The sequence below is a fragment of the Neltuma alba genome, unplaced genomic scaffold (assembly GCF_004799145.2).
Source record: "Neltuma alba isolate B1F8T4 unplaced genomic scaffold, ASM479914v2 tig00010912_pilon, whole genome shotgun sequence".
NCBI classification, from domain to species: Eukaryota; Viridiplantae; Streptophyta; class Magnoliopsida; order Fabales; family Fabaceae; genus Neltuma; species Neltuma alba.
This window is the reverse complement of record NW_021635690.1, coordinates 38271-179985: the sequence shown is the minus strand read 5'-3', so window position 1 is coordinate 179985 and position 141715 is coordinate 38271. Positions and strand designations below refer to the sequence as shown.

The 141715-nt window shown below is 32.8% G+C and overlaps 2 protein-coding genes and 2 pseudogenes across 5 annotated transcripts; all 4 read right to left on the bottom strand.

Moving 5' to 3' along the window:
- Nucleotides 1-54187: 54187 nt before the first annotated feature.
- On the bottom strand, nucleotides 54188-78305 carry LOC114759869 (uncharacterized). Of its 4 annotated transcripts, none has more exons than XR_003741977.1 (15): nucleotides 78140-78305; nucleotides 77993-78071; nucleotides 77778-77893; nucleotides 76812-76895; nucleotides 74576-74641; nucleotides 70822-70922; nucleotides 63545-63663; nucleotides 63099-63139; nucleotides 62744-62832; nucleotides 62075-62252; nucleotides 61884-62000; nucleotides 61684-61728; nucleotides 55520-55648; nucleotides 54771-55045; nucleotides 54188-54644 (listed from the first exon to the last, which is right to left on the bottom strand). XR_003741977.1 is itself a non-coding variant. In XM_028949101.1 (14 exons), the coding sequence occupies exons 5-14, from the start codon at nucleotides 74606-74608 to the stop codon at nucleotides 54938-54940; spliced, it is 960 nt and encodes a 319-aa protein (XP_028804934.1). In that variant the 5' UTR covers nucleotides 74609-74641; nucleotides 76812-76895; nucleotides 77778-77893; nucleotides 77993-78071; nucleotides 78140-78305; the 3' UTR covers nucleotides 54188-54937. The 4 variants fall into 4 exon arrangements, 1 of the variants encoding a protein (XP_028804934.1); XR_003741979.1 differs by having other exon boundaries at nucleotides 62744-62787; XM_028949101.1 differs by having other exon boundaries at nucleotides 54188-55045.
- A 6362-nt stretch (nucleotides 78306-84667) lies between these two features.
- On the bottom strand, nucleotides 84668-87137 carry LOC114759872 (beta-galactosidase 7-like; annotated as a pseudogene).
- Nucleotides 87138-90727: 3590 nt separating this feature from the next.
- On the bottom strand, nucleotides 90728-97504 carry LOC114759870 (uncharacterized; annotated as a pseudogene).
- A 6570-nt stretch (nucleotides 97505-104074) lies between these two features.
- LOC114759871 (uncharacterized) lies at nucleotides 104075-104422 on the bottom strand. Its single transcript, XM_028949102.1, has one exon. It carries the CDS (start codon nucleotides 104420-104422, stop codon nucleotides 104075-104077), a length of 348 nt encoding a protein of 115 aa, XP_028804935.1.
- Between the last annotated feature and the right edge of the window lie 37293 nt (nucleotides 104423-141715).

The following is a 141715-nucleotide window of genomic DNA, read 5'->3' as shown; positions in this document are numbered from 1 at the left end:
AGTGAAGAAGACTTTTGAGCTTTTAAAATTTATGATAATTAATATGATATGAAAATATGAAAGTAAGTTTCTTAATAAGATTCTAGTTCGTACTTTTGCACTTAGTGTCGAGAATTTGTTAATGAGCTCATGCAAGGATTAAGAACTACTTGTTATGAATTCTTGCGAATAGAACGGGCACGTTTTATTAGTTTATGCCATGAGTTAAGGAACAAAAGTTATTTAGAAGATTCAAAAGGTGTGATGTTGGAAGAGAAGGTTGTAATGTTTTTATATATTATAGGCTATAATCTTAGACAAAGGGTAGTTTCATATCAGTTTCAACATTCTACTAAAATAATTTCACGCTACTTTAAGGAAGTGCTAAGATCAGTATGTCAATTGGGAAAAAAGCTTATAAAACAAGAGACAACAGAGTTACTTGCACATGTTAGAAATAACCCAATGTACTATCCTTAGTTCTAGGTAAGTCTTAATTATTGATATTTAGGTGTTAGTTATTCTTAGTTTTTTCCTCATGACTCTATAAATGTGTATATTTCCAATGTAGAATTGTGTAAGTGTGATTGATGGTACACATATAAGTGCTTGGGTACCTTCTGAAAAGCAAGCATCATGTAGAGGAAGAAAGACAGTCCTCACACAAAATGTTATGTGCATATGTGACTTCAATATGATGTTCACTTATGTTTATTCAGGATGGGAAGGTAGTGCCCATGACGCAAAAGTTTTGATGGATGTAACTACTAATCCTGAAGCAAATTTCCCATGGCCTCCTAGAGGTATAATTTTGAATGAAATCCTTCTCATATGCCATTTGTCCTTTTCTAAATCAATGTTTTGCAATTATTATAGGATCATTTTATCTTGTAGACTCAGGATATTCTTACACTGGCGGTTTTCTTCCACCATATAGATATCATTCTCAAGAATACTAAGGTAGAGGTCACTAAGATAGAAATGCTAAAGAGCTTTTTAATTATAGGTATTCTTCATTAAGAATGACGATTGAATGTTGTTTTAGAGTTTTAAAAGCTCGATTTTCAATTCTAAAATTAATGCCACCATACAGGCCTTCAAGACAACATCTGATACTAGTGGCATGTTGTGCTATTCATAACTATATACGCAAGTGGAGTCGACATGATTTGTTGTTTACAGAATGGGAAAATATGAATTTGGCACAAATGGAGGAGTTAACCATAAACACAAATTTAGAAATTCAAAGTTTGATGGCAAACACAAATGTAGAGAGTACAAGTTATAATTTGGACAACTTGTCAAGATTCAAAGTGCAGCAAAGATGTCATCATATCGTGATCAAATTTCTACTAAGATGTGGTTGACTCATCACAATTCTATGAATTAGATGTTAATTGATATGATTAGATGTTATTTTTGAGACTTTATTTAAAACAATGTTCATTTAAATTTTAACTATGTTAGTTTTATTTGTAGTAAATTATTTTTGTGTTATTTATTAGTCATTCTATTTGATTTTTTATTAAATTATTTTTACATTTTAAAGTTGATGTTAAAAAAAATTTAAAATTAGTCATCCAAACAAGTTTTTATATTTTATTGTTTTTAAAAACAATAATCCAAACATTTTTTTTTGTTTTTTGTTCTTAAAATTTTTTTTAAAAAACAGTTTTATAAAATTGTTTTGAAAACAAAAAAAAAACAGAAAACATAACCGAATAGACCCTAAAACGCAAGAATGGAAGTAGGAAACAACAGAACGGAAAAACAAGTCAATAGGAGGGTATTAAGAAAACAATCTTAAATTCTTTTTTTTTTTGTTAACATAATCTTTGGTCCCTTAAATTTGTCTTTATTTTGATTTTGGTTCTCAAGTTTGAAACCATAGGTTTTAGTTCCTCTAGAGGCAAAATAATCCATGTTTCTATTGGATTATAGGACCAATGTTTTAAATGAAAAGAAACTTGAGGGAACTAAACCTATTATTTAAAACTTAAGGGAATAAAACCAAAATAAAGACAAACTTAAATGACTAAAGTTTATATTAACCCTTTTTTTTTTAAATTCAAAGATCAAAATGTCATTAAAGATAATAAAAGTCATTACAATGTAGATTATAAGAAAGGACAGGAACTTAAAGAGGAAATAAGAGAAGGAGATAAAGACTTCATGAATCCTATCCAAATATGACAAAAAGCATTTTGCTTATGGTTGACATAATGTAGAGTGATGATCCGTCCAGAAGAATTAAGATAAAAGCTAGAATTCTTTGTCGAGAAGCAAGGAAGAACATGATTAGCCTTCTGATGAGATGTAAAGGCCATATTAAAAAAGGAAGACGAAGATTTAATCTTTTGGGCAGCTGAGTAAGAATTGATAAATTTCCCCTCATGTAGGACCAAATTACATTTCAGCCATGTAACATTATGCTTTGTAACAAATATGTATGATCATGATTCAACTGAAGCAATGTAGTTTGTAACCATTGTTGAAAACTAGGTAGACTAAGATGTTTCATTCTGATGGAGAAACATTAAAACCACACTACCTTGGTTAAAGAACAATTACAAAATATGTGAAAAAGCGTTTCCTCTTCTTAACATTCAAACAAACATTGCACAATCACATTTAAATGATGCAATTGAAGGATATCGCATGATGGCAAGGCATTGTGAAGTAATCTCTAAATGAGCCAAAGATGTTTAATAGGAACTGAAACTAACCATAAAAACTTTGAGAAATCATCTTTGCTACCTCAATAAAGTTGCCTTAAACAAAGTAAATAACCATCTTTAATAGAATAAGAACCAGCCATGTTACTTGACTATTGGATTCGATCAAGCAAGTTCATTAAGGAAAATAGAATCTTTAAAATAGATTCGGTAGTATGATGAGCATATAAGGATCTTATCAATGAATTATTCCACTAAATAGGATTCCATCCAACAGGATTATGCATTAGTGAATCAGCAACTATATGAAATTCTCCATTGATTGCAAATTCAAACTGCATGGGCCACCACAAGGGGTGATTGAGATAAATAGATGAGCCAATTCCAGCATTCTATTTGAGATGGTTAATGATTAAGTCCACATGCTTAACTATGCCTTGCTAAATCCATGATGCATTATAAGGCTGCCTGAAGAAGGGGCCTTCAAATAGATTAATATTTTGCCTTTAAAGTGTAAGTAAGAAGAGAAGAAGGTTGTGAGTCTATGATTCTCCATAATTGTTTAGCAGCCAGCGATTTGTTAATAAAAAAAGTTGGTTTAACTTCAAGAACAACTTCTTTTATGTTAGGTAGGGTTTATGATTCTTGGAGGTTTTTTTTGGAGTAGATGACAATATGAAGTTTAGAAATGAGTTTTGATGATTAGGTTATGTTAATATGAGTTAGAATGAATGTTTAATCAATTTAGAATGTTCATTTGAGCTGATTCTTGATTTGGGTATTTTTGATGATGAACCTTAAATTGTGAAATTGAGGCTTTTGATCAATTGGTGTAATTAGAAGTCAATTAAGGATTCTATTGAGTTGTTTAACCTATTGGGATAGTGTTTTAAGTTTTGGGATGGTTAACTTGGAGTTGAATTGAGGATTGGGATAAGCCAAGGGATTTAAGTCTCCAATTGTTATTATTAACTACTTGATTAGTTTGTCAACTAATGTGGTGAATGTGTGTGATTGTGTAGATTGTTTGTGATTGGTATATTGTGCACAAGGTGGCTTGTTGTGGTAATTGATCTTATTTTAGACAAAAATTAATCACTTTTGACTCATTATATATGCCAGTATATTGTTTGTGAGTAGTTTATTATTTTAGAACTATAAAAGTTATTTTGCTATATACTTGGAATTACATTGATGTATTGGAAATGATTATGTTTTATGGAACTGAGTTTTGAAAATGCAATCCTTGGGTTTGTGATAATGTGTTACTATTTTAGACTTTGATTTGGAAATTGACCACTTGTTGGATTTCTGGAGCATGATGCATATGATGGGAATTGGTGAGTGAACTATGTCTATTACCGTTATGTAATGAGTGCTTCTATTAATGCATGATGGTTAGCTTATGGTGCTTCCCCTATAGAGAGAGAAGGTCCTTTTTGCTCGTGTCCCCGATAGTGAGGGATCGACTTAGGTTTTATCTCCTAAAGTGAGAGATTAGGCATGTTAGCTCGTACTTTCCCCATAGTGAGAAAACATGGTTATGAGGATTGCATGTACATGATAATATTGATGGATTATTATGAGACTTGAGATTATTGATGTTGAGATATATGTATACATGTAAACATGTTTTTATATTTGTCCCACTAAACACTTCACAAGTACAAATTAATATGTATGATAAACTAGATTGTTGGTTACTGAGGCTTATGTCTTACCCTGTGGTTATCAATGTTTTCAGGTGACAGTTCTAGGGTGACATCACTAGGGAAGAATCTATAAGCTTAAGGTTTTATAGCTTCTTATAAATGCCTTTATCTCTTTTGTATGTGCAGAAGAGTTGTATGTTACCACTTAAGGCCTTTTTCTTTTGCATACTCTCTATTGATTAGATATTTGTTTACATAACTTCTATTTTTATTATCAAATTGTGGTTGAGTACTGGTAATAAGCTGGATCAGAGTGATGCATGTGACTTTTGTGGATCCACATCGATTATTTATGATACTTGATGCCTATTATTCAATAATCAGTTTCATGTTGTGGGTTTGGTATTGTTTTTATTCCTGGGCTTAATGCTTGGAGGCCCAGCTTGTTATGTTTGATATTTGATAATCGTGTCTATCAGGGGCTTATTTTCCTATAACCATGCTAGTGATTGATTCCTTTCTCATATGGTTTTGTTTATTCTAGTTACTCAAAAATTTTTATTCAAGAATGCTTTCAAAGGATAAGTTGAAATCTTTCTATTATGGTAGCTTTATATTACCGTCTTCCTTGTTTACCATTGTAGAGTCTTAAATGACTTTGGAGTAAGCAAATCATCAATTTTAGATGGAAATTTTACAAGTGGTGTAATTCGATGGCCTCTGATCTACACAATAGTATGTGCAAAGGATGTTTATAGTTACAAGGGCTCCTTGAAGTGTCACAGATAACAGTGTCTTAGGTAGTATGAGCAGTAACTCATACTTTGGTTTCTCCTTTATTGACATTGCACCATGAGGTCGATGTTGCAATATGTGTTGCTGCACAGGGTTTTTATGTTTTTCTACTATTAGCTTTATGTAACCATCTTCTTTGTCTACCATAGTAGAGTCTTAGATGACTTTGGAGTAAGCAAATCATCAGTTTTAGATGGGAATTTTACACCTGTGATAACAGATGAGTCTTCTAGGCTACAGCTCTTCTATCAACCATTTCCATAACATGATTATAAATGATAGATTTGTCTCTTCCTGGATCAATCCACGTTCCTAAATATTTTTCTTACTTGCCAGAAAAGTCAATATTTAATATTAGGACAATTTTAATTTCTAAGCATGAAGGACATTATATTTAGGCTGAAAATTAATGTAGACCTGGCAAGGTTAATTTCTTGACCAGACCAGTCACACTATCATTTCAAGGTAGCTTTGACAGTAACAAAACAATCATGAGTGGCCTTAAAGGGGGAAAAAAAGAGAAATCATCAGTATGTGGAAAATGAGTTAAAGGTTAAGCCCAAGTGCAAATGCGTATCCTCTTCCATCTATTTAAGGACTCCAAATGATTAGCAAGACATGACAAGACATTTATAACAATAATGTATAAATATAGTGATAAAGGATTACCTTATCATATGCCTTTAGAGGGTATGATAGGTTAGGATAACCTACCATTAAGCAAAAGATGATATTATATTGAAGAGACACATTGTTGGATAAGATTGATGCATTTGAGGGGAAAATTCATTCTCTTTAAGACATCAACAATAAGTTCCCAAGATAATTTGTCAAAAGCCTTGGAAAAATCTACCTTTAATGCAACTAATTTTTCCTACCTTGTTTTACAATGTGGATTTTATTTATAAGATCAACTGTGAGCGTGATATTGTCTGATATTAATCATCCCTTCAGAAATGCACTTTGAGCTGGGGAAATGTATTGCTATAAAAGTACTTCCATGCGGTTTACCAAGACTTTGGAAATAATTTTGCGAATCACATTGCAAAGACTGATGGGCCTAAGGTCTTAAAATTCTAAGGCCTATCAATTTTTGAAATGAGAGTTATCATTGTTTTGTTAAAAGATCTTAGCATGAATATAGAGTTCCAAAAAGAACTAACCATTTCAAATATATCTTGTTGGCCCAAGGCCCAATTATTTTGAAAGAAGTCTATATAGAATCTATCAAAGCTTGGAGCACAATCTTTGGGAAGGGAAAGAGCAGCATCACGAATTTCTAATTAAGACAAAGGAGAGAGGAGAGAAGTGGCTTCCAAATTAGATTAGAAAGGAATAGAAATTTGTTCAAGTTCTTGAAGGATCATGTTAGAGTTACGACTAGAAGAAGAGTGATAGACAACATTAAAGTGATTAAATGCCATCATACTTAGCTCTTCTTGATTGTCTATTCATGTGCCATCTTCTTGCTACAAATGCCTAATTTCATTCTAAGCAAGCCTTCAATGAAAAAAGGAGTGAAAATATTTTGTATTCCGCTTACTTTGCACATTCCATTTAATCTTCGCTTGTTGTCCTTAAGAACTATGTTCACAATCATAAAGGAACTCTTGCTCATGATGAGCTTCATTAATAGCATTGGTTAATCTTGATAAGGGAAATGAAACCAGAGTTTTAGACAAGTAAGTCACACTTAATATAACCTTTACTATTTACACTTTATTTGAGGATAAGGTACAAAGATATTCATGACATCATAAAATTTACTTCATAAAATTTTCTTAGGTAATATCACATCCAGTCCTTAATATAAGAACTAATTTGACATTTAATTTAATTCTAAATATAAAACTCCAGTCTACTTTGTCTCATTTATTTATTTTTCTCAAAATAGTATTTGTAATAGTTGCACATATCAAATGTTTTATCAAATGATAGTTTTAGTTAAGACACATAATTAGCAAATGTATTCTAGAAAAGATAGCACTTATTTATTACAAATAAATAATTTAACAAACTTTCTTAAACTACTCAAATGAGTCAACGGCTATTAACTCAACCAATGTTAACCATTTCATAAACATATCACTTAAAAAATATAGTGTAAAAGAACTAATAAAGTTTCAAAAATAGTATAAAAATGCCACTATCATTAAGTTAGTCAATTTTCTTAGTAAAAAGTCAACCAACTTTAATTATTTAGCAAATAGTTTTTATATCCGTCACACATCATTTTCACTCCTAACAAATATGTTAGCGACTGTGGGTCTTCAGCATGACACAGTTACTGCTCCTCCTTGATGCCACAACCACTCCTCTCCCAAACCATTTCATCTGTTGTCATTTTCTCAGCTTCTTCATTGTCCTTCCGGCAATTACAATAGCTAACTTAATCCATAATTCGTTAATTCCTAGACAAAACTGCCAAAAGCAGAGAAACCAAATAATAGGGCAAAGAATGAGGGAACTCAGAGAGTGGCAGCTTTAGCACTAAGGACATGTGTAATATCTTAAATTTTATTTCAGGATTTAGTAAAAATAATAAAAATAATAATGAAATAATAATATTTTAATATTTAAAAAAATAGCTTTTCACCGAATTCAGTGGAAAGTTGAGGCGTGGAAGACTTTGGGGGAGAGGCATTTAATGCAAGAAGGAAAAAAATAGGGGAGACTGGTTGGAAAATGAAGAATAAAAGGGAGAGAGGACACAAAAGATGAGACATATGCGGAGAGAAAGAGAGAGAATGAGGAAGAGAGAAATAATGTGTGAGAGAGAGGAGCAGATTAGTGAAGGAGAGGGTAAGTTTTGAAGATAATTTAGGTACACAAATATACTTCTTTTTATTAAACTTTCTTTATGAATGTTTTCTATATATTTTATGCTTCTTAATAGTAGTATTACTATAGCGATCAGAGAAAATTTTGAGACTTGTATATGGGATAAGTTTTGAGTTTAATAATAGATTATCATAGAAATTTAGACATAAATGAATTGTTAATTTTAATCGGTTTAGACATGCCCATTTAATGGTTTTTAGTATTTAAATTATTTTGTTTAGTTGAAAAATATCTTATATATGACATATCTCATATTTTCACCGATTAAAATTTAGTTAAATAATTTATTTGGGTTGTTTGACATATTATTTAGATTTTAATTTGTTTAGTTTTCTTTACTAGATTACTAGAGGTTTTAAAATAATTATTTTATCTAAACAATTTATTATTTATGGAAAAATATATATTTACATGATAGTTATACCATTAAAATTTTGATTAGATTACTTATTTATAAATATTTAAGATATTATTGAATTTTTTATAGTTTGGTTTTGAGGTTTAAACTTTAAATGAGATTTTTAGAATTTAGAACATAATAATTCCATATTTGAAAATTTTGAAAAATTCTTTTTATTAAAGTAAATAATCCCGGGAGATGTAAATAAATAATTTGGCTCGTTAGAAACTATAAGTCGATTCTAAAATACTAAAATTTTGAGTTATGAGAGTTGCAGGAATTTAGAATGCAAATTAACTTAAATTAAAAATTTAACTAACATATATAAGCTTGATTAATTAATTAATTAGCTTACATTAATATGTGGTTATATTAATTGTGTAGATTAATTATTAGTTGAGTAAATGATTGACCTTGTAGTAATCCTTACTATTGCTTTGGAGAGAAGTAACGACTTTCCACTTGTTATATGTGCGAATAAGTTGTTTGTGAGTATTTTTGCTATTTTAAAATAATGATGTGTTATTTGGAACTCGAATAGAAATATTATACCTTTTAAACTGTAAAAATCATCTTGGGGGATTTTTGGAATTGTGATTAAGAAGTTTGAAAAAATATATGATTTATATCTTATAGATTATACTAAGAAAAGATTGAAACATTTTTTGTTATATTGTGAATGATTGGTTGTTATTTGGATTTTGGATTGAGCCCTATCCTACCACATGGTAAGGCCGCCATTAGTACATATTAGTTGGCTTCCTTCGTCCCTCATAGTGAGGGACAGGTCTTTGTGGCTTCTTATTCATCTCCCAGAGTGAGGGATAGACCTATATGTCTGATTAATCTCCCATAGTGAGGGATAGACTTATGTGGCTTATGTGTTAGCCCCCATAGTGAGAGTTTGAATGATTGAAATTTTATTTTTATGGATATATTTATATTTCTCAAGAATTAATAACTAACTTGACACCTCACGAGCACGTGTTAGTATGTATGATGTTTTGGAAAGTTGGTTACTGAGGCTTTTGTCTCACCCCATGGTTTTTACTATTTTCAGGTAATAGTTCTGGTGGTGGTCTATGGAGGAAGACTCCAGAGGCAAAGTGTGCTATTATAGCTTGTATAGTCTCCCTACTTTTGTTCTATATGCTGATTTATTATATATTGCCACATAGGGCTCATCTACTCTAAGGTTGTAAATTAATACTTTTAATTACTACTATCTGATATGAGAGGGTCATTAGAAGGCCAGATACTTCTAAGACTCTGCATGTGACATTTTTTTTTAAGTGTTGACTTGTGACTAATGGAATTTATTGCTTACATTAAAATGGTTTATTAGTTCGTATGTTTGAAAGTATGAGTTTGGTTTAGGCTAATGGTTGAATGATATTTTTGGATTTTGAAAGTCCAAGGCCCAAATTAATAATTGATATTGCTCGTGATATAAATTTATTTCTTTTAACCATGATAATGATTTTAAAATTTTAAGGTTTCTTCTTTACTATCATGGTTAACCTTTTGAATAAACTGTTTGATTTAATCTAAATGGGTTTTGAAAAGACGGTTGTCACAATTTTGGTATCAGAGCCAAAGATTTTGTGAATTGAGTTGCATTACATTGCATTTAGTGATAATATACAATAATCTTACATAACCTTTCCTGTTACTTTATATCTGTGCTTGATGTTACTTTTTATCCTTTTTTGTGGGTTCCATCCTTAGGTGGGGAGGATGGTACGGACGTGATTCTAACAAACTGATTAGGATGGGGATGAATCCATAAGCCTGCCTAATCAACCACCAAATCCTCTTAAATTTAACCAAGAGACCTTAATGCAACAGCTAAGGGAAGTGGAAGTTACGGTGGTAGATGAGAGGATAAGAAAGCTGGAGGAAGATTTGAGAATCAAGAAAGTTGTAGAAGAGTTCGAAGAGAATGGACTTCCTGAGCCGTGTGTGAGTAATTCTAAAACCCATAGGGGTTCTATTGAAGGAACCAAAGAAGAGAATAGCTCGTGAAAGCAACAAGAAAAAGAAGAGGTGGAACCTTAAGAGTGTATGGAAGGACATAGAGCGGCATTCCCCAAAAAATTTTGATGGGGGTATGGATCTTGATAAAGCTAAGGCTTCGATCAATGACATGGAGAAAATATTCAAAGCTTGTGGTTGTAATACCTATCAAAAGCTACAAGCAGCAGTGGTCTTATTGAGGGACTGAGCTAAGAGATAGTGGAGGAGCGTAAGCGGCATAGATGACTTTGTGGTTACTTGGATAGAATTCAAGCAGATGTTCTTTGATCACTATTTTTCCCTAGCCATGGGACAAGAAAAAGAAATAGCTTTTTATGCTCTTTGACAAGAGAACATGCATAAGGATGAATTTATTGCCAAGTATATTGACCTCTCGAACATGTTACCTACTTGCAGTAGAAAGATAACCCAGAGTGGATGACCTGACAATTGATAGAACAGGCACAGCCAGAGTTGAAGCAACAATAGCCTTATATGAGTTTAAGAGTTTCGAGAATGCCTACACAAAGCTCGAGATGACAGCCCACAAAACCCGCGAGGTAGAGGAGAGCTGGCGCTGGGATAACCAGAGCAAGTTCTCTAGTTTTATGAGGCCAATAGGAGGAATCAATAAAAAGAATAGCTACAATTATAGAAGCTCGAGTAGCTCAAGCAAAGGCAAGAGCTAGAATTAGAAGAATTCAGCCCGTGGAGGCTTTATGCAGAGGAGACAAGCTCAAGGGAACCATATGAGAAGAGATCAGAGTATCTACCGTGGGCCTGCCAGATCTACACCAAGTGTTAGTGATCCTTGCTTGAAATGTGGGAGAAATCATACAAGACAGTGTTGGGAATGCTACAGATGCCATAAGTTTGGACAACTAGCTTGTAATTGTTCAGAGGCGCAGCAGGAAACTCCTAGTTTCATATCTACAGTGTTAGGGAGAGTTTTTTCTTTGACTAGAGAGGAGGCTAGTACATCTCATAATCTGATTAGAGGTATTGTTTCTCTTTAAGGACATGACATACCTGTGTTATTTGATTCTAGTACCACTCATTCTTTTATTGCTGCGGATTATGCTCGAAAGTTTAAATTCCCAATGCATGATTTATCGTACTTGTTGAAAGTGTCAACGCCAGCAGGAGCCATTGTGTTGACCATACATGCTTGTTTAAGTCTCCTGTTTAAATTTGAAAATTATGAGTCTGTGATTGATTTGATTTGTCTATCCTTCAAGGGTATTAATGTGATTATTGGTATGGATTAGCTATCAGTAAATAATGCCATTTTAGATTGCAAAAAGAAGATGGTAACCCTTCCTTTGTGCACTCTGATAGCTAAGACTATTAATGGTCTTTTGTGGTTGTCTACTACTCAAGCAACTAAGTGTATTCAGGAAGGTTGTCAAACTTACGCTATTTTATTCTCTGTTAGTATGGATAAAGAAGTTAGTATTGAACAGATCGAGGTAATAAAGGAGTTTCCTGAGGTATTTCCTGAGGAAGTATCTGGTTTACCCCTTGAAAAGGAAGTTGAGTTTTCCATTGAGTTAGTGCCAAGGAAAGCTCTAATTTCTAAAGCATCGTATAGAATGTTGCTTTCTAAATTGACAGAGTTGAAAAAGCAAATCAAAGACTTACTTGAAAAAGGATTTATTAGGCCAAATGTTTCACCGTGGGGATCACCAGTACTGTTTGTGAGAAAGAAGGATGGGAGCATGAGATTGCGTATAGATTACAAGCAGTTGAACAAAGTGACTATCAATAACAAATATCTTTTGCCTAGGATTGATGACTTACTAGATCAGCTAATAATGTCAGCAATGTTTCCCAAGATTGACTTAAAGTCTGGATATCATCAATTAAGAGTCAGAGCAGAGGACATCCCAAAGACAACCTTTTGTACCAGATACAGACATTATGAGTTTCTAGTAATGCCTTTGGGTTTGACGAATGCTTGGGTTTGACGAATGCTCCAGCGGTGTTTCTGGACTATATGAGCAGGATCTTTAGGCCGTACTTGGATAAGTTTATTGTGGTGTTTATAGATGATATCTTGATATACTCTAAGAACGAGGAAGAACACTAAGAGCATCTATATTGCATTGCGAATATTGAGGGATCATTGGTTGTATGCTAAGTTAAGCAAGTGCTAGTTTTGGCTCAGAGAAGTGAAGTTCTTAGGTCATGTAGTATCTGCAGATGGAGTAGCTGTTGATCCTAGCAAGGTTGATGCTGTGTGTTGAAATGGGAATCACCAAAATCTGTGACGGAAGTAAGAAGTTTCGTGGGCTTAGCTGGGTATTACTGAAGATTTATTAAAGGATTTTCTCATGCCTCTAACTAAGTTAACCAAGAAAGACTAACCGTTTATCTGGGCTGAAAAGTGTGAATAAGCTTTGTAAGAACTGAAGGCTAAGTTGACCACAGCTCTAGTGTTGACTATTCCAGATTCTAGTAAGCCGTACACCCTTTACACTGATGCTTCACTTAAGGGTTTAGGGTGTGTCCTAATACAGGAAGATAAGGTGGTTGCCTATACATCTAGGCAATTAAGGCCGCATGAGGAAAATTATCCTACACATGACTAGAATTAGCTGCGGTGGTTTTTGCATTGAAGATCTAGAGGCACTACTTATACAGATCATAGTTTGAAGTCTTCAGCGATCACAGGAGTCTAAAGTATTTAGTAGATCAGAAGGAAATGAATAACAGACAACGCCAGTGGATGGAATTCATCAAGGACTACAACTTTAAGCTTAAGTATCATCTGAGTAAAGCCAACGTGGTTGTAGATGCTTTGAGTAGGAAAATGGTGCATGTGTTTCACTTAAGTTTGGAGGAACACTATTGCTTAGAGAGATTGAGTGACTTCCAAGTGGTTCATGAGGTTCCAGCCACTCTGCAATAAATTTTGGGTGATTATGAGTTTCGAGACTTGAAGGCAGCACAGATGGAGGATGACAAGTCGCCGAGCATCCGAGAGGAAGTGGAATATAGTGATGTACCTGATTACGAAATTAGTGAAGAAGGAATCCTAAGGTACAAGAAAAGGATTTGTGTCCCTAATAATGAGGAAATCAAAAAGACTATTCTAGAAGAAGCGCATCGAAGTAATTACACGATACACGCAGGGATAATCAAGATGTACCAAGACTTGAAAAAGAACTACTGGTGGACAAAAATGAAGAGGGATGTCACAAATTTTGTATTAAAGTATCTGACATGTTAAAAGGTCAAGATAGAGCATCAGAGACCTCCAAGACTATTAAAGAATCTCGATATTCCCTAGTGAAAATGGGATAGTATTTCTATGAACTTTATTACTAGCATGCCAAGAACCCTAACTGGCTATGATGCGATATGGGTAATTGTGGATAGATTGACTAAGTCAGCACACTTCTTGCCTATTAAGAGTACTTACTCCTTGGAATGATTGACCAGGCTGTATATAGATGAGGTCGTTCAACTTCATGGAGTGCCAGAGTCTATTATTTCGAATAGGGGCTTGAGGTTTACATCAAACTTTTGGCAATCATTACATGAGGCCATGGGTACTAAGCTCAAGTTTAGTATTGTTTATCATCCTCAAACTGATGGATAGACTGAGAGGTCTATTCAGACTCTTGAGGACATGTTGAGAGCTTGCACTATAAAGCTAAAGGGTAGTTGGGACACTCACTTATCATTAGCAGAGTTTGCATGTAACAACAACCATCGTGCTAGTATTCAGATGGCACCATATGAGCGTTTATATGGGAGGAAATGTAGATCTCTACTTTGTTGGACAGAATTAAGTGAAAGAACAATTATTCATCTAGATTTAGTAGACATTACAACCAGAAAGATTGAATTGATCAAGCAAAAGTTGTTGATGGCCCAAAGTCGATAGAAGAGTTATGCAGATCATCAGAGGAGACCTTTAGAATTCGAAGTGGGTGATCATGTATTTCTAAAGGTTTCACCTGTCACAAGTGTAGGCAGATCCATCAAAGCCAATAAGCTTACACCTTGATTCATGGGCCTTTATGAGATTTTGGAGCGAATTAGACCTATCACATATTGGATTGCACTGCCGCCACATCTTTCTAGTTTACATGACATGTTCCACATGTTGCAGTTGAAGAAGTATCATCCGGATCCGTCTCATGTTATTGAGCTCGAAGAGGTCAAGTTGCAAGATAATTTGACCTATCCAACAGAACCAAAGCAAATTTTAGATGTTAAGGATAAACAATTGAGGAACAAGACCATTCATCTTGTTAAGGTCTTTTAGAAGGGCATGAGTCCTGGTGATGCTACTTAGTAGACTGAAGAACGGATGCGTTACGAGTACCTTTACTTGTTTCTTAGTAAGCACCTTGAGTTGCTTCTGTTTTTTATTTTTGTGTGTAATTGTTTGAATTTTGAGGACAAAATTCTAAGTAGGTGAGGAGAATTATAATATCCTAAATTTTATTTTAAGATTTAGTAAAAATAATAATAACAATAATAAAATAACAATATTTTATTGTTATAATAAAATAATAATATTTCAATATTAAAAAAAAGGCAACTTTCTACCGAATTCAGTGGAAAGTTGATGTGTGGAAAGTTGAAGCATAGAAGACTTTGGGGGAAAGGCATTTAATGCAAGAAGAAAAAATGGGAGAGAGTGGTTGGAAAATGAAGAATAAAAGAGAGAGGGGATGCAGAAGATGAGGCATATGCGGAGAGAAAGAGAGAGAATGAGGAAGAGAGAAATAGTGCATGACAGAGAGGGGGCAGCAGATCAGTAAAGGAGAGGGCAAGCTTTGAAGATAATTTAGGTACAGAAATATACTTCTTTTTATTAACCTTTCTTTATAAATATTTTCTATATATTTTATACTTCCTAATAGTAGTATTACTATAGTGATTAGAAAAAATTTTGAGACTTATATATGGAATAAGTTTTGAGTTTTAATAATAGATTATCACAGAAATTTAGAGATAAATAAGTTGTCAATTTTAATCATTTTAGATTTTCCCATTTAATGGTTTTTAGTATTTAAATTATTTTGTTTAGTTGAAAAATATGTTATATATGACATATATCATATTTTTACCGATTAAAATTTAGTTAAATAATTTATTTGGGTTGTTTGACATATTATTAAGATTTTAATCTATTTAGTTTTCTTTAGTGGATCACCTAAGGTTTTAAAATAATTATTTTAGCTAAAAAATTTATTATTTATGGAAAAATATATATTTATAGGATAGTTATACCATTAAAATTTTGATTAGATTATTTATTTATAAATATTTGAGATATTATTGAATTTTTTATAGTTTGGTTTTGAGGTTTAAACTTTAAATGAGATTTTTAGAATTTAGAACATAATAATTTTATATTTGAAAATTTTGGAAAATTCTTTTTATTAAAGTAAATAATCCCGGGAGATATAAATAAATAATTTGGCTTGTTAGAAAATTATAAGTTGGTTCTAAAATACTAAAATTTTGGGTTATGAGAGTTGCAGGAATTTAGAATAAAAATTAAATTAAATTAAAATTTTAACTAATATATATAACCTTAATTAATTAATTAATTAGCTAGCTTATATTAATATGTGGTTGTATTAATTGTGTATATTAATTATTTGATAAGAAAATGATTGATCTTGTAGTAATCCTTACTATTACTTTGACGAGAGGTAACCACTTTCCACTTGTTATATGTGCTAATATGTTGTTTGTGAGTGTTTTTGCTATTTTAAAATAATGATATGTTATTTAGAGCTCGAATAAATGTGTTATACCTTTTTAGCTGTAAAAATTGTCTTGTGGGATTTTTAGAATTGTGATTGAGAAGTTTAGAAAAATATATGATTTATATCTTATGAATTATACTGAGAAAAGATTAAGACATTTTTTTTTGTTATATTGTAAATGATTGGTTGTTATTTGGATTTTGGATTGAGTCCTATCCTACCATGTGGTAAGGTCGCCATTAGTGCACATTAGTTGGCTTCCTTCGTCCCTCATAGTGAGGGATAGGCTTTTGTGACTTCTTATTCGTCTCCAAAAGTAAGGGATAGGCCTATATATCTAATTGATCCCCCATAGTGAGAGATAGACTTATGTGACTTGTGTATTAGCCCCTATAGTGAGGGTTTGAATGATTGAAATTTTTTTTCTATGGACAAATTTATATTTCTCGAGAATTAATAACCATCTCACTTGACACCTCATGAGCACGTGTTAGTATGTATAATAAGTTGGAAAGTTGGTTACTGAGGCTTTTGTCTCACCCCGTGGTTTTTACTATCTTCAGGTGATAGTTCTATCGGTAGTCCATTAGGAAGGCTCCGAAGGCATAGTGTGCTGTTATAGCTTGTATAACCTCCCTGTTTTTGTTTTATGTGCTGATTTATTATATATTGCTACATAGGGCTCATCTACTCTAAGGTTGTAAATTAATACTTTCAATTACTGCTATCTAATATGAGAGGGCCGTTAGAAGGCCAAATACTTCTAAGACTCTGCATGTGACACTCTTTTAAAGTGTTGACATTTGACTAATGGAACTCATTGCTTACATTAAAATGATTTATCAGTTCATCTGTTTGAAAATATGAGTTTGGTTTAGGCTAATGGTTGAATGATATTTCTGGATTTTGAAAGTCTAAGGCCCAAATTAATGATTGATATTACACGTGATATAAGTTTATTTCTTTTAACCATGATAATGATTTTAAAATTTTAAGGTTTCTTTTTTACTATCATGGTTAATCTTTCGAATAAATTGTTTGATTTAATCTAAATGGGTTTTGAAAGGACGGTTGTCACAAGTGCAATCATTGTGTCATGCAAAATCGTCCGTAGTGGTAGATAAAGCATTAAAAAAATGTCAAAATGTTTAAAATCGATATATTGAGGCTAAATTAGTATTGGGGAAAGTAACTCCAAGATTTAATGAAGAAAATAAAAACAGGGTTTCACTACTTAGTGACCATATATGTGCATTGTCTCAACCTTAAATTATACTTCTATTTAGAATTTTTCTGAACAAGTAGTCATTACTTATTTGAACTAGCTCTTAGATAAATAATTAAAGGTACATTTAAGATTAAGAAAAAAGGGTAATACAGTCATAAACAAATAGTTTTTAGACAAGTCTAACAAACATAGAATATATCGGTTAACAAATACACACAATAGTATAAACAAATAAAGATCTATAGTAAATTTGAGTTTCATCTTGGAAGAGATGAATAACCAAGAGTACACTCATAGTTTTTCAAATATTTCAAAAAAGCATGTACAACTAGAAAAAAATACATATAACGAGACAAAACAATGGCGGTTAGAAAAAAAATGTTGTGGGAAAAAAGACGGTGGCATTCTTATAAATAAACTAATACGGTACCCGTGCAATGCACGGGTTTGAATTAGTATTTATTCATATATTATAAAAAGTTCAATAACTATGTAGTGACCAGTTAAATTAGTTAAATTCATATATATACTTCTATCACCCAAAAAAAAAAAATCATATATATGCTCAAGATAAAAGATTATAAAAAGTTGCTTTGTAAGTAATACTGAAAGTTCTTTTTTGTGATGTTTCTATCATTTAAGATCATTATTTTCAAGATATTTAGTGCGTCTTGCTCTTATATTTTATATACTTTTCCAACATGTTTTGTTAATATAATCACAATTAACCATATGTCATTACAAAGACAAATTGACTTCACTTATAACATTGTTATGTATAAATGTGATTGAAGTACTTAATTTTGGTGGAAGACCAAGTATCCACTTATATATATATATATATATATATATATATAGTTATTTAAATTTTTTATTTTTTCCAATTTGAGATTTAAAATACACCCGTATAATTTAATTTGATAACAACCATCAACAATGTAAACTATAAATCATTATTGGATGGGACGTGTGTTCATTCTTTCTTAGTTATTGCTTCATGTTCTAGATATAAGATCTCACACATATGTTTAAAATAAAAATGATATCATAAAATATAGTTATTTGATTTTTAGGTTTTTATTAATTTAAAATTTAAAATATTTATTCAAGATTTTTATTCTGAATCTAAAATGTAAAATAAATATTAAATATTTTAGTTGTCAATATAATAATGAACCTTAAGTGTTAAAAATTTGAAGAAACAACACTGTATACAAGTCTTTTTAAATTCTATTAAAATGAAAATAATGCTATAATGTCTTAAGGGCACAATCTTGCTTGAATTCAGTATTATATACTTCAATTTGTTTTAAATAAAAATATGATTACATATCAATAAGATGCAATAAAATAAAGTCTTCTACCTTTTAATGTCAATGACATAGACGTCCTACTCAAAACCGCTGTGAAAAGCTCATGTTAATTGTCGTAAAAGGCCTCTTTTATCGTATTGTAGGTGCCCGTGTAATATTCTTATATGCTCTATTAACATTTTAAGTCAGCAAAAGCTTGAATAACACGAAAAATTTTGCACCTACGTGCATCCATTCCCATATCACAGTTAATGTTGTTCCTTAGACCTTGTGTTCGCTTCCAATTCAATATCACTTTGAACAGATGGCTGACCTCTACTGTTACCAACAAATGAATCCTACAAGAAGATGAAGGTAGAAAAAGAAAAAGAAATCATGGAAATTAAACTCTCTCCTTTCTATGCTATTCAAATTCAAGAAATCATGGAGATGATGATCCACTCATGAGCACTACAGAGAAGAAACATATCCAAATGAGAACAACAAAAACAATGAGATGACGAGACAGAGAGCAGAGTAGACAGAACCATAATGAAACCTGTAGGCTTAGGTTCACAAGACTCTCAAGTTTGAGCATCTCATAAAAATTATTGAGAAGAAACCGCTTAATATAAGGCTATTTGAATCATCCAACAAATTCTCCCCTTCTTAACTTCTCATATATGATATATGATGTGATATGATATGATACGATTTCAAAACTCATTTAAAAAGTTTTGGAAAAATCGTAACATTTTTTATAGAAATCATGGCTTTAACAAAAAAAATAAAAAATAAAAATTGAGAAAAACATAAGGAAGTGGAGAAAGTGGGCAAAAAGTGATAGAAATTACCTTAACTTCCCGCTTAATTTTAATTTTATTCAAAATGGGAGACCTCATCACAATGATGAGTACCATGTGATCATTACTGTAATGCAATCTAAACCATCCAAAATCTATTGTGAATGGTTTAGATTTAAAATTTTTAATATACAACTTTTTAATGATACATTTATTTTTTAAAGATATGTTAGTTATGACGTTATATTTATTTTAAATTATGTATCTATTAAAACAAAAAATTGATTAAAATAAAAAATTTAAATTCAATCTGAATTATCTAAAAATCAATCTGGATGGTTCAAATTGTGATGAGCACTCCATGCTCATCATTGTGATAAGCATGGAATGTGCTCCCTCCTTCATGTGGCCATCAGTTTTGAGGCAATTAAGATCATGATAATGAGAAGTGGAAGTTTTTAGAAAGCAAAATAAATAAAATATCTCCTAGAAAGCCACGGGTAGGGAGATATTAGTTAAATCACGACCGTAATCACAAAGCATAAATATAGGATATGAGTTATATAAATATGATAATAAATTAGATATAAATAAAAAAAATATAGTTGTTTATTTATTGCTAAAACCAGCCATGTTAACCAATTTTGTTTATGACCGGAAAAAAAATTGCATACACAAAAAGCGTTAAAGATAGACCATGTGTAATCTGAATGAAAAAATATAGAAGTAAAGAGTTTTTTAATTAATCAAATAGTCAGATTGCAAAAGACTTCTTTGTACATAATGTTACAAGTTTTGTTTCGTTGTATTTCCATTTTGGTCTAAAATTAATATTTTTATTTACATAAATGGTAGCAGAAGGGGTTAGAGCAAATAATCTAACTATACATTACGTAAAATATATTATAATCACAAAGTTGTATTACATCATATTTTATATAATATTATATTTATTATAGCTATAATAGTATACTACATATAAGGCATGTGATGATATATTACGTTATTATATTATGTTCTATTATACCTAAAATATTATACTATGTACTTTGATTATAATAATAAAAATAATTATTTTCATAATAATATGAAACAACAATATTTAAAAGATTTGACTGTTTCAAATTAAGTTGGGGACGTGGAGATTTTAACTGAATCTGGCTCTATTAAAAAGGCTATTAAAAATTAAGTCTAATAAACTACTCCTCCGGTCCTAATTATTAGACCCAATTGACTTATTTGAGGAGATTAAGGAAGTAAGTTAAGTTGGTTATTTATAATAAATAAGTGTTGTCATTCCTAAAATATCCTTGCTAATTAAGTATATTGGCTAAAACTATCATTATTAGAAGGATTATCTTGGAAAAAAAATACATAAATATAAAAGAGAAAATGGATTGGGTCTTATAATTAGGACCAAATAAAAAGTCAAATTGGGTCTTATAATAAGGACCGGAGGAGTATTATATTGATTGACGGGGATTTATCTATTAATCTTTAATCTTTAATAAGATAAGATACACTTTTTTTTTAATAATTTACATAGCAATTACTGTTTTGTATTAACTGACATAACAAATCGGTATTGTCATATATTATATATATAAGGGAACAAATTAATATCTTAATAGCCTGTTTTATTTTTTGCTAAAAAAATTAACCTGTTTTATTTTCCATTTAAAAATATTATGAACTCCTAACCCATTAATCAGCAATTGACTTGGGAAGTGGCTGTTGCCCATTATGAAAAAACTGTCCATGGCCACAACAACCCACTACCCATGTAAATAGGAAGAAGTTATTATCAAATAACTAAAAAAATAAAACATAAAAAAAACACAAAAGCAGCTATTAACTAAGGAAAACATAAATGAAAAATAAAATTTTTAAATAAAAAAGGCTATCACCTATAATGAGTTTTTATTGCCATATATTATAATTATAAAGGAATAAATTAATATCTTAATAACCTAAACATACCCTAATAAGCAATTACAGAAAAACATAACACGGAAAATATATCCAAAAGTGGTTAATCAGAACATTTCATCAATACATGGGTAGTGTATTAGTTTTTTTTTTAATTCAGAAAAAGTAAATATGATGTAGAAAAATGGTTACCTTTTTTCTTGGGAAAAGTATACATGTAACAGAAAAGAGGACGTTTCAAACACAAGAAAAAATTTAATGTTAACTTCAACAATTAAAATTCTTTGAGAGCACCGACCCAAAAAAATTGAAATATACAAAATAATGCAGTCAAAAATTGAAATTACACAATCCCACATAAAATATAAATTTGAATCACCTGTAATCAATAGTGCAAATCCCAGGCAAACGACTTAAACAGACTCATTAGTTAATTCCTCGAAAATAAAATGAATACCAGATAGGGAATAATTAATTATTGTATAAAAGGTAAGAAAAATTAGTGGTGGCTCGGAATATTGTAAACAAAGTTGGCAATAGAGCAAATCATCAATTTGCTTAGTTTTTTAATTGCTAATAATAGGCTAATTGAAATCTATAGTACTTATCATATTAGAAGCAATTTCTTTTTTTTTTTTTTTTTGCTTTTTTTGACGCTGTTGTCGCAAACACCCAACCTTAAATCGAAACTTATTAAATTGTTAGTGGGCCTAGAAAAAACATGTTGTGTAAGATATGGATAGATTTAGCTATTTTTAAATCCACTGCAATACAAGTGGATCATTGCTCCGAACAAAAACCAAAAAAAGGAAGTCCTACAAGTGGATAATACAAATAAATACATATGCCATGCATCCTAGCTATAAGCATTAAATTTTTATTAGCAGTTTAAATTTATTTTTTTTAAGTCTGTCTAAGCATCTCAATAGACTAAAGGGGAAAAAGCAGAAGTCACATCATTATTTCATATGTTATTTATAATGACAAGTAGGTAAAAAAATATGTAAAATATTGCATGAATAATAAAATAGACGAAATATCGATCATATTTTTCTTAATGGTTCTAGGAAGAAATATAAATTACATAAAATAAACAGATAAGTGTGAAATGAAACCAACAAAATTGTTTGACCATTATAAAAAGCATAATTGTTTCTAAGAACATGACCAACGCACATAATAACTGGGAATAAATACATAACCTAAAAACAAATTAAAAACACCAAATTAGGAATAAGAGCTAGAAATGATATTAACAACATGACAGAAAGTTTGAAATCATCAACTCAAGCCTATTCTTCCTGGATTTGTTTGCTTTTTGCTCTGCGGTGTCTTGCAAATGATGTATTATTTTCATCAGTTTCAAGATTTCCACCAAGTAGATGATTTAACATATTTTCAGTACCGTTCTTCGCACCATTATGCCCAGATGTAGTAGAAGAGATTTCCACAAAACCAGCATTGTGCTTGTTACTCTCTAACTCAACTTGACAATTAGCTGATGGGAAATTACCAAATGGGTTTGCCTTCTCAATATTGGCAGTGTTTACAATTGCAACTTTAGATTCTACTATGGACTTCATTGCTTCGAAACCTGGGCCTATAGCATTTGCCACATGATGTGTAGAGGTTGAGTCAAACTTTGATAATTCAAAGAAATTTGCATGCACAGTTTGATTAGCAGAAGGACTTGCACCATCAGATGATTCTATTAGGCACTGCTTAGTGTTCTGCATAAATGTAAAGCTTTAGATATATAGAAACATATGTATATATTTGTGTAATGCATCCAAAACATAAGTACAATCCTCTGATGCAGTGTCTTCATAAGATGTGTTCAAGCAAGACTGCATTATGGCTTTATCATTTGTCAACCGAGTAGCTACACACACATTGGAATTCCCATTGACATAATCTCCTAGAATACTTATCTTGAACAAATACCTCTTCCAAGATATCTGCTCAAGAATATATGACAATATACCTTCATCGAAGTCGTCCTTGATAAATAATTGATGAGTGGTTAGAAAATATAAATGGCACAAGATTAAAAACATGCATGACACAAAACAATTTGTATGCTTGCTGTTTAACAACCTGATTAGTTTGACGTGCCTTCAACTCTGCTGCTAAACATCCAAGCAGTTTGGATAATTCTCAGTCAAAAATTACAACATGACATGATCCAGTGTCATCCAGTATCTCACAGTCCACCATGAACCTGCTAATAAAATATCAGTATTGTATAAAATAATACATATTTTTGTATGAAAATTGTGACCACCGAAAGAGATATATCACATTAACATTACCAGGGAATAGTAACTTTTACTATAGCTTGGCACTTTTACAAAAGAAACCTTCTCCATCTGGAACCACTTTCTTGCTACACTGTTTGCATGATGTGTACATCCATCCACAATTAGATCTCACATCTACAATATCTACCATAGTAACCACTATAGATTCCTGTAATAAATAACGCAAGGTATATATACAGTATTAAGATAAGAATAGTAAGAATGACCAAAATACAAACAAATGAAGTAGAAAACAATGCATTGCACTATATACGTACTGCTGGTCCAGATCGTAAATCCACTATTTTTCTTCAGTCATCTACAGCCAATAGATCGTCGGCCACAAATACTACAATTTGTGGAGCAATTCGAGCAGGTATTTGGCCCAATTGAATCCCAGCACTTTTCGATCTGTGAAAAATATTTTAAAAAAAAAAGATAAATGCTATCATATACAATAAAACTTGGAATAAATGTAGACTCTATTATACTCAAACCAATATAATTGCATACTTCTGCACAAACTCCTGAACTTCTTGTATTGTAGGATGAATCAGGAGATGGGAAGAGTACATGGAATTAGAGACTTTTTTCCTTCCTGCCATGCCATTACATGGAAAAAAATAGATTTATTATTGTTCAAAGGAACCCAATATAACTATGGTGTCAGATAAACAATATCATACCTTTAAACTCCCTAACTTTGCACAGTTGAATGATGATGATAGTAGAACCAGCGTGGACACGAGACATATGCTACAAAACTTCATTAGTAAAATCTTCCCACAATGTACACTCTAGTTTTTCCTTCCTGTCAAAATGAAAGAAACAAAAAGAAAAAATTCCACTCTAAACCTAAGTTTTTAATCATTGACTTGGTTAAATTGGGAGAAACAAACTCAGAATAAGAGTGTACCCTTCATCCAGTAACTCTACATCAAGCCTAAACTATGTGCATCTGTTGGCATTGCATTCTTCTTTTTCTCCCACTCCAGTTAGTAACCCGATGACATCTACAAGAGAAAATATGGAGTTAGCTCACCACAAATAATTTTAACATAATAATCACATATCCAACACTTATATAATAGCCTACCAATTAGATATCGATCATCAAACTAATCGGATAATATTTCAGAGAATGAACGGAGTGTAAAACCAAATTTGTTTGTTTTGCCATTATCCGCATATAGTCGAACAGAAGTGGAAAAAATAAAGTTTGCTTGGTAGGGATGATCAGTGGTTCGGTATGAGCTTATATTAAGAGAAACATAAAAATACGACACCACATACGTTTTTCCCTCTTCAAAATTCTTATGATGTCATAGAAGGAAGGCAGTCTTAACTGTAGCATGGATGTTGTTACCCTGTAAGAAAATAAATCTTAGAACACAAGAAGTAAGATGCTTAAATTAATCAGTAAAACACTTACATCCTCATCCCTGAGAATCATTTCCATGGATGATATCTCTTCATGAGAGTAGCATCCGGGCATAGTCCATAATCGAACCACATGAACTTTGATTTTCTAATTTTGTCTGCATGGGTTAATAGCATGAACTGAATGAAATGCAGGAGCCATGTGAACACTTGGAGAACACTGATGGTGCGATAACAACAGGAGGAATTTGCTAACTGGAATAAATCCATAGGCTCCTACTCTTTATATAGCGAAAAATTCATCTACAGTTACAATAAAAAAAATGAACGTTATTAGCAATGCACGTGCAGTGTGTGATGTAGCAACAGTTCCACCCATAATACATAGCAGTTATACAGCACAAAATACCATATAGTTGTGGGCATAGTGGGCAGCGGATTTTGTGCGCATAGTGGTCTATATATTAGGATGATACAAGTGATTTTGTGCACATAGTGACCTTACCCATAATGTTAACACCTTAACTTTTGCCGGTTTTGATGAAATATTAATTTTAATTTTAATTTAGTAAATAAATTAAAATATGAAATATTAATTTGATTTCTAAAAGACTAACCATCCTTAAAAAATTCTACCCAAAAAACATAACAACGCAAGCACATAAGATTATTCAATTATTTGGTTCTTTAATTTTATACATATATTTGTAAGTTCATAACTTTTTAATCTATAAATTTTAATTTAAGTTTTATGAAATAAGAAATATTAATTTAACATTTGAAAGATTATTAAATGTAATTTAAAATAATATTAATTTGAACCCAAATAGTAACCAATTGTGGCTTTTTAATGAAATATTAGTTTTAATTCACAATTTAAAATATTAATTAAATTAATTTAAAACATAAAATATTAATTTGAAATCAGAAAACTGCCCATAACATAGCCTTGAAATACGGGACAATGTGGATAATTTTTTAATTTAACAACTATCATCATATATTTACAAAACAAAACATATTACTTATAATGAAATAACCTACCCATGTTCCATAATTGTATGATCTTAAACGTGGGCCAACCAATATATACAAAAATTACTTATAATGAAATAATCTACCCACGTTCCATATTGCATGCTCTTAAACGTGGGGCAACCAAAATATGCAATAATAAAACAATTATTAAACGATTTATTATTAGTAAAAGAGAACGTGGGCCAACCAATATATAGAAAAATTACTTATAATGAAATAATCTACCCACGTTCCATATTGCATGATCTTAAACGTGGGGCAACCAATATATGCAATGATAAAACAATTATTAAATGATTTATTAATTAGTAAAAGAGATGAGTCTTTATTTCAAAATGATTAAAAAAGTGATGTATTTATCTCCTTTCTCGTTGTGCCACTTGTCACGCTTCTAGATGGCCCTGTAGAGACCCCTTCCTTATAATAGTAATAGGAGAGGAGAGAGCCGGGAGAGACGGGAGGTAAATACAAAGCATGACTTACTAACAGACTGCCACTTGGCTTCACTAGAATGTAGATAAATGGGTTTTTTTCCCCTTTTTTTCTAAAGCCAAAATTTTATGTCCAACTTTCTATTTATGCCTTATTCACCACCATAATGCATGTTTCTCCTTATTCCCACTGCCTATCTCTTTTTGTGGTAGAATCAATTAGTTATCTCTCATAATGCAGTATTTTTTTATTCAAATGGTTTTGGTTGAATTCTTGGGATGTATTGTTTATTTATATTTTAGTTGAATTGTTTGCAGATAAATTTTTTATTTTTTATTTTGTTAAAGCCACATTTCTACCCATGATTTCTCTATTTATGCATTTTTCTTGGGAATTAGTTCAATCATATTTATTTCAGTGCATGTTTCATGTCTTTCTATTTATTTTTGCAAAATAATGTTTTTTTGTTAACGGTAGATAAATCTACTTTTTTTTATAATTTTTTGATTAATTCAATTAATTTTGATTTATTACAGAATTTATTGCAATTATCCCCAATAATGAGTGTTATTTTTTCTTTTTTCTTTTTTCTTTTTTTGCAAAAACCAAAATACCCTTTATCTGTAAATATTTTAAATTAAGAAAAATAAATAAAAGTATATAACTTTTCTTATCCCGAAAATCATGGCATATATGCAAGGCATGATGTATGTTCAAAATTTGAAATTTGATGGTATTATTTAAAATTAATTATGCTTGAAATTTAATTTTAGCTGGTCCATTAGTATATTGAAAATAATATCCTACATCCTAAATCTAAACTATTATTTATACCTGAAATATTTATTATTTTTTATTTATAAAATATTTTGAAATCTAATTCGAATGAAAAATTATTCAACTTATGCTATTTAGAATTAAAATTTATTTTAAAATAAAATAAAATATTAATTTTTAAGGAAAACAATCGATGTCTTTTATGGATTAGTTTAATAAAAAATGAAATACAAACTTAAATATATTAGTCGAGATATTTTCTTTAATGCTAGTATGTAATTTTAACAATATGAACTACTCAATTTCCTAATATATTGAATAATATACTATTTTATATTTTATTTGACATTTGCCTATTATTAATGATCTCAAATAGTGAATTTCCTAATTATCATTATCATAATCAACACATTTCATGTTTTATATTAAATACCTAATTCAATTTTAACTCCACAAGGTATGTGGATTTCAGGAGGAAACAACTAGTGTGCGTCTGATGTTTGTGTATAGTAGGGGAGGGTTATGGGGGCTATGATAGTTACTCAATTATCAGAGTTATCTAAATAGCCATGAATGTTGCCGTGCACACTCCTCCTTTTCTTTTTTCACATGGATAACTAAGATAACAGGGCTATCACTCCTGTAAGATTACATTGGAAATCTTATTTTATTATTCTTTATGGCGGTGGCCACGAGGCTTCATTTTTACATTGAATATGGATATTTTGATATTGTTTTGGTAGTTTTATATTATTTTAAGTTTATGTTGTCAATTCCTGAAGTTATTGATCATGGCAACTACTTTCAACTTATGTGAGTACATTTTTGTGTGGTTTTCAAAATATTTTAACTTACTAATCATTTTGTCTCCATTAATTTTTCTTGTATTAAATAGCCTACTTTTACAATACAGAATCAGATATCATGTTTGTCCAATATAATATTATTGACCATGATATTATCTGTGTAATTATTGAATATAATCAAATATTTGAGTTTCAATCCATTAACCCTTTTGTCTCCATTAATTCAATCTTTTTAAAGGAACATCCATTTATATACCTACATATATAGCATATTTCTAAAAATATTGATAGTGGATCTACCTGTACTGTAGATTTCAAAAGCTTAATGATATTTTATTTTAAATTAAGTTGAAATCATGACTTGAAATAGTAATGTAATATTCAACTAATTATTTTATAGTAATTCAACTTTTTATCTCGTATCAAAGAAACCACCAATTCATACCTGTGCATTGCACGGACACTATACTAGTTTTAATGTAATAAAAGCATATATATGTATTTTTATGTCACTGCCAAGAAAAGCAACTAATTATGTATTGCATATTGTTCAGTTTTCATACACTAACTATATTCCTTAATATATAAGAGATGGTTGAAAATTCACTTTGCTCTAAATATAAGACTCCAATTTACTTTGTCTCCAATATTTATCTATTTTTTAAAACAATTCTTATAATGATTACACATGTTAAGAATTTCATCAAGGGCGTAGCTCTAATACTAACAAGGACATTTTAAAAAAAATAATACTAATTTATTACAACTAACAAACCAAGTAATTTTTTTTAATTTTTATAAATTAGGAATATAGTTCTTCTAGTAAGGATTGGAGGTAATATTAGGTATATACAGGCCAAGAAACCTAGCTACTTAGATTGTAATAATTATATGTATTAGTTTTTTAATCCGTTATTTGTGTCGTAGCTGGGATTACAATTAATTTGTATTGTAATTATACCCTCATAAAACTCTGTTTTCATTCATTCTTAATTATGGTGAAAAGTGTGATTGAAAAATATTAAGAAATCTTAAACTCATCTTAGAAATTTGAAGTTCATAGCATCACTTAATTGCAAAAATCTGAAATGCTTGGTTGGATTCATTTTAAAAGCTGTATAGGGCTTTTTATAGTTTTAATATTATGGCCAAGTACCAAAATAAGCAACCACCAACATGGATTCTCCCACAACGATATTGTTTTGAGCTAAATACATGCTTATAAATCTTTTCAATAATCAAAATTAATGTTTATAATTTTTTTAAGATAATTAAAGTCAAATATTCAGTTTTATATTTCATTTTGTTAGTACCGTTGTCAATCCGGGAGTGTAGAACGCGGATACTATGTCATTTGCTACATGAATGACACCATTGAGATAAGAGTGACTAAGAAATTAAACAAGGTATATATAGGTTACATTGCATCCAATTCTTCAATTCTTTTCACATTTTTGATTAAGTTGACTAATGATTATATTATTTTTAATTTACAGGCATTCTAAGGTAGTGTGCCATACGATACCAAGGAAATCAACTTGATGAGGAATACTTTGTCAATAACATTATTAGAGAATTTTGAAAATATGAAATAGTTAAGTCATTCATCACATTTTAGTTTAGTATTTGATTATTAGTAACATTTTAGCTCAGGAGAGAAACCGACGAAAAATAATAAGAAAGAAGATGAAAAAGGAGAGGAGAGAGCCGGGGGAGACGGGAGGTAAAGTAGAAGAAGAGAGAGAAAATTTCAGAAAAGTGTTATTGGAAAACGGTTGAGAAAAAACGGTTGTAGCAGAATTTTTTTATGAAATATTATTCAATAAAAAAGAGCCACATAAGCTGATAAGTGGGTCTGCAATTCATTGAGTTGGTGCGTTTTAATTGGAGAGTGTTCAAGTGATGCGTACTCCCAGAATACCTAACGGAATCGTGTGTCAGAGCACGTGGAAAGAAGGTGAGAATGAGAGCAAGAAAGGTACTGAAGTTCCTAATGATTGGTTATGCAGAAGTTTGTTAGAATCTTTCCCTTGGTCATTTTCTCTCTACTTTCCTGCGATTTCTTTCTTTTCCTGTGATTATCCATAACTGCTTCTTCTTCCTTTTGTTATATTTTCCCTCTATGGTTCTACTATAATGACGATAGCTTAATGCAGTACTGGAAACTTTTATCAAAATATATATCCATAGCTTCAGCATATTATCAAAATATATATCCTCACTCTTTTTTTTTTTTTAATCTCTGTAGCTCTGTCAAACGGCACTACCAACGCCGCTGCTCTTGGCCACCAAATCGGATACGCAAAAACCAACTAGATGCTACAAATCAGATTTTAGATCAAAACCGACTAAATTAATCGGTCATGGCTAGAGGGTATAGACTGATGAGGACTCACCGACTGAGGACTGAGAAGGGAGGAAGGAGAGATTGGAGACAGCAAGCACTGAGCAGAGAAGATAACGAGCACTGAACACTGAGATCAGAGGGTGAGGGGACGACGAGCACGAGGGTTGAGCATCAGCAACTACTCAAGTCCTCCAATGGCTACCAAGTGAGCGAAGAAGGAAAGTTGCGCAAGGGTCTCAATTTTCCAAGGAATACAAAAACAAAACTAGAAAACATCCTAAAATTGCTTTGTGTTTTTAGTTTTTAAAAAACAAGTCACTATTTTTTTGTTTTAAAAAAAATTTAACTCAAAATAATTTGCTAAATCATCCCTTAATTTTTATCTAACCTTGGCTGTGTCTTAATGCTGTTCACCATGCTCGTTCTTAGGGCACGTGGCAGTGGTGGCTTTTTATTAAAGGCAATTTAATAAAGAGAAAAAATATATAGATACAAAATTAAAAATTAAGAGAAAGTATTCCTTTCCATCAAATTAAAGGAGTATTTACAATGCAAATGACTAAAAAGGATATTTTAGAATAATTAATGCATATTTTTTTTAAAAAATTATAACTAATATAACTAATTTTAATTTAACTACTTTCTAAATCTTTGCAAGTTAGTTATTTTATTCTTATATTTAGGCTTGGAAGGGGTATGTTATATTAAGGGTTAACATCTAATTTTACCTTGAAAGTTTATACATTTGAGTTATGGGTATCCAAAAGTTTTTGTTAATCATTAAAAAAATTAATATATGATCGTTAATATTTTTAACAATTAGGGGATGCGTTACTCATTTTTTGACATTTCTGAAACAATATTGATCTAACAAAAATTTTCGTACACTTAAATTTTTTGGATAAAATTACACATTAATCCTTATTTTAAATATGGATCACGCAAGATTTATTACTTAAGTTGGGTAGCCAAGTGACATTCCTAACTCATTATTGACTTTTGCAGTTGCACGCAGAAGGTCCTTCGTTATCTGCAGGCCAAGTAAATGGAAAAAGAAAAACATCCTTATTATTTGAGGTCTCTTCTCAAAGAGTGCTTCCTTCAGTGGGCAAAATTAATGGTAGGGAAGGAAGAAACATTATTCTTTCCCCAAAAATTAAGAAATTTCTTCTTATGATGATGATGAAGAATTTTACAGGGACTTCAATTTAATGTAATTCAGGTGCGTGCGCGTGTGCACTGCTCACCTCTTTTCATTCGTAAATTCATCTATTGCGCAATGTTCTTCTTAGTTACTAATATGCTTAAAACCTTTTTTTTTTCCCAGCCATACATAAAAACATTATTTAGTAGTCACATTCTCAAATATATAATTTTTAAAATAACAATAATTATCAAAAGAATTATTATTTAAAACTAATGATATTACAGAGGATTAAAAATCAAATTAACATTACCAATAAGTTGTTAGTTGAGATGGTAAGAGGTCTTACCCCTGTAAGAAAGAAAACATAAGCTTGAATCCTAAAAAACATACTTGTTGGGAGCAAGGTTGTCAAACTCGCAAGTCTAAACAAACTCGTGGTAATGATATAAACTCGGATCATAAACTCATAAGAGTTTATTTTTATTAATAAACTAGTATTAAAAGTATATAATCAAATAATTAATATATAAAAAATGAGAATAATTTTATTTAAACATATTTTAAATTGAAATAATTGAAATTATATCTCTCAATGTTCATAATTTATCACATTCAACAAAGAAATTTCTATAAAATTCATAAATAAAGTTACTAAACATAATCGAATCCAAAATTTAGCATGAGCTTAAGAACAAGTTGACACAATTTTGTAAGCTAAAAATATAAAAACAGTAAATTCAGTAAATGAACTCATAGGTTTAACCGAGTTTACAGTCATCACGAGTTTAAGAGCGAATCGACACGATTTTGTTAGCTGAAAATATAAAAATGTTAAACTCGGTGAGTCAATTCGCAAGTTTGACAATAATGAGTGGGAGGGCTTTAATCTTAACACTCCCAACCCGACAGAAATTAGTCTTAAATCCAAAATAATTTAAGGATGCTCTGAGTCATAAAAAAAAACATTTTATATAAAACTCAAGCACAAAAAATAAAATAAGATAAAAATGTATCAGATTCTTTTCCCGCTCTCATTTCCTTTTCCCTGGGTGAATGAATGCGCAGAACCAAGGGGAATTTCTGGATGCTTCTCTGACAAGCTTGCCCTTCTTCTTTGGTTCAGTTTCATCACCTACCTTCCCTCCCTTCGTGTGATAACTCATTATTTTGAATATCTTTAAAAAATATTTTAAGTAATTTTTGGAGAATTATCAATACATTTTAGGATATTTTTAAGAGTTAATTGAGTGAAATTAATTGTGAGCATTGTTTGAGGGATCTTCTTGTAAATATTTTAGTTTGAAATAAATAAAAACTAGTTTGGTTGCACGGGGTATATTTGAGGCAAATAAAGCGAGGTATCTTGGAATATCTTTTATTCATTGTAAAGTTACAATAGAAATATTTACGTATGATGTTTCAGTCAAGCAGAACAATACATTAAGAGTAGACTGTGTGTATAAACCATAGAGGCTTAAAGCACTTTTAATAAATTCCTCAAAGCAAGGGAAAACCCAGTAAGAATAGCAAGAATAATATCTTCTGTCTGAATCAAAGGGTCAGTACAAGTTTAGAAACCAATAAATATAAGATTCCTTCAATAACATATCATACCCATCATTTAGAGTTTAAGCACTACATGTCTTTTCTAAGGCTACCTCAATTACGTACATATTCTTGTAGCTACAAGCATGATAGAGTTTCCATAAATCAACTAAAAAGGTGTGGTGCAGAAGTAGCTTATTATATAAAAGCTCAAGTAAAATAACAATTGACTAAATAAAATAAATTTGGTAGTATTACATACATTTTCCACAGGCTCTGATGCTAGATCGTTGGCTGATTCACCATCGAGATAATACATTAAACCAATCAAATTGCTAAACTTATTAACACCTTCTAGGACAATCCGAACCTGCATATGACCACATAGATATTCAAAAAATTGGTAGAAGTTCACAAAGAAATGTAATCTTATAGAAGCAGGCCACTCACAATTAAAAAAAAAAAGTCGTTCATAATTTTCAATAGAAGGTGAAGTAGATAGATATTTAGCACGAGGTACATTAGCTTATCAATCAACAGTCACTAAATCCATTTGACTAAAAACGTATTAACAGGGACTTGTGCATCGCAGAATTTGATACGAAAATTAGGTATCTCTACATCAATTTTCTAACTAAAGCTTCAAATGCAAATACAATAATAAGCATTCATAAAGTGTAGGATAATTAAAACCAACTAGTTGTTATCACTTTACATTATGTTCCTTCATTGAACTGTGACCGAAACCATATATATTATACCTATAAATTAGATGAAAGAAAGAAAATATGTTATACGTTAGCAACATGTTTATTTGTTATCATGACTAAGTGGCCTGTCCTTGCACAGAGAGAAGAGTCAAACTTGGCCATTTGCTCCAGTACATTCAGTATCCATAGCATCACAAGTGGTGCCACTAATAGGGCTGCCTATTGTTCATTCCTCACCAATTAATGCCTTCCAAACACTACTTTTGTACAGTTGATATTGTAAGAACATAATTTTCTTCATTAAGATTCTCTGATTCCTATAGATAGCATTGATGATAAATAATCAGTTAAAAATAACCCCTTGAATGGATGTATAGTACCTACTTGGGCATAATAAACTCAATCTATCTAGCATCTAAACACATGCTTAAGCTATTAATATCCTGTTCTGCTTACCAACTCCACCTATCACTTATTTTTTTTTCCAATGTTAATAATATAACAACAATAAAGATATACTTACCTTGCTACACCCTTCTTCTTTGAATTTATAATTCCTAGAAACCTTTAGTTAAAATCCATTAAGGCCAGCTTAGGAGGTGTGGGAGACACCTAGGTAATGGTATGGGGGTAAAATTTTCTATATGTAAAAGGAAATTTGGACCTCTTCAAATGAAATATCTTCAAGAAAACATGTAAAAGTTGTTTTGGTTTTTCAGTTTTTAAAAACATATTTTTATTTTTTTTGTTTTTTTAAAACAATCAACTAAAAGCAAATTGCCAAACAAGTTTTTTTGTTTTTCTATTTTTAAAAACCAAAAATTGTTTTCAAAACAAGAAACCAAACAATTCCTAAATCTCTTGCCAGGTCATGAAAGACATTTGAGCAAGAATCAACGAGAATACGGATAAAAGACTTCTGAACACAGTAAATAGTAAGTGTTACTGATAACTAGCCGTTGACAACATCCTTTGTACTTATATTTTGTATCAAGTAGGTTAAAGTTGTGCTAGGTTTAAATTTGAAATCTCATCCAAATGATGACGGGTAGTGTTGCCACTAGGATAATTATTAGCCATTGACAACATCATTTATACCTATGTCTTAGCCATAAAACAGAGGACCTTGCCACCATCATCAAACATGTGGCACAAGCTGAGGAAGCTGCTGCTTTGTCTACTAATTTTAGTTATATTTAATTAAATTTGAATGCTAACTTGAACAAAGTTAATCACAATGCATTGCATTTAGGTGCCAGTTTGCAGGTTAGAAATGTGTGTGGTTGAACTATTTAGAAGAAACATACTTGATTGGAGGTGGGTTACAACAATTTGAGTTTTCAGTATAAATTAAAACAAATCATATGAAAATGAGAACGAAACAATCATATAATTTCCCACAATATAGAGCAAGTAGCGAAAAGACTTGAATCGAATTACTTCTTTACATGTTAAATGATTTGAAACTGTAATCAATAAATCTCTCAATTTGAAGTTAGGAATAACATCACTGGAAAAAGGTCGCAAGGGACTCTCATGACTTAGGTCAATTAAATTTTCTTAGAGACCGTTTAAAATGGTTTATAAACAGTTTTTCAATCATATTTTACAAAATATGTGATAAATATATAAGAAGAATTTTATCCCAACTTACATAAAACATACTTATAAGTTCGTGATTCCAACCGAGGACTTCTGTGACAACCGTTCTTTTAAAACCCATTTTAATCAAAATTTTCAATCTATTCGAACGATTAACCATGATAGAAAAGAAGAAACTTTAAAATTTTAAAATCGCTATCATGGTTAAAAGAAATAAACTTATATTACGAGCCACATCAATCGTTAAGTTGGGCCTTGGACTTCCAAAGTCTAGAAATATCATTCAACCATTAGCCCAAACCAAACTTATACTTTCAAACACACGAACTGATAAAACATTTTTAATATAAGTCATAGAGCCCATTAGTCAAAAGTCAACACTATCAAATGAGTGTAATATGCCAAGTCTTAAATATCTCTGGCCTTCCAATGACCTCCCATGTCAGATAGTAGTAATTAAAAGTATTAGTTTACAGCATTAGAGTATATGGGCCCTATGTGGCAATATATAACAAGTCAGCACATAGAACAAAAGCAGGGAGGCTATACAAGCTATAACAGCACACTATGCCTCCGGAGCCTTCCCTGATGGGCCACCACCTGAACTATCGCCTGAAAATATTAAACCACGGGGTGAGACAAACGCCTCAGTAACCAACTTTCCAACTCATCATCCATACTAACATGTGCTCGTGAGGTGTCAAGTGGAATAATTATTAAACCTCAATATCTATATACCAGTGAAAATATAAATATGTATACTCAAATAATCTTAATCATCCAAACCCTCATTACGGGGGCTAACACACAAGCCACATAAGTCTATCCCTCCCTATAGGGGATCAAACCGACCTATAGGCCTATCCCACACTTTGGGGGACGATTAAATAGTCACAAAGATCCATCCCTTATTACAAGCTTATCCCATACTTTGGGGGACGAATAAAAAGCTACAAGGTCTATCCCTTACTCTAGGGACGAAGGAAAAAGCCAACCAATGTGCATCAATGGCGGCCTTACCACGTGGTAGGATAGCGCTCAATCCAAAATCCAAATAACAACCAATCATTCACAATATCATTAAAATGTCTTAATCTTTTCCCAGTATAATCCATAAGATATAAATCATATATCTTTTCCAAACTTCTCAATCACAATTCCAAAAATCCCACAAGACAATTTTCATAGCTCAAAAGATATAATATATCTACTCGAATTCCAAATAACAAATATTATTTAAAAATAGGAAAATACTCACAAACAACATATTAGTACATATAATAAGTGGAAAGTGGTTACCTCTCGCCAAAACAATACTAAGGATTACCACAAGGTCAATCCTTTGCTCAACCAATAATTAATCTACACAATTAATATAACCACATATTAATATAAACTAATAAATTAATTAAACTTCTCTATATTAGTTAAATTTCTACTTTAATTAAATTTTTATTCTAAATTCCCACAACTCTCATAACCCAAAAATTATTAAGTATTTTAGCAACAACTTAAAATTTCTAACAAACCAAATTATTTATTTACTACCTCCAAATTATTTACCTTAATAAAAAGGATTTTCAACAATTTCCAAATATAAAATTATTATGTTCTAAATTCTAAAAACTCTCATTTTCAGTTTAAACCTCAAAATCAAACTCTTAAAAATTTAATAATACTTTAAATATTTATAACTAAATAATATAATCAAAACTTTAATGGTATAACTACCATATATATATTTCCATAAATAATAAACTTTTTAGCTACAATAATTATTTTAAAACCTCCAGTCACCCAATAAATAAAACTAAACCGATTAAAATCTTAATAATATGCCAAACAACCCAAATAAATTACTTAACTTGAATTTAATCGGTAAAAATATGGTATATCTCATAAATGACAGATTTTTAACTAAATAAATTAATTTAAATACTAAAACTAACAAATAGAGAAATCTAAACCGATTAAAATTAACAACTCATTCACTTCTAAATTTCTATAGTCATCTTTTGTCAAAACTCAATACTTATATCATATATAAGTCTCAAAATTTTCTCTAATAACTACAGTAATAATGTAAATAGGAAGCTTAAAATATACAGAAAATATTTATAAAGAAAGTTTGATAAAAAGAAGTAATTTTATGTACCTAAAATATCTGCAAAACTTGCCCTCTTCTTTACCGGTATGCTCCTCCCACTCTGTCTCTCTTTCTCTCGTTCCTCACCCACTCTATCTCTCTTTCCTCCTTGCGTCTGATGCGAAATGAATTTGGGGGAGGGGGTATTTAACAACCTCAAACATTTATTGAGGGGGTTGAATTCTACCGCAACTCCCTCCAAATTTCTACCTCCCCTGTCAACTTTCCACCGAATTCGGTGGAAAGTTGACTTATATATTTTTTTTTCTTTTTTTTATAATAAAATAATATTATTTTATTATAATAATAAAATATATATATTTTTTACATAAATCCTAAAAATTAATTTAGGATATTACAACTTCTATGTCACCCTTATTCAGTCTGTCATTATCTTAGCAATACTACTTCGTCCCTCATTATAAGATCTTTTTAACTAAATTATGTGATTTAAGAAAACAGTTAAAATTAGTTTAAAGCAATTAATATCTAGCAAATGTAATTTTTTTCAAATAGACCTCTATATATAAATGGGTAGATGTGAGAGAATAATAGTGAAATAAATGAAGAAAAAGAATGCATTAAATTAGGGGTAAAATAGGTAATAATACATTAAATGTTCAGATAAACTCAACAGAAATCTTATAAAAAGAGACAAATCTATTTAAAAAATTAGATCTTATAATAAGTACGGGCGAGTAACTTATTAAGATCATTAACTAACTCATTAATTACTTTAACAATGACTAAGCAAATATCGAAACCTAAATTAGGCCCAGATTGACTAATAGACTGCCCCAAAGCATTTAGATTATATTACTAATAATATAATATAATAATTAAAATAGCTAACATTCAATACTTGAAATTGAACGAAAACGCTAGTTTTGAGTTATAATGAATGCTCATCCAACTTTTGCCCTTCCCTGTCATCCCAAACACAAGTATAAACTGAGTTTGAGTTATAATAATGATTATTTAAGTCACAGTCTTTAGTCTTTGTAAATTAGAAGTTTTAGGCATTTTTGGTTTATACTTATAGTTTTGTTGAATTATTATATTAGTATTATACCTATTTATTATAAATTATTAATTATCCTTACGGACCCTCATAATAATTATTCTAAAGCAACTGCATATTTATCTAAACATGTGCTTTTCTAGATTTTAGGAATAAATTAGTTAATTTTTATTTTCCCTAAACAATCTTATTTTTCTCTTCTTTATATCTCATTAGAAGTAAATTCCTTTGTTTTTTTAGTTACAAAGATGACATGTTTCCTTTGTTTCATATCTATTATTAGGGAAGAACCAACAAAATTTTTCTTAGAGAAAATTAGAGAGAAGAACACATAGAGAATAATATTTACTGAATAGAACCATAAAAATTGTAATTATTTATGAAGACCAAATATCAAAATATAAAATTAGACATACTAAATTGCCCCTCACTAAACCTCCAACATTCTAGCCTCCAATCTCTCCCACATCTTATTTTGAAAATAATATGAAATTTATTTTCCTCCAAAATTAAAAATGTTAATCATCCACCACAGGATTTTTTTTAACTTTTATTTTCCATTAAGATTCACATAATTATATCATCAATATATCATGTAATTATCAACATATATGTATTTATCTCTTTATATCATTAAGTTATTTTTCTTGATTTATATCATCTAACATAAAATAAACAAAAAATTAAGCACATTTTATATCTTATCAAAACAAGTTGTGTACGTTCAAATGAAGAAACTAAAATGTTGCACAGATGATGTCAAAAATTGAAACATCATAATATATTAATAAAAAATTGAAATAATCTCAATATCGATTTAAGATTTATAAAATGTAACATTATGAACAAATTAATGTAAATCTGATGAGATTATGAGAAATGAGTCTGATTATTTATAATATATAGTTTTATAAATAGATGGATGGTGTGCTTTGTTAGAATTTTATATTATATATATGTATTATGAGACTCACTCCTAAAAATCATCATTTAACAAAACTAAACCATCCTCTTTTTAAATTTTTGAAAAACAAAAGCCATCTAATTCCCACACACACAAAATAGTGTGTTTAAATAAAAAAATAAATTATAAAAATTCCTTTTTTTAGTGAAATTATAAAAATTCCTTTAAATTGTTTGAAATTGTATTTTTTTTAGTTATATATATATCCTTCTTTTAATATATACACACATATACATCTATATACTAAATTATAAAAGATTTCAAGTTTTCTTAAAATTATATCATTTTTATTTTCAATTAAAGTTTGCATCGATTTGAAAAATAAAATTGTAATTTTGACAAAATTGAACAATGTTTATATTATTATTCCAACGAGTATAGTACCCCTGCATTGCACAAGTATGAATTGGCGATCTTTTATATAGTATAAAAAGTTGAATCATCGTAAAATAATTAGTTGAATATCAAATTTCTACTTCAAGTCATAATTTCCACTTAATTTTAAAAATAAAGTATTCATAAATTTTCAAAACATGCAATACATATAGATTTATTATCAACATTTTTTAGAATATGTGATGTACGTGTATAAATGTATGTTCGTTTAAAAAGACTGAATTAAAAGAGACAAAAAGGATAATGAGTTGAAACTCATACATTTGATTAATTATGTAGGATAATGTCATAGTCAATAATTACATATCAGACAAATATGGTACCTTATTCTATATTATGAAAGTAGGGTGTGTAATATAAGAAAAATTACCAGAGATAAAATGGTTAGCGAAATAAAACACTCATATTTGATTCAATAATTACACAGCCTAATTTTATAATCAATAATTACATAGGATACATATAACGGCTACCTAATCAATTACTTGTTTCAAAAGGTCACCTTTAATGCAAACATGAAGAATAAATTTTTTTTAGCCCAAGCTTCTGTCAGGATTGATGATTCAACCATCATTGTGGGATGTTCAGAAGAACTTGAGTTCTCTCAACTGTAAAGTCACTATTGCTACCCGTGCATCACTATATTGGTTAAATAATACTCCTCCGGTCATTAATATAAGACTCATTTAACTAATTTAAGGAAGTTAGGTAAGTTAGTTAATTATAAAAAATGTGACATGTTTTTCTTAAAATACTATAATCATCTTTCTTAATACCTACTCTTGCTCTTCTACTTGATTATGGTTCAGGGAGTATCCATAGAGGTAATTTAGAAAAAATTGATAAATATGAGAAATGGGTCTTATATTTAGGATCAAAACCAACTCAATAATTGGGTTCTATATTAAGGACCGGAGGAATAATTGGTTGTTTCTTATTCCTCAAGTCCCACCTATATAAACATTCAATAAAGAAATAAAAGAAAGAAAATTAGTCAAATTTAGTTTAGTGCTGAAGGGCTTGAGCAGTTAGCAAAAGGCCTTGAAATCAAACCCTCGCTGTAGTATTTTTTTTTTTTAAAAAAAATCTTGCTAAATAAGTTGAAATTTTTCAAAAACCGTGTAAAGATGTATTCTCATTAGCTAAAAGTGGTTGAGATGAGCAATAACTTCAGACTTGGTCACCGTAATTCTAAGGAGAATTTATCTCTATATCATGCATAACATCCCACGCTCCTTTCTCTAAATAGACCTCTGCCATCAACGTCAAAATATCAACATTCAGGAGGGATTTTGATTTAATGGATTGACGAACGCAAAAAAACAATAATCATAAAAATCAACAGCAGATTTTAAATCAAGAACCGACTATATGAAACTTCAAACAGTATAAAACCAAAACAATATCAAAATATCCAGATTTTTTTTTTGACCTGATCAAAATATCCAGATTGAAGGAATATTATATGAAGACAAAAGAATTATTGATCAAATTGTATGCTAAATCCAATCATGGCATATTGAAGAAAATATGAGAAATATGCATTAACTCACCGCGTAACATCAACACTAGTGAAACTAAACTTCTCAAAGATTTATATAAGTTCTTTATCTAAACCCTCACTTAGCTTTACCTTTCTTGGAATAATAAAAATAGAGCAAGTACCAAAGAAACTCTACAATAGATGGAGGTGCTCCATAGCATTCTTGTGCGTCAGAAACTTGATAGTACCCGTGCCTCTCTCCTTCTATCGATTTATATAAGTTCTTCATCTAAACCCTCACTTAGCTTTACCTTTCTTGGAATAATAAAAATAGAGCAAGTACCAAGGAAACTCTACAATAGATGGAGGTGCTCCATAGCATTCTTGTGCGTCAGAAACTTGATAATATATTGTAAAAGTCATGAACCGATTGTTGCAATCGAGAGAAAATATGAAACAACACTTGCGACAGAAAGAATAACAATGAGAGGAGAGGAGATAGAGGAGTCAAAATAGAACAAAATGTGAAAAGGATCGGAATGACACAGAGAAACCTTTAGGTTGGAGAAACACTAGATGAACATGTCCTCTCCCTTTTAGCATCCTCATATTCGATGATGTTCTGTATCCCGATCTGTAACTCCTTCCTACCCTCTTCATTTGGCATTAAAGAATTAAGATGTCGATCTATCAACCTGAGATAGAGAGATAACGATGAGCCAAGGAAGTAAAGCAACTGCTGGAAACTCACTCGCTAAAGAAGTTTTGAACCCCCACAACCCTTATGTTGAAATTTGTATAAGCTAAAGAAATATGATTAAACCTCATATGCGCAACCAAACCTCAGGATGGAATAGCCGTAAAGTGCAACAATAGGATTTGCTAACACCATAAGAACAACTCCTGCCAAGCCCACGATTTTCAAGTCCTCCATGTTTAGCATCGTAGATGAAAATCATGGGAGAGAGAAATAAGACGTAGGAAGTTGAGAGACCAAGGCGGAAGAATTACAAAATAAGTGAAGACAAAAAAACAAATTATCATACCAAGAAGAATACCCTGCAGTTGAAGGAGCCGCTAGAAACTTCCTTCGGATGATGCGCGGTTTATGGCACGCATGCAATGGAAGTAAAATTAAAATCACAACAATAACATCAAATCTAAATCGAAAATTTTGGCAAAAAAATCCAAATAAAAAAAAAAAGAGAATAAATTTTGAAATAACCCTCATTTTGTAGTGTAAAATATTTGAATTAAAATAATTCCAAATTCCAAATTTAAAACAACTTTAATAAATTTATTGAGAAATTAAAAATGACTTTTATTTTATATTCCCCACAAAAACAGCAAATGAGTAACTGCAACAGAAATTCATATGGCAATCTTTTTTTTTATTTTTTATTTTTAGGCCAGCGAAGTTCATAAGAAATACGACTGAATTATTAGATTGTAAATTCATATGATGGCTATCAAAGCTGGAAAACATTATTTATTAAATTGTAAATACCATGATTTAATTTATTTAGGAAAAGAGGCTGATTATATAATTTCATATTATGAGATATAATTAAATTTTTTCTTAATTATTAACTATGCATTGAAATTAGGGAAAATTCTAATTAAATACATTTGAAATAGAAAAATCCTAATTTAAGCCTACATTTTTAACAAATTCTTAATTAGGCCAAGAGACCTAATTGGAGATTTCTAAATGTTGCTAAAAGACCAAAATGCCCTCTGTAATTAAAAAGCCTAATTTTAGTTTTAATTCTTTTAATTGAATTTAACTAACATGTTTTTTCTTTAAATATTATCATATGAAAATTTGGCCAAAAATATTATCATATAAAAAAAATAAAAATCACGATTATGGCCAATAAAAAAAATTGAAGAGTACAGATAAAAAAAAATAATTTCTAGATATCCATAGAATTACAAAAATATGGGAACTAATAAAAATTTTACGATTTCCAATGTCAAAGATTAACAGGATCAAAGATTTTTTTTTTTTTGTGCGAGAAAAAATCAAATAAAAGGTTCATGAAATTCTTGAATATCTATCAAATTGATTTTACTGTTTCAAAAATTACATTGAGACTCATCAATTCATCTTCAATTTTTCGGAGATTTATTCAATATCAAATTTTTAGTATATAAAAAATAACTAAAAGGCCATAAATTCTAGAGTTGACATAACATTCACAAGTACGAAACACAACTTTGACATAAAGTCTAAGAAAAACCACATCCTCATTAGTAAATCTACTAGAATAATTAAAACTAAAATTAGGCTTACACCTACATTCAATTTTCCTTTTTGATTACAAAGAGGCATTTTGGTCTTTTAGCAACATTTGAAAATCCCTAATTAGGCCTCTTGCCCTGATTAGGAATTTGTTAAAAGTATAAGCCTTAATTGGAATTTCATTATTTCAGATGGATTTAATTGGGATTTTTCCTTGAAATTACGGTGGTGGTTATATCATTTTAGGCCGAAATGCCATGATTTTCATAATGAAGAAGTTATATCATTTTGTTTTAAATCTAAAATGTAAAATGCCATCCATTATTTACCTAAAATTTATTAAGTAAGAATTTAATAAACAAATAAAAACGTTAAATATTTTCAATTAAAAATAAAAACAATATTAAGCAAAAAAATTTAAAAACAAAGAAAATATTTTGAATTTAAATTTCTCTTGATAAGCAACTACCAAACAAATACTATTAAATAATTTTTCAGAAGTTATACAATGCATTTTAATATTAAGCATTTTTCTCAAACATTTTTCCCGAGTATTTTAAATATTAAGCATTTTCCCCAAACATTGTTCTTGATATGCATCATGGCCGGAAAATATGGAAAAATAAGACTTGAAGTAGTTATACAATAATTATTTTAAATTGTGACTTGAAGTAGTTGCACGATGCATTTTATAAGAAGCATTTTTCCTGTGAATAATTTAAAAAGGAAAAAAGAAAACACATGAATAGGAAAAAATAGATAGAAACAAGGTTTTTACAAAAATTAAAAAATAAACACCATTTATCTATACATTAGTGATGCCATGTGGTGGCCTACCAGCAACTCCTACTTTGTACCCTACTTTTATATAAGTAATAGATTTCGTGGCTCTTCACTTTCCACTGTGGTTATTTAGAAAACCGTCATGGAAAGTTTGAAAATATATTGCGATAGGGTTTAGTTTTTCACATTTTCACAGTTTCATATCAGTGCGCCGTGGTCCCCCTTTGTCTCACCACCACCGAACTGCGATTATCAGCCATTCCCTCCTCTTTCCCGATGTTTAAACTCCTCCATCTCACTTGTGGTTGCTTGCCGCCATCTACTGCCATCTTCGCCGCCCATATTTTCACATTTGAATCATCTGCATTGAGTGAGTATCCTCTTCTTTCATTCTTTTCATTTTTTCTTAGTTTTTTGGATGTTTTGGCCATAAAAATCTATTGTATTTCAAATAGATTGATTGGTTTTACATTTTGGAATTCTTGCATTATTTATTTTGCATTTTTTATGTGCTTGAGGTATTGATTGGTGGCATTTAGTTTTAGAAAACCTCAATTGCTTCTCATATACGACATTAGAAACATGTTTAAATGTTTAAAGTTGATTAGTTTTAAATTTTTTTTATTTTTAATAATTTTTTGATATTTATTTCGAATTTTTGGTATTTTTTTGGTAATAAACTTGAGAATTTACTAATAAATAATCTGTTCATTGTTTTGTGAAAGTTTTTTTTCGCTATGAACTTTGATTGATGATAAAGTGTTATTTAAAATTTCATGGTAAATTGATATCATTTGTGTTCCCGTTTTGGATTCAAAAGTTTTAGCTTTAAGAATCTTTATTCATTGAATTAGTACTTTTATTTTATTTGTTATATTTTTTTTTTCAAATTTATCATATCTTTGTTTATTACATTGTTGGTTTGGTTGATTGATTGATTTTTCTTTTTTTTAAGTAATTTGGGATTTGTTATAGGAAAAATTAGAATGGAGGTCCTAAAGGGAATAATATTTTTACAAAAATTTATTTCTTCAACTATGTGTTTTAATTTATTTTTACAAAAAGCTAAATTTTATATACAAATCTAATTTTATTTTTTCTATGATATTAAATTAGAAGCAAGCTAAGTGTTTCAAAAGAAATTATATTAAATTAATTTAAAATTTTTATAAAACTTTATGCATGTTGAAATATGTTATGAAGAATAGTTTTGATTTTGATTAAAATAATAAAAATAATTTATTATTAACTATTTTACAAAACTTATATATGTTTGTCTGATTATATATTTTTATCAACATTTTCGCTCATTCACTATATATGACTATTTTTTTAGAAATTACTTAATCTAATTTTAAAAAGTAATTACAGCTATGCTCATTGACTTTATAGAACAATAAATCGTAGGTAGATGAAAGCTTAGAGAATTAACAAAGAATATGAGAATAGGATTAATAGATTTCTTGAGTTTGCTCATAGAAATGCCCCTAGTAAAAGAGATGGATTGTATTATTGTCCTTGTGTCAAATGCTTAAACAATAGTCGGCAGAGTATTCCTGATATAAGAGAAAATCTTATCTGTGGTAAGATAAATTTGAGGTATACAAATTGGATATAGCATAGAGAAATTAGAAAGACTACACTGTCTAAAAAAGAGAAAGTTGTGAATGACGACTTTAGTGATAGAATTTCAGATATGTTTTGTGACATACGGTCTGAGTCCTCTACATAGTTCTCTTCCACATGTGAAACCTTATGTAGTGACGCAGAGACGCCTTTGTACCCAGGGTGTAAAGATGATTACACAAGGTTGACAATTGTGTTGAAATTGATGAACTTAAAGGCAAGAAATGGTTGGACCGATGCTAATTTCACAGAATTGCTTGAACTATTGAGTGATATTCTTCTAAAAGGAAATTCACTTCCAAAACAAATGTATAAGGCAAAGAAAATTTTGTGTTCGATGGGTTTAGAATATGAGAGGATATATGCGTGTCCTAATGACTGTATATTGTTCAAAAATGTGTATGAAGGGTTGAATAAATGCCCTAAATGTGGGACTTCGAGATACAAAGTTAAGAAAGATGATGGTGATTATAATGAGATGACCAAAGATCCTCCTTTGAAAGTTCTATGGTATCTTCCAATAATACCATAATTTAAGTGTTTATGTGTTAATACCACAGAAGCAAAGAACTTGAGATGGCATTCCAATAAGAAAATATGTGATGGAAAGCTTTGTCACCCAACAGATTCTCCTCAATGGAAAATAATATATCAAAATTTTTTTCAATTTGGTAGTGATCCAAGAAACCTTCGGTCAGGGTTTTGTATGGACGGAATTAATCCATATAATAATCTTAGTAGCACACACAATGCTTGGCCGGTGCTCCTTGTAATTTACAACTTGCCTCCTTGGTTATATATGAAAAGAAAGTATATCATACTATCTTTGATGATCTTGGGACCAAAACAGCCGGAAAACGATATCGATGTATATTTGGCACCTTTGATTGAGGAAGGTATTGATGTGTTTGATGCATATAAACAAGAGACCTTCAATTTACGTTGCATGATCTTCACCGTGATAGATGACTTTCTGACATGAAAATTTGTCAGGATACAGTGTTAAGGGGTATAAAACATGTTTGATATGCGAAGAAGGTACTCACTACATGCAATTTAAAAATAGAAGGAAGACGGTCTACCTTGGTCACAAAAGGTTTATTAGTCGGCACCACCCTTATCGTAGGTTGAAGAAGGCATTTAATGGCTCATAAGAATATCAAATGGCTCCAATACCATTAACTAGAGAAGAAGTTTATCAACGGGTGGAGGGAATTAATGTGGTCTTCGGTAAAAAGAAGAAAAAGATTGCCGGTGAGAGGAATATATGGAAAAACAAAAGATCTATCTTTCTCGATCTTCTATATTGGCAAAGTCTTGATGTGATGTATAATCTAGATGTGATGCATAATCTAGATGTGATGCATGTGGAGAAGAATATGTGTGAGAGCCTTATTGGTACACTTTTACATATAAGTGGAAAGACTAGGGATGGAATCAGTACAAGACGGGACTTAGTTGAAATGGGAATAAGAAAACTCCTCCACTCACAAGAAAGAGAGGGTAAGAGGGCTTATTTACATCTAGCTGCGCCCACATTATCAAAGAAAGAAAAAATAAGTTTCTGTAGTTTTGTCAATAGAATTAAGGTGCTAAAAGATTTTGCTAAATTGAGCAAACTTGTTTCAATGCAAGATTTGAAGATAACAGGGATGAAGTCTCATGATTGTCACGTGTTGATGCAACAATTACTTCCACTTGCTATTTGATGCATTATGAAAAACTATGTGAAAAGCACTATTACAAGACTTTGTATGTTTTTCAATGCCATTTGCACCAAAGTTATCAATCCTGTTGAGTTAGATGAATTAGAAAATAAAGGTTATGTGATCCTCTCCCAATTAGAAATGCATTTTCTTTCATCATTTTTTGATATTATGGTCCACTTGATAGCTCACCTTGTGTAAGAGATAAGATTTTGTGACCCTGTGTTTAAGGTGGATGTAACCATTTGAGAGATACATGAGAATCTTAAAAGGATACTCTAAGAATCCTTATCGACCTGAGGCATCAATTGTTAAGAGATATGTAGCTGAGGAGGCAGTTGAGTTTTGTAATGCATATCTTGATAGGGTAAAGGCAGTTGGACTTCCTTAATCTTGACATGATCAAGGGAGAAGCAAGGGAACACAGGGTGTCATAGTGAGGTCTGTGTCAAGAGAAATTGTCATGTAGGCACATCTATATATTTTAAACAACACGGATGAAATTTTGCCTTACTTGAATGCTCATAAAAATATGCTAAAGAACTTGAATCCAAGAAAAAACGATATGTAACTAGCTAATGAGTATAACAAGTCATTTGCAGAGTGGTTCAAGTAAAAAGTATTAAAGGATGGTAATCCTTTTGAGACAATACAGAGGTTAGCTACAGGGCCTTGTTTTTAGGTTGTGTTATGATGGATATGACATAAATGGTTATTCATTTTACACAAAAACCCAAGACAATAAAAGTACCATATATAATAGTGAGGTAATGGTAGTAGCTGAAGCTATGCATTTTGCCAGTTCAAAAGATAAAAACCCAACATTGGCGTCAATATCCTATTATGAAGTAATAGAAGAGATATGGGAGGTCAGCTATACCAAGTTTAAAGTTCTTGTCTTCAAACATAAGTGGGTTAATAGTAATGCTGTACAAGTAGATGAAGAATTTGGATTTGTTTCGGTCAATCTCAAGAGGGTTGGATATAGAGATGAGCCATTTATTTTAGCAAGTCAAGCGAAACAAGTATTTTATGTTATTGATCTAGCCACAAAGAAATTGTTTATCATGTTCTAAGGTAAAAGGCAAGGAGTTGGTGGAGATGACAGTGACTCAGAGTTTAATCTTGACAAAACCCCACCTTTCATAGCTACTCAACCTGAAACAGTTAAATTAGGTTTGCTAAATGATGACTTTGCTGTTAGAGATAATCATTATGAAGGAATTTAGGAGGATAATCATTGTAAGGCTAAAATAAATTATTTAATATTTCTTATTAAATTCATTTCATATTTATCATTTATTCATAATGTGATTTTTTTTATTAAATATATTTGATGTTTTATGTTAACTTTACTTGATATTTCTTATTTTTATATTTATTGGTTGTTCTTTGAACAGAAAATGGACAGATCCGGTCAACAGGCTTCTAGTGACGACAACTCCTTTACTAGCAAGAGAAGGGGTAGAGGGCCAACCCGTATGAGGCATTTGGCTTTACGTGATGAGACCACACAGCTATGAGGATTACAGTAGAGTTTGATAATGATTTGAAAGCTGTAGGTCATGAAGGAGCTCAATTTACTAGTTATGTGGGTTATCTTGCATGCAATAAGATTGGGATTGACATTCCTAATTGGAGGATGGTAGACAAAGATTTGAAGCAAACCATTTGAGAGGATATTTTGGTACATTACGAATTCTTTTCTCTATTTGTTTCAATTATAATTGCTTGCTTACTTGTAACTCTATTATATTGTATAGCAGTTGACAATTGATATTCCCGCAACTAAGAAAATGAGAGACTATCTATTTAAGCAACTCAAACGGTGGAGGGATTTTAAATCCATGCTTACAAGAGAGTATCTTAGTGGAAAAAGAAAAGGGTGAGCATCCTAAGAATCGACACTCTTTTGTTAGTGACAGGGCATGGGAGAAGTTTGTGGAGCAACGTCATGACCCTGCATTTTAGGTTTGGTTTCTTCAAACTTAGTTTTTAATCAATTTATATTTTATTTAACTAAACTAAATTTGTTGAATTTGTTTTATTGTCATAGGCACTGAGTAGGAAGAACAAGCAAATATCTGAGCAGAACGTGTACCCACATACTATGTCTCATGTAAGGTACGGTGGGTTGGAAAGAAATATGATGGAGGAGCAAAAAAAGAATAAACAAATGACTGCTGTTTCAGATCCTACTGGCTACATTCCACCTATTGAGCGTCCTTCTCACCAAGAAAAATAGACAGCAGCGAGGGTTAAAAGGGGTCAATATATTACTCCAAAGTATGCTACTGTTGCTGAGAGGATTGTAAGTAATATTTATGCATTGTGCTTCATTAATTTCTTTTTTCAATTATCTTAAATTAAATTTGTTGCTTTAATGTTACAGGATACGCTTGAGGAGCAATTATCCCAAGGTACATTCGTTTCTCATATATGGATGGATATCTTAGCCATTGCCATTGGAAAGGCTAAGCATCTCGGCAGAGTCAGAGGGGCCCCTAAAGGGATTGGCATTAAATAGTTCTTCACCCCTAGTTTATGAAGAAGCACCGGATCATCCTCCGCTAACATGGTATTTAAAGAAGAGCTCGACCAGCGATTACAAGAAACAGAGAGAGTTTGAGCTCAACTCAATAAAGAACACAAGGCGGAGATGCAAAAGATGCGCGAGGAGTTTGATGCCAAGTTTCAACAAGCTATGATAATGATGGGCACGACCAAATTCTAGATGCGCCAAGTGTCTAAACCTTTCCAAGTAATAATCATACATCTTCTCAAATCTTCTAAAGGTTCATTTCATCCGTTTAAACTTATTTAATGTGCCTTAACTAATTTCTTTTTATATTTTAGGGTTCACCTATGATGAAAAATGGGAAGGGCAGTAATAATTAGACATAGCAGCTGACAGTGTCTAACCTTGACCCTATCGAAGACAATGGAATGCTGTTTGCTCTCTATGTGGACTTTGAAGATTCAGTTGTTCATGTCGCTAGTGGTTGAGCATTCTCGGGCACAAAGATCCACAGTAAGAAAGTTCCAAAGGATCAAGTGAGGGTGACGGTAGATAAGATCTGTAGTGGTCAATATGGTACACCAGTGCCCAACCCTACTGATGAGGTTCAACTACTGGCTCAGACTAAAGAACATTTCATTTTGTGACCAAAGAGACTTGTTAGAAAGTCATTAATGGAGAAGGTGGCAACGAAGAAGATGACAAAGAGCGCATCATCAGATCCTGTCATCCTGCCTCTTCTTGGTGACATTGCGGTTATGTATTCTAGTTTGGTGCTTCTTCATTCTATGGTGGCAAAGATGGAGAAACCCCTTACTTTCAAGATGCCGCTAGGGATCGTAAGTTCAGATGTAACATACAACTTCACCATTGACAAGAAGGACCTCGTTCAGTTCCTCAACTTTAAGGAGTTGGATATAGTCTTCATACAGCTGGCTATTTTGTAAGTTACAATATCATTTTCTTATTCATATTATACTTATACATATCCTAATGTTTCTTATTTGAACAAGAGGCACTTTACTCAAATCTGTCGGTAGGGAGGACTTGAAGGAACATATGCCTTTATGTGTCCTCAAAGGGTGCATAAAATAGTCAATATTGTGGAAGCGAAGTCGATCTACATGATGACTACAATGACTCAGACGAGAAAGCAAATATATTTTGCACCTTATGTGGAAGGGTAAGTATATTATTATATTTGAGATACACAAGTTGTATATATAGGATTATAATTAACATGGTTCGTATTTTGTAGTTATCATTGAACCTTAATTGTTTGTGCTCCTTTTGATAACAAAATCTACTAGTTCGATTCCGTCTGTGGAACTCTAATCGAAAAAACTAGATATGTCATCGATACGTTAGTTTGTATTTATATATCTATTACGTGTAAAGTTTATAAAAACATGCTATAATATCTTTTTTTTTTAATTGTTAATAGGGCTTTCATAGTTTCAATATTGTGGCCAAGTAGCAAAATAGGCAACCACCAACATGGATTCTCCTATAAGTATGTTGTTTTGAGCTAAATATATACTTATAAATCTTTTCAATAATCAAACTTAATGTTTATAATCAAAGTCTATATTCAATTTTATATTTTATTTTGTTAGTACCGTTGTCAACCAAGGAGTGTTGAATGCGGATATTATGTCATCCGCTACATGAATGACCTCATTGAGACAGGGGTAACTGAGAAATTAAACAAGGTAAATATAGGTTACATTGCATGTAATTCTTCAACTCTTTTCATATTTTTAATCAAGTTGACTAATGATTATGTTATTTTTTATTTATAGGCATTTCAAAATTGTGTGCCATATGACATAGAGAAAATCAATTTGATAAGGGACACTTTATTAACAACATTGCTACAGAATGTTGAGAATGTGAAATAGTTAGGTCATTCCTCACAAAGTTCATTATTAGATTATTAACTAGTTGATTATTTGTTGAGATATTACGTGATTCAATAAGAATTGGATGTTAGTGTTTATGGGCATCTTGAAATTGTTCTAAATATTCTTCTACTCTGCTGGTTGATTTGGGTTTGTAAACTGCATGGAGGTAGTAAAAGAAATTCACATAGTATTTTAAAAAAAATTGAGTTTTTAATGGTGGTTATATTAATAACCATTGTGAAAAAATAAACTTCCACGCCGTTTTTATAGAAAACTGCTATGGAAAGTCAATTTTTCACGGTGGTTTACAATCACCGTGTTTTATTCTCCTTTCAACATCGATAGTATCCACTTCGCCTCCAAAACCGCCGTAAAAAACCTTAAATAACCACTGTTAAAAGCTTTTTTTCTGACAGTGATGATAAATGGATAAAAATAGATTAACATCTATTGAGATTTTCAAAAACACATTTAACCAAAGAATTGACAATGTGTCGCTAGCATCCTAAAGTTTATTGTTGTCAGATTTAGTTGTTTAACTTTCTACAAAGCTTTAATTTGATCTCTTAACTTTAAAAAGTTTACTTTTAATCATTTTACACTAAACTAAAGAACTAGATATGTATTTTAGCTAGAATTATATTAAGTTATATTCTGTCTACTCATCTCTCTTGAAACTTTGTTTTAATGTTAAGAACTTGTTTACTTTTACACCTCGTTAATGTTCATTTTACCCTATTTAGTTGAGATTAATAAATCTAATCAAGTAAAATTTGGTATAATTTCTCTTTCTAGATAGGCGAAACTGTGAAAGTGTAAAGCACATTTTTGAAAAAGAGGAAATAAATGACAGATATTTTCAAGACTATCATAAATTTCTAACATGTCAATTATAAATAATTAATTTAACCTTTTTATACACAAATTAATTTAAAAGTTTCTATATTTAGGATTAAATAGAGCAAATGTATCACTCATTATATTAAATATTTCATATTTTCATTAAAGCATCTTTGAATATTTGTTTCAAAGTTTTTTTTTTGGGCCAATATCCATATTTTAAAAAGGGTTAATCTTTAGTCTCTCAAATTTTAAACCATAAATTTTAATTCCTCGAGTGACAAAATAATCCAAATATTTATTAAATTATAGGGAAAAATATTTTAGATAGAAACAAACCTGATAGATCAAAAACTATAGTTTAAAACTCGATCGACCAAAATTAAAATGATAGCAATTTTGAGAGACCAAACATTGTATTTAACCTTTAAATAAATTACTATATAAATAAGTTTATATAAATTTATAAACAAAACATAAAATTATAAAATCAATCATTTTTATTTCATGATAAAAAGCTTATAAATATATCTATTAAAATGTTTTTTTTTTAACAAAAATAGTTAACAATTTTCAAATAAATTTACGTTTAAAAAGAATATTTTAGTCTAAAATATGTGTTAACAACTACAAAAAAAAGAATATTTAGAAAAAGATAAGATGCAAACTTGCTCTAAAAATTTTCACTAAAACACTAGACGCTTGAAAGAGTGCAAATTTATCACCAAAGTTTTAAATTGTAGCGATTTTGCCTCTTACATTTAAAAATATTAATAATCAATATTATTATTTTAATAATCATTGTTAGTTTTTTTAACAGTAGAGACCAAAATTACTATGATTTAAACTTTCAGAACAAACTTATACTTGAAAAAACTTTCAAGTATCCAATACCTCTGAGTAAAAACTTCTCTGACAAATTGCCACCTTAACCCTATTAAAAATAAGGATATGGGAGAGGCTTGCCTTTAGAGTAGGAAATAGGTCATTTAAATAAGGTAACATGAAAGAATAAGTTGATATTAGATAGTATTATTTTAACCTCAAATATTTTTTTCAATCAAAAAGTCTGCAATTCATCATTCTATTTATACCCGTTTTTACTTGCTTGTTGAGGATGAACAAATTTAAAAAATTGGTTTCATATATCTTTATTATAATAAACGCGCGCGCGTAAAACAAGTAATGTAAACATCCCTTTAACTCTTTTTCTTTCCTCCTCTTGAACTACAAAGACTAACTTAACAACCCAGTGAACTGCATCAAAGCTACAGACTCCCCATAGATAACCTAAAGTATAAACTATAAACCATTGCAAAAAGAAATCAAACATTCAAAACCTAAACAAGGTTAGTCACCTAAACCATTAGACATCAGTATTACCCGAGGAGAAAACTTATCAATCGTAGCAATGGATTTATCCTTTTGTTTTTTAAGACATACAAGTAAGCTAAGCTCCAGTCAGCAATCGCCATCCATCTGGGAGACTTTGTTCAACCAGATAACAGAAAGTATTTTATTTGTACCCCTTGTTCATGTTCATGATTTACTTGAGTCCAAATCCCTTGGCTTCACAACAATGGCTACATAGAAAGAAGAGAGAAACAAGGGAGTCAGAATCCTCTGACTTCACCAAAATGATTGTATCTGATACTTTTGGAGAGAGATAAAAAGAAAAGAGAAAAAAAGGTGCATATAATAGCAGCAACCTTTGTAAAAAATTTGTTAACTCCACTGACAATGAAGTTCTGAAAACTCATGCTCATTCCCTCTCAATGAAGAAACATCTGCTTATGCTTAATTGAATTCCCACAGAAATACTTTTGAATGAAAGAATTTGTTCTGGCTATCTACTTAATATTGTGTGTTGGGACACTCAGGAAAAACTTGGTATTCTTGAAGTCATCAAGGGGGGGTTGTATCCATCCTTGGTTCTTGTCTTTGAGGGCAAGCCAAACTCTTCCATGAAAGATGATGTTTCCAGCTGCATTAGATATAAACTACTTAACAGAGCACATAAAATTGTTAATAAATTGAAAGTGAGTATATATTAATGTCTTGCAAGAAACAAATGTAATATTCAAAAACTATGGTGAATGACAGATCTTGTGGTGTTAGCTCAAATTACACCACATATCCACATTCGTGTGTTAACTATAACCTACAGGAAAGAAACTATAACCTAAAAAAAAGACCTGATTAACAGTACAGTGAGCCAGTATTACATTTGATTAAGCCTCATCAATACCAAGAATTGAAATTAAGTTGCTATCCCATAGAATTAGTTTAATCGACAAGATCTTTTGAGTTTTAAAATGGTCCTACAAATATTGGAGTTGACTGCTGGTAAGATGATCAGCCTGACTTCAGCAAGGGGTAGCATTTGAAAAGAGAAAAGACTAAGTGATCATGAAACTTAAAATTCAAGGACGGCAAATATCAAAACGACTAAACTAACCGTAATGGTTCTCCTCTTCCTTCCTTTTTTGGATGTATCATCTCCCTGTAGTTTCAGCCACCCTGAACAATAATGATCAATTCGTTCCAGCAGCCAAAAGTCAGTAGGGAAAAAGATGTCAGCATCACCCTGCCACAAAAAGAAAAAAGGAAATATTTATAATATCTCAAGAATTACCCGACTTTTTATGATATATATTGAAGCCATATTTTTCAGGATTTGATTAAACAGGAAAAAGTAACTCATGCCAACAAAATATCATTATACAAGCTACAGATGGCTTGAAGTTCAAGCTGTTTTAGATGCGAAGCCAGCACTTCCAAGTATTGGGTAGTGATTAACTTAATGCAATTTTGATATAGCTGCTGGGATTAAGAAAACATATAAGAGAAGATTAAGGAAGCAACCAAGGGAAGAAGAAGAAATATGCACTGGTCAAAAAAATCATCCGCAAGCTCCAGACAACGAGGAGCAACTCTAATTTGCAGCTAACTACTCGTCTTTCGAGTCTGAAACCTTGTGTGTTGGGGGGTAGGACTGGTTTTGGGGAAGTATATTGCATTGTAACTTGCGAAAAATGCCCTTAGGACTTATTTTTGAAAGAGTTAGTGACAGAGAGACCTGGCCTTTCGAATGCCATGAGAGAGCTGCTTTGTTAGTTGTGTTTGTCTGTTTTTCAGTGTAATCTTTTGTTTACTGGTTGCTGTTGTGATCTCTTTTGGTTTAGAGGGAAATAGGGCTTTGGGTTGAATCATTGGAGCTTCTTGTATCTTTGATTCAGTTCTTTTCCCTTAGGCTGCTGCAACTGTTTCATTGTTGGTTTCTGGTTTATCCCAATAGGGCACATGTGGTGAGGACAGTAATGGAAGAATAAGTGCGATAGCTAGGCTGGAAGTACAGGAGTTAAAGGAGACAGTTAGAGGACTGACCAGGGATGTACATGCTCTAAAAGATGCAGTGGGTAGAATTCATGAGGCTGTTAGGCAATTGGTGAGACAGAGACCGGGGGGTGGAATCACATAAGCATGAACATGGTAGACCCCACGGTGAAGATATTGGTGAGAGCCATGACAGCTAACAAGGAGATTGGAAGATGCAAGAAGCTGGAGGTACTTGTATTTAATGGCGAAGATCCCATCGGATGGTTTCTCAGAGCAGAGATATTGTCGAATAAACACCATCCTTGAAGAAGCTAGAAGCGGCCATGGTGTGCCTTGAGGGAAAGGCTCTCAATTGGTACTAGTGGGTTGAATCGCATACTGCCATCATGGCTGGGAGGAATTCAAAAATGAAGTCTTGCGAAGATTCCATCATTCTCAGCTTGGGGATGCGTATGACATGCTCTATGCAGCCAAACAAAGTCGATCAGTCCTAGAGTAAGATCAGAGTAGAACTTGGGCTTACTCCGATGACTACCGTGAGTGAAGTGATGGAGATGGCCATTCGAGTAGAAGAATGGAACTTGAGCATCGATGCTACAAGAGAAAACAGGGCACTTGGGGCTCAATGTTACCCTAATGGGCCAAGGACTGAACCGGCCCAAACCCGATGCACTCAGTTATCCCAGCTACTAGAAACGCAGACGACAACATCATTTACTTCCACCAACTCAGACGCTTGAAGATACACAAGTTGAAGGGCACAGACTCGAGAGGTAGCAACAACATGCCAACTAACTAATTGGTGAGGAAGGGGGTGACCAACTAGTAATTACCTGACTTCGAGATTGCTCACTAGTGAGAGCTTGGACTCTGCTTCATGTGTGAAAAGAAACATGGACCTAATCACATGTAAAAACAAAAATCTTCAAGTGATGATTCTGGAAATGGGGGTTGAGAAGGGTGTCAAAGGGCCTGAAGAATCTAAGAAACTAGATGAGTTGAATGAGGTCCAAGAAGGGGAAGCTATGAAAATGGAATCATCGCTTAATTCCATCACTAGGTTTGGAGTAACCACAAGATGAAGGTGAGGGTCCCTGGTCGAAGAGGAAGTCATAATTTCAACAGATAATGGAGCGACCCATAACTTCATCTCAGATGAATTAGTGAGCAAAGCCGGAATCTTAGTGGATGAAATTGCTAAGTATACCACAATGTTGTTAGAAGGTGCAAGGGCTTGAAATCAACCATACCTTCTATCTGTTTCCATTGAGTGGAGTTGATATGATACTAGGGGTGGAGTGGTTGAATTCCCTGGGAGATGTAAATGTAAACTGGAGTCCGTTGACCAGGAAATAGGTGAACCATGGAAGTGCATTTGCTTGTAGGGAGACTCTTCTCTAACAAAGAGCCAAGCTACTCTCAAATCTTTGATTGGGTCAATGAAGGGAAGGAATACTTAATAGAGTATATTGGGCGGGTTGGTGAAGAAAATGCATCAGTAGAGTTAACTCTGAAGGTTCAGGAATTAATGAGCAAATTTCCCACAGTTTGCTAAGCTTAAGGAAGGTTACCTCCCCCACGGTCCAAGGATCATGCTATTATGATTAAATCTAGAGAACAGCCACCCAAACATCAGGCCATATAGATACCCCCATTTCCCAAAAAACGAGATAGAAAGCATGGGGAAAGATATGCTGAAAGCTGAAATTATTCAGCCTAGTAACAGCCCCTATTCTAGCCTGGTATTGTTGGTTAAGAAAAAATATGGGAGTTGGCAATTTTGTGTTGATTACAAGGCTTTGAATAAAATTACAGTGCCTAACAAATTCCCCATTCCTGTCATTGATGAGTTGCTAGAAAAGTTGAAAGGGGAAAATGTTTTTTCAAAGCTGGATCTCAAATCCGGATACCACCAAATCAGAATTAAGACTAGGGATGAGCATATGAATTCAACGTGATGCCTTTGGCTTGACCAACGCTCCTTCTACCTTCTAATCCTGGATGAATGAGATATTCAAGGAGTATTTGCGTAAGTTTGTTCTGGTGTTTTTTGATGATATTACTGTATACGACTGAAATATACTTTTAGTCTTTTAACTTTATATAAGGTTTCACTTTGGTTTCTCAATTTTGAAAAGTAAACTTTTAGTCCTTCAACCCTAAAACTGTTAACAAAAAATAATGATAGAGTTCTTGAATGCTGTAAAACATTACTAAATGCTAACCTATTGAGTTTAATATTCAAAGCAATAATGATTGTTACAAAAAATTATCATTTAAATTAATAATTTTGAGATTAAAGGACTAAAAGTATAGTTTTTAAAGTTAAGGGACCAACTGAAACCTTACGTAAAGTTAAAGGACCAAATATATACTTTAGTCTATTGTATATAGTATAGATTTTTCTTCCCATTTGAAACACTTATACTAACATGCTTCAGAGAGAACCAGCTCGTTATAAACGTGAAAAAAATGCAGTTTTGTCCAGCCTAAAATTAAGTATTTGAGCCATATTATATCAAAAGGAGTTCAGGCAGATCAAACAAAAATTGAGAGTATGTTGAAATGGCCCAATATGAAGTCCTTAATAGGATTCCTAGGGCTAACTGGTTACTACCGACGTTTTGTTAAAAACTATGGCAAAATTACTAGCCCTCTTACTGATCTACCCAAAAAAGATGCATTCAAGTAGACTCCTGAAGCTGAAAAAGCCTTTGAAGAGCTCCAAAAAGCCATGACACCTCTCCCGGTGTTAGCTATCCCCGATTTTTCTATTCCACTCGAACCAGAAACCAATGCTTTGGAGATTGGTGTAGGAGTGGTAATGATGCAAAAGGGACAACCTGTGGTGTATTACAGTCAAAAGCTGTCTAACCGAGCCCAACAATGTTCTCTCTATGAAAGGGAGCTGATGGCAATAGTCATGGTAGTCGAGAAATAGCGTCATTAATTATGGGGGCATAAGTTTGTGATCTGTATGGACCAGAAAGCTCTGAAATATTTGCTGGAACAGAGAATTATTGATGAAAACCAGCAGAAATGGATCTCTAAATTGATGGGGTTTAAATTCAAAATAGTTTACAAATGGGCAAGAAAAACTGAGCTGCTAATGCGTTATCAAGGCAAGATGAGTCTGTTGAGTTGATGGGGTTTTCTTTGTGGCAAATGATGATATTGAGGACTGGGAAAAAGAGGTGCAATCTGATCCAAAATTAGCTTTAATATTGTAGCAGCTAACGACTAAACTTAGGAGAAGTTGAAGGCTACAACTTAGAAAAAGGCTGTCTACATTATTAAGGGAGACTAGTATTGCCAAAAAATCTACTAGAATTGCTTTGTTGCTCAAAGAATATCATGATTCGCTGGTGGGAGGCCATTCCAGTTATCTTCGAACTTATAAAAGGCTGTCCAATATCATGTATTGGGAGGGGATGAAGAAAGATATCCAGCTGTACGTGGCTCAATGTGATGTGTCAAAAACATAATAATAATAATAAATATCAAGCTTTATCTCCTGCTGGCCTTTTGCAGCCTTTGCCCATTCCTCAAGGAATTTGGGAAGATATTAGCACGGATTTTATCACTGGGCTTCCTAAATCTAAGAGGTATGATGTCATTCTAGTGGTGGTGGATTGGTTGACTAAATATGCTCATTTTCTTCTATTATCTCATCCTTTTACAGCAAGGATGTTGCTGAAAAATTTGTGAATGAAATTGTCGAGTTGCAAGGTTTTCCAAGAACAATTGTCTCTGATAGAAATAAAGTGTTTGTGAGCCAATTCTAGAAGGAATTATTTAAACAAGCTGGAACCCAATTGTGTCTTAGCTCCGCTTATCACCTGAAGTCCAATGGGCGAACAAAAGTGCTAAATAGAGGGCTGGAGACTTATTTATGCTGTTTTACCGGCCAAAAAACCAAATCAATGGTCACAATGGTTACTGTGGGCTGAATATTGGTACAACACCACCTATCATAGCACTGCAAATGTGACCCCATTTAAGGCTGTCTATGGAAGAGATCCTCTGACTTTCCTTCATTGTAAGCTGTTAATGAGCAAATTCAGAATCAAAATCAAGTCCTTGCTATTCTAAAGGAAAATCTGAACAAGGCACAAAGTAAGATGAAGGAACAAGCTGATAAACATAGAAGAAATATTCAATTTGAAGTGGATGAACTGGTTTTTGTAAAAATCAGACCGTACAGGCTGCGAATATTGGCAAGGAGACTTGATGAAAAGCTGAGTCCTCGTTTTTATGGCCCTTTTAAGGTTATAAAAAGGGAAGGAGCAGTGGCATACAGGCTTGAGCTTCCTCCGACAGCCTGGATTCATCCAATCTTCCATGTTTTAAATCTGAAAAAGTCTGTTCCTCCGGCTGTTGTGAACCCCACATTCCCACCAATTCTATCCGAAGAGCTGGAATTACAGACGCAACCCCAAGAAATTTGTAAAGCTCGAAAGCTCATTAATGGCCAGCTGGAAGTTCTTGTGAACTGGAAAGACTTGCCTGACTTTGAAAATTGTGGGAGAATGCTGACAATATTGTTAGACAATTCCCTGATTTTCCCCTCGAGGACAAGGTGAAACTTGCAGGGGTGGGATAAGATATAGCCGCTGAGATTAAGAAAACATATAAGAGATGATTAAGGAAGCAATCAAGGGAAGAATTAGAAATATCCACTGGTCAAGAAAATTACCCTGAAGCTCCAGAAAATGAGGAGCAGCTCTAATTTGCAGCTAGCTACTAATCTTTTGAGTCTGAAACCTTATAGGGGGCATAGGACTGCTTTTGGGGAAGTATATTGCATTGTAACTTGGGAAAAATGCCCTTAGGACTTATTTTTGAAAGAGAGTTAGTGAGGGAGAGACCTGAATACCATGGGAGTGCCGCTGTGTTGGTTGTGTTTGTTTGTTTTTCAATTTACCCTTTTGTTTACTGGTTGCTGTTGTGGTCTCTTTTGGTTTACATGGAAATAGGGCCTTGGCTTGAATCATTGGAGCTTGTTGTATCTTTGATTCAGTTCTCAAATATTAATATCAAAGCCTCAGGATTTTTCCTCATTATTGCTGCTACTGTTTCATTTTGCTGGTTTGTTTTCTGGTTTATTGAATATTGCAGCAGGGTCACAACAAAAGTTCTTGTGCTGCTTATGCCAAATGCATTATTTAAACAGAAGTAAATATCGTTGTGTAAAGGCATCAAATTGCTATCACACAGTGGGACACAGAAAAGGATAACAAGGATAGTGGACGCGGAAAAAGAGTTGCTAGTATTAAATCGCACCTGTGCCTCTAAATAACTCCCATAGTCTGTGCTTCTTCCATCGCTCTGCAAATCAAGAGGTTACCTTGATTAACTAAGATTATCAGTAGTTCAATACTGGTTTAGGTTGGCATACTTTTGTTTTATCTGTAACAAGAAAACAGTATTTTGATTATAACAATTGCTGTGTTTTTTAAATAATAGACATAACAACAATATACCTTTGTTGAAACCAATGGGGCTCTTTCGCCAGGTATTGTCACATCTGGCAGATAACTGAAGTCTGAAGCAATTAAAGACATTTTTGGTAGCACCTCATGTAGCACTCCGAATAATTTCTACAAGTTTGAAGGTATGATGAGTACAAAATCAACTTGCATACAACACTTGAGCAATATGAACAAATTCTTACCAAACAACCAGTTGGAAGCCAACATCTACGGGGTTTTGGGTGGAGTTTAGACCAAATGTTTTTCAGCATCGCTCTTGCACTGCTTTGAGTTGCAGGGGTCTTACCCAAATCCATGATCTCAACACAACGTGTAATAAGTGAGTCTTTCAGTGGCTTGTACAACTCACTTAGAATGTCTCTGTTGGAGGAAAAATTTGGATGGTGACACATAATTCTTACTTGGGAAAATTACCCACAGGTCCCAACTAAGAAATTAAATACAGATAGGTCCCTGGAATTTCATTTAGTACTGATAAGTCCCAAGGGATTTAATATTTACAAGTCAAACTTGTAAGCACTAACTTATTAAATTTGACATGTAAATCATGCAATCCAACTTGTAAATATGAAAGTTTGATTTGCAAATATTAAATCTTTTCAAACCCATTTGTATTTAATTTTCTACCTGGGACCTATGAGCAATCTTCCCTTTTTAATTCTTAAGCAGGTTGAACACAGGTTAAACAATTTGAGCCATAGAAATGCATAACATTTCACTACATTCAAATAAAGTCGGATTCTAAAATATGAACGAGTCTTTATGTAGCTATATCCTAATAATGCTTTGAAAAACGTTTTATGCATATATAGCCACAACATAATTGGCGTTCCCATATTACTGAGTCTCACCTGTCATGTTGTCTCTCAACCCACACTTCCTTCCAGGAGGAAACCTGATTTTCAGAATAGATAAGATCATGCGGAAGATTATCAAGGACCTACAACAATTTAAAAAAATGATATACCCTGAAAGTGCATTAGTGACAATGATATGGAAACTACGAATCAGTAGGAAACACCACATCTCAACTTTTAAGGTGAACTACCATAAGCATTAAGTGCCAAGAACACTTTGGGACAATTTTTTGGCCTTTTGACTGATGGTGGGTGAGACCAAAAATCTAGATCCGGAACACAAGGGATTTTATTTGCTACTAAATCTAGGAACCAGAGGAAACAAAAGTAACGCAGAAATAAAACACACCTCAAGCATTATCACCCAGCACGGTTGATGCTCCACATCCCCTGTTATAATAGTAGCAATGGAAAACAAAAAAAATATTAGCTTCGTCTCATGCTTATCTTCGATAAGATGCATAGTAGTCTATAGATGTCCAAAAGAAGAGTCCTAAATTTTTTTAAAGAAAAAAAAAAAAAAAAGGAAAATTCAAATTACAAGAACTTTTTTTTTTTTGGCACAAAATTATTCCCTACTTGGCACATCATATAAGGAGGGACCAAATATTATATTTATTCAATTATAGCACGTAGTATTAACATTGATAAAAGCTTCATATGAAAAATTAATCCCCACATGGGGATTTATCCTCTTCTACATCAATAAATGTGATGCTGAATTACCCTGCTGAATATGAATGAAAATTACTCATTTTATATATATTTAAGACATAAGCATAATAAAAATCCCACCCCATCCAGTCCGGTCAGCAGCATCACGACATTCTACTCTGAACTTTGGTATGTGACTGCGCACTTGACCAACAGTTTCTCTTTGAACCTCAGCAAGTGAGGGACTAATCTCAACTGAACTGTAGTTGTAAACAATTATAAGTAGAAGAGAAACATGCACTTCAAAATTGAAAAAAGGAAAAAAGCAAGTACTTAAAACAAATTTGCAATAGTGGTTAATTTCTAGTTGAACTAAGATGACTACGGTAATAAATATGATATTCCAAAAGGTAATTGAGAGAGTGATACATGCCAACAAATTTATTATAAATAACACTATTATAACCAGACCATAGTGGTTCAAGGGCAAGTTAGTAGAACAGGGATTAACTCAGGATCAAACCGATCATATTAAAATAACATAATTTAATTGAAAATAACAATATACAGTAATATTAATAATCACTAATAACAAAATACAAGGAAATATAATAATAGTTTGACTGTAACAATGACAAATTACAATAACATCGAGAATTTTGATATTCACCACTTATCAATTACTAAAATTAATAATCATTAATGCCAAAATTATCATTAAAATTCATTCAAATCTATAGTGACTGAAATGTTAGGAGCTGAATGAGAAAATATAAGACCAATAGCAATATAATCATTCAAATCGGTTCATCACTAGTTTTCACCTGTTCACCTCAGTTTGACCAGTTCGATACTGATTCAATATCCAAACCAAACCAAACCAATACTTAGTTTGATCCACCCCTCCCCCCCAAATTTAATAGGGTCTTTAAAGAGAAAGTCCAAGTCATATTCATCTTATTAAGTGAATCGTCAAAATTTTACAAATATATATTTACATATATCTTAGTGCAATAACAACAAGTCAATTCCATGTAAGGCAAAGAATTCCTCTCTCAAGGCTATTTGTCTAACAATAGTGTCGTTAGAATTTAGAAGAAGCACTGATAGCTGAAGTTTTAGAAGAAGAGGGTAGGAGTTCGTGGAGGATAGTTCCCATGTGGATGATTGATGATATAAAAAGCTAGTTGCAAAGATTATATCTTTAATGTAATATGCTTGTTATAAGTTTTTCACTGCAGACAAAAGGCTAGCCACTGGCTACACATGTCTTTGTGAGCTAATTTAGTAACTTGAAGAAGCAAGTAGTCAATTGTTGCTAAGACAAGTGCTTAAGCTAAATGAAAGGCTTTGTTTCAATGAGTTTAAGGGTTGTGGTTTAAAAGGCTCTTAAGGGAACTAAAGGTCTCTATGGAAACTCTTCTGACAAATTTTTGTGATAACATGGCCACCCTGGTTATTGTAAAATATTTAATATATCATGATAGGATGAGGCATGTGGAATTAGCATTGATATGAGAGCAAGACCAAGTAATCTAGTTTCAAAAACTAGTTCTTTTTCATCCTTTCTATTATTTCTATTTTAAAATCAGCATGCTTAAGCCAGTTCAAAAACTCCACAAAATTGATTGTCTTGATAACTGGTCAAAACCAGAAACCTAGCTGAGTTATTGGTATGAATCGTTTAAATTTTTTTTTTTGTTGTGGTTTTATTTTTGGGGTAAACTATTTTCTTCTTATATTCTGACATTATATAAGTATTACACTTGTTCGCAATTATTAATAATTATGGACTTAATGAATATTATTACGATTTTTTTTTTTGCCTCCAACTATTGATTGTCAGCTTTTTATTTTCTGTGGTAATTATGTAAATGGGTCATTTATATAAATACATTAGTTATGTAAATATCCTGATGGGCTGTTATTTAGCAGAATATCTCAGCTGGGATAGAGAGATTATATTATGGGATATTGATTGTTAAATCCCAGATTTATCTCCCTAATTTATCGATTTATCTCTTCCTCCTGTACACTATTTAATCTCTGTTTTCCCAGTGAATAATATATCAGATTTTCACTCTAAACTACTCTACATGGTATCAGAGCCAACCGTCCTATTTTCAGTCTGATAAGTCGCGTCCCTGTGGTGACCCGCGATCATGTCGTCTTCTCTTGATGGGTCAAAAAATTCAAAGGTTGGAGCTCCATACGGGTTGAGCTCTGGCTTTGATGGCTCTCCCGTCTCCATCGTGTCGAAGAGGCTGACGGTTACCCATTACAGAGAATGGGCTCAAGCCATTCAACTCGCCGTCGATGGTCGTGGCAAGTTAGGTTATTTGATTGGTGAAGCAGCAATGCCTTCCGACTCCACCTCTTTAGCTATGACCCAGTGTAAAATCGACAACTCCCTGGTTTCGTCATGGCTCATTAACGCCATGTCCTCTCAACTCAAGCGAAGTTTCATGTATTTGCCCACAGCAAAGGCAATATGGGATGCAGTCTGTGACTCCTATTCTGATGGAAAGAATCATTCTTGCCTTTGATCTTCGGCATCGTCTTTGGCAGTGCAAGCAAGGCATGTGCAATGTCACCGAATACTGGCTTCAATTAGTTGCTTTGTGGCAAGAACTCGATCTCTTGACCGAAGAAATACAGACCTCCTCTATTGATGCTGCTCGGAATAAGCACAACAGTGAAATTGAGCACGTTTTCCTCTTTCTGGCTGGTTTGAATCCCGAGTTTGATGATGTTCGTGGCAGAATTCTTAGTCATACCACCCTACCTTCCACTCTGGAGGTCTATTCAACAATCTGACGTGAAGAGTTCAGACGACAAGTCATGTTATCTGATTCTAAGCAGACGTTCTCTGACTCATCTTCCTTTCTTAGGAGAACAAATGATTCTGCCTACTCTGGAAAAAGTCGACCCACCTGTGGCCATTGCAAAAAGGTTGGTCACACCTGTGATAAATGTTGAGACTTTCATAGGATGCTCGCGGACTAGAAGCCTCGCAAAGGTAAGCCCCGTGCGTATCAAGCTTCCCACAATGGTGCTGAACCTAGCCCTGCCTTTAGTGAAGGCCAACTAAATCAGATTATGAAAATGTTCAAAACCCTCTAGGAGAAACAAAAGCCAATTGCATCGGCCTCCTTGGTTCAGAAAGGTAACTCGCTTGTTGGCTTCCACACATCTCATCTTCCTTCAAAATGGATTGTTGATACTTGTGCCTCGAATCACATGACCTCGGAGGCCCAAATGTTTGTTTCACACCGTCCTTTAACAAGAAATAGGAAAATCACCACTGCTACTAGTTCACCTACTTCTATAGCTGGCATTGGCACTATAAACCTTTCAGAGTCTTTACATCTTGACTCTGTCCTACATGTTCCCCACTTGGCTTGTAATCTACTTTCAATTAGCAAATTGACCAAACACACAAACTGCTCTGCTCATTTCTTTTCCATTCATTGTGTTTTTCAGGATCTCTCCTCGGGGACGATGATTGGCACGACTGAAGAATATGATGGCCTCTACTACCTTGATGTTTCTACCGTGAGTGCATTGTGTTCCAGAATAAACAAGTCTGTCTCCACTTCTAATGACAGTGATTTTTCATTATGGCATAAAAGGATGGGTCATCCTAGTTTCTCCTATTTACAAAAACTGTTTCCCAATTTTTCTTTGAATAAAAATTCTTCATTTCATTGTGATGTTTGTGAATTAGCTACTTTTTCTCCATCTATTTACATGGCTACTCGTCCTTTCTCCATCATACACAATGACGTTTGGGGACCTTCTCAAATCCTTAATCGCTCTCGCTCAAAATATTTCGTCACATTCATTGAAGATCACACCCGTACGTGCTGGGTCTATCTTTTAAAAGAAAAATTTGATGTTTCCACTATCTTTGTTGAGTTCTTCAACTATGTTAAAACCCAGTTCAATACTGCCATTCAAGTCTTCCATACCGATAATGGAACCGAATACTTTAATCACACACTTGGCACATTCCTTACTAATAATGGCATTGTTCATAAAAGTAGCTGTTCTCATAGCCCACAACAAAAGGGATCGCTAAACGGAAAAACAAACACCTTCTTGAAGTTGCCCGTGCTCTCCTATACACTTGTCATGTTCCTACCTATTTTTGGGGCGACGCTATCCTTATTGCTACCCACCTAATAAATTGCCTTCCTAGTCGTGTCCTCTCATACACTTCATCGCTAGATGAACTCCGCAAAACCCATACGGTCACTCACCTTGAGTCTACCTTTCCTCTTCAGGTATTTGGTTGTTCTATCTATGTTCACATTCATCACTCACAATCAAAGTTTGATCCTTGTGCCCCCAAAATGTATTTTCCTTGGCTATTCCAATTTCCAGAAGGGCTATAAATGTTATGATCCTCTATCGAAACGCTTATTTGTGAGTCCTGATGTTACCTTTGTGGAAACCGAGTCCTATTACACCGAGTCTTCAATTCAAGAGGAGAGTAGGAGTGAATTTCAGCCTGCAAATTCCATGCCTAAACCTTTGCCTCCTTCTAACCCGTCCATAAATGTGCCATCCACAACAGTAGGAAGTGAGACTCAAAGGAAATGGGGCAGAATGTACTCACGAAAAAACAACAAGGAAAATGAACAGCATATACCTGAGCAAGTCCCAATTCCTGAACCAGTGAGAGATCCTGCTACTACAAAAGTCCATGACAAGGAAATCCCTCAGGTTGATCCAACTAATGACTCGACAGACCTATTGCCTTGAGAAAAGAGCCTTGTGCTTGCACTAAGCATCCTATTCAAAAGTATGTATCATATGATGCTCTTTCTCAAAATCATTATAACTTTGTCTCAAATCTTGATAGCATCAAAGTCCCAAACAGTGTATATGAGGCTCTTGAGAGTCCAGAATGGAAAAGGTTGTGTTAGAGGAGATGAGAGTATTAGAAAAGAATGGAACTTGGGAAGTTGTGAACTTACCAAAGGAAAAGAAACCTGTAGGTTGTGAGTGGGTCTTTACCCCAAAGTACAATGCAGATGGTACACTGAACAAACTCAAGGCTAGATTAGTTGCCAAAGGTTTTGCTCAGACACATGGGATTGATTATAATGAAACTTTTGCTTCTGTCGCTAAACTCAACACTATTAGAGTTCTGCTTTCAATTGCAGTGAATCTAGACTGGCTACTTGAGCAACTCGATATCAAAAATGCCTTTCTCAATGGTGATTTGAGGGAAGAGGTATACATGGAACTCCTACCCGGATTTGATGAAGGTAGAAGTCATAAGGTATGCAAACTTAAAAAGTCTATCTATGGGCTAAAACAATCCCTAAGGGCCTAGTTTGACATGTTCTCTACTGTCCCTAAGGCCGAGGGATACAAGCAAAGCTCATCTGATCATACCATGTTTGTCCTGAAAAAGGAAGGGTTGATAACCATTCTAATTGTGTATGTAGATGACATTGTTGTTACTGGAAATGATGTTAGTGAAATTAACCGTACAAAGGAAGCCTTAAACAGGGAATTCGAAGTCAAGACCTTGGGTAAATTAAAGTACTTCCTAGGGATGGAAGTAGCAAGATCAAAGGAGGGAATATGTGTCTCTCAACGGAAGTACATCCTTGATTTGCTCAAGGAAACTGGGATACTAGGCTGCAGACCAAGCAAAGTTCCTATTAGTACCATAAAGAAGAAGACCAAGAAAAATGAAAGAGTTGCAAAAACTGAACAAGAAGCCACAAAAAGGAAGAGGCAAGAGAAAGATGAATTACCTACAGATAAAGGACAATATCAAAGACTAGTAGGGAAGCTCATATACCTTTCACACACTCGTCCAGATATTGCTTTTGCAGTAAGTGTAGCTAGTCAGCATATGCACACTCCAAAGAAAAAACATATGGATGCAGCTTATAAGATACTTAGGTACCTAAAAGGTACACCTGGCCAGGAACTCTACTTCAAAAAGAACGACCTTAGAACTGTTGAAATCTATACATATGCTGATTGGGCAGGTTCCCAAGAGGATAGCATATCAACATCAGGATACCGCACCTTTGTTTGGGGAAATTTGGTCACTTGGCAAAGTTAGAAGCAAAAAGTGGTAGCAAAAAGCAGTGCTGAATCAGAACTGAGGGCCTTAACCCAAGGTATCATGGAAGGGTTATGGCTGAAACGTGTAGCAAATGAAGCACACATAAAAATAAATTCTCCCTTACGACTCTTCTGTGATAACAAAGCAGCACTGAACATGGCATTAAACCCAGTACAACACAGCAGGACCAAATATGTTGAGGTTGATCGCCATTTTATTAGAGAAAGGGTGGAGGAAAGGAATAATCTGTCTCTCCTATGTGCCCACAAAGCTGCAATGAGCTGATATACTTACGAAAGGTTTACTAGAAGATGTGTTTGAAAGACTCATAAGCAAGTTGGACATGATAAATATCTATGATCCAACTTGGGGGGGAGTGTGGTAATTATGTAAATAGGTCATTTATATAAATACATTAGTTATGTAAATATACCGATGGGCTGTTATTTAGGAGAATATCTCGGCTAGGATAGAGAGATTACATTATAAGATATTGATTGTTAAATCCCAGATTTATCTCCTTGATTTATCGGTTTATCTCTTCCCTCCTATACACTATTTAATCTTTGTTTTCCCAGTGAATAATATATCGGACTTTCACTCTAAACTACTCTACATTTTCAATTCAATTTGTGATTACGGATGGAAATTAACATGTTTGAATTTTGAATATTAAGTTATGAATTTTATTATTTGTAGTTTCTTTCCTACATAATATTTTAAATTTTTAATACATAAAATTTAAAAATGAATTAATTCAATCAAACCAGTTTATCCATGATTAAACTAGTGAATCTAGAACCACTGGCCACTGCCTTGATTAGTTCCATGATTGATCTGGCTTTAAAAATTTTAAAAAAAAAAGGAAGTTAGATTGACATTTTATGAAGAGAAACTTTATTTTCAGTTTCTAGAGAGGAATTATCCCAATCAATTCGAAGCTGCTAATCCATTAGGAGCAGTTGTGACAAGAGAGAAGTTAGAAGGCTTTAGTGGCAAGCTAACAATGGTCATCATTCAATCACTAGCTTGAGGAGTGACGGTCACCATGGGACCATGCAAATGACTGTATTAGCATACTTGGATGCTAAATATGTCATGGAATATTTCTCATTTTTATTTCCCTTTATTTTTTGTTATTAGCAAAATCAAGGCAACTTATGCATCACCTACAACGCTATTTTCCATGAGAACTAGGAGTCCTAAAAGCCTCTAGTAGTCCATAAACATATAATATTGGATATCATTGGCACAAGAACCAAAAACTGACTCAAAAAGTGAATTTTGATCTTGTAATAAAAAGCACATATATGGAGGCACATACGTGTAAGTCATACTGTTATACACTTTCGCAGGAGCATTCAACATCATGTAATCCAGTATACCCTTGGCACAAGTTCCTGAACCTCCACCAATTTCATATATCTGAGTGCAAATTACAAGTAACATCAAATGAGTGATGTAATAAATACCCATGTTGGTAAAGAGCATAATGTGTGAAAGAATGATAAATGATAAAGAAAAAAGTAAACAAATTTTGGATCCAATATGAGAATAAAACAGAAGATAAAGAGAATATAACTGAAACTCTATATAACCATATAAATGGAATGCAGATTTGTGAGATTGCAAAATAGCAATATAATGCATGGCCCTCATTTTTTAGCCATTGAAATCAGAATTCATATGCCCTCAAGACCTACTAATAGGAGCTCTGCATGCATAATAAGAAATTCATGGAATTTGTGAAACTTAGACAATTAATCTTAGGTTAAGTTATGGTTAAGCTAGACGTTAAGCTATATTTCTGAATACTGGATTTTAACTTCTTCTCTGCTTCTCCTCAGGAGCACTCTTAAACACTTAAGTAGCATTTGATTCCAATTGGTAGTGTTAGTTAATGGGCCTTCGGCCTAAAAACCCTCAAAAAGGGTACAAATGTTGCTCCCCACTCTTAAAAAATATTTTATCACCATGGATGTGAAATTCATAGAGGCACAAGGGTCTTACCCCAATTCTCCCATTTAGGGGGGGGTATTCAGGAGAATGGGAGTTCCTAGAGACTCGTCTACCTGAAACTACTGAACCAATATGAACCACAGCCCCTGCAACCCCTGAAACAGTCCCAAACCAAGCTGTTCCCACCTCTGTGAAGCCAAACAGACCTGTTTTGACAGACCAGGCCCTGAATTGACCCCTCAAATGCACGAAACAGTGCCTGCAACAATCATTCCCACACCAGAAACCACTATCAATATGCCTTACTCGGAAATACCGCCTAGTAACACAATACAGGAACCAGAAGAAACCGAAACAGAGGAAGAAGTAGGTGAATCTGAAGAAGAATAAAATCCAGAATCAATTCCAAATAGTGGTGATCACTCTAGCTCAAGGCCAAGCCAACCGTCAACCCAAACTTCAGATTCTGATGATCTTGGCTGGCCAATTGCTCTTAGAAAAAGGGTAAGACAGAGCACTCGCCACCCTATAAGTAATTTTGTCTCCTATGACCGCTTATCTCCATGTATGAGGAGTTTTGTGATTAAGATTGAAGAAGAACAGATTCCTCCAACTTTTGTGGAAGCTATTAAAGATCCCAGATGGAAAGCAGCCATTGATGATGAATTAAGGGCCTTGACCAAGAATAAAACCTGGAAAATTACAAAACTTCCAAAAGGAAAGAAAGCAGTAGGATGCAAATGGGTTTTCACAATCAAATATAACCCAGATGGGGCAGTGAATAAATTCACAGCCAGACTAGTAGCAATAGGGTTCTCTCAGACAAAGGGAATTGATTACCAAGAAACTTTTGCACCGGTTGCAAAATTGAATACTATAAGAATGTTATTGTCCCTAGCCGCAAATCAAGACTGGCCACTTCATCAACTTGATGTGAAAAATGCTTTTTTAAATGGTGATCTTCAAGAAGGCTAATGAACATTCCTAAGGGACTTGCGGAGTTTAACAGACTTGGAGTTGCTTGCAGACTATATAAATCACTCTATGGTTTGAAATAGTCGCCAAGACCCTGGTTTGAGAGGTTTGCTAAGGTTGTCAAAGACTTAGGATACATACAGTGCCACGTAGATGATACACTCTTCGTAAGACACTCGGGTTCAAAAGTATCCATCCTATTTGTCTATGTTGATGACATAGTAGTCACAAGAAATGACGTAGAAGGGATTGAACAATTCAAGAGATCATCGGCAACTGCGTTTGAAATAAAAGATCTAGGATGCTTGAGATACTTCCTAGGTATGGAGGTTGCAAGGTTAAAAAAAGGGTATCTCAGTCTCTCAAAGAAAGTATACACTTGACTTACTTAAGGAGACAGGCATGCTAGGAGCTAAGCCTTCACCTATACCCATGGATTCTTCAGTTGATCTAGAACACCAAAAGGATGGGATTCTAGGAGATGCAAAAAGATATAAGTGACTAGTTGGAAAACTTATCTACCTCTCTCACACGAGGCCTGACACAAGTTATGCAATAGGTATAGTCAGTCAATTCTCAACTGGACCACAGGAGCACCACATGGAGGCAATCTATACAATCCTAAGATACTTGAAGATCACTACGGTAGAGGACTCTTCTTTCAAAAAGGGGAATCCAGAGACATGACTATTTACACTGATGCTGGCCATGCTAGAACTAAAGTAGATAGAAGATCAACTGGAGGATATTTCACCTTTATATGGGGTAACCTTGTGACTTGGAGGAATAAAAAGCAGACTATCGTATCCAGAAGCAGTGCAGAGGCAGAGTTAAGAGCACTTGCAGATGGAGTGTGTGAAGGCCTATGGATAACTAGAGTTCATAAAGAACTTGGTGTTAGAGAGATTCCTTCAATTAAAACGTGATGTGATAGTATGTCAGCACTCTAGAATCCATACATCATGAAAGAACGAAGCATCTAGATATTGATAGGCATTTTATCAAAGAAAACATAGTATCAAAGGAAATTGACCTCTCGCACATAAATTCTAATCACCAAGTGGCAGATGTCCTCACCAAGCCACTAGACAGGCCCAAGTTTGAATTATTTAGAAGCAAGCTTGGCATGTTAGAGTTCTACTGGCAGCTTGAGGGAGAGTGTTAGTTAATGGGCCTTGGGCCTAAAAACCCTAATCTAACATTCTCTCTAGTTAACCTACGTTACTAAGGCTGCCGTTAAGTTTAGTATTAAATCTGTTAGATATTATTCTGATTTTCTATTTGAATCTGATTGTATCCTAGAATCTCGGCCTATCCCTAGAAAGCAGTGATCTCCTCTCTTCACTGCACCTATGTATCTATTTATACCGCTGCTCATTCCGAATAAAATGCATATACTTGGATCACAAACTCATACAGTTAGCAATATTATTTAAGAATAAAAAAAATAACATAAAATAAACAAAGCAAGCTTCACACTAAGTTTGATAGGAATTGGAATGGGGTTATGCATACACATCTACAAGCTAATGTTTCTGCAAAGTAGAATTTTCATCTACAAAGAGAACATTTCATTAAACAAAAATTATAAGGCCCAAATTTTTTATCTTCCATCACTGATCAAAGTAAGGACCAAAGTTGCTAAAATACTAAAAGAAACCACCACCACCACCAACACCAATAAACTTTGTCCCACTAGGTAGAGTTGGCTACATGGATCACACTAGCCAATGTGCTCCATCAATAACCCACTCTTTAGATGGAACCATTCACTAAAGCAATCAGAAGAAACCACCAGAAAGTAAAATTCGTATGGACTAGATATACTTTTGCTGTTTTGCAAGATCAAGTCAATGAATTAAAAATATATACACGGATTACTGTGGATGTTAGCTCTAAAAATATCTTCCCACATTTCTTCAATTTTGTTCCTTTCACTCTTTTCATGAATACTAAAAATTTAAAAACACAAACCAAAGATATCAGCTTATTCACAGCTTATTGACAAATGCATTTTCAAAAACAGAGTCTTTAAACTTAAAAGTAACAAGCACATAAAACATTAATCAATTTAAGCACCTTAGGCATACTATTGTCAAGAACAGCATCTTAGGCGTGTTGATAGCAAAGCAACTATGGCTTACTTTTAGAGGAACTGAGAAGTTTGCAGTGCGCATGATGGCTTCAGCAATTGCATGAGCATACCACGGCTATAAACATTAAAAAAGAAAAATTACACAAACAGAAAAGAGCCAAGGGAATATATTAACATAAGATCAAGAGAATTAGAGAACAACGGATATTTAAGACTCCATTACCATGCCTAGTGAAATACCATAGCATAACTTAAAAAATTAAGATAAAAGATGAATCAATTTGATGTGGAAAAAATAATAAAAGCATAGCCTATAAATATTGAAGTTAAATTTGTTAAGAAAAGTATTTGTGCAAGGTAAAATACACAATATGACACATCAACAGATTATTGATGCAAGTTCTGGTCAAATTAAATAGTTAGTGCTGGAATCTGTATATATCTTTTAGGATATGGAACTCTAACTTGTTGAGCGAATAGACTTTTGTCACACTAGGCTGTATAAAGTTACTGCAGGTCTGCAACAAGTTCTCTCAAGAAACTAAGTTTCCCGTAAAAGTGAAAACAGAATAAATTCTCATCACAATAATTGGTTTTGACATAATCACACTTTCAAGCCTATCAATCAGAGAACTATTTCAATCAAAAAATTTTATCTGAAATAGGGAAAATTAATTATTTAATCCTTATAGTTTCACTGAGTTTGTAGTCCTTATAATTTAATTTGTCATGACTCAGTCCTTAAAGTTTTCTTTGTTATCTCCATCCATCCTTACTTGAAAACATCTTCAATCCCTTGTAACTCGTCCTATATCACATTGATGGTAATTAACAATGTTAAAAATTTGCTTATTTAGCATCTTTATCGGCGCCACATTTGATTAAATAAAATAACAATGAAATTTTTCCAAAGGTTCATAAATGAGATTAGACCTCTGAAATCATAGGGCGAGAGCCATGGATTGAGAACTCTAAGGTCCCGTTTGGTATGAAGTATTGAAATGAGAGGTAAGAATTGTAATTGGGATTAAGAAAATCCATTAAAAGAATGTTTGGTGTGAGGAATTGCTTGTTACTTGGGATTGTGCAAACCCATGCAGATGGGATGGAGGAATATCATAGGGGGAGGTGGTATTATCAATCCCAAGTAACAAGCAATCCCTCATACTAAACACTCTTTTAATGGGTTCTATCAATCTTAGTCCCAATCCTTTCCTCTCATTTTCAATACTTCATACCAAAAAGGGCCTAAGAATCCAAAGAAGTGGGAAATCATACTTAGAGGAAGTACAAGGGCATCGCATTTTAGGGCCTTCGCTATTTTAGGGCCAAGGGAGAGGCATTGGGGAAAACTTTTTGGTTGCAAAAGAGAATAATAAATATTATACCCATGCTCAATATAGGGCCCACCTAAAGCAAAAGTTGATTCCATACATCTTGGTTGATTCTTGTAGGTGCTTATGATGTTTTTATTTAATTGATTAAGTAAGCATCTCCATAAAGCTTTGCGGTCCCCAAGTCGTGTGCTTGTCAATTATGGGTGCTCGACTGCTCGTATTCGGTGAATGTGAATAACATATTACTTGGTCGACCATGCATTTAGCTTGTATGAGAATATAACTATGCTTTACTTTGACTATATATGAAGTTATATTCTAATTGTTTTTTTTCTTTTAGTGTGTGTGATATATAAGGTGTGAAGTACACAGATGTTATAAAGACTGGGTCTGGGTCACAAGAGTCAAAGTATAGGGATCAGGTTGCAAACTCAATGAAACTATGAGGATTAAGTAATTACTTTTCCCAATTATATCTACAGGTATGCAACTCTTTATACTAGAGAGAGTATACCTTAAAAATCTCAACCGGCGTAAACCATGATATATCATTCTGCTTGTAAATATCATCCAAGTATCATATAGCCTGTTCGGCCTGTAATATGCCATCAGTCTACTTAGCCTGTTCGGGAAAACATTGTCTACTTGTAAGGTTGTGATCAACAATAAATAGTATTCAGATATTTTAGAACAAAAATATGATTAGAATTGCTCACACAGCATTTGAACCTGGAGTAGTTTGCATGCTTAAATAAATGACACAATAGTTTTAGATTAACTTTCAAAAAGTCACTTGAGGTTTGCACGGAGTATAAGGGCAGGGCGAGATATAGGTAGTGTCAGTTTAAAAAACAAATAAATAAATGTTGTTTTACATCAAATTAAGTAATTACTTTTCCCAATTTTATATCTACAGGTATGCAACTCTTTATACTAGAGAGAGTATACCTTAAAAATCTCAACCGGCGTAAACCATGATATATCATTCTGCTTGTAAATATCATCCAAGTATCTCTATATAGCCTGTTCGGCCTGGAATATGCCATCAGTCTACGGTATTAGGGAAACATGCTGCAAGGTTGTGATCAACAATAAATAGTATTCAGATATTTTAGAACAAAAATATGATTATAATTGCTCACACAGCATTTGAACCTGGAGTAGTTTGCATGCTTAAATAAATGACACAATAGTTTTAGATATCCGGAGCAAATTGCTGAGAGATTAACTTTCAAAAAGTCACTTGAGGTTTGCACGGAGTATAAGGGCAGGGCGAGATATAGGTAGTGTCCATTTAAACTTTAAACTCTCCTGGTATAACCCCCAAAAAACCCAAAAATAAAAATCTGTAAACAAACCTCCAATATCTGCAAAACAAATAAATAAATGTTGTTTTACATCAATTGTTTATGTTAAAGCTTACCAGGCTTCAGGTTTGAAGTTTGAACTCACTGAAATAGAGAGTTCGTTCTCCTTTTCTTCCCAAACAATATTCTATATTATTTACCAACTACTATCTGTCAATGACTATGCTTAATCACATCTTGGAACAAAATACAACAAAAAATTTTGATCAAATTAAGTTCCTCTTATGCTAAAAATACTTAGACCATATTCACATAGCAGGATTATCTTTGGCATGCAGCAACTACACCTAATTAATCAAATCACAGTATTCTACTATTCTCTTCAACCGGACACCTCTATTTCATTTATCTACTAGTCATTCTGGTTAAAATTACATTGCTAATTTAGCTTCCAGCTTCAACCGCTCTTATTCTCATATGATTCCAGTTCCAATGCTTAAGTAAACACATTGCACATTAACTACTAATGTAGCTCCACCATTCTTTTTACAAGTGGCAAGCTACTGTAAAAGACATGACAAAAAGTGCAAATGAATATCCGCAGCACCTTCAAGCTGAATTAAATTTAATGCTCTTCTCAAGAACTCCGACAGAACGTGATCTACTAGAGAAATAGCCATGAATGGATGGATGGTACAAGGAGGAATGAATGAAATCTCGAACCTACACAATAGAATAAACAAAGTTTAAGCATTGTTTTAAATCATACAATCAAACGAAACATATAGTGAAAAAGGTTTGCAAAGAGAATTGATTACTCACGAGAATAGGCTTATCGCCCACAATGTGCGTGGAGTAGAAAAAGCTTGAAGCGGACGAGCCCCGACTTGAGTTGGAATCACTAAAGTAAAACAAAGAGGGGGTGAACTTAAAAAAGCCAACAATCATGGAGAAAGAGAAAGAGAGTACCTTTGGATGAGAGAAAAACTAGTGGAATCTTTTGGGCAGCATGAAGGCGAATGAACAATTTCAGTGAGAGAGGCTAGAGATGGCTGTGCACCTAGGCTCCATGAACCCTGCCACTGCAGATTTCAGTGACCAATTTTTACGTCCCACGCTGGGTAGCTGCTCTTCGAGGTCCCGTCCCGTTTCAAGCGGTCTATTTATGGAATGGGAAAATGAAAGAAAAACTTGCATTAAGGTACCACCCATTAAAATAAATACAAAAAATTAAAAAATCCTTTAAAATCAGTAAATTATATGAAATTTTAAGAGACTCTTTACAAAAGATTCTATTTATTTATTTACCAAATTATCCTCATCTTCGTTATACTATTCTCCCTTATCCTTTACCACTCTTTCCATTATCATCACCCAACCCTCAAATCTACTCTCATTGAAATCACAATCTTTTCAAACTCGTCAGTATCGTACACTCATTCACAACCAAGCTCCTATCAAAATCTCAAATTGTAGGTTTGATCTTTTTTTTTTAATTCCTAGTCCTTTTTCCTTTTGTTACTCATTAAAGTTTGAATCTCTTAATCAGATTTGTGCCCAGTGAGGAATAGATTCATGCAAATCTTTCATCTCATGCGCCCCTTGATTTTATCTCTCCTCTACTTTATACCTTGTGCTTGTTCTCTTGCTCCTTCATCTTCCCTATCATACCCAAATCTGATTATACCCATTGCTACCTGTTTCTAGGAATTTTGTGGATAGGTTACTTTGTTTTGGGTAGAAAGAATGAATATGACAAAGGTTGTTGTGGTCAGAAGCTTTTTATGCGTTAAAAAAGTGTGTTGTTAAACCTACTGTCATAGTTGTTGGTTAGTACATCTTAGGTTGTTAATGATTGCTCCCTAGTTGTTAACATATTGCTAAAACTCTAATATAAACCTATGATATAATCTCATTTTAGTTTATATATTCTGATCATACATGGTTTCAAGTTAAATAAGTTTATATGAAACTTTTATTATAATTTCATATAATATGAGAAGTAAGACAAATGTTTATCAAATAAATATCAAGTCGAGAGTATAGCAATAAATATGAACTTAATCTAGTCAAATAGTTGTAGGGTCATGAATCGCTGCTATGTTTCTGATATTTTTGTGGATGGGTTGCTTTGTTATGAGTGGGAATGAATGAATACGATAAGGTTGTTGAGGCCTGAAATCCCTGTGATGTGATGAGAAAAATATGTTGTTGATACCATAGGAATAGTTGTTAATCGTTACACCTTAAATTATCAGCGACTATGCTCTTAATTGTTAATGCATATTACTAAGAAAACCTAGAAATAGAGCAGCAATGACCATAATCAGATCTGGGTATGATAGGGAAGATGAAAGAACAAGAGAACAAGTACAAGATATGAGGTAAAGGAGAAATAAAATCAAGAGGCATAGGAGATGAAAGATTTGGATGAATCTAATTGCTATGGGGCGCAAAATCTAATTAAGAGATTCAAGCACAATAATGAAAAAAAGGGAAAAAGGACATAACAAAAAAAAAAAAAAAAAAAAGACCAAACTGGCTATTTGGTTTTTGATGGGAGCTCGATTGTCAATGAGCGTATATGCTTCTGAAGAGTTTGAAGGGATTGTGATCTCACTAAGAGTCGATTTGAGGGTTGAGTGATGAGAGTGAAAAGAATGGCAAAGGATAAGGGAGAATTGTATGAAGAAGATGAGGGTAGTTTGCTAAACGAACAAATAAAATCTTGAGCAATGAGGTCTCTTAAGACTTCAGATTAATTTTTATTTTCCTTAAATGGGACCTAATGCAATTTTCTCAAAATGAAACTAAAACTTTCAAAACATTAAATTAAGGACTTGGTTAATTACTAAATCTCTTTATGGGGAATTAAATTACTAAATTACTCTTCAGTCTTCACCCGATAAGAAAAGGAAAAAGAAAACTTAGATTAAGTTTTTTTATATTCATTATGTCAAGTTCTTCAATCACATATATTTATGTGTTTTTTTTGGTTTTACATAGATTATAATTTATAATTAAATACTATAGATGCTGATATTTCAAACCGAACACATGATATACAAAACTTGATATAAGTATTGCCATAAAAAATTCACATTTTGGTAATTGACTGCGATAAACATAAACTTATATTGGTTTCTTAATCCTATGATGAAATTTCAAGCCAAAAAAAAAAATCCTCTGATGAAATTTCAAAATATTTTGGGCCTGATTTATAATTACATGACTTAAACAGTCCTTTATTAAAATTCTCTCTTTGATGAAAGTGCCTAGCAAGATAGCAAGATATATGAATGAAATCCTTAAAACGTGAATTGAAAATTCCAAAAGTGTGCTGTGCTTGGCTTAAAGGAGAAAATTAGAGGAGATAAGAAATGGAGAAAAAATGAGAAAAAGTGATTTCATTTATGATCTGAGAAGGGAAAAAAAATCTGTGGCAGAGGTTGAGAGTTCACACTTTTTAATGTAGTGGTAAAAGAAATCTTTTTAATATGTGATAAAATATGAGTCCAACATGATATTTTATGCTCGATTTTCTCTTCTTCCCATTTTCTAATTATCTAGGGGCGAAAAAAATCCTTTTTCCTCGCATTTTGTCCTCAAATATTCTCTACTCTACTAAGTATAGGGTTAAAGTTATAAATATAGTACTATGCTGTAACAAGGATATTTAAGTTTAGTATAAAGTGATAAATTAATATTCAATTTTTTATTAGGAGAGGTACTATACTTCAAATAAAATTATTTCTAATAAAAAATATATATATAAACAAAAAAAGAAAAAGAAATCACACAAGTATTAATTGAAATGATTTTCAGTTGAACTATTTTTTTCATATTCATTCATCTTTAAAAAAAAAAAATTGTTCCAAACCTAGTTGATTTATAGTACCAACTTCAAAATCACGTTTAATCCAGAAGTTACTTTTGGAAAATTATCCTTATTTTTCCCATCTATAATATTGACATTAAACAATAATTAGCTGTATAAATATTATCAGCTTCAACTTGTGAAATGAGTCCTCTCATTTCAAATTTTAAAATCATGAGAAAATTCTCACAATTTGCAAGATCTAAAGAAAGCCATAATGTACATATGTTAAGATGTGATTGTTTTGGGGTGAAAATGTTAAGATGTGAATTTAAGTAATAAGAAGTGTGGACTCGCACAAACATAACCATCTTAAGTAATAAGAAGTGTGGACTCGCACAAACAATAACCAATCTTATTAATTGTAGTCCTGAAAAATTCTTGACTATGAGTAGTTAAAAAGTAGACAAAATTACACACATGTCCCAAGCAACATAATTTATTAATCTAAGGTCTCTTGAAATCTCAAAGTAAATAAGAGTCCCACAAGACCTAAAACATCATTCCTTAAAACCCTTTTAGTACACGTTTGGAAGCGTTACGATTCAAGCAATTCATGAAACAAGCATGTAGTTTGAAATTTTACATTTTATTACTCAGGTTACTATTCACCAAGAAATTTCAGATTTTTAATCTAATTTTGAAAAATCATAACTAATTATAGAAAAATTATATTGATGTGGTTCAAAATTTTATTTAAAACTCTTTTGATTCTCTACAAGGAAAAAAAAATATAAATATAGACTTGATCCTGGTCAATTTGAACATTTAATTGTGTGAAGTTTACTATTCATTTGTCAAAACAGTGTTTTCCAAATCTGCCTTAATTTTGAGCAATCATAACTTTTAGCGCACACATCCAATTTAAATGATCTACCACTTGTTTTAAAGTTTAGGATGTGCTATAGATGCTCACTAAATTTCATGGGCAGATTCACTCATTTTTCTCACTTCCACTTTGTTACAAATTCGTCGCTGATTGAGGAATAACTCAACCCCTTTACTTGTATTAATAATTCATAATTAATTCTTTTCATGCATATTACCATTTCATCCATACACTAACCATTTCCATACATCATCATGGCTAATTATATATGCCATCATCATTACTTAACATCTTATAACATTGAGAGGCATGTTCACATGTACATCAACATAAGGGCTACATTAATTACATAAACTCAATTATCACATTCTCCTCTTCCTTCTTTGTTCTCCCTCAAGCATCTTCCTCGTTTGCCTATTAACCTTGTGTCTTTAAACTTTCTCTTTACTTCCTCTTGCTCTATTTACTTCTAACCATTAAGGTTGCTTGATCAACCTTTCCCGTTCATCTTTCTTGATGTCACATGGCCCTTGTTTTGGAGCTTAGACTTGCTTGGGACTCTATGTTCATTTTCTTCCTCATTTCCTCCTTCATGTTTCGGCCTCTCCGTCTCTCTTGGTGGCTTGGTCGAAAACTTTCACTTTACAATTTAGTCCTTAGAATCCTCTTGACCTTTTAGAGAGCTCCTGGAACTACTGTTAAACAGGGTCCAATAGCCTACCCATTCCAGACTATTTCTTTCACTTCTATGTTCAAAATCTAGGATGTTACAAGACCTAAGAGTAATATATTCTAAATAAGAAATCACACCATCAACCCCCGTCCTCAATTGATATCATAGACATGGATTAACAAGTCAATGGAAACCTATTAACAACTCAGGCAATGTCAGTTGACAACTAAATTTATGGGATAATATAAACTTCACATAAGATCAAATTATAACAAAAGAGTATTATATAACAATTTTTAAGCTGAAATCGTGTGAGACCAAAACATGCACATTGATATTAGATTAAATGATGGGTTTATATCATAATGTTGTTGCAAACAGCCATAGATATGCAACAGCCATTGATGTGCTCATGTCCCAAGAGCATATCATTTAATCTAATATCAGTGTGCATGTTTTGGTCTCACACGATTTCAGCTTAAAAATTGTTATATAATACTCTTTTGTTATAATTTGATCATGCGTGAAGGTTATATTATCTCATAAATTTAGTTGTCAACTGACACCCTCTGACTTGTCAATAGATTCCATTGACCTGTTATGTTAATCCAAGCCCATGAGCTTGTCAAAGCTTGTCAATTGGGAACGAGACATTAATGTAATTTCTTATTTAAAATATATTATTGTCCCATAAATTTCTTATTGACTTCTTATTTATTTTGAGATATTAGGGAATCTTAGATTAATAAATTGTGTTGTTTGGGACTTGTGTGTAATTTTGCCAAACAACACTACCACCAAAATATTGTTATATTGCAAAGTAGTTATTGCGAATTGAATATATAATACTGAGATTAAGTTTTTTTATATCCCTAATGTCAAATTATTTATTGTGTCAGTAAACTATAAATTCATAAAAAAAGATAAGACACATGTCTATATATGATAAGATAACTTAACATAAGAGACATAAGAAACTCGAAGTAAGCATTTTCCTTGTGAATTTTACAATTGTTGCCTCCGTTTTGAGCTTTGAAGGCCATGAATAGTAAAATGACAGATATAATACATGGCGTGATATTTAAAAGGTTCTTCCCAAAGCTTTTTTTCTTGTTATATTGCCTCTTTCACTGTTTGGTTTCCCATGAGCATCGTTACGTACAGATTTAGCACAAATCTTGCTCATGCGTGCAAAGTCAAGTTACCTCTCTTCATTTTAGTGTTTACATGTGTAGGATAAATTAATGTTGGCAATCTATCGATCCGTTAACTCTTTACATGTCTAGCACATGGAATTTATACTCTATTTTGTGTTGAAATATATATTTAAAGTGTTTACAATCTTATACTAAAAACTTTCTTTTGGGAATCAATTTGGGTTAAGGTAAAAATTTACTCTAGAAATTTTTACTAGAGCACTGGGCACTCAAAAGTTTTTTTTCTTTAGAAGTGTAAATTTGCTCTAAAGGATTAAAATTAACATTAACTATTAAAACAGTAACATTGACTGTTAATATTTTTATACGATATATCTACTACATGTAATATTTTTCCATCTAATTAATATATATAACTAGATTTCTAAATTAACTATTAAAATAGTAATATTGACTATTAATATTTTTATATGATATATCTACTACATGTAATATTTTTCCATCTAATTAATATATATAACTAGATTTCTAAATTAACTATTAAAATAGTAGCATTGACTGTTAACATTTTTATACGATATATCTACTGCATGTAATATTTTTCCATCTAATTAATATATATAACCAGATTTCTAAAAACAATCAAGTTTAATAATGCAGGAAAATTGAATACATGCGAGAAAATTAAAATTTTGATACAATAATTCTTTCTTTCTTCATATGCCGCCCAAGATTTTCCGTTCGGTTTCCCACAATCATTGCCACATCATATAGATTTAGGAGTGGAAGTTATGTTGCTTTTCCACACTTAAATACCCCTTCATATTTCAACAGAACCTCAACTATTGAGGCCTAGCATCAATAACACTTGTATTCCTACTCTCCCAGTTCTAAATATAAGACCTTTATATATACTAGTATAAGGATCTTACATTTAGGACCGGAAGAGTATTACACAGACTTAGCATAGAGCTTGTACAGCAAGTCTACTCGAATTAGTGCTAATGCCAATTCCACTCGCACTAAATGCTTCTCTTGTCACAAATAATTTACACTCCTCTTTCCCGAGGCATGTGGCTTCCACTACAGATTTGGTGTTACGAGCTTCCCATGAGCCCTTTTCAAAAGATCCACACTTACCTTGTGGGTCTCCAAAGCTAGCGAATTGAATTTGTGAGATGGTCTTTCCGCCTTGGCATGATAGCTCTAAAAGTGCACCTTCATAGGCATAAGCACAAATGGTTCCGATTGTGACAGTTTGGAACGAAACATTTTGAGGATTGCCGCCAATTTCTTCAAACAAAACCAATGTATTTTCTTCATCGCTGTTCAAGAATGACCTTGGCACATGGTACCATCTCTGTGACGGGTTACCACAATTGTAGTTGCACTTTTCTGGCTTGTATACTCCTCTATAGTCACATTCCTCATCACACCCATTTGAACTAGCAACCATGGAAGGCCAGTAACGACCAATGCTTTGCCCATTGATCCAAGCTTGTCCTTTTCCCATGCCTTGCAAATCCACTACCACTGGGTCCGCCCCAGAGGGGGTTTTAAAATGGGTTGCATACCAAGTCATCCTTCTTCCAACAGGTGGATTAATTGTTGAACTAGTGTACATTGATGGGTCGTAGCGACGTTTAGCCTCTCCATTCAATCCGATTTTGTAGGACCAAGTATTGCTTGACAAGTCCATCGTGACATTGTTCTTGCCGATTAGCTGAACCGGACCATCAGCTATACCAGTCTTTGCTAGATCAAACTTTACACCATAATTCCCAAGTCCAACTGTTACACTGAGCAAAGTTATAATGTTTCTTCCTTGCTTCAAGGATATAGGGATCTCAAATATGAACCCATTCCCCCATTGGCTAAATTTGGACCCTGCAAATTTTTTGTTAACAAAACTGTGAAGCACGTGACCCTTAGTGTCAACTCGAAGGGTGGCATTTTTCCAAGTAGACGTGTCTTTGATCTTAATAGTAGTCATGTACCATAAGTAGTCACTGGCATCTAAAGTCAAATCTTTCTGCTCAAGAAGTTGGTTTGCCTTGAATTTTCCATTTCCTTTCATGGTGTCTTTCATCGGCTCTGGTCTCCATGTCCAGGTAAGCTTATTAGTAGGTGATTCATTGTCACCACTTTCTTTATCATGACCGAAGTTTGAGCGTTAACCTTTGCAGTATTGAAAACTTCTTTACTACAATTGTCCAGAATGGTCACAGACCAAGCAGGCACAAAGTACTTGTCGCTACCATCTTGTAACTCTACGTATGCATCTTGCTGTTCATTGGCATTGCTCAAGAAGCAAAATCTCCCTCCAGTGGCGTTGCTAGTGTATGTGGTCAGTGTAACTGAATTTCCAAGATCCCTGTCAGTTCTTGTGCTGTCAGTGAGAAACTTCTCCCCCAATTTTATTGCAGCATGAAGCTGCTTAAGATGCCCCCATTTTGGTTGATTTAAGTTTCCATACTCATCAATTGGTGCATCGTAATCATAAGATGTTGTAATATATGGACCACCCGCGCTTCGTCCAAAGTTTGTCCCTCCATGGTACATGTAATAATTATTGAGCACCCCACCATTCTGGAAAAAGCGAGCCACTGAGTAAGCAACATCTTCAGCAGTCCTGTGCGGATTCCTTTCACCCCATTTTTGAAACCATCCAATCCAATTTTCAGTCCACATTTTTGGGCTTTTAGGGTTATTGGGTTTAAAAGAATCACAGTAGTATCCATTGCATGTATTGATTATGCCCTCAGGAGCATCACTTTGCTGGCACATGAACCAGGGAACACCGATGTTTTGGGCTAGAGCCATTTCAGCACACCATTTCACATATGCCTTCCCTGCATCTCCATAACCCCACATGATATTTCCATACTCATTCTCAATCTGTGCAAGAATAATGGGTCCTCCTTGTGATGCAAAGAGCTTAGCCTCTTAGCCATGTTAACAATTTTTGAAGTGAAGATCTGCATTTCATTCTTGAAGACTTGGTTATCAGTTCTCAATTCAATCCCCGGCATTTTGTGGAGCCACATTGGGAAGCCTCCATAGTTCCACTCTGCACAAACATAAGGGCCAATCCGCAGAATGGCATATAGTCCTGCTTCTTGGATCAACTTGAAAAATTTGACGAAATCCAAGTTTCCTGAGAAGTCATACTTTCGCCGAACAGGTTCATGGCGATCCCAAAATACATAAGTCTCAATGGCATCAAGGCCTCCATCCTTGGCCTTTTGGATAATGTCAGGCCACATTTCCACTGTGCTTCGTGGATAGTGAACTGATCCAGAGAAAATGATGCGTCTTTCTCCATTGATGATGATAGATTTTTCATCATGCGATACCTCTATGGCAGAGCATAAGCCTAAAAAGGAAATGATGAAGATGATGATCTTGTCCCACGTCGATGAAGAAGCCATTGTAAGGTATTCCTCAGCTTTGTGATTCCTTCCTGAACATACGATGGGGTTTATATATGAGTAAAAACCTTGAGTTGTCAAACATGGCAAATCTCGAGATTTGTTAGTATGGATGTTTAGATTCTCTTTTATTAGAAAAAATTATAGATAAGCAGTCTTAATATAGAAACAAATATTAATGCATTGAACTTTAACATAAGTCATGATCTGCTGTAACTTCTAAAACAAACAAATAATGTCGTTAGGTACAAAATATACCTTAAGTTAGAAACACTACATTGATTGATTCCCAAAATTTTTGTTATTTTGGATAGAGTATTATTATTGGAGAACGAAAAATGAGCATCAAGACGCGTGTTGGTTTTGGCAAGCACTTAACTCGCTGTAACGTTCTTTCCGTTGGGAAATTTCTTGCATACCCGGCATTTTATCTCCATATATTTTCTTCAAAAAGGTAATTTAAGGAAAGCATGGAGATGAGAATTGTAATTAATTTCTTTAAAGTATCTTCGTCTTGAAATTACACATGACACATTTGTTATGAATTTTAAATAGGAGACGCAAAAGACAGAGGGAAAGACCAACTCCATTCGTGGGATAATTTGGAATTTAACGATGTGTCTTTAGTTACATAGCCAAATTTAACAGTATTCATATTAAGGGTTTGAAAATACACTTTATCAACTTAAGGGACTGAATTGAAACTTGATGTAAATTTAAAAGATTAATCATATATATTAACCATAGAATTCTTGGTATTATAGCATTATAATAAATTTTAATAGGGTTTTTTTTTTTGCCAAAAGAATTAATTTATTTGCTCGATATTCTGAGACCTTCATAAAAAAAATATGTAGTGTTTTGTGTACTTTGACTAAAATTTGTTTTCACTTTTGCACCTTCATCTTTTTTTTTGTGCGTTAAGTGTATTTTGGTTTTTTCATAACATTAGCGTGGGTGGGTCTCAATGTAAAAAAATAATAATTGTTTGGTAAATTTAATTGTTATGTCATTTTTGCTCTAGTTTTGCTAGTTTATAAGTACTTTTACCCTTTCGAAAAGCTTGTGATGCTGGATGTATTTTGGAAAAAAGTTCATGAATATTTTGTATTTATTCTTTTATCTTTTATCTTAGAAGATGTACCCATATCACGACATTTTTTTACTTCGCATACTAATATGCAAAATTATATTCTTTTCAATTTTTTATGGACACAATATTATGAATTGAAAAGATAGGAATGAAAATTTTCCACAATACGACATTTTTTTACTTTTTTTTTTTTATCTTAGAATTGAAAGGAAGTGAATGAAAATTTTTTGGCTAAGAGCCTGTTGGGTATGCATTGGAATTGAAAATGTATCGATGAAAAATATTATGTTTCGTGGGATGAAAATAAATTGAAAAATTGAGCTACTTTATTATATTACTCTTAATGAAATAATATAATATTATTAAAGGAAAATACTTATATCAAGTTCTTTATAACCATTATATCAAGTTCTCCAATTACATATGACCATACGTCGTATTTTTGAAATATTATCATTAAACTATAAATTTATATGAAAAAATAAGACACATGTCCATGAGTAACAGTATTACCTATTATTAAATAAAAAAAATGCTTTTTAACCTTACACAACAATAATATCATTAAAAAAATTCAATAAATTATAATTCAAATAAACGACTATGAATGTTTAATATAAATATAAAAACCACTATAGATATTAAATGATTACACAATAATTAAATAAAAAAATTAAATAATTAAGTATAAATAAAACATATTAAAAAAATAGTCAATTTAAAGAAATATAAATTAGGCAAATGGCATATCACTGAAAAGTTTGATGAGGCTATTACTAATGCAACAAAACTCATTTATTTATTTTTTTAATTTTTAAATTTATGTTTGTCGAAATTTAAACTTTGATATGATAAAAAAAGCACGCAAATTTGAATTTGATGCAACAAATTCGAATTTTTTGCAGAGTTGCAGTAAAATGTTCATCAAATTCAAATTTGCTCCACCAATTTTAAATTTCCTGCACTATATTCCAACTTTAGCGCAAAATTCCAATTCTGCTGCACTCTATTATGCTTTATGCCCCGAAGAGAGTAAATGACTATGCCTAAATCACGGAACTCTTACCCTGTTGAGAGATCCAAATACTCAGACTTCTGTTCTTGTTGGCGATAAATCTGAACACATTTGTAAAGCTTTCTGTGGTGAAACATCTTTTCCTACATATATATCAAACTGTTTCTGAAAAGCCAGCTGGTATAAAAGATGATAAACACTAATCTTCTCTGTCATTCCGCGATTATGATACGCCTTTCTTATTTTGTTAACTTTTCACCATGACCGAAATATACAAGTATGGTTTGGGAACGCGAGGTGGTAGCTGGTACGAAAATAGGAAATTCAGAAAAGAGCAGGTGAAGATGCTAGGACTGATTAAGGACCTACTTGTTTTTATTTTTGTTTTCTTATTCTTAAAAAATTTTATAAATTGTTTTTTAGAACAAATTTTGAAAACAACGACACAAAAGAATTTGCTTGGATAATAATTTTAAAAAATCATGTTTTAAAAAAAAACTATAAAAAACCATATTTGGTAGGTAATAATTATCGTTACTAATGATAAGGGTGGATAATAGTGAGAAAGAAAAAGATTTTTCAAAATATTCAAAACAAAAAATAAAAAACAAAAACAAAAACAAGAAAATATTTAAAAGTTGTTTGGGGTTTTTTTGGTTTTTAAAAACATATTACTGTTTTTTGTTTTTCAAAACAATCAACTAATAACAAATTATCAAACAAGTTATTTTGTTCTGTTTTTAAAAATAAAAAAGTGTTTTCCAAAAAAGAAACCAAACAAGCCCTAAATTTCTTGCATTATGTAAAACATTGCTTATTGTCTGTAAAGCCTACACTTGCAAGAGTCTTGGTCCTCTCAGCTTCTTGCTTTTTAATCAACATTTAAGGGGCAAATGGGTCATTGGTGATTTGAGGCTGGTGACTAAAAATTGGTTCCTATTGATTTTGGCGGGAGGCGGGAGGCGGGAGCCCATTTTTATAGGTTTAAAGGAAAATCAACCTCCATTCAAAAATTTGTTTTCCACCACTTTTTGAACCAAATGCCCGTCGCAGTAGGAATTCTTGATTTTCCATTTCCATCGTAAGATTTTCCTCAAACCAAACAGCCCGTAGTTATATCTACCCTGTCCACCTCTCTCTCCTATATACATTATGAAACCAACTTTGATTTGTCTTCATGTTTTTCACTTTGAATCTACTCACTCTGATCTCAAGTATATGAGTTAGATAGCTAGTTTACAAAAGTTAAAAAAATCAATGAAGTTAATTATTTGTGATATTTGTATGAAATGCCCCATTTAATCATTTGCATGAAACCCCCTTTTAGCATCTACAATTAATAAGACTGTTTGAGGAAAAAATTATAAATTTATGAAATAAAGTGAATTCTTTTGCTACAAATTAACAAATTGAGTATAGGAACTAATACTCTTATAATTGAGGAAACTATAAGGGCCCAGTAAAGAGGGAAAAACTCGAGGGTTTAACTAAGAATGAGACAATATTATAGAGACTTGCGTATTGACTTTTCCATTACAATATAACATTTATTCCAGTTATGACCTTTTTACAGCACCTAGCATTTGGGAGAATTCTATGTACTTGTATAGATCAAAACAATTGAGATTCTAGCGTATCAATTCTTGATAGAGAAATACGGCCACAACTACTACTTTCCCGATTAGAGCTCATGGCTTCAGGTGTTTGGTCCCTGCATTGGAAGCAATCCAGGATGAGATAACATCCACAAGATGGTCCATTTCCTTTGATACCTGAGCACGAAGGATTCTTGAATCCATGCCTAAGGTGTTTCCTACTTCTTTAGCAACTGTCTCCCATGGCGTTCCTGAGCTCAGACTCGCCAAAAGCTCACTTCCACGGTTAACTGCATCAGCCATTGCTGCGGACATCGGGAAGGGCCTGCGGGATAGACGGCAATGTTTGATGATGTTAGCCTTATTCATAGGATTAGTTGCTTGGTCTCAATAACTTTTTATCAATTTTAGGATAGTTCTAAGTAAAACTAGAGTGGTCCATGCATTTATAAGCCCAACTGTGGATACCTTTATACTCCCTCTAATCCTAAATATAAAAACTAGATAGATAATTAAAGGGTTTTTTTTTTATAGGCAGATAACTAAAGTTCATTATTTTTTTTAAAAAAAAAAAAAATACATGTCGGTTCCTCTGAAATACCTCTTTAACTACTTGTATTGGAAACTAGCCTATTGATAGAAATTCCCCTTTAATATGTCCAATAATAGTAGTAGTTTAGGAAAAAGATTATAAATTTAAAGACAAGGTGAACTAATGTCTAATATTTAGAACCAAAACCACCCCCTCAACTAGCTCTAAAATTTAGAATCAAGGAAGCCATATATATATTTTTCATTATTAAATTATAATATATTTTTATATAATATATTTTATATTTAAATACAACACAAAAAGTAGTAAGAAGTACAATAACTTTTATCCTCCCTTCCACATTTTATATCCTTGCCATCAATTTTCTTCTTTCAAGTAAACACTATCTACTTGTTATGTATTTTATCAGTGTAAAAAAAACCGGACCGGACCGGCCGGTTCAACGGTAAACCGGTGAACCGGTCAGTGGTCCGGTCCGATTCATAAGCTAACCGGGGAACGGTTCAAACGGATTGAACCGGTCAAACCGGTGTGAACCGGTGTGAAAACCGGTAAAAAACCGGTATGAACCGGTATTGAACGGTTTAAATAAATATATTGATATTATCCTATTTTTCTCATTTAACTCTAATATCTCAATTATTATAGATTTAAATGAATTTTGATGATGAGTTTGGCATCAATAACTATAATTTTAGTTATTGAAAAATTATAAAGATCAAAATTTCAATATTGTTGTACTTTATTATTATTACAATCAAATTCTTATTGTATTTCTTTATATTTGTTATTAGTAATTATTATTATTGTTATATTTTGTCATTTAATTAAATTAAATTATTTTAATATGACCGGTTGATCCCGAGTGACCCCGGTCTGACCATAACTTAACCACTACCTCAACCGGTTTAATGTCCGGTCTGGTTTTTGTTCCTTGAATTTATGAAGGTGGTTAGCATGTTAACCTCATCATTAGTGTTGTGGAGGTGGTTAGCACCCTCCGTATTTTTCTGATGGACAAAAGATCATTTCTTTTTCACCAAGAGACAAAGTACGGACAGTGGAAATCAACTCGTTTGCTTATAAAAAACAATCAACGCACAGGAAATGACCTATGCCAACTAGATGCATATTAGAGGGAAATGACCTAAACAAATAACCACATACCTTTTCTCTTCTAGTGAATATAGGATATTATGTAATTTTATTGAAGGTGGGTTAGCATGTTAACCCTCATTAGTGTTGTGGAGGTGGTTAGCACCCTCCGTATTTTTCTGATGGACAAAAAAGATCATTTCTTTTTCACCAAGAGACAAAGTACGGACAGTGGAAATCAACTCGTTGCTTATAAAAACAATCAACGCACAAGGAAATGACCTATGCCAACTAGCACAAGGAAATGACCTATGCCAACTAGATGCATATTTAGAGGGAAATGACCTAAACAAATAACCACATACCTTTTCTCTTCTAGTGAATATAGGATAGGAGGACTTATTGGCCCAAAGTATAAATGTCAAGGCTGCTATTCTCCACAAAACTAGTGAGGACTGAGGATGTTAACGATCTTTCTTTCAAAAAGCCCATGTCATGATAATAAAGTAATCCTACTTCCAATGAGGAAGACTCTATTGTGTTCCCTAACGGGTAAGACTTTCAGTATGGTCCTTCACAGATCATTTCTTTCAATTAAGTTTCTCAATAACTGGAAAAACTACCATCTTTCCCTCCATGTTCGATCCAATTTTCATAGAAATTTAAAGCCAAACCAAACAACTTGTTGTGTTAGACATCACTTGCACCCTATTACCTAGGCGAGTTTTGCCAGATAATAACGTCCAAGTAAACAAACTATTACGTTTGGCGATAAATTTTGGGTAAGGATGAGATGAAAGGGCAATATTACAAGCACCTTATTATTCAGAAACTAAGTCAAAGGAAATAATCTACAGGCAAATAGGGTTTGCACTACTAACTGACCACCCATGGAAAAGCCATTATGTTATTAGTTTCCACTTCAATGCAAATTATTCATACCTGTTGCAATGGAAGACCATGATCTCCAGGCAACTTGCGTATTGACATATCAAGGTCTGAACTAATTGCTGCCTCTGAACCTAGCACTCGTGCTAGAGTTGGAGTCTCATCTATTAAATCATCGTTGAACTTTATGAGAAGATTTCTTGATACGCCATAGTAAGATCTTATCTGAACAATTAAGAAATGGGGGTAATTAAAATTGAACCTGGCAAGATATTCATTACAATGAGTGAAAGATAAGATATAAAAGAAAGTTAATCAAGAAATTTGTTGGGGAGGTGGTATTTTGACCTGTACTAAGGCAACATATCAGCAGCATCTTTGTAGGATCAAATAACAACCTTCTACCTACCTCGTTGTCTCAAAACAATAAATATAACAATAAATTGAAAGAGATCAAATTCATTGCATGATTATATCATCAATATCAAGGATATAGCCAAAGAAGGAATTTATCTGTTATCTTTTACAATGTGAACATACAAACCAAATTTGGTGCACGATGATTTTAAAAAAAAGTAGTTTTAACATTTATATTTAATTAAAAAGGGAATTTATTGATCAACCAAAAAAAGAAAGAAAGAAAGGGAATGTATTCAAGATGCAATTATTTTAAAAAATAAAATAAAATAAATGACATATGATTGGAACCTAAATCATTGAATGGTGAGAGGTTATGCATTAAAACAGAAATGCGCGCATACAATTCGACGTGTCTCCTCTGGCTTTGGAGTAAAATCTTCTCTTCCCTTGGCCAAATCCATGTACAAGGGTGGCAGCTGCTCAACTAGGGTAGTAGAACCTGCTTCATAATGGAAGGGCTAACATTTTCTAATTGTTTCAAAGTCATCTCTGCCTGCAAGTTTTTTACCCATCTAAATTAGTCATCAAGAAACAACCAAAGCTGTACACAAGAGTGCTTTCAGGTGTCTATAGACTGCATATGTCCTACAAATATAAAATACCAAGAATTAAGAAGGATATAACTAGTAAAATAAAGATTTCTGAAATATTATTTCTATCATTTTAATGTCATACCAATTCGTGCCATTAAAAGCTATCATGTAAGTAGGCGGTTAGAACTGACATTTGACAAAGCATGGGATTCTCATCATGGAATCATAACTAACGAATATAAAACAACTAAACTGCAAGCACTGAACATTGAATTTTCTTGAGAAAGCATTGAATTCTGGAAAAACATGTTAAGATAGTCATATCTGTCAAAACTAAAGAGATATCATGACACAAACACGAGCTTTCAATACTCTAGATACATCAATAATAAAAGATATAAGTAGAGATACTGACCCCTGCACGTATTGTTGGTGATGAAATAATGTCTGATAGAAGTGGACCGATGCTTTGGGCCATTGGTACCATAACTGGAGAGAAGAAAGGAACAGCTGAATGAACTTGCTTGCTGTACATGAAGCATAACTTAGCCAATCATGATTCATGGAGACAGGAAATTGTAGAATATAACATACTGAGGAACACTGTGTCAGACATTACATATGTAAATGACTTGCTGTTTGAAACAGGAAGTATAAAACTATCAGAAATGTTGGATTTCTACATAAGATGTTATTCTTTTTTTTTTTTTTTTTTAAAAAACCACTTCTTTATGATAATGGTCAATCTTTTAGCCTATGGATTTAGCAATGTCATCAAGGGATCAATGGAATACCTTGTTGTTGAAAGCCATTAAAACATTACCCACATCTTTGCACGGCATATCTTGATCCTGATACAAATAACAATTTAGTGACTTGCTACAAATCAAATCAGTCAACTATTAACAAGCACGCGTAGCCAAAGAACATTTATATACCAATTAGAAGGTGGACAACTGAACCCAAAGAATGGCCAACACCGAAAGTAGGAAGGTCTTGTATCTGAATCAATCACCATATTTGACTTGTTCTTACTAAAGATAGATTTAAAACACAGAGATACTATCCTAAGAGCATAGGTTAGAGCATACTGTTCTTGCAGCATGCGATAGCACCTATCAAATTTGAACTGCACTTCATCTGCAATATGGAAGTGGTCAAATCCGCTTGCATATGGTGTTGCAATAATCAATACGCCCCTAGTAACCAAAGGGATTAGATTATTAGTTTTATTAGTTGACTAATTAGTGGAGGATGAACGACATATGCTTGGTATAGAAAGTCTAGAATATAATTTGGTTTATTATGTTTTGCGCTAGTACTATCATTTGGTGAAGAACAGTAATAAAATAATAATGAACTCAAAGGACGCATTCAAACTTCCAGAATTTCAAGTTTAAGTCTTATAAAATAGTTTGAAAAAGGAAAATATAACAATACATAGAATTTTCTGAAAAAAGTGGCAAAACCAACATGTAAATCTACCGCTTCAAATAACCCGGCTTGTTGCATGACAAATTTGTTGGACAATTGGTATCAGAAAATATGGTCTTACTTTCTGAGAGGCGTTCCAGAAACCAGCGGTAGGTAAGTTGAGGGGCAGCGCCCACAAATATGCCTCCAACAAAATGGACAACAAACTTGGGTTTTGTGCTTCTAGGTTGGAGGACCCAGGCTCCCTGATATTATTCAATGAGGATGTAATAAGTTCACTGAAAACACGTCTAAACAGAAGAAATTAAAACAAGAAAGTTGCCTCTCTCAATGAAAGGCTGCTGGTTTTGGAATTTTAGGAATAAAGTTTTTCCTCTCCTCTGCTCTATGCTGTTTGGAAGGTCACCACCTAAAGACTCCCCTATTAGCAAGAAAAAGTTGATCTGACATCATTAGCCAATGACATAATTTGATGACAGGAAATTCATATTCCCAATCAAACTTGCAAGCAAAAATCCAACGGCAAATTCTGTGAATTTTGGCTCAAATCCATAGTGATCATGTTTATCCGTAGGTCATACATGTGGACTCCTACAGTGTATGCCTTTGCTCTCAAATTCTGGTTATTTCTCTTTGCCGAGACCCAAAGCCATTGAATATTAAAGGCCCGTGTGGAATAGCTTGTAAGTAATCGGAATACGAAACATGTACGTGACATGAGTTTACGTGAAAAATACTTATAAATATTTTTGAACACCGACGGGCCCTAATTAATATTTAGGTTGGCGTTCTGATTGACCCTTCATATAAAGCCTTCATATTGAAACTCGATATTTATTAGCATTTATACTTAGGGTGTGTTTGGATAGAATCCAAACCATGGTTTCAGAAGTGTACGGATTACGAAGTAAATATGTGGAGGTTATCTCGTTTCGAAAAGTGCTTCAAACCATGGTTTGGGATACCCAACAGCCCTTAGTCGATGTATCTCTCCAACATGAGCTTTTTAACATACTGCTCAGATAAATAACAAAATTTTTCCCTAAATTATTACTAGTAATATAAAATATTCAACGAAATGCACAACATGGAATACGCATAAAATGAATCAGATCACACCTCAACTTCGCTCCAGTCTTTAGGTACCCACCAGCCATCCTGCGATTGTCTAACAGTTTCTGTGAGTATCCTGCAAATAAATAAGAAAACAATTAGCAGCGAATAGCAGTTGTCATAGAAGAGTAGACAGCTTACTTAAATAATGATATTGTAATACACCCACACATTATATCCAAACACAACGTCAACAAGTCCCATACAAGTGTTCCTACTCGAGTAATTAGCAGAAAAAACAATGATCGATGACGACAATTAGGCACAGAAAAGATATAATTACATTTAAAAGAAAATAGAAAATGAAGCAAAGCAATACCTCTCAATTTGAGAATAAACTTGGAGTCCAGTCGATTCAGGTGGTTTATCGCCGTAATTATTATTATTATTATAGTTGCAATAGATAGTGGAGCGAAGACGACGATTCTTATATCGAAGTACCGGGCGATGGCGCGAGTAGGTAAAGGAGGCACTGTGAAATTTTGAGGATAGCTTGTGCGAATCCGCCTCATCGAATTTTAGAAGAGAACCATAAGTCCATACGCCAGTGGCCATACCTATAAGCTTCGTCGTTCCAGAGTTTGGTCAGAGTCAGAGGTGAGCTCCCCGCGCATGTCAGAGAAGAAGACCGCCTGTTGGCTTTTGTTTGGTTTCAATGAATTTAAAGGAAAAAAAAAAAATTTTTTACCAGCCAATGAATTTAGAATGGGAAAATAACACATAAAGAAAGTTGAAATTATGAAACGCCAAAATCGGAAGCTAAGCAAATGTATTACCAGATAGGAAGTGTTGCCTGATTTGGGATTATGCAAATTTGGGCAATTACTAAAAAATCCTTCTGCCCAGTCAGAGTTTGAAGCACAGAGAGAGAGGCGTGAATTGCGACTCGTGCTTCCTGGTTTCTCACTTCCACCATCTCCGTTGCTGCCCTAAAAACGCCAGCAAGTTGGAAAGTTGATGACCCCAAAATAGTGTGTGTGTAAGAGAGCAGAGGAGTTCAAAGTGGAAGGGTGTGCTGTTTGAAGGGCGAACGTGGTCGCGTCTGTGTGATTGTGTGGAAAGACGAAGGGTGGCGCACGGTGATTCACCATTGCAGTTAACAAGCATCAGCGGCATTTCATTGAGGTAAGTTTAGGCATTTAAGTTTCGTGCTGTGGTCGATGTTTTTGGGTGAGTGGGGGAAGCAATGATTAGGCAATATTTGGATATGACGCGATGAAGTTTGTGAATGACAGGAACAGTGATTAAGGGTTTATACTGAGTCTGTGTGGCATGCTATTTGTTTATTATAACGAAGTTGAGAACTATGAGGTTAGGGAAAAATGGGTTTTCAAATCAGTAGGAAAATTATTTGATTGAGTGGAAAGATTATATGAAAGAACTGGAAATGACAATAACATACTGGTAAATGACTATGAAGGAACCTGAAATGACCATATGCATAGTAATGACCTTGCTGTCTGATTGACTGGAAAGATTATATGAACGAAGTGGAAATGACAATAACATACTGGTAAATGACTATGGAGGAACATGAAATGACCATATGCATAGTAATGGCCTTACTGTCAGTCTGTAATGGCCATATTGGTAATGACAATAAATTAATTGGAAACGACCATATTCATAGTAGCATCCTTACTGTCAGTCTGTAATGGCCACATTGGTAATGACAATAAATTAATTGGAAACGACCATATTCATAGTAGCATCCTTATTGTCAATCTGTAATGGCCATATTGTAAATGACAATAAAGGAATTGGAAATGACCATAACATACCCAGAAAGAACTAGATATTTAGTATATGTATAACAATTATGACTTAATGATTGTACATTGATGACTTTGCAAAACTATACGAGATGGTGTTGGAAGAAGGGGAAGGTTTACAAGCAAAGGAGTACACATTGGGCTTGTGTTGTTCAGAAGGGAATATATGGCAAAACGAGGGGAGAAGTGTAAAAATGCAAGAGAAGAAAAAATTGAAGTGGGGAAGGCATGGAGGGCCCTGAGTGAGGAAGAGAAAGATAGGTATAATGAAAGGATAAAGAAAATGAAGCCAGAGAAAGGTGAGAAGAAGAAGTACAATGTTCCCTTGTACACCCGGTGCTCATTGCCCGGATTTCTATCATTGGCTGAGTATGTGAAGAAGAACAGGCGGTTAAGGCAGAAAGTTGAGAGGATGGGATTTGGGAACTTGCTTAATGTGAATGTGAAGCAACTTCCACGTGATCTACTTGTGTCATTGTTGAGATGCTATGACCCACCAATGCATTTTTGACCATTAGGGGGCAAGGACAGGTAATTGAAGCAAAAGATGCTCATGAGTTTCTAGGTGTACCTGACTGTGAGGAGGAAGTGAAATTTGATGTTAGTGAGGATGACCCGGAATACAAGAGGTTAAAGGATACTTATTGGAAGGTTCCATTTACCCAAATATTGAAGAGGATATTATCTCGGAAAGAAAGCTACAATTTTGAGTTCCTATTTATGCTTTATACAATTGGAACTTTTTTATGTCCTGGGTCAAGCAAAACTGTACATATAAGTTTGTTGAAAGTGATGAGTCACACAATGGATGGGTTTGGAAAATATGATTGGTTAATATACATAATCAAGAACCTGTGGAAGGAAATGAGAGACTTTGTGAAGATGACAAAGAAAAAGAAGAAAGGAACTTGCAATGTTGGAGGGTGTCTTTATTTGCTGTTGGTAAGTCAATATTTTTCTTATGGTTCACTATATTTTTGTTTTATGTTATTGCTGCAGAAGTGTGACCTATCTTTATTTGGTTTTGTAATTGTATTTTGCTGAGCGTTTCCTGCTGGGATTGTCTGTTGACCGGGGTTCAACAAGCCCCATTGAATATTGGACAGAGGAGAAGATAAGGAGAGGGTGGAGAAAGAGAGAGGTAGCAGCATGGGAATATTGCATGTAAGCAGTGGCAGTGAGGTTTACTCAGCAGGACATGAGGACAGTCCAATTCTGCAGTCTTTAGATCCGATATATGGGAATTTCGAAAATATATGTGACTTGAGTTTAAGTAAGTCTATTAGCAAGGTTGATACTTGAGATAACAAGACTTCATTTACAAATGACCAGTGAGATACTGGCATTCGATAACAGTGATCAATTTTTTTGATATCTTTATTTACTGTGTATGCATGTGTTGAAGGAGTTGAGGGCTCGTTTTGTTAAGAAGCTTGAAGAAAGTTAGAGGACATTAATGAAGGCTCTTGATGATGAGCTACTCAAAGTGCAGATTAGATTGAATGCCAAAGTTAAGGGGATGGGGATGGGGAATGAGATGCCACTGCTAAAGAAGGGGTTGAAACAGTTGCAGGTGGTAACAATGCTGAAGAAGCAAATGATGTTGATCGAGTGGTGGAGGAGATTGCAAGAGAGGTTGCAGCGGGAAGCGGAAATGAGGAACTTGATGAGGATGAAACCAGCAAAGGAGATGATGAGAAGGATGAGGATGAGGATGAAGAAGAACATGACCTTTATGACAGGTAAGTCAGTGATGATTACATGGTTGAGGAGGTGGAAGATGAGGGTGACCGTGATGGCCATGGAGGTGATGATGATGACGATGAGGATGAGGAGGAAGATGACCATGATGACAGGGAAGGAGGTCATGTGGTTGATGAGGAGAAAGATGACAATGATGACATGGAAGTCAGTCATGATTATGTGGTTGAAGAGACGGAAGATGATGATAAGGAGGTTCGGCATTCAGATGATGAGGGTGAGGAAGATACACATGTACTGACAATGACCTCTACCAATGTTCCTTTGCTGTTGGATCGTGAATGGGTGAGCAGTGACAGTGGGGAGGAAGGAGGGCCTGAAAAATCGACTGAGCTTAGGAGGTCAACAAGGGCAAAGAGTTCCACAATTAAATCTCTGTAGATAGAGTTCAAGGTAGCTCCGAGGACGAAGAGGCCAAAGGAGGAAAGGGACATTTTTTTCACTTTAATATCCCGTAGACCCAAGGGAGAGGAAGAAGGGAACATGTAAGTATATCCCTGGCTAGCCTTTTGGTTTTAAATGACACGGTGTGTACTGACAATGACAGCAATAGAATTGAAAATGACAATAAACTACATGGGGATGACAAGTGATGATGTCCCCAACACCATACTTTCTGTCACTGATATCTGACAATGTTTGCAGGACTGTCATCAAAATGTTTGATGAAGATATAGACCGACAACAGCTGTTTTTCCTGGGTGGAGTGAACAGAGTAAATAACAAGGTATTTTAGAATGCTCTCTCTTTGTACCCATGCTTATGTTTGATAATATTTAGTGAGATTATTGTATCAGAATGACATTTTCACTTGTCTTCTGTAGGTGCTTAATTTGGTGTGCAAGGCAGTGATGGAGGACATGAAGGCAGAGTTGGGGTCAGGGAAGAGGCAAAATTTCGATGTGGATTTCATGGTGAGGTTGCATAATTCCGAATGCAAATACCAATGATAGCAATTGAATTGGAAATGACTTGTTTTCTGTTAATGGATTAACAATTTCATGTCATACAGAACATGATGGCATATGATCCAACCTGGAAAGCCCAAAAATATAAGAAGCTCTTTCTTCTTGAGTTCCTTGGCTACAACTTAGCTGAATGTGATTTCATAATTGGTCCGGCTCTTGTTGGCTAACACTGGTTTTGCGTTGCCATTCAGCCCAGCACATTAGATTTCCACATATTAGACTCCATGAGTGACCATTTCGGAACTAAGGATAGAAAGAAGAAGAAGAAGGTTGTCATCAAAGACCCAGTGGAAATGGCTGTAGATGACTGTGTAAGAAAAAACTCATTATCTTTACCCTAGTTTTTGAACTTGTAAAATCATTAAACTTTCTATGTTGGTCCTGAATCTTTTTGCAGAGGATGAGGTTCAATATTATATTAGACTTGGTCAAGCCAAGATTGGTTGGGAAAAAACCAATGTCTCCCATGATATTTGCAGAAGTTCCCCAGCAGAATAACCTATCAGTTTTGTCAAATTCGAATTTTGTGTGGTAAATGAACATGTCAGAGGTGTTAACTAACTGTGTTAATATTATTGTGTCCACAGGAGGGATTTTGGGGTGCACTGCATGATGTGGCTGAGAAGATGGGAACTTGGTGTGACCCTTACCTACACAAAGGAAGAAGTTACTGGCTTTCGTCGTGACCTGACATGGTGGTTGGTGAATCATGAACTGAATGAAAAACGTGATGAGGCATTGGCTCTTATTCAACAACCACAACCAACCAAGAGCAGAAAGTTCAAGAAAAGGCGTCTGTCTTAGGTGTCTCGATGTTAGGCTCATAATTCACTCGTCCTCTGTTAGATCGCTGTATGTAATGTGCATTGTAGGCTGACTGAAAATTTACTTTGTATTCTTATGGTTAACAGAGATTGGTGTCCATAAAGTTATGAATGTTGAGATCCATGATGCCAATTTATTCCCCAGCAACATGAATGAATCTAAGTTTAACCACACCAAAACAGATGATGACAACAACCCTATTGGATATGTGCTATTGGTTTCCATTTCTTGTTCAGGTCACTCAATTTTACTTCAATATATCCTGTTGGTAACCAACAGAAAATGACACCAAGTGATTCGAATATAACTACGATAATGATAAGGATAACCTGATCTGATTATATAATATCAGTTTAACATCAACTGTCAGCTTATGCTAATAGCATCACTGCCAATGACCAAAACAAATTTAAAAATGACAACAAGTGATCCGAATATGACAACGATAATGATAAGCATAACTTGATCTAATTATATAATATCAGTTTAACATGAACTGTCAGCTTATGCTGATAGCATCACTGCCAATTACCAGAACAAATTTAAAAATGACAACAAGTGATCTGAATATGACAACGATAATGATAAGCATAACCTGATCTGATTATATAACATCAATTTAACATCAACTGTCAGCTTATGTTGATAGCATCACTGCCAATGACCAGAACAAATTTAAAAATGACAACAAGTGATCCGAATATGACAACTATAATGATAAGCATAACCTAATCTGATTATATAACATCACTTTAACATCAACCGTTAGCTTATGCTGGTAAAATCACTGCCAATGACCAAAACAAATTTAAAAATGACAACAAGTGATCCGAATATGACAACGATAATGATAAGCATAACTTGATCTGATTATATAACATCAGTTTAACATCAACCGTCAGCTTATGCTGATAGCATCACTGCCAATGACCAGAACAAATTTAAAAATGACAACAAGTGATCCGAATATGACAACGATAATGATAAGCATAACCTAATCTGATTATATAACATCACTTTAACATCAACTGTCAGCTTATGCTGATAGCATCATTGCCTTTGACTAGAACAAATTTAAAAATGACAACTAGTGATCCGAATATGACAACGATAATGATAAGCATAACTTGATCTGATTATGTAACATCAGTTTAACATCAACTGTCAGCTTATGCTGATAGCATCACTGCCAATTACCAGAACACATTTAAAAATGACAACAAGTGATCTGAATATGACAATTATAATGATAAGCACAACCTGATTTGATTATATAACATCAGTTTAACATCAACCGTCAGCTTATGCTGATAGCATCACTGCCAATGACCAGAACAAATTTAAAACTGACAACAAGTGATCTGAATATGACAACTATAATGATAAGCATAACCTAATCTGATTATATAATATCAGTTTAACATCAACCGTCAACTTATGCTGATAGCATCACTGCCAATGACCAGAACAAATTTAAAAATGACAACAAGTGATGCGAATATGACAACTATAATGATAAGCATAACCTGATCTGATTATATAACATCAGTTTAACATCAACTGTCAGCTTATGCTGATAGCATCACTGCCAATGACCAGAACAAATTTGAAAATGACAACAACTAATGCGCCATTAACAAAAGCTAACATCTTCATAACAGTAACTCCCTTTCATGTATTCAATGACAAGTGCACATTAAGATACTGGCCACACTTAATGCTCCCTTATCACTGAAATTTCTATCACCTTACTTATAAAAAAATGTCTCCATCTAGCTCCTAACTACAACCCCAGTCCCAAAAAATTTGACAAGGGCGGAGCATACAACTATGTACATCAAAAAATGACCCATCCCTACTATACTCGAAACTTCATGATGGGTTAGGATTTCTGCAATTCCTCCTTGTGTGTCCAAGTTGGTGGCATCTTTCACATTGGTATATCCGTTTGTTCTGGAACTCTGATTCATCCCTGTTTACTTTTGACCTTCCTGGTGGTCGAGATGTAATGGGAGGTAGCAAGAAAACTTGCTCACTGACATTTCCTATCCTATAGTAGTCATTTGGGTGAGGCATGCCTGTTGTTACCACAAGAATCATACTGCGAGCATAAATCTTTTCTTGTGATGACTTTTTATAACAATTATCAACATAATCATAAACATTGTTGTGGACAATCTTAATGGCAACAAAAGCATGGGAACAAGGGATCTCCGTCATTTGCTAAGATCTGCAACTGCATTGGTGTAGTCCAAGATCAACCTGATGGTCTCCACGTGATGTTGTCACCTTCACTCTTCCCCCACCATAATTTTCAAGATACATATGGTCAGACCCAACCACCATATCCAACACCTTACTCTCTATATTTGGACCAACGTAATTCTTCCATTTGGTCATAGCCACATAGGAGGCATGTAGCTTTCTTGCAACTTTCTGTCGGTGCTCATAGATCAATTAGGGTACACTATGCTTTCTCTCATTGACCATCCATGCATTGAATGATTCTGCTATATTACTTGTAATATTGTCTTATCTTTTATATAAGAATCTGCTTTTAGCCTAGCTATCTACATCCCCATGACGAATAAGCCAATCAAATAGCCTTGGAGAAAAGGCTCCCATATCATCCATTGCTGCCTCAAATTTCTCATCCATTCTTGCATATGCAATTTTATCCAATAAATGTAGTGCATCCTCCTTTGATCGGCCATTTCCTTGTTTGCCCCTTATTCATTTTCATAACTTCTGAACTAAAATTCTCCTTGATGTGTCTATAACAAAAGGCATGCCTTTAACCCCCAAAGATTGATGCCACTCCTCCGATAATAGTATTGTGTCGATATGATACAATCGTTACTTCCACAGAACCCAGGATTTTTTTTATCATATAGAAAAACCATGTCTAGTCATCTAGTGTTTCTCCCTTGACAATTGCAATTGCTAACGACAGTAGCTCGTTATCTGCATTATAAGCTGAAGCTGACAACATTATCCCCTTGTATGGTCCGCTTAAGTGAGTTCCATCAACATACATAATATACCTCGCACCCTCCAAGAAACCCTTAATGCATGACCTGTAGGCAATAAAAACACACTCAAACCGGTTCCCAATAGCAGTCCATTCAGCCACGGTTTTTTCATCTGTTTCCTTTAGCCTTTCACATACCCATGGTATGAGCATGTATGATTGTTCAGGCCTGCCATATATATCTTCCAATGACTTCTCTTTTGCTCTATAAGCCTGTTTATATGTTAGATCAATCACATACTCTTGTTTCAACTTCTTCCTTATCTCAGAAGTGTGCTTGTATGCATGATCCCTCATCTCATCAATTATTATTGATGAGTTCAAACTAGCTCTTCCACTATGCATCACGTCCAAGCTGTCTTAGGCAGAATGAACATGCCAATTTATAAATGTCGTCCCTCGTAGCACATCACAACTTTTCCCCACATGATTTGCACATAGCTTCCATGGACAACCCTTAACTTTACACCTCATTGACATGAATTCCTTGCTATTCCTCACATACTTGGGCACAAACTTGTTTGCAAGTGCAAACTTGTATGTAGACAGCCGAAATACATTTGCACTAGGAAAACATTGGCCCACTCCTGTAAAAAGTCCCCTCCATTCCACATGAACAATCTCACTATCATCCGTATCTTCAACTCCGATGGATGTATCCACATTAGGGGGCCCACTTCTTTCATCATTGTCACATTCACGAGCATTTTCTTCACTAAGCCAGCCATAATCACAACACAAACTAATGGGAGACGCATCCAGTTCCGTTTGCTGTGACATGCCCATGAATCTCTCTGTTCTGCATTCAGAATGACAAGACTCGTTAACACAAATGACAAGATGAAATTCATAAATGAAAACAAATAGTTAGGACAAACTTCCACTTACATTTCTACATTGTCCCTTGGTTGGGGACCCCCTGCCTTTTTTTGGCCACATACACATGACTGCTGTTCCCATTGTATTGAAAGAGGTTATACATTTCAGCATTGTCATGAAGGTCAATCAGTGTCTTCTCATCAAAGGCCACTGTGTACTTAATGTCATAATTTCTTCCATCACCACCAATCCACTCACATATCATTAGCCTCAATTCTTCAAGTGTCAGCCCATCCTTAATGCTTCTTAACCTCACGCCACCTCCATTATATCTTACTTCACCTTCACCATTTGTCACAAATTTCCCTCCCACATGAAAATAACAGAACAGCTCCTTCCCACAAGATGACCCAGCTTCGAAATTCATTTTCCTTCATTACCTGCACTGATAACAGAAGTCGAATGATTATATGACTTAATACCATCATCATCAACTTACATGACCAACTTAGGGTTTGACACATTCATGCTTATAATTTGCAACAAAACACTCATTTCTTTCCTATCCACACTAATACTTCATTTTCTCAGAATCAATCCACTCCATTATTCGAATTCTCCTTCAACATTGTGCCTTTATCTGACACTAATCACTCTAACCCATTTATGACACCATCAAACCCCTCTCCCTCAGTGTTTTTCCTTCCCCATGCATTCACCCTCTGATCACCGTCCTTCCCCACAATTTCTATATACCCACACCATCTCCCTGGTTCGCCACCCTCTCTACCTCAAAACCATCCCCACATCGATGACATTGCCATCCAACGGGAAGAGGAAAATCAACCAACGCATATAGGAGACGAATAAAAGAGAGAGAAGAACAATATAGTCACTGAATACTAACCTCACTTGCTTACTTTGTTCAGCTCTTGCTTCACGCGTTCATGATCCCACGTTCATGGTCCCTCCAAAGTTTTTCCTCCAGCTCCCGCCACAACTTGCACACTTCCACCAGTCATTTTCTCTATTGGATCATGAGGGGTTGTTTGGTAATTGCCCAACATTTGCATAATCCCAAATTAGGCAACAATTTCCTATCTGGTAATACATTTGCTTAGCTTCCCATTTTGGCATTTCATAATTTTAGGTTTCTTTGTGTCATTTTCCCATTTAGAATTAGAGAAAATCTGACTAAAATTCTTAAATTCAAATTAGGGTGTATACTTTTGTTAAATTCTTAATCAGTTTATGAGGTCTAATTTAAATTTTTTAAATATTATTAAATGACTACAATATCATTTTTTATTAAAAAATTGATTGTTTTACTCCTCTCAAATAATCTCTCTTCTCTAATAATTATTTTTAGAAGTAAAAAACAAATAAATAATTTTACAGTATTTAAAATTTGTATATATAACTAAAAGATTTAAAAATATTCTAATAAAAAATTTTAAATTACAATATAAATAGCCTTGAAATAAATATTTTTTATTTTTGTTGGTAATATTTATTTTAAGATCTCAAAATATTTTAATTATAAGAAATATTTAACATTATGTTGTTATAATTTATGTTAATTTTATTTACTTAAGAAAATGTTTGCTTCCTACCCAAAAACGTAATTTACAAATAATAAATAATTCTTATAGTTAAAATATTTTAATATTTTAAAACAAATATTTACAACTTAAAAATACAAAATATTTAGCTAAAGGGCATTTATAATGTAATTTAAGATGTTTGATTAGAATATTTTTGAAGGTTTTAGTACTATATACAAATTTTAAACATTATAAATTTACTTTTGTGTTTTTTAGCCCTAAAAAATAATCACATGATATGAGGAAACACTTGGAATGGGTAAAATAATCAGCTTTTCTTTTTAATCAAAGAGGGTATTATGGTCACTGAACAATATTTATAAATTCCTAATGACATATTCTGATTAGGAACTTGTTAAAAGTATAGGCCTAAACTTAAATTTAAATATTTTAATTGCATTTAATTGGAATTCTTCCTTAGAATTATCTCATTAGTCACCCATCTCAATTTATTCATAGAATCATTGAATTAAGACGTGTATGTACATTGCATAGTCTTTTAATAGTTTGACTTGTATATTTCTATAAAAAAAAAAACCATATTAGAGGTATTTGTACTTTCTATCAATTTTTAATCTCTTAATTAAATAATTTAATTTTACTTTTTTTAGTAATATTAGCTCCTATATTAGCTTCTATAACTTTGTTTTATTAGCATTTTTAATCTCTATGCAAGTTAATAATGTTAATAGAGCAAACTTAAAAATTTAATTAAGGGAAAAAACATATTGTACCAATTTAAAAATTGAAAAATAGCGTAGGTACCTCCAAAATTGTTTTTTCCTATATTTTTTAGAGTTAATGGTAAAAAAATACTCATAAAAATATATCAAAACTCAAATCAATCAATTCAAGTTTAAAAAAATGCCCAATAATATTGGTGCAATTAAAATGCAAAAGTGCCTATTACTTTTGTAGTTTTAAATCAAAGTATCAAAATACTCTCATTTAAAACTAAAAAGTTAACTGTCAAAAATACCCATATATTTACACTAAAAGTTCATCAAACATTATACAATTTTTAATAAAAGTATCAAAATACCCTCAATCTCGAAAGGCTATTACATTAGAGTGTATTAGAGATTATTAATTGTAATAAATTTTTATAATTAAAATAACTTGTATAAAAGAGTCTAAGCTTGAATTTTTTTAGTAGATACTATAGGTATCTTTTGAAAATAAGTTTTTTGTATCAACAACATATGAGTAGTGTGTTTATCCGCCAGTCTATATTATCAAATTCAAAAGTTAATCAGAAAATTTTTTTATGTTTATGTTTAATTCTTTGAGAGAATTTAAAGTCTCTTTTGGTAGTGAGACTTATAATATTTTTAATGAAAATACGATGGATATATAAATTTTCTCAAACATGCTTTCAATAGTCTGAGTAGTTTGTCTGGAATTTTCTTTATTTTAAAAAAAGAGAGTAAGAAATAATTATGGCAAATTGTGGAGTTGGTGGTTGTGTTATTTTCAGAAATACTCTCAATTAAAACTAAAAAGTTAACTATCGAAAATACCCATAAATTTATACTAAAAGTTCATCAAACATTATATAATTTTTAATAAAAGTATCAAAATACTCTCAATCTCGAAAGGCTATTACATTAGAGTGTATTAGAGATTATTACTTATAACAAATTTTTATAATTAAAATAACTTGTATAAAAAAGTTTAAGCTTGAATTTTTTTATTAGATATTATAGGTATCTTTTGAAAATAAGTTTTTTGTATAAAAAATATATGAATAGTGTGTTTATCCTCCAGTCTATATTATCAAATTTAAACGTTAATCAGAAATTTTTTTTTATGTTTATGTTTAATTCTTTGAGAGAATTTAAAGTCACTTTTGGTAGTGAGACTTATAATATTTTTAATGAAAATACGACGGATATATAAATTTTCTCAAACATTCTTTCAGTAGTCTGAGTAGTTTGTCTGGAATTTTCTTTATTTTAAAAAAAGAGAGGAAGAAATAATTATGGTAAATTGTGGAGTTGGTGGTTGCGTTATTTTCAGAAATATTCTCAATTAAAACTAAAAAGTTAACTATAAAAAATACCCATAAATTTATAGTAATAGTTCATCAAACGTTATATAATTTTTAATAAAAGTATCAAAATACTCTCAATCTCAAAAGGCTATTACATTAGTGTGTATTAGAGATTATTACTTAAATAAATTTTTATAATTAAAATAACTTGTATAAAAAAGACTAAGCTTGAATTTTTTTATTAGATATTATAGGTATCTTTTGAAAATAAGTTTTTTGTATCAACAACATATGAGTAGTGTGTTTATCCTCTAGTCTATATTATCAAATTTAAAAGTTAATCTGAATTTTTTTTATGTTTATGTTTAATTCTTTGAGAGAACTTAAAGTCACTTTTGGTAGTGAGATTTATAATATTTTTAATGAAAATACAATGGATATATAAATTTTCTCAAACATGCTTTCAGTAGTCTGAGTAGTTTGTCCGGAATTTTCTTTATTTTCAAAAAAGAGAGGAAGAAATAATTATGGTAAATTGTGAAGTTGGTGGTTGTGTTATTTTCAGGAAAAAGGCGCAGAGGAAAATATGAAAATAATGAAGCCCGGTACAAGGAGCAGCAGAGAAAATAGGATATAAAATTTTTTTTATGTATTTGTTATAATTATTATTCTATAAATATTTATTTTTATTTTTATTTTTAAGTCTGAATGGGTATCAATTCTTATAGATAAATTTATTTATTTATTTAATCAAAAGAGCTGTGAAGTATGTTGGCTTTCATATAATATATGGCGATAGGCATTGTTCATTGAGGATAATTTATAGTTCGAGTGTTGAGGAGGGGTTTAACACGGTATTTTTGGAAGAGGAAGATAGATTTTCCTTTTGGCTCGATGGAGAAAAGGAGAAGGAAAGGATTTTAATAAAAGAAATAGGAGGTGAGGAAGGGGAGGGTGGGGAGGAATTTTAATAAAAAGAAGGAGAAAAGAGGAATTTTAATGATACTGTGTTTGGTTCAAAAGGGAAGAAAATGAGAGCTAATTGAAAATTGGCTATTTTAATCTTATAAAATTAAAATGGATTTTCCTATTTTTCTATTCTATCAAGATATAAATATGTATAATGCAATTCACCAATTTTAATAAAAATTACTAAAGTTGCATAAAAATTAAAATCATAAATTATACATCAATTTTGCTCAAAATAACAATAATTATTACATTTTTAATTCAAACAACCTTCTTTTAAAAACAAATGAAAAAATAGATTGAACTTGTCTGCTAATATAAACTGCAATAAAGCTAAACATCCACATTTCCAAAATAAAAAGATTTATGTGAAAAAAAGATACACGGGTGAATATATCCTCTACATTAAAAAGGAATTCAAACAATGATAACATGACATAAGACTACTTTTAAATGAGAACACAAATAAGATCTACACACCATATCCATAATTAAAAGAAAACTATAATTGTGTTAATATAAAGTTGTCAACCCAAACTTCTATTCTTCCAAGTGTTAAGTAGGACTCTACGATGACATAGGACTTAAAACTCAAAACCATCTTGCATCTTATATGTATTCAAAAAATTTTTTTTTTCAATCTATATCTTTAATTAGTATTGCAAAAAATTTTACGTATTGTGATTGGATGAAAACCATTGAAGTGCATAAGCTCTTTATTATGGAAAAATTTAATAAATCTACCAACAATCAAAGGATAACCTCAGATAGAGTTAAAAAGATTAATTTATAGGCGGGGAATGTAATATTACTTTAGTAATCTAAAGCTAAATGATAATAGCAAAGAGCATTATTGCTTTGGGTCTCTAATCTAGCATAATGGATTATGAAAATACATATTAAATAAGTCTGATTAAAATCATCATATCCTCCTATAATCCCTTTGTCCTTTGTACACATCAACAGTTTGAAACCAATTCCCTCTTCAATTACCAAGATCCAAAACAAGCATTTTAGTTGAGAGATCACACGATAATGATAAAAATAAATAAAAGATCAAATCCAAATGTTTCTTTTGTTGATTCAAATCCAGACTCATTATCCAATAATGAAATAGAAGAATCATAAACAGTAGCGTCTTTATGGTATTGTCAAGTGAAATTTACTTTTCTTAATCAATATTGTTAGATCACAGCCTTAGATTTTTTTTATTTTTATTATCAACATCATTATTAATTTTGTCGATTAATCAAATTTAGCCTTCAATCTCAATGGCCACCCCTCATTGATCATGCTGATCAGGCATTGCAAAGCAAGGAGAGAGAAAGCATATCTATTTCTTGGTTTTAGGATGTTTTGGGTCCCCAGATGCTCATCACATGATGAGCAATCTGGATAGTCCAGATTAGATTTAATATTATTAAATAATTATTTTAAAATAGAAAAAAATTATATTTTTAAAGAATGATAGTTAAGAGATTATTTTTATTTTTTATCCTATACCTATTAAAATAATTATTTTTAAAAAATAAAAATAAAAATAAATCTGGACCATCCAGATCAGATCTGGATGGTCCATCTGATGAGCAGCTCATCTGATGAGCACCCAATGTAAATTCGTTTTAGGACGGGTGGGAAATGATGCACTAGGGTAATCATCATAAAAGACAAAAGCTAAAAAAGACAAACAATATTCCTATGATATTAATGCAATTCATCCATATATGTTGCGTTTTTTTACATGCTAGAAAATCTTCAATTAGATGAAATAAATGAAAAAAACAATTTCTTACTATGAATAAAGAAGCTGAAGATAGGTGGAAAGTAAAAGAAAGATCAAAGAATATTCACAGCAAAAATGACGATCAGAATTGACTCAGGCTAACGTACACTTCTTATCTAGCAAAGTTGACTCGCAAAGTGGACACACAATTATAACAGACTAGGGTGTCAGAAAAATTAAGGGCAAAAGAGGAGTTAAATTATCTCATTCAAGTTAATATTAGAATGTAAAATTTTATCTCTCATCTCCCTTGTAAAAAATCTGACTTTTGGAGGGGAGGCTGAGAAGAAAAAAGAAGGAGAAGAAAGCCCCTTCCCTCTTAAAAAAAGTGTCTAATCAAATAAGGGGAAAGGAGCAACTCCCTTCTCCTTCTTAAAAATTTCTTGACCAAACAAGGGGAGGATCAACTTTCCTCCCCTTCCATCCAAAAATCCCATACCAAATGTAGTGTAAAATAACATTTAAGTCTAAAAAGTGCTTGGGCAATTATCTTCGGAACCGCTCCTATTCCTTCCCATTCTCCTTTCATCCTTTACTGCCAAAAATAAGCCCACTTATTAGTCAAATTATCTTTCACATTTTTATTTCCATGACTTCACGTATTGAGAAAAAAGGACCAGAAAAATTCCTTGTTATTTCAATACAGAAAGCTTCTTGTTAGACAAATAAGTGACAATAGTAGTATTGGAGATAACCCAGTCTTATGCTAACTTATTCTGAGAGGGACAAATCAAGATAGACTTATAAATAGATCTGGAGTTGGTATTTGTTTTCCACTTTATTCTTGTTTGTTATTAGGAGATTTTTCTCATTTACTTGTATGATTTACATTAATTTGAGTGGGGGATTGTTCTTCCCATGTGTAATAACTCTGGCCTATCTCTTGATGGCACGTGCTTGCAATTATTTTTCACTAGGCAATAAATTTTATATATCCACGCAAGCAACTCAAAGGCGCCAAAATTGGAAATTGAAAAACAGAATAGGTACTTTCAAAATAATTTTTTCTGTTATAAATAAAGAAGAAATAGAGAAGAAGAGAGGATCAACAAGAGAGAGTATTTCTCATTTCATTCAACAGTTCCTAAATACATGATACATGACATCTATTTAAAGGCACAATTTTATATCTTTGATAGAATCTACACATTACATGATAATAGGAGATAATTATGAGATATAGAGATAAGAGGAGATATTAGAAATTATGGGAGATATAAGACATTATGGGAGATATGCGGACATCAACAAAATATTATTATATTCATAACACTCCCTCTTGGATGTCCAATATATATGAATGTTCGTTACTAAAAAACTTCAACTAGAAAAATCCTCGTGGGAGAAAAACCTAGCGAAAGAAAAAGAGGACATTATTCATTGATACACTATGCAAAACTGCCTCATTAAAAACCTTGCTAAGAAAACCCAATGGGACAAAACTATAGTTAAGGCAAAAAAAAGTACATCATGTATCAACTCTCTCTCTTAGCAATATTAGTTGATATCTTTGAGCCTGTAAAGTCTAATATAATGAACAAACCTTCCAAATATTGTAATGAGATAAAAACAATATTAATTTCATAATCTTTTGAAAATCATGAGACAAATAGTCCCTTTGTGGTTTACACCCATATGAATCATATTATGATCTCATGACATGAAGATCAAACAAGAATATTTTATATAGTCAATAAGATTAGTCTTGAGTACCTTCAAATAAAATAATGTTACCTCTATAGCACCCTTAAAGTAACAAAGAATGTTTTTAACTTCATTCCAACATCTTCATGTTGATAAAAAACTATATCATGCTAATTAGCAAATGATATATCAGGTTCTGTGCGGCTAGATAGATATATAAGTGCTTCAGTGATGCTAAGATATTGTACTTCTGGACTAAGTGTTTATTCATCACCTTCTAGAGGTCTAAATTGATCTTTAGTTCATATCTAAAAATCTTGCAACTATCAAAACATATAATAGATGTGACTTATCTATATAATGGATGTGACTTATGCATATTTATTCTTCTCAAAGCTTTCATTTCAAATTTTTTCTTTAAGTAATTCGCAGCTTTTGGAGACTTTTTAGGAGTTTCGATACTATCATCATAAATAGTACTAATAACAAACTCCTTTTTGAATCTTTTCATAAATAGACAAGTTGGAATATGTTTACGTCATTCCTTCAATCGGTATTAACCACATATACATCATATAGAGACTAATTGAGTAGTGTTCTTAAAAACATAATTGTATGCTTATAGAAACTTGAATCCTTCAAAGATTTTCATATATTATGATTCAAATCTATTCATATATTGGATCGTTTAAATTTACATAAGGATTTGAATTCTTCTGAGATTCACATATAATTTTACTATATAGTGAGTCACTATATTTTCTAAACACATATGAAATATTTTCATATATTATCAAACTTCCAGATTGATGAGATACATAAAAATTTTAATCTACCACAAGATTACATTTCTTCTTGCGAAGAAGGCCCAATACTGTACAAACGTCCATTTATATAATACTAATGTTACACTTTAAGTGCTTGGCTAGAGATACATAAATCCCCTGTTATAATGTTGTGTCTTTCCCTTTTTGTTGACCAACCATTTTTCTGTCTCTATCTTATGACAGATTTATAAATAAGATCCTCATTTGATCATGTGATATCATTACTAAAACTATTATCGACAATTTTATTCCTTTATTGGTCCCTTTTTTTTTTTTATGACATAACATATCGAGATCTCTTTATTACTTTTAGACGTTTAAGCCCTTTTAAGGGTCAAATAGTTATGTCTTTGCAATTCATGCCTCCTTAGTATGATTATCATGATCATATGCTCCTTTTTCTTTTCTTTTGGAACTAATCATATTCTCATGCTTTTAACATGCTTTAAAAAATAGGAGCACTTTTAGCTGGAATATAAGAATTAAGAATTATCATTTGGGTCAGTAATTGCATCTGATAGATATTAATAATATTTTATGAATGCAATACTTTATAAACTTTTAGTTCATACTACTATATTTGAGGATCTACATTTGATAATAAAAATGTGTTCTATGTGCTCTCTCTCTTAGCTACACATTTTCTTCCCCTTATATTAGGAACATCGAGTATAGGTCTCCCAAATCCATAAGTCTTGTTTAGAAATATTATTTTGTTTCATTTAGAGACAAATGAGAATAAGGAGGTTCTTATCCAATATTGATCCCAACTTACTTTTAATATCCATCTATGCGCATTATTGCAGTGAAATAATAGATATTGCACATTCTCAAATGAAAAATGTCTGGCTCCTGACCAAAACCAATTATAATGGGAGAATTCACAATACATTATTGGCTTGATGCATTTATACATAAAAATATATAAAATCAATCATCCCAATACTTAAATATGAATTTTGTTCTCATAAGCTTTGGTATATCTACTTATGGAGACTTTTACTAAACATATAATCATGATTAGCAATCTCAACGAGAATCATATTGATTTCATAATTAGGAACTTATGTACTCAATATAATTATTTAAACATATTTGTAAACTTCAAGTTGTAAATTGATCATAAACACTTGTAACCATATCATAGATGCATCTTTCACTCATAAGGTATTAATTTGGTCCACATGTGTTTAATTGGGCCCATATATAAACTTGATACATTATAAATATGTACAGATCTGATTTTGAGCACAGTTAGTGATGTTCTCTTATTTAGTTCTTTTGAAACAAACAACATATAAAAATTCTTGAATCATATACCATTTTTAAAGAATCTTTTGATTCTTTAATAAATGCCAATGTATATTTTTCGTGATATTTTGCATTATTATGATATGGAATGATCTGACCGGTCATGCCAAACTATAAATGCACAAACTTTTGATTTATTGTAAAATTATTCTCAATTAGTGGTAAACTTCTTATTACCACATCATATCATCCATTTTTCACCTTAATATTTCATAAGGAATATGTTGTCAATTATGGATTTTATCTTCTGGATAACAAATCATGATATAGCTCTTTTAGAGCCTTATTTTTCATATTTTACCCAATGGTAGAAACTTGTGCATTTATGGAGGGTCGAGCACCACTGATTGTTCTAGAACCTTTTTCAAAAAGAACATGAGATATAATGAATGATATGAATATTAATGATAACAAATTCCATCCAACATGATTCACACTTGTATTCTAACAATCTCCCCCTCAAGTGTTCTTATTTATGTTTTTCAAATAGAATAAAGAGCATATAGTAAACTAATAACATATCTTTAACTTAAAAATCTGAGTGCTTCTTGATTTAGATGGAGTCATGGATTTTAATCCAATTGAGCTATATCACCTTAAGACCCTTTGATGAACAAACGTTGATTATATATATATATATATATATGTTTGTGGGTCATAATTTTCATTATTAATTCCTTTTCTGCCCATAAAGAATGGGAGGAATTGCATTAGTTATTTAATAACTATATCCATTTTGTTACCAGTTCTTCAAGAACTATATCAATTTTTTGTTATTAGTTCTTCTAGAACTATATCAATTTTTTGATTACATATAGTTCTTCAAAAAATGCTATAAGTATAGGTCAATCCCTAAAGGAGAGAAAGCTAACACCAAAGTATATAGGGTCATGTCAAATCCTCTCCAGAGTTAGACCAGTAGAGTATTGACTGGCTCTACCCCCTAACCTCAGCCAAATACATAATGTCTTTCATGTTTCTCAATTGAAGAAATATCATCCAGATCCTACACATATTATAGAATATGACCAGATTGAGCCACGGGATAATCTGTTATTTAAGGTATGAGAAGAATGGATTGTGGATCAAAGAATTAAGCAACTAAGGAATAAGATGGTTCCACTAGTCAAGGTGATCAAGAAAGAAATGGATCAGGAAGAGGCCATATGGTAAAAGGAAGATGAGATGAAAAGTAAGTTTCCAAAACTCTTCAAATAGGGCATATTTTAAATTTTGAGGATGAAATTTATTTTAAGTGGGAAGGAAATGTCACATCCTAATAATTTTAACCCTGAGAATAAGGAAAATAAAATAGACTAAGGGTCAGTTGGTATAGAGGGGACATAGATGACATAACTTTTGTACTGAGACTTAGGCAATGTGTAACATCTCGAATTTTTAGGGCTAGAAGTACTAGAATTAGCTTAAAAAGGCCAGGCTACCAGACCTTTTTACGCAGCAGTCCCCTAGAGGTTCCCTGGAGGGATAGAGGGATTCTTAGGGACTACTTTCTGGGATTGAGAAAAGAGGAAGAGAGAGACTCTAGTGAAGTCTGGAGGTGTAAGAATGAGAAACGGAGATGAATATAGCCAAAGGTTATATTAGAGGCCTCAATGAGGTGAATTATGTGGTTAAACCGAATCAGAGGCAAAATAAGAATTTTACAAAGTTTCAGGCCAGGGGTAAAAATGGAAATTATACCCGATAACTCCAAAAAATCCCAGAAAAATGGTAAATAGCATGTTAAGGCTTGTATGTGAAGAAAAATTACTAAAATACCCTTGAATTGATTTTAAGTAAATTTTAAAAATTTTGACTCATTTACAAGGTATATTGTCAAATTTAATTATTTGAGTTATGAGGAGGTTTCAGAAAAGTAAGTGAAAATAAGGATTCATGAGTTGAGAGATTATAGAAAATTATAAAATTAGACTTACTCCCAGAAGGCCTTGTGGAATGGCTTTAAGAATATTTAAGGCTTGGTTTTGTCGTTTAGGGGCATTTTGTGGGAAATTCAAAAAGAAATACCTACGGGTTGAGTTATGAAAAAATTCAGATTTTCTCCAAAATTAAATGAAGTTTATGGTATAGATGGATGAAGTTTTAGAGTTCTAAATTTAATAAAATGCTTCAGTCAAATATTAAATAATTTTTATCACTAAATAGGAGTCAAAGAGATAAGATCGCATTTATTATGTTGCTGGGTCAGTGTGCTAAGTCACCAAGTGGATTTATTATGCAATTATGACACCTCTAAGTCAGCGTCCTGAGTTACCAGGAGATACTTATAGACAACAGAAAAATCAGAACGTAGTATGGGTACATTTTAGACAGTCCTTTGTCTACCTGATATAGCGAATCTCTACTGTGTGACTCAGTAAGACTAAGTAGCTTGTCAGTGGAGCTAACTATTTTCTTCTATGCTCCTTTAAGACGGTGCCATATGTGGACTTATTTGAGATGAGAAAATAGTGACAGAATATATTCCAATGGTATCGGTTAAGTTAGGACTTGAAAAAGTATGCAGAATGGCAAGATAGGTAGATGAATATTTAGGGGCTGCATTTTGCACAAATTTCCTATTAATTTCCTCACTATTTTAATGCCAAAATGATGAAGGGACATGCAAGGGATTATGTGTACAGTTAGATGGGAGGAGAATGTATTACATGTATTGTTAGATAAAAGACACGTGGCTTAATGATGTAAGTAAGATGATGTAAGCATGATGTCATAAGGACACTTGTCAATCTTAATTACACTTGGCAAGATCATAAGGAAAGATCGAATGAATGGCCAAGATTAGGCCACCCATTTACAAGATTAATGGCCAAGATTTAAGCTTGCTTATTATAGATACCCCTTCCCTCCTATTTATGTGAGGATTTTCAGCTAAGAAGAGAATCAGGGGGGAGCATGAAATTTCTCATGGAAAAAGGAAGAAAAAGAAGTTCATGAAGTTCAAGACAAATCCAAGCTCCAAGACAAGGTAAGATCATGGTTCTTGATGTCGTTTCATTTGCTTTATGTCTTGTTTAGTTTAGTTATGGGTTTTGATGGTCTTTGGGAGCTTGAAACCCTAAGAGGGTATGCTGCACGAAATTCCTAAGTTAATGGGAAGATGAAATTAATGTTAGAATAATGCTTAAAGGTTTGAAAAGAATGAAAGTTAACTAGTTTTATGTTGAAATTGGTTGTATTTCATGATTGTGTTACTCAAAGAAATTGTTTGGCCAAGTTGAGTCCTATGCCTTAGGGCTGGATTTTGACAATTTTGATGCTTTCAATGAGTTTAAAATGAAAAATTGTGTAGGTGGAAAAACAAGTTTGGAAGCATGAAAATTGAAAATGCAATTTTTGGACCCTAAAAGCATACCATTGAACTAACTCAAGAAATAGGAGAAAGAGTTTGATTTTGATAAATCCAAGCTCATATTTGGATTTCTCATAAAAAATTAAGTAGGAAATGACTAAGGAGGCATTTTGGATGAGGCAAAACCATGGTTTGGAGAACAGCTTCTGGAAAATAGATTTTGAAAGAATAGATTTTCTGAAAAAGTGATTCTGATAAAGTGAGAGTGTTTGGATAATTGTTGTTAGAAGTACTTTTTGATATGTAGAAATTACTAAAAAGGACATATGTTTAAATGATAATTACATGTAAGATATATTTCATAATATATGTTTATTTGAAGTAATAAATTTGTTAATAATATATATTTTGGCAACATAATAAATAAGACATAAATAATATAAATAATAAAAAATTAATGTGTATATATATTAATAAAATAATTAAATATTTTTTAGGAAAATGATTTATTTTGCCAAAAAAATATTATTATTTCTTAAAAATTTTAAATATGAAATCCCATAAATTTTTTTTCACAAAATTAAATAACCACACAAAAAAAATTTCATATTAATTGTCTTAATAATAGAGGTTGTAACGAAATATATTTGTCTAAGTAGTTTTTTTTTTAACAACACATTACATTATCTGTAAATAAAAAAGAAAATAAAAAGGATATGACTATTCTTGTATATAGTGAACAATTTGATTTCTCATGGAGTCACGAAGCCGAGCTATGTGAGATAAAGATTCTATTAATGAAGGTATTAAGACCTTGTCTACATATTAACTCTCTAATTAGGTTTTACATTAATGACCAGAATAATAATCTTACATTTAAGACCAATATTAACTCTCCAATTAGGTCCTACATTAAAGACCGGAATAATAAATTTATTAATTTTTTTGGCCAACATAATAAACAATGTATAAAAACATATATTAATTACTATATTTAGTTCTAAATGTAAGTTAGTTGACTAATTTGAGTATATTAAAAAAATAAGTTAAGTTAATTATTTGTAATAAACATGTGTTGCCTTTCCTACAATATCCCTATTAATCAAGTTTATTGGTTATAACTTGAAAAAAGATAGACAAATATGAGAAATAAAATAGATTGGGGTTTTATATTAAGGACCAAATAAAAGTCAAATGAGGTCTTATATTAAAGATAGAATATAGTAATTGTTAATACATGTATATATAATTATAAAATATAAGATTATTTTTTTTTAAAAAATAAATAATTTTTTTGAACAAAAAAAAATTACCGTAGGGGGTGAGGGGAGAACCACTCAAAAAGCAAATTTTTTTTGCTTATTACAAAACCTTGGTTTCGATAGGCAAACCATAGTTTTGTCATAAAACCATGGTTTCAAAAAATTGATGGGTGTTTGGATCATTTTTTCTCAAACCATGGTTTGGACAATCATCCAAACACCTCCTAAGAAAATGATTTTAAAGGCTATGCAAAAGAAAGTGAAATTTAAGGTTAAAGAGGAATAAGTTTAAGAGTAAGATGGTTAATGCTTTTTCATGGTCTTAACAGACTGGTTATTAATGTGTATTGTGAATTTAGGGTCATAAGACACCAGGAAAGAGGAATGGCAAGATTGTTCAAGTAATCTTAGTGGTTGGGAAGTAAAGGGAGTAAGGACGAAAAGCTTAAAGATATAAGGTAGTAAACTTACCTTTCTTGTGTGCTTGATGTGCATTATGTTATTTGATCACGATATGAGATGCAAATGCAACTACGAGGCTATATTTTGTTGATATTTTCTATGGTCATGCATGTTAATATGAAACATTAAATATGAAAACATGTTATAAGTAAGCATGAGCTAGATTAAGTAAGCATGTCATACCCTTGCATCCACATGCATTGATACTAATGTTTGCTATTGAGATTCTCTCAAATTTTGTCATTTCCTGTTAATTTTAACCTTGAAAATAAGGAATATAAAGTAGGTCATGGGTTGAGTAGGGTAGCCAACAATGAGATGGCACAACTTTTGAACTGAGATCACATCGGGACTGGACTGTTATTTTTGGAATATCTGGTCAATATTGAATGGGATAAGAATGTGGATTGAAAATTCTAAAAATTTTTCCAAAAATCATGAAATATAGGGTATAGAATAGCATTTGAGGCTTGAAAGAAAAAAAAGGATAAAATAATTTATTTTAGAATTTTTAATTTTTTTTGGAATTTTGGATAATTAAAGAAAAATTGGTCGAATTGAATTATTTAAAATATATAGGAGCCTCAATAATTCATGAAAATATTAAGAAAATTATTTGAAGGATTATTATGAATTTTAAAATTGTTCCTAACCTCTAGAGATTTAGAGGTTAGCTTGAAATTATTTAAACCTAGAATTTTTATTGGTAAAGGGCTGATTTCGAAGAAAATTCAATTGGAGGAGTTATAGGCCAAAATAAAATCTGAGAAAATTTTGGCAATCATTTCTCATTAAGAGGAATCTATTGGTGCAAGGAAATAAATTTTTGGAGACTGTTAATTTAACAAGATCCGAGAAAAATTTAACCGGCGACGTGAAATTTCATAGTGTGTTGATCTTGAGCTTGGTGAGGTCAAAATTTCCTCCATTTTTCTGACTTGAATGGTGCCATTTATGAGGTTTGAGGTCCTAGATGGAATAATACAATTTGTTGATGGATATAGTTGGAAGAATGGATTTTTAAATAAAATATGTGGAATGTTTAAATATGGATGATTAGGTGTCTTATGAGATGGCATTTTGCATTAAATGTGAAGGACACCTCAACTCACATGTGGCATCAAATTAAGAGAGAATGAAGGAGATGTGTACATGTGTTATGTGATCAAAATCAAGGGCTAAGATTGCGACACATGGTAGCTTGATCCAAGGTCTATATATATGTGTGTGTGTGTGTATCACTTCCTCTCCATTTTTTCCACCTTTCTTTTGGCCATTTTGGAGTTTTGGAGAGAGGAGACATTCAGCCATTTGAGGAGGAAGAAGAGGAAAGAAGGAGCAAGTCAAAACTAAGGTGAATCAAGGGAATAGTCAAGGTAAAAGCTTAACTATTCTATCTAGTACTTGATTCTCTATGGTTTGATGGTTTTAAACTTAGTTTTGGTAGAGTTTGGTGATTGAAATTGATAAAACCCAATTTTTATACATTTTATTCCGCATTAATAAGGATTTGATTGATAATTTGAGCTTAAATGAAATTTTATGCATTATTGGATTGATTGGTTGATTTTTGGATTTTTATAAAAATTAAGGTTTTGGATTAAAAATATAAATATTTTGTGATTTTCTATTTTCAGCTTTGAATTAATTTTTCCTATTTCTTTCAAAACAAGTTTCATATTTTTGGAAAGATTGATTTTTGGAAAGTTTTACAATTTATTGCCTAATTTTTGTGAATATCTAATATTTAATTTTGATATAGATTATATTATATCTGGATATAATCCATATTAATGGATGCACTTAAATTCTTATAGGTCAAGAAAGAGCATATTAGAAATCCAATTGTGCGAGATTATTTCTTAGAATTTAAGTATAATCTAATAACTATATCAAGTGGGTTAATTAATTACTTATATGCTTGAGCTTTTGATCCACAAAATTTTTTTTTTCTCCCATTAAAATATTTTCCTTATTTGAGAGCGAGGATTCACGCCTAATATCCCTTCTTTCTCTGTTCACGCATTGCACCACACCTTCCTCTGTCCCATGTTCACGATACACTACCGTCTCTCACCACCTTTGAAGAACCTACGGACACCATCAAATCACTTGTGAATCACTATCTTGAATCCTTCTCTCCAGGTTCTACCCCATTCTTTCGGCCATTCACATAAACCCCCCTCAATATATTATTTGACTTCAATCCCATACATCACTCTCTTTCATTCAACATACACCAAGAACCCACGCCACTCTTCTTCAATTTCCTCACCCACATGGCTATGCTTTACGTCTTTATGCTTGGAGGGAAGATGATTTTATGGCAACTTAAGCTTGCTTGGGAAGTAACTTGGGAGAAACATGGAAAAGACTTGAACCTTGGGCTAGTACTTGAATACCACAAGGGAGTGATATTCCTTTATCTTTTTAATTCAAGAACTTGAAATTATTTAGTTTTAAATAATTTTGAGTTGTATTTTTGTGAGACAATTTAGTTCCAAATTGTCATCTTTATGTTTAGATTAGATTGGTATTTGGATTTTGTTTATATTGAGACACCTGCTGGAATTTATATTTATAAACTTTTATATTGTTAATTTAATTTATAATTGAGTTTTCATTATGAATTTAATTATCAATATGGTTTTAATTGCAAAATTTGGGTTCTTTTGCCTTTTAATTGTTTAATTAAATTGGTTAATTGTCTCATTGTTTAATTGGATAATTTCAAACATAATTTTCAGAATTAATTTGAATTACTGGTCATTGGTTTTAATGAGCTTAATTACCGACCTTATACCATTATGAGTTCTCTAATAGCTTAAGTGTTTTTGAAGTTGAGGTTCCCTTTATTTCAAGTGGGTGATTAAGTTTATTAATTCCACTCTCTTATCACTTTTCTTTGGTCTAATTAACTGATCAAGGTTATGAAGGTTAAATCCATACGAATTCTAAATTGTTCCATCTACTGTACCTTAAGGAAACTTCTCAATTTTACTTGTTAATTTTCTTTTCTTTCTGATTAATTTCCTTCATTTATCATTTTAATTTTTCTTCTAAAAAAAATTCTCCCAAAAATTGTATTTGCATTCATTTAGTTTAAATTAATTTTCATATAGATTTTAGGACAATTTCATCTTGCATCTAGAATTAGAATTTTGCATTTTAGTTTAGGTCCAATTTATTGCATTTTTCATCATCTAAATTTTTATCTAAAAAAACCCATAACTTGCTCCTTGGAAGTAATGACTTAGGTTGATCCTAAACTACAAATTAATTGGGACCTACTTTAATTGAGTGCTTTAACGACAGAGGCATCATTAGAAACCCTAAAGGATAGGTGCTACATGAAATGTTCATGATGGTTTAGGATTGGTATTGAGTTGTTATATGGGTTAAAGGATTGGAAATGATTGTTGGATAGTGCTTAAACCTTATTATTTGAAAGATGTCAGTTTGTATATTGTCACACCTTACTTATATAATACCTTAGCATTCATTTAGAACCATTCCAGACCACTTTGGATGGTCTTAAGCTTAAAAATTTCAATTTGGACGTTAATTTTCGGAAAATTACTGTTCACTGTCCAATTTTCAGATTACAGGTCCAACTTTGAAAAATCATAACTAATTCTAGAAATATCGTATGGAGGTGTTCCAAAATTCTACGGAAAGCTCTTTCAATGCTCTTTAAGGGAAAAATATTCAACTGAACTCATCCTCACTGAAAATGTACAGTTTATTGGATTAAAATTACTATTCATTTGGTAAAATCTGGACTTTCCAGATTCTGCGCCTTAACTTCAAAAATTCATATCTCATTGTATACAAATCCAAATGATGTGATTTACTACTCATTTTGAAGCTTGGGATGTGCACTATAAGTCTACTAAATCTCATGATTTAAATCATTCATTGGATAGGTCAAACTGAAGCTTGAAACTAATTGCTCCATGACCTACGTTTTATCCCTTAATATCTCCTTACTTTAATTCTTTTATTTCTTTGACATACAAACATGGGCTTAATCTTTCTCATTCATACTCATATACTTTCATTCATGCCATAAACATCCTAAGAATATACATTGAAGTAATGGCATTCATAACATAATTTACAGCATAGGAGAATTATACATTGAATATTAATATCATTCAGTTGCATTAATAATTCTCCACTTCTTCTCCTTGCTTCTCATGCCATTAGTGCCCATCATTGATTGACCTAAATGGTTGGTTAGGGAGGGGGTGAGATTCGGGGGAATCTCAGTAGCAAACATTACCACATACATGCACAAGATGGATGCTAGTGTATGGTATGTAGTTTTTCATAAAATTAAGTTAACTAGTGATACGCCATCATGCTTTATGCTTGGTATAAAAATGCATGGCCATGGGAACATATTAAAAACAGCATTTCCAGCAACAATCATCATGTCACAACATCATTCAAACAACAAATACAAACCAACACATAAGCATACCATGTCAAGCACATAAAGGGTAAGTTCACTACCTTGCACCTCAAACTTTCCTCTTACTTTTCCTTTGACTCCCTTGACTTTCCAACCATGTGGGCATTCAGCCAACATCACTAAACATCCTCTTGGATGTTTCAAAGGTCCTAAACATAACCATAATGATGACACAATCCATTAGGACCATTATATTACATAAAGTTCAAGACTAACTTTCTTGAACCTCAACCCCTTTCTCTTAGTCTTAGGGTTTTCTTTCTAACTTTTCTAATATAAATCTTATCATTTTACATCCTTATAATCTATTTCCTATCAATTAGGACCACTTTAGATGGCTTTAGATTTAAGAATATCAAATCTGAAAATTTTGGTTCGCGGGTACTGTTCACGCAGAATCTCCAGAATTTTTGCTCAACTTTCAAAATTCATAATTAAATCTAGAAAAATCCAAATTGAGTGCTTCAAAGTCTCACTGAAAGATAATTAAGTTAAATTTAAAGGAAAAATTTTTTCAGGAACTAATTCTACGCCGAACAGTACCAGAAGTGTACGGAACTCGACAATCTCCCAAAAGTTCAACACTGTTTCCAGATTTCAAACCTTAACTTTGAAAAATCACCATAAATCGTACACATATCCAAATAAAGTGTTCTACCCATGGATTTAAAGCTCATAGAGTGTACTTTAAGCATGCCAAATTTCAGAACCAGATATGAACAGTAACTAATTCGAAAAAGCCATCAAATCAGCACGTAATTCTTCCAATTTTCACATGGATCCACTTGGATCTACCATATTTTGAGGTGTTCTAGCAAGATCTAACAACCAAACTCCCTTCTCCACTCATCAACCATTTCGACCAGCCATCAAAAGGGAGAGAAGACATATTTTCAACCATAAAAGAGAAAGAAACCAAGGCAAGAACACATCTAGAGCCAAGAACTCACCTTGAACCTTGATTATATGACCAAAGTTGATGCCTTTCTCTTGGTTTTCCCTCAAAACTCTCTCTTTTTCCCTCTCTTCATGCCTTGCACGAAATTCCCATCTGATTTAGGGGAGAGATGAGCTCATTAATGTGTTCAAAATATCCCACCAACCATCATTAATGTTATGCCAAGTGTCATTAGCCTACTTAATCTTAATCCTCTCTCTTAATTAACTTAAATCATAATGTAATTAAATTCCAAAGTCAAGATCCTCTCCATTGGTAGCTTGACACTTGGAAAGCTTTAATTACCATCCATTAAAGGTTTGACAAGTGGCGACTTGTGGCCCAAGTAAAGTGCAAGACTCTGATTAATACTTTATCGGTGCACTTTTACTCCGGCTTTCTTTATGGCCTTTCGGAGCTCAGAAAATTATTCTGTCTGCTTTATAAATTCCCTTTAATTCTAGAGAATATCTATGAATTTTCTTAGGCCATAACACTTCCTTTAAACCTTGCATAAAAATTTATTTACCAAAATGCCCTTTTATCGGCAAAACCGGCTCTTTAATTTATTAAAGCCACTCCACTGGTCTTTTGATTGCGGGACTAATTTTATAAATTAGTACAACCTTTCAACCATTTAACCTCATTTTTGTATACACTTTTGAGGTCTCTTGCTATTTTAAATAATTACCTCACATGGTATACTTTTTACCAGTAATAACCTTATAAATTCTGTTGAAGCTGCCTCAGGGGTATTTTCATCTTTTCTCTTTATAGAAGAGCCTTAGAATATTATTTCCCATTTTCTAGGATTTTCTTGGAATTCTCTTCGTACTCTTCCATTTTTACCCCTGTTAGTCATAACTTTCTGAATTTACAGTTTAGTCCCTTCTTGGACTTAGCTTCATATGATCCTCTCTTTGAGGCTTCTAGCTTAACCTTTGGCCTGTATCTAGTCTCTTTTCTCTTTTTGGGCCTTCGAGACTTTACTAGAGTCTCTAACCTTAATTATACCCGAGCCCCAGAAAACTTTTACTTTGCAGTGTAGTCCCTGAAACTGCTTTAACTTCCTTTTTTATCTTTGGGACTTCTGCTCACAAGGGTCTGGTAACCTATTTAATTTAGGCTATTTCTGGAACTTCTAGGCCTAAAAGTCTGGATGTTACATGTATCAAGAGGAGACTATTTGGCCAAATGAAGATGGATACCCTAGGATTTGATTTTTGTTGTTTTGATGCTTTCAATGGATTTTAAAGGTGATTTGGTGTAGGGATATATGAAGAACATGTGTTTGGAAGCATTAAAATTAAAAATGGAATTTTGAATCCTAAGGTACCCTATTTAGTCAAGAGGAGAAGTCATAGGAGGAATTGGATTTTGATGAATCTAAGTGCAAGAATGGATTCTATATGAAAAATTGTGTAGGAAGCACCTATGGGAGTTATAGGAAAAATTGATGATACTAAAACCCTAAATTAATGGAAAAAAGGGGCAGGATTTTTGGAAGAATTGTGTAATCAATAGTATGATTGATTTGAGACACCATCATTCTTGTTGTTTGATAAGTTATTTGAAGGAGCAAGTGAAGGCTCAAGGATTAAGAGAGGAGGCCATGTGATTTAACTCAAAGAGGTAGTATGGAATTTACAATTTTAATGTTAATTTGTTTGATTATTACATGATATAATGTCTTGAATTCATGCCATGTGATATTTGAAATTGTTTGATGGTAATGTGCTTGATTTGTTTGCATGGTATGCCTTGACAAGATGCATCAATGTATTGATTTGGAATGACTTGATATGATTTTTACATGGCATAGAGGTAAAGAAGTATTTTGTGAAATTGATTATGATATATCTTCTATGTTTAACATTATTGTTGTAATTCCTTTGCTATTGAGATTTCTATGAAATCTAATTCCTCTGTATGTTTAAATAACACCAATGTGGCATGCAAGTGGTGTGGCCAAGGCAAGAAAGTGGTTTCTCCATGAAGAAGAATTTTGTGAAATTTATATAGAACTTTATGTATAAGTTTTATAATGTATGTGGATTGATATTTGGATGATCTTTGGAGCTTGTAAATTATGTGAAACTACTTATTATATGCTTTAATATATGGCTGAATCGTGTTAGAGTGGCTATGGTCATATTTTGACAAGTTATGTATAAAAGGGTTGAAAGTTGACCTAATTAGGGGCAAATTTTGACCATATGAAATTTTAAGCAAATAAAGGATTTTGGATATGAAACTTAACAGATCAAAAGTTTATATTTTAAGCTTTAAAATGAGTAGTATTTTATAAATTTTAGAGTTTTGTACAAGAAGTTATGCTTTTCCAAAGTTGGGTATAAATTCTAAAAAATTGAAAAAGTTACCAAATGAATAGTATACTTTGTTATTGAAACTAAGCACACATGAGCTGAGTTTATATTTTGGATGTATTTTTTTCTTAAAGAGCTCATTGCAAGCTTCAAGTAGGACTTGAAACCATATTATTTAGATTTTTTAGAATTAGTTATAATTTTTCAAAGTTTGGCAAAAATTGGGGTTATAATGAATAGTAACTTGAGAAATTAAATTTAAAAATTCAAAATTTTTCAACTTAATATCTTAAGAAATGGTTCTAATTGCTTCTCCTTGATGTAAAATTGGGTAATAAACTAAGGTGTTATATTTTGGTATCAGAACAAAGGTTCTGGCATGTTTGTTGTGTGCTCTTAAAGCATAGAGTATATCCTTATCTTTTACTTGGCTAGAAATGTGCCACTTGTCAAGCTATGAATAGAGAGGATTTTGATGCCATTTGTCAAGCCAAGAATGGAAAGGATTTTGACCTTGGAAATTCAATTTAATTTGGATTTAAATTAAGGATAAAAATTAGTATAAGAAGATATAGGGTTTTGACACCTAGTTATGGTAATTAGCTTGATCTTGGATGGCAAACAATTAAAGCTTGGCTTATAAATAGCCAACCCCCTCTCACACACACACATTTCGGCCAACAAGAGGGAAAACTCTTGCAAATTGGTTTCTTAAAGATCAATCAAGGAGAAGCTTTCTACTTTCATACTCAAGCTTGAATACAAGGTTAGTTTGAGGTTCTACCTTGTATTATGTTATGTATTCTTGAGTTTTCTGGTTAAAAAATGTTGATTTCTCTAAGGGGAGGTGCTGGCCGAATTGAGTTATGAATAAGGGAGGATGACTTTGATGTTAAACCTAATTTACAGTCATTAATTATAGCTTGATTTGAGTCGTATTGTACTGAAATTGGAAAAATTATATGATATGGAATCTAAGGTTACTGTTCGGCCAAACCTGTGATTACACCCTAGGATGTGATTTTGTGAGTTTTGATACTTCCATTGGGTTTAAAATGAAAAATCATATAGGGTAAACTTGAAGGACAAGCTTTGAAAGTATTGGAATCAAAGTTGAAAAGTTGGAATTTTATAATCCTACCTTTCTGCCAAAATAGTTTAGAAAGGAAGGAATTTTATTTTCATAAATTTAAGCTCATATTTGGATTCTACATGAAAATTTGTATAGGATTGACTAAAAGCCCTTATAGTTGATAAGTCAAGAGGGTCAAAGGAAAAGTAAGAGAAAAGCTTATGGTAAAAAGTAGTGAATTTACCTATCTTATGTATTTGATGTTTATGCTTATTGTATTGATTTGCATGATCCTATTTGTGATGATATGAGCTATGTATGAATGATGTATATTTTGTCTCTTGATGATTTTATGGCCATGCATGTAGTAGGAGACATTGAGCATAAAGTTAGATTACTAAATTGGCATAAAGATAATCAAAGAAGCATATTGTACACTTGCATTCATCTTGCATATATTAATGGTATTATTTGCTATTGAGATTTTTCTGAATCTTACCCCTCTCTTAACCAACCATAATAGGTCTAATGATGAGGAGAAAATGTCACATTTTGCAAAATTTAACCGTGATAATGGGTATGAAAAATTAAGTTAAGGGCCAATAGGAAAAGTAGAGTGGCTGACAAAGCCAGACATGGCATATAACCCAAACAAGATTCGTACTGATATTTTAAAATTATCGGTCCAAGAAGGATAAAATGGGAAAATTTGAGAAAAAATTTAGAAAATTCCCAAAAAAAATTAGAAAAATGGTGAATTAAAGGTTTTGGAACCTTATTTAAGGCCTTGGAGGTGGAAATAGCATGAAATAAACTTATTACAGAATTTTGCGAAAACAGAGGATTTTGGCAAAAAATAGTGAAAATTGAGTAAAAATAATTATTTTAAATATGTAGTTACCTAAATAATTATTTTAAATATGTAGATACCTCAATAATTCCAAAAAAGATATGGAAAAATTAATTAAGCATTTATTTGAGTTTATAAGATTATTTTTAGGCCTTGAAAGTACAGGAATTAATTTTAGAATATTTATTACCGAAATCTTTTTGGTAAAGTCTGATTTCAGAGAAAATTCAAAATAAATAGTTAGAGGTTGAGATAAATTTTAAACTCTTTCTAAGGCCTTTCTTATATTAAAAGAAGATTTTTTGATGGAGAGAAATCAATTTTTGAAGGCCGAAAACTATTTTTGAAAATAGTAATCGAAATAGTGAGTTTTGGTTAGAAATTGATAATTATGATTGGGCCACACTTCTTCTTCTTTTGTAATCATTTTTGGGTTTCATTTTGGGTCAATAAAGCCCAAAAATTTTGTGCATCCATGGTCCATTATGTAAAGAGAGATTAAGCCTAATTTAAACCTAAAATCTAAAAGAAAAATTAAGAAGAAGAGACATTTGGCATGAGCTAAAATTTGTGGCATATGAAGAGAGACACATGGCCCCTTCTGTGGTAGAAAATGGTGCTATTTTGGAGGACTTATGGTCAGATCTTAAGCTCTATAAATACCCACTAAATACATGAAATTCGGCCAAAATTAGACAAAAGAGGAAAAATTCTGTCCAACCAAAATCTCGCCCTTAAACAGTACCTAAAACCTTCCAAATCAAGCCTCAAACAAGGATCCATTAAAGTATGTCTAAGCTTTATTTTGGGTAGATTTAAGGATTATTTTGGTTGAAATTTCCTGATGAATCCCAAGCTTATATGCTGCCCATTTTTGGTTACATTGAAGAAGCATTAGAGAAGGATAAAAACAATGAAGATGAGCTTGAAATAGCATGTTTAATTGATGTTTGGATTGAATTTTGGAAGAAAACTATAGTTGGGGTTTAAGGGAGAATTTTTAGTCACCATGAGTTATTGAAGTTAGAAGTTATTTCAATGTGATTTGATGATTCCAATGAGTTTAAAATATGTTTATGTGTAGGGAAACACAAAGGAAAAATGCTTAAAATTATTGAAATCAAAAATAAAAATTTTGGAACCTAAACCTACCTATTCGGCCAAATCAGTTTGAAGGGAAAGGAATGTGATTTTGTTAAACATTTGGATTCTACATGAAAAATTTTGTAGGAATGGCCCAAGAGATTAATTGAAATAAAGAGGAAATAATTATGTCAAAAATGAAGGAACAAGGGGTTTAATTGAGTTTAATGTTGAGTATTAATATTTATGCTTGGATTATTAGTAATTTAGAATATGTTTATGCTTGAATTGATAGGCATTATGGAATAAAACAAAGAGAAGTACAAAATCCTTAAAGAGGCCGAATTGAATACTTGAGTAAGAGGTAGCATTGAACTCATAATTTGAATGCTTTCTTACTTGTTTAAATGTGTATGTGTTATTTGATTTATGTTGTCATGATGTGATTATACATGGAGTTCTATGTTGAATATGCCTTAGCAATATGTTATGGCGAATGGTATAATGGCTTGAGTGATTGCTCTCTTCTCATGACAAATGATATGCACATGAAATGTTGCATGATATAATGTTATTTTTATGATAACATAGCATATTTTTACATAGCATGATTAGCATGATAATTATGACATATTGCTATTGAGATTTCTATGAAATCTCATTCTTTTATGTTCAAATATTCACCAATTAGGGGTTGGACCAAACAAAAACAAAGGAAAGGAGATCATTTTAGAGGATAATTAATTGTTATGCCTCTTGGAATAATGTTTGTAATTATTATGAATTGTTATGAATTATTGTGACTTATGCGGAATTAATGTATTAATGACCAAAGTTGATATGCATATGATTATGTCACAAAGAAATCATGTGTGGGCATGAGTTATGTGATTGGAATTGTTATATGGAATGAAAAGAGAAGAATAACTAAGAATTGCATAAAAAAGGGGATAAAAGTTGACTTTTTAAAAGTAAAGTTTGACTATACAAAATTCTGTGCAAATTGATGAGAATTTGGCTAAAACATAGTAGGCTTATAGATCATATTTTTAGCTTTATAAAATTTTGTACAAAAAGTTATGCCTATCCAAAGTTAGGTATAAATTTTGAAAAAAAAAAGAAAAAGAAAAATGACCATATAAACAGTACCATTTTGCGTGAAATCCGAGATTAATTAGTAAAGTCTGGATACCAACGAGTATTTTTCCTCTAAAAATCATATTAAGAGCTTCAAATAGAACTTAGAATCACTTCATTTCAGTTTTTCTAAAATAAGTTATGATTTTTTAAAGTTCGGCCTTTATTATGGTTATAATGAATAGTAACCCAAATTTAAAGAAATTTTAAAGTTCAAAATTTTCTAACTTAAGGCTATAAGTAGTGATTCCAAATGGTTCTAATAGAGGTAAAATGTAGTCTAAAAACAAGGTGTGACATTTTTGGTATCAAAGCAAAGGTTTTAGACTGCTTTTTACTGCACTGTACTACTGGTTGCTATGTGATTAGAACTTGAATTGTGTGACATATATTTGTGGATTGTGTATCATGAAATGACTTAAGTGCAGGAGTAGTAATGATTTGTTGTGAGAATAGCGAGTCAAGATGTACCATAAACTAGAGGATGTCAGGAGAAGACTTTCCTGATTGGTGGTTCTTGAGATGGCTAGTGCCAAAGGAGGATCTTGTAACTCCTCTCGGATATTATGACCAGCCCGAGGACAGGGCAAAGTCTAGTGTAGCCTCCAATAGAGTCAGGGAAGGAGAGCTACAAGATGATACACAGAGTGCAGTTGGACCTAGACCCAGCCTTGATGAGGCAAGTCCAAGTGGGGTTAAGGCTAGACCCAGAGACGAAGCAGGTCGTAGTGACATCAAGGCAAGGGATTTACCTATCAACAATAGGCCACTGTTAGTAAAGAAAGAGTTCAAAAGTGATAATGACATATTCAAGAGCTAATAGAGTTGGGGAGACACATTGACAGGTTGTAGAACTAGTATGCTTCCATCCATCTGGACTACTTCTACTATGTCATACTGCTACATAATGAGGTAGTTGAGGAGGACCCGTTGTACACTGATGAGACCTTATGGGGACAAGCACTAATAGACTCATCACCCAGGACCTATATGTAGTAGATTGAGGTCTAAAGAATTTGTGACAATCCAGATCTCTATACTTTTTTATTAGCTGCTGGATGACCTGGAGATTTTTGTTGTCTCCATATTTGCTTTTTCTTTTCTGCCTTAACTTGGATGATTGTATATTACTTGGTTGTAACTAGTTGGCTGTTGTGCTAACTGTGCTATACTGTTATAAATAGTTAAGTTAAAATATAAAAAGTATCTTTCGCATATTAATAGTGTCCTTGTTCCATTTGTTGTTAAGAAGATAAAGTAAAATGGCAAGAACAAGATATGGAGCCCATGCAGGGGAAGCATCTACTAGACCCCCTACTGACCCTATTCAAACAATAATGAATAGATTAGAGGAACAACAGCAGACTATGTGTAACATCTAGACTTTTAGGCCTAGAAGTTCCAAAAATAGCCTAAATTAAATAGGTTACCAGACCCCTATGAGCAGAAGTCCCAAAGATGAGAAAGGAAGTTAAAGCAGTTTCAGGGACTAAACTGCAAAGTAAAAGTTTTCAAGGGCTCGAGTATAATTAAGGTTAGAGGCTCCAGTAAAGTCTCGAAGGCCCAAAAAGAGAAAAGAGGCTAGATACAGGCCAATGGGTAAGTTAGAAACCTCAAAGAGATGGTTCTATGAGGTTAGGCTTAAGCAGGGGTAAAACCGTAAATTCAAAAAGTTATGACCAGCAAGGGTAAAAATGGAAGAGTGTACAGAAAATTCCAAGAAAATCCCAAAAAATGGGAAATAATATTCTAAGACTCTTCCATGAAGAGAAAAGATGAAAATACCCCTGAGGCAGCTTAAATGGAATTTATGAGGTTGTGACCGGTAAAAAGTATACCGTTTGAGGTAATTATTTGAAATAGCAAGAGACCTCAAAAGTGTATACAAAAATGAGGTTAAAGGGTTGAAAGGTTGTACTAATTTATAAAATTATTCCCACAACCAAAAGGCCAGTAGAGTGGCTTTAAGAAATTAAAGAGCCGGTTTTGCCGATAAAAGGGTATTTTAGTAAATGAATTTTATGCAAGGCTTAAAGGAAGTGTTATGGGCTAAGAAAATTCATAGATACTCTCTAAAATTAAAGAGAATTTATGGATCTGACAGAAAATAATTACAGAGGCCAGAGCACTGTAATTAGAGAAAAGAAGTTAAACCCGGAGTAAAAGTGCACCGATTAAGTATTAATCAGAGTCTTGCACTTTACTTGGGCCACAAGTCGCCACTTGTCAAGCCTTTAATGGATGGTAATTAAAGCTTTCCAAGTGTCAAGCTACCAATGGAGAGGATCTTGACTTTGGAATTTAATTACATTATGATTTACGTTAATTAAGAGAAAGGATTAAGATTAAGTAGGCTAATGACACTTGGCATAACATTAATGATGGTTAGTGGGATATTTTGTACACATTAATGAGCTCATCTCTCCCCTAAATCAGATGGGAATTTCGTGCAAGGCATGAAGAGAGGGAAAAAGAGAGAGTTTTGAGGGAAAACCAAGAGAAAGGCATCAACTTTGGTCATACAATCAAGGTTCAAGGTGAGTTCTTGGCTCTAGATGTGTTCTTGCCTTGGTTTCTTTCTCTTTTATGGTTGAAAATATGTCTTCTCTCCCTTTTGATGGCTGGTCGAAATGGTTGATGAGTGGGGAAGGGAGTTTGGTTGTTAGATCTTGCTAGAACACCTCAAAGTATGGTAGATCCAAGTGGATCTATGTGAAAATTGGAAGAATTACGTGCTGATTTGATGGCTTTTTCGAATTAGTACTGTTCATATCTGGTTCTAAAATTTGGCATGCTTAAAGTACACTCTATGAGCTTTAAATCCATGGGTAGAACACTTTATTTGGATATGTGTACGATTTATGGTGATTTTTCAAAGTTAAGGTTTGAAATCTGGAAACAGTGTTAAACTTTTGGGAGATTGTCGATTTCCGTACAATTCTGGTACTGTTGTGAGTAGAATTGGTTCCTGAAACTATTTTTCCTTTAAATTTAACTTAATTAGCTTTCAGTGAGACTTGGAAGCACTCAATTTGGAGTTTTCTAGATTTAATTATGAATTTTCAAAGTTGAGCAAAAATTCTGGAGATTCTGCGTGAACAGTACCCGCGAACCAAAATTTCCAGATTTGATATTCTTGAATCTAAAGCCATCTAAAGTGGTCCTAATTGATAGGAAATAGATCATAAGGATGTAAAATGATAAGATTTATATTAGAAAAGTTAGAAAGAAAACCCTAAGACTAAGAGAAAGGGGTTGAGGTTCAAGAAAGCTAGTCTTGAACTTTATGCAATCTAATGGTCCTAATGGATTGTGTCATCATTATGGTTATGTTTAGGACCTTTGAAACATCCAAAAGGATGTTTAGTGATGCTGACCGAATGCCCACATGGTTGGAAAGTCAAGGGAGTCAAAGGAAAAGTAAGAGGAAAGCTTGAGGTGCAAGGTAGTGAACTTACCCTTTATGTGCTTGACATGGTATGCTTATGTGTTGGTTTGTATTTGTTGTTTGAATGATGTTGTGACATGATGATTGTTGCTGGAAATGTTGTTTTTAATATGTTCCCATGGCCATGCATTTTTATACCAAGCATAAAGCATGATGGCATGTCACTAGTTAACTTAAATTTATGAAAAACTACATACCATACACTAGCATCCATCTTGTGCATGTATGTGGTAATGTTTGCTACTGAGATTCCCCCGAATATCACCCCCTCCCTAACCAACCATTTAGGTCAAATCAATGATGGGCACTAAGGGCATGAGAAGCAAGGAGAAGAAGTGGAGAATTATTAATGCAAATGATTGATATGAATATTCAATGTATAATTCTCCTATGTTGTAAGTTATGTTATGAATGCCATCAATTCAATGTATGTGCTTAGGATGTTTATGGCATGAATGAAAGTATATGAGCATGAATAGGAAAAAGTAAGCCCATGTTATGTATGTCAAAGAAATAAAAAGAATTAAAGTAAAGAGATATTAAAGGATAAAACGTAGGTCCTGAAGCAGTTAGTTTTGAGCTTCAGTTTGACCTATCAAATGAATGAGTTAAATCACGAGATTTGGCAGACTTATAGTCCACATCCCAAGCTTCAAAATGAGTGGTAAATCACCTCATTTGGATGTGTATACAATGAGATATGAATTTTCGAAGTTAAGGCGCAGAATCTGGAAAGTCCAGATTTTACCAAATGAATAGTAATTTTAATCCAATAAACTGTACGTTTTCAGTGAGGATGAGTTCAGTTGAATATTTTTCCCTTAAATAGCATTGAAAGAGCTTTCCGTACAATTTTGGAACACCTCCATATGATATTTCTAGAATTAGTTATGATTTTTTAAAGTTGGACCTATAATCTGAAAACTGGACAGTGAACAGTAATTTTCCGAAAATTAACGTCCAAATTGAAATTTTTAAGCTTAAGACCATCCAAAGTGGTCTGGAATGGTTCTAAATGAATGCTAAGGTATTATATAAGTAAGGTGTGACACTATGTAAGAGATACAAGCTACACAAGTCCACTAGGAACAGGAATGAGATGCTGCTATAGTTACAGTAGCAGCAGCAGTAATAGCATAGTTCCAACAACTCGGGTAAGGAGTAGCCAGGGTAACCTAACCAGTCCAATCCTAACTAGTCTAATAACCCCAGCAACCTTAAGTGGCGATTGTTAAGTAGGCACAACCTACTACAGAGCCTGATAATCTGTAACAATAGATAGTGCGTTTTGGCAAGCATCATCCCTCATCTTTTAAGGGAACTTTTGATGTACAGGTGGATGATCAAACTGGCATGTCGCCTTCCAAGTCATCAAAAATATGATTACACCAAATAATGTAGTGTAGGGCACAACCTATCGTTCTTCTCGATGAGCACTTTTATTGGAAAACCTAGACTAAATTGGCTATCAAAAACATATTGACTTGGGTAAAAATGAGGTTTTAATTGATAAAAACAGTGGTGCAACAAAAGTAAAATGCAAGGAAGTAAATCTTTTTAGTCTTTTTGAATTAATAAAAGAATGCTTTGGATTAAACGAAAAATATGATGAGATAGGCTCTTGGTGATGAAAACTTGGCTATCATTACTCTTAAAATGATATGGGAGTTATGAAAATCTCAAAGTCTAGATAGAAACCCCAAGCAATCACTTAGGTCTAATGCTTTAATTAATGAAAACTCACTTTGATCAAAGTTAATTCTCACCTCTCAAAATATTATTAAAAACCACTTAGAGTGTAATGAAAATAGATGATGTAAATGTCCTCAATGATTATCAATCAACAACATAGAAACCAAGCAAGCAAATTAACTATCAATTTTCATTAACAATCAACTAACCAACAAGGAATCAAAACTGAAATATATATATATATATATATATATATAAAATCAATATAAGACATCATCCAATTCAATTGCAATAGCCTAATCACAAGAATTACCAATCGGTAATCAGGTCTTACATAAAGGGTAGAAATTCCTAAATCTAGAAATATCTAACACATGTTCAAGCATAAAAGTAGATTAAGAAAACTCCCCTAATGTGTCCATGAGCTCAAGCTTTGTCCTCTATCACCAAGAGACTAAGGATTTAGCATCTCATAGCTTCAACCTTGCCACAATTGCTCTAAGAGTTTTCTACCATGAAGAATGCTAAAAAAAGGGATTGAAAATGTGGAGGAAAAGATGATGAAAGTAGTTTAATTAGTGTAGAATTGAAGGAAATGGTGGAGAAATAAAGAAAAATGGGAGATTATGATTAGAGTTGAGTGAAGGCTTGAGAGAGGATGTTTGAGACTTTTCCTCCTACAAATCTGCAGAATGAAGCTCCCCAATGTTGTGGTTGCTGGTTGCCTTCCGTCCAATTGCAGAATGACCTAGTTCAAAACGTATAGTTTCACTAAAATGCATCCAAGTCACGACCTGGGAGCAGTCTATATCACTACTTGGGGACGCAAAAGCACTGCAGAATGACCTAGTTTAAAACAAGCTATTTCACTAAAAATGCATTCAAGTCACAACCTAGGAGCAATCTACGTCATGACTTAGGGACACATAGGCACTTCCAGTCTTGCGTTTTGGCTCTTTTGAACTTGTGGCTCCTTAAATGCCCCATCTTGGGTCTTTAAGCCTCCTCCAAATGCCTACAAACAAAAGCAAAAAGCTTTGTAAAAATTAAAAAGTTAAAGATTAAGGCATTTACAAATTAGATGAGATAATTGACCTCTTTTACCCTTAAATCAACAAAATGCAATACATTGATCAACATAATCAAAAAGGTACAAATGCATGCAAAATAAGGGCAAAAGTGTCGCAAAATACTAGAAAACACCCAAGAAAATCATGTAAAGATTAGGTTCTATCACTCCCCCACATTTGAACCTTTATACTCTCGGACAAAGGCTTAAATCAATCCAGAGAAAGTACAGGCACAATCGAGAAAATTAGGCTCAAAATGGATCTTAAGAACCAATCAATCAAGATCTTTTAGGAAAACAAAAATGATAACATGAACGATGCCAAGTAATCAGATACAAGGAATAATTGATTCTAAATGCATGAACACCAGAGATTTATTCAAAGGGTGTAAGTAAATACTTACTCATATCTCATAATTGGGGTTCTTTTCACTCAAATTCAAGTAGCAAACACCCTACTATAGGCTTGTAATAGTTCTAAAATCTCCACTACCATTTAGCACTCCTGTAAAGAATCAAGAGGGCTTTTAAGGTTGTAGTGATGGAAAGGCTAGACAGAACGGAAATGTGGTGAAATCAAGTGTCAAAGACTAAAGTGATGTGAGCCAAATGTCATCCATTCTTAAACAAAGAAGGTTAAATCTTAGCCTTCTACCACTAAGGGAATATTTATTCAACTTTATTCTATTGCTATAGCTTATTATTTTTTTTTGTTTTGTTTTTTTAATCACTTTTCTTTTCTCTTTGCCTTTTTCTATTCTTTTCCTCAACTGTACAGCTAGTATTCCTAACAAAAACCCATGAAGGTTGGATAATCTCAATTATCAAGATAAAATTAACTTAATTGAAATTGTAATTTAAACAATCAAAATGGTAGATGAAATGAAAGCAGTGAAGGATCAAAAGGGGTGAACAATAGGTGGATGTTTGTGGCTTGTGTTTAGGGTCAAAAGGTGTAAAAAGAAATGCCTCTATCCTATTCGAAATCATAAATGCATATATGATTTTGACCAAGAGCTAAAACAAATTCTAGAGAATGCAAACCAAATGAAGAATCACTCAATATAGGAACTAAGGCTTAAGAATATCCTTCCAACAAGGGTTTATATATCAAATGCTCATACACAAAGTTTCAATCAACATGCACTATTCATAAGGCATTAGGACACTTATCATAAAAGAAAACCTTAGGATGATGATCAAAAGGATCAAAATAATCCCTTAAAAACATCCATGGATCCTGAAAGTACCCATAAAGTCATAGGGAAATCATTTTCAAAACCCAGAATTCTTAAAAGCTCAAAGATGGGCATGGTTTTTGAGAAAATTATTTGATACAATTAGGTTGGATTAAAAAGACAATGATTTTGCTTCAAAAAGTTACAAAGGTAGCTTTAAAAGGTCCTTTTATGTAGTATTGCATAAAGCAAAGAGAAGAAAATGGATGTATCAGAAATAGGGTCCAGCTCACGACTAGAAGGGAGTGCACATTGCATTTTGGCTACACAAAAAGCGTAAAGCTCAGTTTGAGGGGTATAGTCGTGACCTGAAACAGTACTCATCACAACTTGAAGACATAGTGAGCCTTCCCCTCTTAAACATCCATTTCACGTCGTGACCGGTGACATCTGAGGTCACGACTTGGGAATAAAAAACTACTAAAACAAAATTTTAAAGCCTAACATATTCTATTATGCACAACCTCTTCAGCAAGAACCAAAACAGTCAAAATGATCCAATTCTTAGCAATTCATCACCTAAAATTGATTCAAAAACTAAAGATTGATGATGAAAGATTGGATTTCAAAAAATTTGATGAAAAAATTTGCCAAAAAAATAGAGCAAGTACAACAAGAAGCAAATAAACCCCTCCTACACATTTAAACTTGGCAGTGTCCTCACTGTCAATAGGAAGGGTATAAAGAACAAAAACAACCAAAGATAAGCATGAATAAACCATACATCCCATTCATTAAACAGAAGGTCTCAACACATCTGAGCAAAGTACAAATATCAACATTAAAGCTCAAAACATCAATGCCAAATATAGTCTAACAAACACATTAACAAAGTAAGTTTGAATACAAAGCTTTTACCAAAAACAAAAATAAACACAATGGAACAAAAGATGTTTAGTGTTCATTCTCTCTTCGTTCCTCCTCTTTCTCATCAGCTTTCTCTCCCATCTCTGCATCAGCAGCATTAGCACCAGAAGATTGTCCTGGACTTTTAGGGAAATAGCTCATGGCAGGAATAGAGTTTTGCGAAAAAGCCTACTCACACCCCAAAGGAAAGGTGATATTAAGAGCCCTGGCCATCTCCAAAATTAGAGAGATAGCCTTTTACTCCTTAAGTTGCTCACTCATACTGGTCACTTGCTGACTGAGAGCTGCTAACTATTCA

What these genes read in the sequence shown, in the direction of transcription:
- LOC114759871 (XM_028949102.1), bottom strand. Translation starts at nt 104,422, where the DNA reads ATGACGGAGATCCCTTGTTCCCATGCTTTTGTTGCCATTAAGATTGTC.
- LOC114759869 (XM_028949101.1), bottom strand. Translation starts at nt 74,608, where the DNA reads ATGCGCACTGCAAACTTCTCAGTTCCTCTAAAA. An exon ending in TATAACAGTATGACTTACAC is followed by an intron (nt 63,664 to 70,821) that starts GTATGTGCCTCC and finishes TTACAACTACAG; the next exon opens with TTCAGTTGAGATTAGTCCCT. An exon ending in GGAGTTATTTAGAGGCACAG is followed by an intron (nt 55,649 to 61,683) that starts GTGCGATTTAAT and finishes TTTTTGTGGCAG; the next exon opens with GGTGATGCTGACATCTTTTT.